Source organism: Diaphorina citri, unplaced genomic scaffold, assembly GCF_000475195.1.
Source record: "Diaphorina citri unplaced genomic scaffold, Diaci psyllid genome assembly version 1.1 scaffold15, whole genome shotgun sequence".
In the NCBI taxonomy this organism is placed as follows: Eukaryota; Metazoa; Arthropoda; class Insecta; order Hemiptera; family Psyllidae; genus Diaphorina; species Diaphorina citri.
The window spans coordinates 1-101,784 of record NW_007377454.1 but is presented as its reverse complement, the minus strand read 5'-3'; the positions used below and the strand labels follow the sequence as shown (position 1 = coordinate 101,784).

Below are 101,784 nucleotides of genomic sequence, written 5' to 3'. Positions count from 1 at the left end.
TACTTAGGATTATGTTAAATAAGGGATTTTCCTTGTTGCAATATACCTACTGTAGTGTAGAAAAAGAATCCACATGCACGCTATGTTAATGTAGGTATCTAGTCCGTTCAAAAAATAGATTTAATCTACCTATAGTTGAACAAAGTATGAGGATATTGGGTCTTATTTAATGAACACCAACATCTTTTCCAACAAGATCAGATTCTGGGTTCTCTGATATTTCAAGTCCCCCTCGAGAGATTTTTCTCTTCGGTAACATAATGGATGAAAATATTTAGATCAAGGCTTCTTAGCGCAAAATAATTGAAACATACGTTTTGCTCTCAATTATAAGAAACTGCCAACAGTTTGGTTTTTATTGTCATAAGCGTGTGTGTACATTGTGTAGAGATTTGCCTCGGGCACTCAGCGTATAATGTAGTTCATACACTTTTGTTTAATGTTCAATTGAAATACGTGCCTGGTAACAATGGCAATATGATCTAATTAAAAGAGAAAGGGCAGCCACTTCCTTTAGAACTGAAAGAGAAATAAAAGACGGAGAAGATGTTTTCATTAAAGAAGCATACAAATCCGACCACATTAAGCGAAAGAGCAAGAGCAAGTACATAGATCAATTTTTTACACATTACTTAGGATTATGTTAAATAAGGGATTTTCCTTGTTGCAATATACCTACTGTAGAAAAAGAATCCACATACACGCTATGTTAATGTAGGTATGTATTCCGTTCAAAAAATAGATTTAATCTACCTATGGTTGAACAAAGTATGAGGATATTGGGTCTTATTTAATGAACACCAACATCTTTTCCAACAAGTACCATCAATTTTTTACACATTACTTAGGATTATGTTAAATAAGGGATTTTCCTTGTTGCAATATACCTACTGTAGAAAAAGAATCCACATATACGCTATGTAGGTATGTAGTCCGTTCAAAAAATAGATTTAATCTACCTATGGTTGGACAAAGTATGAGGATATTGGGTCTTATTTAATGAACACCAACATCTTTTCCAACAAGTACGTAAAGAAGATCTATACATTTCAAGTGTTCTAAATTTAACAAATCACACTGCCAGCGTGTTGAACTTGTTGTATTAGCTCCGTGATAGGTTTGCGTGATGCTGGTCATCCTATATTAAGTATAGTGGTCAGAATCTCCAAAGTAATAAATCCAAGGGCTCCTGGCCTCAACTAACAGCACATACAAACAGAGGAAATAAATTAGATTCCGGCAAACCTTAAAAATCACATGACGTCTTCTAAAGAAACAAACATTGTAAGAGAACGATATCACCTCATCGCTTTCCTATTGTGATATTGATTCAGATTCATACAACAAACAATATTTGAGGGCGTGCATATTGTTATTGTTTATAAAGTTAACAATGCATTGTTCCATGTCTCGGTTCAATCAAATTCAAACTCAGATTAACCTATTTGTAGTCTTTCTTTTGCTGTGTATTAGCTGAAGCAAACCCTAATGTCACCACTAGTAGGTATTGTTGCGTATGATGTCAATTGTTATATCACAGTATCACACGAAAAGTTGCAAGCATGAGTGCATGACCGGGTTTTACCAAAAAATCTAGAAGAAATTAAATATCTGGAACTATCGACTATAGGTGTAGAGGAAATAGAAAGCGAATTAAAATAGCACACAGCTATCTTTTGAAACCACACAGAACCAAACTGTCCAAGTCTTTGAATTTTGAAGCAGATTTACATTTTTACTTTGCAATATGTATGTGTCTTGATTTTTTTTTTTTTTTTTTTTTTTTTCAAAATAGGACTGGCCACCCATCTCATCTCAAGGTTGCTTCACTCACATTGTAATATCAGTTGTGATGAATATGATTAGAACAATTCTCATGACAATGAGCTGAGGTCAGGGAGGTCGGAAATCTTCAAGACATATTGGAGCACTCTTCATTGTAAGAAATGTTGGAGATATACCGACCATCAGCTTAACAAGACATGCTGACTACAACAAGCTGCACCCACACTACTTTACCAACACTGTTAGATACAGTAACAGCCTAACAACTTTGGCCCTTTTGGTTTTATCGATTTGTGATAAAAATAGAAGATAGGTATGTATTAAATATAGCTACTTACTGACTACATAAAGAGTATGTACTACGTACCCTCGGTCTAGATTAGTATTGATTTGAATCAACTAAAATTTTATGCGGCCCAAAAAAGAAATGTGTAACCAAATGTGTGAGGGCTGTGTGTCAATAAGTGTGGAGACACCTTCACCACAAGTGATAATGGGTATCTACTTGTGTTGACTGACATAACTCCACCAGAACAATATTTCACCTCGTCCAAGGTCAACAGTGATGTGACTTTTGAATACATTAGCACTTAACACATGTCTATTTGCCAGAATCGCATCCAATGATCAAACAATCAAACCGATCCTAATGTTTTACGTTTTATTGATCACACTTCATTTCAATGTATGCAGAGAATACAGCCAGAGAGAGGTTAGAGATATTCATTTATCTACGTATGTGTCCAATGCATCGCATAGCTATTCGATATCCTGTGTAGACCTGAAGTTATCATCTCTAACATTAAATGTATTATCTCATTAATTAACATGCGCTCAATTCCAGACTTGGCAGTTAATTACTTCACATTCAGCGAAACCAGCAAAACGAGAGGTGCAGGGAATACAAGACTTCATTGATGTCTCCGCGGTCATAGATAAGATAACGTGAGGAAATAGTGTCACCTAGCCCCTATATTCAAATGTTTGAACAGAGCCGAGCCCAATACCTGAATCTCAATCCACTTATCACCACCACCGCGAAATGGATGATAAATTTAAACTTGGATTTTACTTGATCAAATCGAAGGCTGTTCAGATTAATCAATGCTTTTGCTAGTGCAGATGATGTCTGGATAATGATAGTCATAGGACTACATAAATGTTCCATTTTGATATTCCATTTGTTACATCCATGATATTCATCAGTTTGAGAAGAATACTCACAATCATTGACATTTTCACACTGGCAGACACGTCACTTACGGCTTACGAAACATACATTTGAGTAATTTTGACTCCATTGCTCAATTATTGAGAGCCAAAAATGGCAGGACAACATGAAAAAAACCACAGATACCTATCATTCAATGGATAGACAAATGAACTGTAAGAAATGGCACGGTCGTTCTTCTCAGAAGTGTTTAGTCTGGGGTTCATTTTGCAGGGGGAATTCTAAGATTGCAACACCGAGTGATTGATGAATCATATGGAAACAAAAACATAACGAAATCCATTCTACTCTGCGGAGAAGCCTTGCACTGAATTACTTACGAATTGTGGATTCAGTATTTCAACAAGCGATCACTCTAAAGCTGATTGAGAGGCCGACGACAAACGCCGACCCCATCTGAACATGGGAAAAGGCGAAGAAGAAGAAGATTATTGGTTAATTTCAAAAATTTCTACAAATAAAAATATCCAATCAGATTGGTTAATCCGAGATTTTAACTTAAACCGAGTTTAAACTCTGATTTTGACCCCGGCCATAAGAACTTATAACTCACACTGAAACTTTCCAAATATTTGGCAAATGGAAGCATCGGCTGGGCCTGAGCTAGTGAAGTAAAAGTATTTGCTGAGTATAACCAATGAAATCTTCACCCCAGCCACACTTCTCTGCACACAAAGTATCATTTACCTCACCTTCGCTAATACATCACCGAGGCAACATTCATTTAGTCCAGTCGTTTTGGTTACTTTCCAAATATTTGGCAAATGGAAGCATCGGCTGGGCCTGAGCTAGTGAAGTAAAAGTATTTGCTGAGTATAACCAATGAAATCTTGAATCTTCACCCCAGCCACACTTCTTTGCACACAAAGTATCATTTACCTCACCTTCACTAATACATCACCGAGGCAACATTCATTTAGTCCAGTCGTTTTGGTCCATAAATTAAAATCTACGATGAGTACATACCTGCAACACACAGAAATAGATTGCGTTAGATTATGAAGAGAGCCAATTAGAATTAGGTCGAGGCAGTGGCAGTGGTAGAGAAGAGAGAGGAGGGATGAGGAAAATTGATGGAGAGAAATCTACGATGAGTACATACCTGCAACACACAGAAATAGATTGCGTTAGATTATGAAGAGAGCCAATTAGAATTAGGTCGAGGCAGTGGTAGAGAAGAGAGAGGAGGGATGAGGAAAATTGATGGAGAGATTGTAAGATACCGGTTACTTGCCTTAAGATAGATGGTTTTCGATTGGGCAAAGGAAGTTCCTTAATCACTGTCTTTTTTTTATATTTTCACAAAGAGAACACCTTGGCATATACAGTAAGTATGTATGTACAAATTCGATAGCAAAAATGCACCACATAAATAATCATGTTGACGGCCGACGGCCTATCATCAATGTACTACTGAATTAATTGCCATTTGTTTAGGTCTCATTTGCGTATCCAATCATCAGTTTGCTTGAGAAATTGAAATTTTGTTTTCTTTCATTATCAAACCAATAAAATCCATATCACTACTTCATTAATTGCCATTTGTTTAGGTCTCATTTGCGTATCCAATCATCAGTTTGCTTGAGAAATTGAAATTTTGTTTTCTTTCATTATCAAAACCAATAAAATCCATATCACTACTTGTTACACTTGTAAAACTTGCAGTTTGCAGTCGCCATAAAATATAAATATCTCAACACAAACATCAGTGGAATTGACTTATTTTTTTATTCGATTAAAATGGGCTAGTACTTAGGTAAGTATTGGATGGATTAGAGGAGGTAGAATATTGGATCAACATGAAATGAAAGTGGTTTTTTTTAAGACTTTATTTGTGGCAGGTGAGCTCTTCCACCCAACCAAATATGTGTCATCATACTTTTTTCTTGAATAGTAAGTGTAACAATTTATTTATTTTATTTTTACACAATTTAGCAACATGGGCCAAATAAGTAGCTTACAATTCTTTGAGGAAGTTGTTTCTCTGAAACGCATGAAGAATGGGATCAGGTCGTCTTTGAAACATTTAATGCTATAAAATTGAGAAAAAAAGGGTAAGTATAAAATTGAGAGAGAAAAAAAGAAGAAGATAAAATTGAGAAAAGACGGTAGGTAGTAGGAGGAGATAAGGTTACTAAAATTAGTCACTAAACGTCCAAGCGTAGTTACTAATAGGCTACTAATGAAGTTATGACTAATAGTGGCATAGGCAGATATCGGTACTTTAAGTACTTACTAACGTCAAGACACAGGAAGTGATTGATAAAATACAAACCTGTCCTAACCAGCACTGCGTATGCATTAGGAATGTGCAGTTCTGTTTCTTTCTGACCGTAATGAATAGTTATACGGGGGTTTTTAAAGTAAAAAACAACCAAAAAATCGTGTAAGGAACATATAATTATAATATGTATCTTGCAAATTAGTAAAAATAAAGGGTTTTGACGCAAAAAGACTTGTAGGCTACGAGACTTATAGTGTAGAAGTCTTGTAAGTCGTTTTTGCTTCAAACCCCACATTTGTAAAAATTGAAATAGATGAATTTGTTGTAAAAATTGGAATAGATGAAATTCAAAGACAATACAAACATCTAGACCAAACCCCACATTTGTAAAAATTGAAATAGATGAATTTGTTGTAAAAATTGGAATAGATGAAATTCAAAGACAATACAAACATCTAGAGAACCTTTTTAAGGTTCTAGATCCGAAGCAACTTGTGTGGCAAAATAAATAATTAATTAATTTCGATATAATTCTCCCTCTACTTGACAAGCACGCTCCTCGCACCCATACACAATAATGGACTCCGGAGTTCTGCTATATTAATTGCAAGTTCAAACGGAGATCCCCATATAAGGGAAAATCCAGTTTTTGGACCAATAGTTTCCGAATTGCTCAGAAATTTGGGTCCGAGCTACCCATGAATGTGGTTTTCCATGTTCCCAATTTGCCAAAAATTTGGGGCCGGGGTCCCCCTAAAAGTGGTTTTTCCTCTTTTTTTTTTTTTTTTTTTTTTTTTTTTGTGAAGAAATATTTTGTTTGAAGAATTCATCCTACTGCTTGCGTCGCCATCACCAGTGCCAGTTGGTCAAGTGTAATTTCTTCAGCAAACAGCTCTCTTGTACAAGCTACTTTCTCAATGTTCTGTTCAGTTTTTGGAAAAAAAAGTGCACTCTAACAAGTCGCACTTGCCTGTTGAATTTCGCCACTTAATGTTTAGGTTTGCTCAAACTGGAATCTTCAATAATAATTAAATATTACTGAACATATTTCGGTAGAAGTCATACAAAACCCAAACCTTTCTCTGCAATTAGTTTTAAAGTATCAAACATACCAACATGGGCAACATACCCATTGAGAAGATAACTGTTATACTTAATTTTATCTTGTTTACCTATACATAAGGTATACTTACTAAGAGTTTAATAAATTTCTCGTTGGCCAACACACAGACACTGTTTCTATCATGTTCGGATTTTCTTTTTATTCAACTTACCCATTGAGAAGATAACTGTTATACTTAATTTTATCTTGTTTACCTATACATAAGGTATACTTACTAAGAGTTTAATAAATTTCTCATTGGCCAACACACAGACACTGTTTCTATCATGTTCGGATTTTCTTTTTATTCAACCTTCCGTTTTTATCTTTCCATTACCTGATACGTATCTACTACTAGTACTGGAAGTATGTTCTACCTTACTAGCATAATATCAGAACCAGCTCCATACTTTACCATTGATATTTTGTTATGTCTACTTACTACTACTAGTACTGGAAGTATGTTCTACCTTACTAGCATAATATCAGAACCAGCTCCATACTTTACCATTGATATTTTGTTATGTCTTTGATAGTCGCTCTGTATCTTTATGAGGTTCTGAACTTAATTCAAAGTCTAGTATACGGTGTTATGCAATGGATTTAATGTATTCAGAATGAGCGAGTATTTCACATAACACTCTTGTTACTGGCAGTGCACTGCGCGTTTTTCTTTCCATTTCAATTAAATACTTTACAAAGTATGTGCGATGTTGTTCTGTAATTACTTTGCATTACATTGAAATGAAACAGGCGACGCTGCTGCTGCTGTACCATTTCTGTATTTTCTATTTTGATTCCCGTTCCATTTCCTTCTTTCCCCTTGCTCGTCTCTTCCCGTGTCTTCTTTGACGCGAATGCTTTCATCTTCATTACGTTTGAATTCAACCTCTCCTCTAGAAGAGAGTTTTGATACGAAATTACACTGTATGAAAAGACACGTACGACTTCATGAGAGATTTGTGATTTCTTGCCTGGCTTGCTTGGATTTTGGCTTCCAAACAACACCGCCTAGAGTGCCTACCTCGGCATCACATGAAATTTTCCTCTCTGCCTCTGCTGTCGATATAAGACGCAGACAGCTTGTCATGAACCAGAAGTTTGAAAAGCTTTACGAAAAGTTTGAAACATAAATTACTTGAGACCTAAGTAAGCGCAAATATGTTCACACAGTACACACTTACTTAGGTGGAAAAATTTCAAAATTTGACTAACATGAAGTTAACATGGGACTGCAAAACCTCAGAAGAGACTGAAAGCACACACGAAAGCAACACTCATATTGCCAATGTGAACGAACAAGGGTTCATCACATTGGGTCTCGCGAAGATCACTGAAGAACCGTGTCGTACCTTGTGTACATTTGTTCTACATGCTCAATACAGACACGTACCTACATACTACATTTGTTTTACAAGGCAGTTCAGGCTACTCAATACAACAGCAGCGGTACTTTGCACTTGCAATAGGACACTCAACACCTGGAATCCATTGATACCAAACACCCACACTAGTGGCATATTGTTGTAATGGTCATATAGACTTGCTTATCAGAGGAGATTATATATGACGTCACAGTCGTTAATCCTTTACTATCATGTTATGTTCTATGAATCAACCGTTATAATCAGCACACTAATTAACAAACACATGGGTAATCCATACACACACATATTATGTCTATAGGGGGGAGGAGAGGGTATAAGCGATGGAGAATTGATTGGACTTACTACATATTTAGATTATTTATTTAGGGTTCTAATTTGAACTTATACAACTTGCCTATTAAGTTTTTTGCGAAAGGGAATTTAATAAGTTAACCCTACATTTGAATTGGTAATTACTTATATATGTATAAATCGGAATTGAATTATGTCCCTACTTGTTTTGTAAGGGATTGTAAAGTATGTGGTACATAAGTACAAAGGAGGTTGTAGGTGTAGGTATCTACAGCAGGAACAAAGAACTCGAGATAGTGGGACATTTCAATACTCTCAGCTTCCAGAGCTCACTCCCAAGTACAATGACATCTCAACATGCTAGATACAAACCTTACATTCCTCACAAAGTACAACTAAAAGCTCTCAAAGTTCCTGGCTAATGCTTGAAGCTACCTGGGCAAGCTGTCACATAACATCACCCAATCCTTTGGTCAAGTCAGATCGCTAGATCGCCTGATTGCTTATCGCACACTTCAATCCCCCGAAAGAATTTATAGGAAATGTCACACACTCGTCTCTGTTCCGAACAAATTGTATGTCATTAGAAAGTCACTTCTCCGCCATTGTCCACTGGGATTAAGACAGGAGATAACCAAATAAATCAATCACACGGCTCGTTGCACATCGTTAATTCTGTCTTTTAGCCTTTCTTAAAAGACGTCAACTTTGAACTCCCCAAGGTTAAAAGGTCGCTCCGTGTAACATGGCAGTAACATGCAACTCGCATTTGCATTGGTTTCGACTTGACTGAAGGTGTACCGTACCTACAACCGTGCACAAAATATGCTGAGTAGATACAGGGCAAGTAATGTGGAAACAATCCATAATGCCTCATTTGTAAGTCGGGTGGATAATGAATTAATCATCAATGGGAGTCGCACCTTAAAACCAGGAGAGGTCGAATTAAAACAGAAACTATAGAAGTCCCCTATGTCCATATTGGCTATTCAAATATGGTCGGGTGGATAATGAATTAATCATCAATGGGAGTCGCACCTTAAAACCAGGAGAGGTCGAATTAAAACAGAAACTATAGAAGTCCCCCATGTCCATATTGGCTATTCAAATAGGTACTTGGAACTCTTTATACATAGAAATAGATACATATAGGTAAGTTACCCACATGATGACGTATATCACCATAAACATATCTCCAAGTGTTGTATGTACCTAAATTTTGATTTTGGGTAGGCACTCAACAAAAACCTTCTCAGTTCAGCAGCTTCTTAAGCCCTCTACATCCTACAAGGGGGTACCTAAGCATTTACTTTACTCCTGTGTTCAAAGTAAAACACTCGCTTCCTATTTTCACATGTTTATTTTCAGCTTACAGCATAGGAATGAGTATTACGAGCTATAATTAAAGAAAAAGTCCCCTCTTGTTTTTAGAAAAAAGCTATTTGTGGAGCAAGAAGCAAAGAATTCTACTGAAACCTGGAACATAATTACTTCTCTTCCTTTCAGTTTTGTTTTTAGTACGCTCTCTCCTTCCTGTGTTTGTTCAAAAATAAGGATAGGTACCCAGGGATATGTCTGTATGAGCTCTGAGCAATACAATCGCTGCGTACACTCGTACTCATTTGAATATCCTCAATTGCTGCATTGTTAACATTTATGGCTGCAAGAGCTAGAAAACGTACTTACTTACTTGGATTTACCCACCTATTTACAGATCTTACAACAAGAAAGGAAAAGTAAGTGAGCCTTCGTCGAAGAAGTGTACAGTCTCAACTTTGTGATCCATTTTATGGTAGGTACAATGGTACATAGTTACTCAAATTACTTAGACAAGTATGTAAGTCGGTACCTAAGCTTCTGACTTCCGCGAGAACCCCAACTTTCCGCTGCGTACACTCGTACTCATTTGAATATCCTCAATTGCTGAATTGTTAACATTTATGGCTGCAAGAGCTAGAAAACGTACTTACTTGGATTTACCCACCTATTTACAGATCTTACAACAAGAAAGGAAAAGTAAGTGAGCCTTCGTTGAAGAAGTGTACAGTCTGAACTTTGTGATCCATTTTCATGGTAGGTACAATGGTACATAGTTACTCAAATTACAAATTAAATTAGTCGGTACAAGTATGTAAGTCGGTACCTAAGCTTCTGACTTCCGCGAGAACCCCAGCTTTCTACAGTCGCTCCTGTTTCTATTTTTCCAATTTCTACGAATCACATACTAGATCAGATTTCCCTACAAATGGAGAGATTGTAAGATACCGGTTACTTGCCTTAAGATAGATGGTTTTCGATTGGGCAAAGGAAGTTCCTTATCGTGCACCCCACGGATAGGCATTTAATCAGAAAGGCTTCATTTTACTTTTTAGGAAATGTCTTTTACCCCTCGTATGTATGACTTCTGAATTAATGGGTTCAACGTACTGCTCCTTTACATATGCCTACTTTACTTCGTTAGGCGAGCTCAAATGTCGAGTGTTTCGCTGGAAACCTCCGTATATTCCAATGTAAGAAGACATGTCTGGATGTTCTTACCAATAAATTCTAGATTTCTGGAGTCCCAGACGACATCAATATCCTATGAAAGTGGCAAGTCACACTAGTACGCAGAGGACAATCCTCCGTCCCAAGTAAAGGTCATCCTGAGCATGTATATGTTCATTAATTTCTCTGTTATATTCCAATGTAAGAAGACATGTCTGGATGTTCTTACCAATAAATTCTAGATTTCTGGAGTCCCAGACGACATCAATATCCTATGAGAGTGGCAAGTCACACTAGTACGCAGAGGACAATCCTCCGTCCCAAGTAAAGGTCATCCTGAGCATGTATGTCCATTAATATCTGTTTTACTATGCCTGTACCATTAGGTAGCTTAGAGCTATCAATCAGTCTCAGGTTTCAGCAACATCCCCACTTTCTGCTGGGCATTAGATCATACATTTGGAACCTAGGAATAGCTCCAGTGGATGGAAATATAGGAATATTTTTAATAGAGGAGTTATTATTTGATGACTTAATAGACGTTACTTGCTCTGACATCACTGCCTATCTTGTGGATGCATATGCATACCTATCTTTGTTTCATGCCAATGTTCAAATACTCCTCTAGATAATCAATATTCACATTACCTCCTCGATATTTCGGGTTTGGATTCGAGGTGTGGTGAGAGATCAAAAATTCATTGATTTTTCCATTTGTCTGCTACTAATGCCGCCGCTAGGTATATGTCTGATGTCTGTCTGTGGTACGGAACCCGCAATATGGTCCTAGTGATAAGTGATGTGTAGGATTACAACACTGTCAAACATGCATTCACGCTAAAAGGAAATCAATAAAAACAACTAAATGAATAATTTTAGGATACAACCTCTGGAAGGCCACTTTTGATAATACCAGTTTGTAACTAACTCAGGTTTGAGTCCTACGTACATTGTTATTGTATTATTTGCTCTGTAGCTCCTACTTTCCTGTAGTCCTTAATTGCTGCTACTTTAGTCCTTAGTTCCTCACGTAGCACAACAGTAGCTAAAATCTAAGCAACCATTTTATTTGAAGAGAAATTAACCCTTTCAAGCTTAAAGTCACTTTAGAGTGCAATTTTTAGACTTTCTGAACGTATAAAAATTTTAACCTCAAGGTCGCTTTAGAGTGCAACTTTGGACAACGTATAAAAATTAACCTTTTCAAGCTCAAAGTCACTTTAGAGTGCAATTTTTGAAAGTATAAAAATGAGCCCTTTCAACCTCAAGGTCCTTTTGGAGTGCATTTTTTGGACTTTCTGAACACCGTAAAATAAAAAGTAAATAAGATAATAACCCTTTGAACCTCAAGGTCGCTTTAGAGTCCAAGTTTCGGACTTTCTGAACGTACGAGTATGTGTGTCACCTGGTGCATTAAATTCATAGTGCCTATACCACTCATAAGAGACAACTTTCATAAAAATGTCAATATTCAATGTAATATGACAGCTAATAATGTTGTATTATGAGTAAACGTATGTCTCTGTCATTATGTGGAACGAGATCGTACGATGCAAGATCCAAGTATCAGAGGTCGGAATCACTATGGAGGTTGTCAGAGCTCACTACTCAGAAATAGAGGACTTTTGAAGATCCAACTTATTGTAGGCATTGTTGGGAGATAATTATATGGAAAGGAAATGTGCATTTATAGAAAAAGCAACACATTTTCAAACTTTTAATCAGCACATAACCTATATGTTTCTTCTAACGGCTAACCGGACTAGAAGGAGAAATCGATGCTATCTCATAAAAGGAGTAGAAGAATCTATTGTATCTTTCAATAAAAATACCTACTAATGGTTGGGGGCCACAATATGAGTTTAAACTCGGTTTAAGTTTAACTCTCGGATTAAGTAATCTTGTTGGTTGATTTCAAAATGAAAGGGACTAACAGAACTAGGTGCAACATGAAAAACCGCTATTTTTCATCTCAACTTTTCTCCCACTACTCTTCCTAAATTCAACAATATGTTACAGAACACAACAAGATGTCACAAATGCCAGTGAAAATGCCAAAAGGTTAAAGCGCCTAATTAGACAAAAAAAAAATATAACCCATTTATGTACTTATGTTAAAAGACCTTATCGATATTGAAATCGATAATCTACAAAAAGGAGGGAAATTTTGAAAAATAATTTTTTGTTTGTTTTTGTTTTGAGAAAAAAAAATGAAAAAAGTTTGTTCAGTTCTGAAGAAAAATTATAACAGATTATAGATAAGACGTTTTGCAAATTTTAATTCAAGTTGTTGAGTCATTTATTTCATTTTAACAACTTAGGTGCCCAAGTACTTAGGTACTATTTATTATATGCTACAATCTCATAGAAGTTGGAGGTCTCCAACCTCACAAGGAATAGGACAGGACAAGATTAGATAGGATAGGACAGGCTAGGCTACGGCAGATCGGATATCCCGGAGTCTCAGAGGCGGACACTATGTGACACCTGACACCCCGACATTTGATTCCGCATCAAATTAATTACCCACCGCCACATATTTACTCGACTATAATTATTATTTACTGCGCCAAGCAAGGTAGGTTCACCTGAGATCAGGCTCGGTTACAACCTGAACGAACCCCTGGGCCAGTTTTGTTTAAGTCTCAGATCGGGCAAAAGAGTCTAAGTGAGGTCTACAGTTCACAAAACTACTAGTGAATAGACATAATAATCTGTACACCTACAAACATTATAATAAGGACTTGGAAGGTGCCCAAATATTGTTTCTGGACGTCCAAGGGGGTTTTAAGCCCCAATCCTTCCAACATCATGAGATAGGTATCATGCCCATCTCACGGACACGGAAAGTAAGTAAATAAGGGTGGGGGAACTGCTGGTTCCGGGCCCCCTAGGAGCCCGGGTCGGGGGCAAATGGCACCGGACGACCTCCCCCCCTTAATTCGATAGCAAAAATGCACCACATAAATAATCATGTTGACGGCCGACGGCCTATCATCAATGTACTACTGAATTAATTGCCATTTGTTTAGGTCTCATTTGCGTATCCAATCATCAGTTTGCTTGAGAAATTGAAATTTTGTTTTCTTTCATTATCAAACCAATAAAATCCATATCACTACTTCTTACACTTGTAAAACTTGCAGTTTGCAGTCGCCATAAAATATAAATATCTCAACACAAACATCAGTGGAATTGACTTATTTTTTTATTCGATTAAAATGGAAATAAATAACGTTTTTGTAGTGACATGGCAATGGTCAATGCATATGACAGATTCCTATCTGTCTCCAGGCTCTACAATCCATTATGTGAACCTCGGCGTTCTGCTATAGTTCCACACCTAGGATCCAATAAAACCAGCAATAAACGTCAAACCTGCACCTACTATCAGAGCTGATTCATCAAATGGCACTTGTTTTGCTGCTAACGTATCAATAGTGAGGCACCTGCCAAAGTTCGCACAGATTGAAAACCAAGTAGAAGAAATAACACCACCAAACCAAACACAGCTTTATCTGAACTAATATCATCCCACATGCTACTCTGGTCACTGATGGTGATATACCAATAACTGGTGCACTATACCTAGGCACCAGCCAGACTATAATCATCATAATATCAAGGTATTTGTAAACATTTCAACGCAACTCTTGTCCTAGACGAGGAAAGTTTCACACTTGAATATGATCGAAAATATTCTCCAAGATTAACACAGCACATGAATGCAGAAAGAAAACTAGATAATACACCATGTCTGATTGAAATGGTAAGCGAGACTGAATGCCATGACTTGGTTCCATATGGTCAGACCTAGACCATATTGATGTAGGAGTCTGAGCCAACTGAGGCAATAGGTGATGTTTGCAAAAGATGCGTCATAAAACATACCGAAAGCAGCTGTTTTTAAGTGAATATTACGCGATTTGATAAATTAATACGATATTGTGCAGGTACTTAGATACATCTAGAAGTACCTAGTCCTATAAAACATACCGAAAGCAGCTGTTTTTAAGTGAATATTACGCGATTTGATAAATACGTTATATTGTGCAGGTACTTAGATACATCTAGAAGTACCTAGTCCTAATAAAACATACCGAAAGCAGCTGTTTTTAAGTGAATATTACGCGATTTGATAAATACGTTATATTGTGCAGGTACTTAGATACATCTAAAAGTACCTAGTCCCAGTAGTAGACGACTGTTTTCTATAGAAGAGGTTTCAAGGCGAGTCGTTGACTCTAGAACATAATAAAGCTAATGTTGTACAAGGACTCAACTCCTTTTACGAAAAGTTGAACACACAGCAATAGAGCATATGCCACACATACGAGTACTGATTTTCTTTCTCTTCAAGTAACTTGGAACTCTGAGCAGACTAATCTAGCTAGTTCTAGATGTAACAGACAACAGACGTATAAATAATCATAAAATTAATAGAGTATTATATTCACTCTTAGTTTTAGCATAATTGTTGCATGACTTTGTAGAACGTTGCGTATTGTATAATCAGGACTATCAGGAGAACCAACAACCAAGGCGAGCGAAATTAGCTAACAATCTATTCAACATAGACCTGGTTTATTTCTTGTTACATGGGAACATGAACATCCCATATGCTTCATCACCTTCCTATAAGATTATTACTTTTTACTTTCCTTTTATTATTTTTTTCTACTCTATTTGATTGTTGTTTGTGTTTGTTTAGTTTTAGTGTATTTTTTCTATTGACATTTTTGTAAAAAGGGTTAGTCCCGTAAATAAATAAACATGAACTCTTCGGACATTGAACATTTTACAAGACAGGTATAAATGCGGCTAGAGTCTTTTGAGAGAGCTATTGTGTTATTTTTGGCACGGAGGAAAAAAAAGACAATGCCTTTTTGCAAGAAGGAATCAAACAAAGTTCGTTGTAAGTTGATTTCTTGACGCAAGTTTACCAAATTTAACAAATCACACTGCCAGCGTGTTGAACTTGTTGTATTAGCTCCGTGATAGGTTTGCGTGATGCTGGTCATCATCCTATATTGGAAATATAGGAATATTTTTAATAGAGGAGTTATTATTTGATGACTTAATAGACGTTACTTGCTCTGACATCACTGCCTATCTTGTGCAGGCATATGCATACCTATCTTTGTTTCATGCCAATGTTCAAATACTCCTCTAGATAATCAATATTCACATTACCTCCTCGATATTTCGGGTTTGGATTCGAGGTGTGGTGAGAGATCAAAAATTCATTGATTTTTCCATTTGTCTGCTACTAATGCCGCCGCTAGGTATATGTCTGATGTCTGTCTGTGGTACGGAACCCGCAATATGGTCCTAGTGATAAGTGATGTGTAGGATTACAACTGTCAAACATGCATTCACGCTAAAAGGAAATCAATAAAAACAACTAAATGAATAATTTTAGGATACAACAATTTCAAACCTCTGGAAGGCCACTTTTGATAATCTTGACCATATCCCATATGGATGAGGTGAGGTGGGTATGGATATCACCGGAATTGATTATTTTCGATGATCTGAATACTCGTGGTGTAATTAGAAGAAATTTCTCTCATTACAGTCTGGTGGGTGTTGGGTGAAAACCATTACTATGCTAGCTGAGCTGGTACAGTCTAGCCGTGGCCATTACCAAGATAATAATGCATGTGCTAAGACAATATAATAAGAAAATAAATGGCATAATTATATTAGATTTGTGCCACAATATCACACCAATGGAATGTTTCATTTGGAGTGCTATGGGGATAGGAGATTGCATTTGCCAATAATACCCCGAGTTAGAATATACAGTTTCTGCATCTAATTAGACATAATGTTTTCTTTTACGGTGGCATTTATTGTGCTATCATAAATTACTAGTCACTATGGGCCAGTGTTATCATTTTCAGTGTCTCATTATTTCGTTTTTATGACGAGACTTGAGACGTCGTTATTGTATTCACTTTTCCCAGTGACAATCCCTATTCTTATTGTTAAAACGGAAAAGTAAACTGTGGTAGCTTATCAAGAAAAATAATTAATTCATCCATTCAAACAATATTTTATAATCTTGATCTTTCAATGTCTATGAACAGCACGCGGCTTTCTATGTACTTATTATATCATCTCTAGATATGTACCTACCTCTATTAGTATATTTCAACATAGAATTCCTTCAAAATACCTTATCAATATCACTCTATGTACTTAATATCACAAACGAGCGAAAATGTGGAAAAATGGGTTGGGAGTGTTTTCAAGTGTTTTTGAAAGGGACTAACAGAACTAGGTGACAACATGAAAAACCGCTATTTTTCATCTCAACTTTTCTCCCACTACTCTTCCTAAATTTAACAATATGTTACAGAACACAACAAGATGTCACAAATGCCAGTGAAACTGCCTAAAGGTTAAAGCGCGTAATTAGACAAAAAAAATATAACCCATTTATGTACTTAGGTGCTCAAGATTTCAACATAGAATTCCTTCAAAATACCTTATCAATATCACTCTATGTACTTAATATCACAAACGAGCGAAAATGTGGAAAAATGGGATGGGAGTGTTTTCAAGTGTTTTTGAAAGGGACTAACAGAACTAGGTGCAACATGAAAAACCGCTATTTTTCATCTCAACTTTTCTCCCACTACTCTTCCTAAATTCAACAATATGTTACAGAACACAACAAGATGTCACAAATGCCAGTGAAAATGCCAAAAGGTTAAAGCGCCTAATTAGACAAAAAAAAAATATAACCCATTTATGTACTTATGTTAAAAGACCTTATCGATATTGAAATCGATAATCTACAAAAAGGAGGGAAATTTTGAAAAATAATTTTTTGTTTGTTTTTGTTTTGAGAAAAAAAAATGAAAAAAGTTTGTTCAGTTCTGAAGAAAAATTATAACAGATTATAGATAAGACGTTTTGCAAATTTTAATTCAAGTTGTTGAGTCATTTATTTCATTTTAACAACTTAGGTGCCCAAGTACTTAGGTACTATTTATTATATGCTACAATCTCATAGAAGTTGGAGGTCTCCAACCTCACAAGGAATAGGACAGGACAAGATTAGATAGGACAGGACGGGCTAGGCTACGGCAGATCGGATATGCCGGAGTCTCAGTGGCGGACACTATGTGACACCTGACACCCCGACATTTGATTCCGCTTCAAATTAATTACCCACCGCCACATATTTACTCGACTATAATTATTATTTACTGCGCCAAGCAAGGTAGGTTCACCTGAGATCAGGCTCGGTTACAACACTTACAACCTGAACGGGCCCCTGGGCCAGTTTTGTTTAAGTCTCAGATTGGGCAAAAGAGTCTAAGTGAGGTCTACAGTTCATATAACTACTAGTGAATACACAAAATTTATTTTATTTATTTTTTTACACGCTAAGCAGCAAGGCCATGTGTGGAATACACAAAATAATCTGTACACCTACAAACATAATAAGGACATGGAAGGTGCCCAAATATTGTTTCTGCACGTCCAAGGGGGTTTTAAGCCCCAATCCTTCCAACATCATGAGATAGGTCGGTAGGTAGTAGGAGGAGATAAGGTTACTAAAATTAGTCACTAAACGTCCAAGCGTAGTTACTAATAGGCTACTAATGAAGTTATGAGTAATAGTGGCACAGGCAATATGGCATAGGCAGATATCGGTACTTTACTTACTAACGTCAAGACACAGGAAGTGATTGATAAAATACAAACCTGTCCTAACCAGCACTGCGTATGCATTAGGAATGTGCAGTTCTGTTTCTTTCTGACCGTAATGAATAGTTATACGGGGGTTTTTAAAGTAAAAAACAACCAAAAAATCGTGTAAGGAACATATAATTATAATATGTATCTTGCAAATTAGTAAAAATAAAGGGTTTTGACGCAAAAAGACTTGTAGGCTATGAGACTTATAGTGTAGAAGTCTTGTAAGTCGTTTTTGCTTCAAACCCCACATTTGTAAAAATTGAAATAGATGAATTTGTTGTAAAAATTGGAATAGATGAAATTCAAAGACAATACAAACATCTAGACTCTAGAGAACCTTTTTAAGGTTCTAGATCCGAAGCAACTTGTGTGGCAAAATAAATAATTAATTAATTTCGATATAATTCTCCCTCTACTTGACAAGCACGCTCCTCGCACCCATACACAATAATGGACTCCGGAGTTCTGCTATATTAATTGCAAGTTCAAACGGAGATCCCCATATAAGGGAAAATCCAGTTTTTGGACCAATAGTTTCCGAATTGCTCAGAAATTTGGGTCCGAGCTACCCATGAATGTGGTTTTCCATGTTTTTTTTTTTTTTTTTTTTTTTTTTTTTTTTTTTTTTTTTTTTTGTGAAGAAATATTTTGTTTGAAGAATTCATCCTACTGCTTGCGTCGCCATCACCAGTGCCAGTTGGTCAAGTGTAATTTCTTCAGCAAACAGCTCTCTTGTACAAGCTACTTTCTCAATGTTCTGTTCAGTTTTTGGAAAAAAAAGTGCACTCTAACAAGTCGCACTTGCCTGTTGAATTTCGCCACTTAATGTTTAGGTTTGCTCAAACTGGAATCTTCAATAATAATTAAATATTACTGAACATATTTCGGTAGAAGTCATACAAAACCCAAACCTTTCTCTGCAATTAGTTTTAAAGTATCAAACATACCAACATGGGCAACATACCCATTGAGAAGATAACTGTTATACTTAATTTTATCTTGTTTACCTATACATAAGGTATACTTACTAAGAGTTTAATAAATTTCTCGTTGGCCAACACACAGACACTGTTTCTATCATGTTCGGATTTTCTTTTTATTCAACTTTCCGTTTTTATCTTTCCATTACCTGATACGTATCTACTACTAGTACTGGAAGTATGTTCTACCTTACTAGCATAATATCAGAACCAGCTCCATACTTTACCATTGATATTTTGTTATGTCTACTTAGATAGTCGCTCTGTATCTTTATGAGGTTCTGAACTTAATTCAAAGTCTAGTATACGGTGTTATGCAATGGATTTAATGTATTCAGAATGAGCGAGTATTTCACATAACACTCTTGTTACTGGCAGTGCACTGCGCGTTTTTCTTTCCATTTCAATTAAATACTTTACAAAGTATGTGCGATGTTGTTCTGTAATTACTTTGCATTACATTGAAATGAAACAGGCGACGCTGCTGCTGCTGTACCATTTCTGTATTTTCTATTTTGATTCCCGTTCCATTTCCTTCTTTCCCCTTGCTCGTCTCTTCCCGTGTCTTCTTTGACGCGAATGCTTTCATCTTCATTACGTTTGAATTCAACCTCTCCTCTAGAAGAGAGTTTTGATACGAAATTACACTGTATGAAAAGACACGTACGACTTCATGAGAGATTTGTGATTTCTTGCCTGGCTTGCTTGGATTTTGGCTTCCAAACAACACCGCCTAGAGTGCCTACCTCGGCATCACATGAAATTTTCCTCTCTGCCTCTGCTGTCGATATAAGACGCAGACAGCTTGTCATGAACCAGAAGTTTGAAAAGCTTTACGAAAAGTTTGAAACATAAATTACTTGAGACCTAAGTAAGCGCAAATATGTTCACACAGTACACACTTACTTAGGTGGAAAAATTTCAAAATTTGACTAACATGAAGTTAACATGGGACTGCAAAACCTCAGAAGAGACTGAAAGCACACACGAAAGCAACACTCATATTGCCAATGTGAACGAACAAGGGTTCATCACATTGGGTCTCGCGAAGATCACTGAAGAACCGTGTCGTACCTTGTGTACATTTGTTCTACATGCTCAATACAGACACGTACCTACATACTACATTTGTTTTACAAGGCAGTTCAGTCTACTCAATACAACAGCAGCGGTACTTTGCACTTGCAATAGGACACTCAACACCTGGAATCCATTGATACCAAACACCCACACTAGTGGCATATTGTTGTAATGGTCATATAGACTTGCTTATCAGAGGAGATTATATATGACGTCACAGTCGTTAATCCTTTACTATCATGTTATGTTCTATGAATCAACCGTTATAATCAGCACACTAATTAACAAACACATGGGTAATCCATACACACACATATTATGTCTATAGGGGGGAGGAGAGGGTATAAGCGATGGAGAATTGATTGGACTTACTACATATTTAGATTATTTATTTAGGGTTCTAATTTGAACTTATACAACTTGCCTATTAAGCTTTTTGCGAAAGGGAATTTAATAAGTTAACCTTACAGTTGAATTGGTAATTACTTACTTATATATAAATCGGAATTGAAGTATGTCCCTACTTGTTTTGTAAGGGATTGTAAAGTATGTGGTACATAAGTACAAAGGAGGTTGTAGGTGTAGGTATCTACAGCAGGAACAAAGAACTCGAGATAGTGGGACATTTCAATACTCTCAGCTTCCAGAGCTCACTCCCAAGTACAATGACATCTCAACATGCTAGATACAAACCTTACATTCCTCACAAAGTACAACTAAAAGCTCTCAAAGTTCCTGGCTAATGCTTGAAGCTACCTGGGCAAGCTGTCACATAACATCACCCAATCCTTTGGTCAAGTCAGATCGCTAGATCGCCTGATTGCTTATCGCACACTTCAATCCCCCGAAAGAATTTATAGGAAATGTCACACACTCGTCTCTGTTCCGAACAAATTGTATGTCATTAGAAAGTCACTTCTCCGCCATTGTCCACTGGGATTAAGACAGGAGATAACCAAATAAATCAATCACACGGCTCGTTGCACATCGTTAATTCTGTCTTTTAGCCTTTCTTAAAAGACGTCAACTTTGAACTCCCCAAGGTTAAAAGGTCGCTCCGTGTAACATGGCAGTAACATGCAACTCGCATTTGCATTGGTTTCGACTTGACTGAAGGTGTACCGTACCTACAACCGTGCACAAAATATGCTGAGTAGATACAGGGCAAGTAATGTGGAAACAATCCATAATGCCTCATTTGTAAGTCGGGTGGATAATGAATTAATCATCAATGGGAGTCGCACCTTAAAACCAGGAGAGGTCGAATTAAAACAGAAACTATAGAAGTCCCCCATGTCCATATTGGCTATTCAAATAGGTACTTGGAACTCTTTATACATAGAAATAGATACATATAGGTAAGTTACCCACATGATGACGTATATCACCATAAACATATCTCCAAGTGTTGTATGTACCTAAATTTTGATTTTGGGTAGGCACTCAACAAAAACCTTCTCAGTTCAGCAGCTTCTTAAGCCCTCTACATCCTACAAGGGGGTACCTAAGCATTTACTTTACTCCTGTGTTCAAAGTAAAACACTCGCTTCCTATTTTCACATGTTTATTTTCAGCTTACAGCATAGGAATGAGTATTACGAGCTATAATTAAAGAAAAAGTCCCCTCTTGTTTTTAGAAAAAAGCTATTTGTGGAGCAAGAAGCAAAGAATTCTACTGAAACCTGGAACATAATTACTTCTCTTCCTTTCAGTTTTGTTTTTAGTACGCTCTCTCCTTCCTGTGTTTGTTCAAAAATAAGGATAGGTACCCAGGGATATGTCTGTATGAGCTCTGAGCAATACAATCGCTGCGTACACTCGTACTCATTTGAATATCCTCAATTGCTGAATTGTTAACATTTATGGCTGCAAGAGCTAGAAAACGTACTTACTTGGATTTACCCACCTATTTACAGATCTTACAACAAGAAAGGAAAAGTAAGTGAGCCTTCGTTGAAGAAGTGTACAGTCTGAACTTTGTGATCCATTTTCATGGTAGGTACAATGGTACATAGTTACTCAAATTACAAATTAAATTAGTCGGTACAAGTATGTAAGTCGGTACCTAAGCTTCTGACTTCCGCGAGAACCCCAGCTTTCTACAGTCGCTCCTGTTTCTATTTTTCCAATTTCTACGAATCACATACTAGATCAGATTTCCCTACAATCCCAGCTTTCTACAGTCGCTCCTGTTTCTATTTTTCCAATTTCTACGAATCACATACTAGATCAGATTTCCCTACAATGCCTCCATGATCAGCAAGGACACTAGGACAGTGTTGCTGCTATATTCAGATTTTCTTGGTCAGAACATACAGCGATTCATATTTTACCTACATTCACAGCTAGGTAAACAATACCTACATCACACATGAGTGGGACCATATGACTCAACGTTAGTTCCCACATTATGACTGCGTAATCTTATCTCTCCCTAGAATAAATGTTGACTTGGAGGTAATGCTAGTGCTATTGTCTATTGTTTGTATTTGTACAAGGCACAGGTGAGTCGGTATAGCTGTCTGTGATCTTCATCATCAAATAAACCCAGCATGAATTAGCTATTTGGTGAAGGAGAAAAAAAAGGAAACCAAGGGATTTCTGGCGTGGCGACATTGCTAGGTGGATAGGTTATCAACTCGTGCCTTATCAACACTTTCGCACTATGGGTCTATGAGTGATTTAAGATATGTACTATGTGATTTAAGAATTTTTTGTACTGTTTGCTTTAGATTCAAAGAAGGAGGTAGGTACATGCCTACCTACTACCTATTTTATTTTGCTCGGAAAGGAATAAGTAAAAGGCTTTATATGCTTTAAGTAAGCACTAAGACAATATCCAACACACATTTCACATTACAGTGGTAGGTATGTAAATGAGAAATTCAGATCTTATTGATATCAACAACTAAGTAAGTACAAACTTACATAAGTATCTAATGACAGAAAGAGTTTTCATAAAGGTCTAAAAAAAATCTATAAATAAATATCTTGGTAGGTGGGTTTAATAAGCAAACTCTACTGAGCTAAAATAATACCTAAGTAAGTACCTGGAAAATAAATAAGTAGATGTAATTAATGATAATCCTAAGGAATCTAAGGATTTAATATTAATAAATAAGGGATCTAAATAAAGGTTCCAAATATTTTGGTAACATTTCATAAATCAGAGGAATGTCCTCACCTCATAACTACATTCTGTCAAGACAGGGATTTCCTGTACACAGAAGCTCCTAATTAATTTTTATACAAAACAAACTACCTGAATGCCTATTGAGTTCAAGTGTAAGGTATTTTATTCCTTTAGAGGTCATTAGGCACCAAGCCCAAACCTAATCAAAGGCACAAAGGCATCAAAAGACCCTTTTTAATTGGTGTTCAATAAATATTGGGTAGGTTTGTATGCTTTCTTTTCTCTTGGATTTTACCAGTGGAGAAATGAGAGAGGTTCTCAAACTGAGAACACTCAAAAGAAATTCATAAGATGTAATCAATTTGTTACACAATGTGAATATTTTAGGCCAGTTTCAGCGGTGGAAAAACTCAAATATCTATTTCTTGCCACTATGGATTGGGCCTTAAGCAACAAGTTTGCAACTTTCAATTATTCCCAAGTAGGTACAGAACTACCTACACAGGATTTCCTTACCTACCTAAATGCAGGTTCTATGTAGGTATGGAATTACATAGGTAAATAAAATAATGACTTCACAAGTTCACATATTCAGCCTTTCTCTTGTTTTCAATAAAACAAAAATTACAATTTGGATAGCCTTTCATCTTGACAGCACCTGAATTAAGACAACAACCTAATGTAGCAGTGTTTTCTCTTATCATTCACTCCTACTTACTTACTTACTTTCAATCTCAGGATAATGCTATGAAGGGGGTGTAGAGAACTGCATACAAGATAGCAAGTCTAAAACTCCTGAGTTATCAACAGGTAAATACCTTATATCAAGGGTAATGATTGATCACCTACAAACTGCAGGGTCTGAAGGTACACTCCTGAGTCTGGTATGTTTAGAAACTTCACAAGGTCTCTCCCTTGCATATCAGATTTTGGTGTGGTTCAACTGTGACCATAAACCTCATACTGCCCACCTCAGGAGGCACTTTCTTTTCTCTTGGATTTTACCAGTGGAGAAATTAGGGGGTTCTCAAACTGAGAATACTCTAAAGAAATTGATAAGATGTAATCAATTTGGGTCAGACAATGGAATTATTTAGGGCCAAATTCAGAGGTGAAAAAACTTAAATATCCATTTCCTGCCACTATGGATTGGGCCTTAAGCAACAAGTCTATAATTTCCAATTATTCCCAAGTAGGTACAGAACTAGGTACATAGAATTTTCTTACCTACCTACCTAAAGTCAAGTTCTATGTAGGTATGGACTTACATAGGTAAATAAAATAATGACTTCACATATTCAGCCTTTCCCTTTCAGTGGAGGGAAAATTACAATTTGGATAGCCTTTCATCTAGCCAGCACCTGAATTTAGACTACAAGTTAATGTAGCAGTGTTTTCTCTTATCATCCTTCACTAGGTACTTACTTACTTACTATTACTCAGGATAATGGTCTGAAGGGGGTGTAGAGAACTAAATACAAGATAGCAAGTCTAGAACTCCTGGGAGTTATCAACAGGTAGATACCTTGTATAATATAATGTCAATGATTGATTACCTACAAACTGCAGGGTCTGAAGGTACACTCCTGAGTTTGGTATGTTTAGAAACTTCACAAGGTCTCTCCCTTCCAAATCAGATTTTGGTGTGGTTCAACTGTGGCCATAAACCTCATACTGCCCACCTCAGGAGGCACTCTATCTCTCAGGTCTGGGGTTCTGTCTGTCTCCAGTCTACAGGACCACTTGACCTGTCACTTCAACAGATTGGGGAACCAAAGTACACAGGTCACTCAAGTAAATAAATCTTTCTAATCACTGAGTACTGACCTAGAAGTTGTGTACAACCACAGAGCCAAGCTGTGTACTCTATCTCTCAGGTCTGGGGTTCTGTCTGTCTCCAGTCTACAGGACCACTTGACCTGTCACTTCAACAGATTGGGGAACCAAAGTGCACAGGTCACTCAAGTTAATAAATCTTTCTAATCACTGAGTACTGACCTAGAAGTTGTGTACAACACAGCTTGGCTGTGTGGATATTTCTGAGTTCAGAAATGGAAAGTGTATCTGTATCTTACCTTCGTCTATGAGTCTCTCCACATGCATGAAGACATTGGGGAAAGCTGTCACTTGCTTTCTGTCATTTATGAGCTGGGCCAAATAGTCAGCCGTACTCTGAGTATTGTTATTGCTTTTGTCACACATTATCATCACCACAGATTCTATTATGAAACTTTAAAAGTGAAAACAACAAGATCTATAAAAGATAGAACTTTGGTTACAAGGTAAACAAAAAACGATTTTTTATTGTAATTCTCTAGATAATTTGACGAACACTGAATAGAATTTATAACAGAAAACAATTTTAAATAATCTTTTAATAAAAGTAATTCGTTTATAATTTAATATCCTAGGGTTTTTTAGAATACCTAATGTAAAAATAAATAATTTAAAATATTGATTTTTGTATCGATCACATGAAAACGTATCGCGATACCTACACAAAAACAACTGACTTGCTAGTTGCTAGTGGAGGACTGGGGACTGCTTGATGAGAACTGGAAGCGGACAAGCCCACATAACTGGCAACGTGGGCGAAGCGCATGCGCAGTGGATGCACACTAGACGAGATTGTTCAGTTCACGGGTACCTTCTAATAAATTTCTGCGTCAAGGTACCTACTTTTAGTACCTCCACTAGCTTTTTTATCGAGAAAAAAATTCCGTAAAATCAGAAAAAGTAGTCAGAACTGTTTTACTTCTAAAATACCATATTTGGGGAGTCCACTTTTTTGAACCGTCTCCCGATTAATTTGGTAGATTTTATAAAATTACTCAAACTTAAATACGTGGAAAAAAGAGCCGGACAACGGGGTCTTTGATACAATAATAAATAAATAATAGGTCTACCTTCTGAAAAAATCTCCGCAATGTACATTGAAGGCAACTTTCTCATTTTTCGAGAAAAAATATAAGTAGGTAGGTTGTACTTATAACCTACCACTCTTCAACATATTGTTATATCTTGGCATGATTTAAATCAATAATAAATTCAATCTTGTTAAAATTTAAAATATTCTGACGCCAATATTAATTATTATTGTTCTTCCTTTGTTATTTACATATTTTTGAGCAGATCAGTTTTAGCTTGATAAATTTTTGTAGGCAGGGCTCTGTTGCTTCATTTTGATGGGCACCCTACCTACACTTTCAAGGATAGGAGGAATAAAATTTTATTAACAAATGATTCAAGATGAACTAGCTAGGTTTAAACTCAACTGTGGACTAAATCCTTGGTAGTAGACTTATTACATTTTTTATTACTTATTAAATTTTTCTTAAGGTTAAGCAGATGAAAATGTCTATGATCATGATGGTAAGTAGTTATAAGTAAATTAGTAACTCATTTACCGTCTTTTCAAGGTAATTATTTCAACTAAAAATAAGGAAAGTAAAAGTAACAGTTATCAAACATATCAATTTTATCTATCATACCCAACAATATTATCTACGTATTTACCTAACAGATCTGTATTGTATGTACCTACACTACACCTACCTACTTACCTGCATAGGTATATGATTTACATATTTGGTATACATCTGGATTTTTAATAGGATAATAGGGCTCCAACAATAAATTAAGTGGCCGGAAAATTCTCTCACGACATGAAAACAAAACAAAACGAGGCATCCAATCATATACATATGTAGGTAAAATACAAATATAGAAATTTTCTAGTAAATTCAGACTATGGTACTTTGGACACATCCACTAAAAATAGGTAGGTATGTATTACCTCTCTCCCTCTTCCCTTAGGTAATTCTATTTTCCTAGCTTTTATTCAATTTTACATCATTACTTGTTTGATAGGGCTTTAACGTTGGAATTTTCCAAGGCAGGGGGTTTTTACCCTCAATTCAGAGACAACCAACAAGCTATCCGCCTCCTCATATTAACTTCACCCAGCTTGAGTGGGGCCGGGAAAAGCCAGGCATACACGATTGCCTTGGTCACCCATCCAGATATCAACCACGCGCAACGTTATCTAACTTCAGTGATTCATTGAGGAACTGGTGCATTTAACGTTCACCGCTGAATAGGGTAGGAAATAATCCTGAATATGAATAATCTGAATATCCGCCGTATTCGATTCAATGTTATTAACGCCTGGTTTTTATGTGATGCTGCAATCTGCTTGGTTTTGTAAACATAGGTTCTTTAATTAGTGGATGTGCCAAAATAACCAAATTTCCTATAGCAGGTTTAGAGGTGAGAATTGAGTTGTTTACTTGTTTAGGTACAGTCAGTAGGTACGGGAGGACCCAGGTAATTCCATAACACTAAAGGTGAGCCAAAAATATCAACAAGTTCTCATACAAGATGAGAGAGAGAGAGAGAGAGACGTGACTAGTGGATGTGTTAAAATAACCAAATTTTGTAAATTTGTATACCTACCTAATGGGTATTTTTACAAGATTATTCACATTAAGATAGGTATGTGGGTGAATATTTTTATTTGTTCAGGGATAAACTTTTACTTTTCTTTTTTCAAATGTGTCTTTCTACAGACACAAGTACCTACTTCTTGCTCGAGTTCTACTAAAAAAATACATAATTATCCAGTATCCTCGCAAAATAAAGTCAATAGTATAGGTACCTACATTACCTGGCTACACTTTTAGATTTTTGGACTTAATGGGTTCAACACATAAAGTACCTAGTTTTTTTATTTTTTCAGGAGGTTTGACAGAGGGAACTGTAACAGCTAGGGTCTTATCGTCCCGAAATCGAAGAGAGAAGGAAGACAGGATAGCAGGAAAGCCAGCCGTTCCGAGAACGAACATTATCCCATCAGGATAAAATCCACCCCGGGCGGGAATCGAACCCGCGGCCTAGCGCACGCGCCACCAACCAAGCTAACTAGGCTGGCAAAGTACCTAGTTTAATTAAAATTACGGGCAACTACGTAGCCCGTACGATTATTTCTACCTATTGCATCAATCTCATCTTATCTTGACAACTTTAGGTGAGCTTTTTTTTTCAAATGGGGGCGAGTAGAATTGGAAATCCGTGTACTTTCGAAAGCATAAATTTATTAGTCAGCAGAAGCTAGAGAGAATCTTATCAAGTATAAACAAATCGAGATATAAAGATTAAGAGTTAAGTAGTAACATGCTTCTTTTAATGAAAGGAACATAGTGGTAAGCTGTAAGCAAGTAGGTACCTTTGATGTACATTATTGAGAATTCTGTTCGATATTATAACATGTAGTTTGTCAATGGATCACTCTTAATTCTTATCTCTTTGAATCCTGTCTTGTGATTTGTGGCGATCTGAAAATCTGATCAGAATCAGAACATGGCTGTGATTTTGATCTGGATCTCAAAGAGAACTGATTTTTGCTCAACCTGATATCTGGAACCTGTAACAGTATCGCTCTTAGGTCACTTCATAAATTTTGTAATGAATACTTGCTGTCTAGTATTAATGTGTTTTAACTCGAAGATAAATAGGATGTAATTTGAACTGAACAGCAAGTTCGCGCGAGGTGATCTGATGCTAACATAACTCAAGACGCCAGCCAATGCTCAACTCTCCTTGTCATATCATGATTATTTATTCAATTCTCAGAGGTCATAAGATTTCCAGAGCCAATGTATCAATGGATGCTTCTCAGGAACCTTTGAACTCTTTTGAAGACGCTCGGTCGGATTAATAGATAGGTATCTATCGAAATGGAATATGATTCAATGCGAACTTTACATCTTGTTTAAAATGCTAGTAGGATGTAGGGTTGAAAAGATCAAAAGTCTTGTTAGGACTTGATCTTAATACCAGAGACGCTAGAGGACTTGAAAATAATCTTTACATGATTTGTTTTAGTGTGGTTTTCGTTTTCAAACTTGGGCCCAGTAATCACCCGGCATCTTGTTTAAAATGCTAGTAGGATGTAGGGTTGAAAAGATCAAAAGTCTTGTTAGGACTTGATCTTAATACCAGAGACGCTAGAGGCTAGAGGACTTGAAAATAATCTTTACATGATTTGTTTTAGTGTGGTTTTCATTTTCATACTTGGGCCCAGTAATCACCCGACAATTTAGGATATAAAAAAAAAAAAAAAAAAAAAAAAAAAAAAAAATGTGACTGTCCGATGTAATATGATATGAGATTAAACGTAGTTCTAATGCCCACTGAGTGGCATACCTACTTAATTTATGAACCTACTCGGTATAATTTTTTCTTTATGGTGTTTGGTAATGGCAGAAATTATTTGCTGTGGGTTTCACCAACCACCAACTTACTTTTTAGCTCCTAACAGCCTGTTAAGCCTATACAAATAAAATGGAACTTAACAGGCCTTCTAAGGGCTGAAAAAATGTTGGTGAAATCCAACCTTGGTCTTATATTAATGAAATCAATGCAACTTTCAAAGAAATCGAATACGGATCCATCGTATTCGATGGACTAAAAAAAAAATACACCTTTTGATTATCACATTATTGCTTATTAATACTGCTGTATTGCTCACATACCTAGTCCCTTTAATCCAGCAGTAGGCTACTACTATTACTGTGGTCAAATTCTCAGTTTTGTATTGAGGATAAAATTCCATACCTCGGCTGGGTTTGAACCCACGCCCTCCTGTTTACCAGGCGAGTGCCTTGACCACTACACCACCGAGGCAGGTTATTTATTACCCCGGGCTTTAGGGAAACAACTCCGTCACTGACGATCACGTGACAAACACAGATCGACGACTCCTCATCAAGCTGGTAGTAATTAGTGGAAACATCCTGGATGAATCAACAAGGACCAAAGTGTGGGGGTAGTTAGGCGCCAGGAAAATTAGCACTGCATCCCCCTCAATGTCGTGACTGTAGACAAATTTACGACAAGCCAAGAGCCTTCAGGAAATTCAATGATCTCTCTAGACGGGGTAGTTCGTCAAACGCCAAGTTCCAGATTACTGATAAATGTTAATGAAATAAAAATTTCCAGGTTGGGAACATGTTTTAGGAAGTTTTGTTGTGAAGATAGGTTAGGTTTTATCCCCTACAGTAATATTCACAATGCTCATATTCATGATACAATGGAAAGGAGTACGTACTCGTAAAATCGACCAATAAGTTTAGTATTAGGGTTATGAAGAGGGGTAAAATCAAATGTTTTGCGCTGAAAATGAAATTCTCAAGCTTTATTCGTCCAAGAACTGTAAAAAATACTTGGAACCCTTTTGTCGAAAAATACAAAATGCCGATACCTACTTCGGATTTTTGGCTATTCTTCTCCACACCATGTTTTAGGGCAGGTCGATAAACTTGGAAGTAACAAACAAAAATATTTTTGACAATATCTAGGGTTAGGACACGAGTGGGAGCCCCAAGAGGAAATACCTCCACACAAAATCAGAATTCCCATGGCACTCTCAACAAAAACGTTCTCGAAATTCCAAACAATGCGATGCCTACGATTTTCTGGACCGTGTGTGGGACAACATTACGTCAGGTCATGCGTGCCTAGAACTTTATGACTATGATCTCGCATAGTCAAAAAGAAGTTATAAATCACAAAGTTTTGACATTTCAAATTCAGAGATCCTTCAGACAAATCAAAAAACCAGACCAATCTCCCCGCAAGCGACTTGGCAAATACTTCATTCTGAGAGGAGACAATCAAATTATCCGAGTGTGGGGTGTGAGCGTCAATTAAATGAACAATCAATAATTAAATTATATCAAAAACGCCCACGGTCCGTAGCAATTCATTAAGGAGAGACTTAATGAAATCAACAAACAATGAGCACTAAGGCATCCGCTGGCTTGCTGTCTATACAAAAGAAACTGGCACTGCCATATTATAACGATGGGGTATTATTATTGAACACTTTATTGGTTGAGGATATTTACAAAAAATAACAATTAAACAACAATTTAGGATGCTATTTTAACTCTACCTACTTAACTCGTTAGATACTGATAGCTAGGACATCCTAGGACGATTAATTTTGTTTAGATCAATAATACACTAAAATGACCAGGAATAATTCCAATATACCTTTTTACGAGCATCATAAATTCAAAATTATGTGGGCCGATTTAGTTAATGCTAAATATTCATAATCTTTTTTAATTTCAGAATTCAAATTTATTTTCCAGACTTTCGGTCATTAAGTTGGCCATACTACTCCTACATAATCATATGCACGGTATAATCTTATACGTATAAGTCAACTTTTATTGATTCAATCTTCAGACTTCAGACCTTTATGCAAATAAATGATCATCTAGCAAAGCTGGAGGGTAATGTATAGGTGAGTAATCAAATATTTGACAGTATTTTTTTTTCTCTCATGTGAGAGGGGCCTTTTAATCGCTGAGGACTCAGGACTTCACGTGGTCTCGTCTTTTTAGCTAGGATTTCAACCAGCTCTATTATCTTTGAGGCTCAGTACATCTCGAAAAAGCCAGCAACATGTGTTGTCCCAGAAAGTCACCCGTCCAGATTCCAACCACGCACAACGTTCCTCAACTTCTGTCATCTGTAAATTATTACTCTAAATATTTTAAGTCATTTCACTCATCCCATATGGTTCCTCGTAAACAAATTCAATTTATTAAAGACACATTTTTCGAGTTTTTTAGTATCAAAATATTTACGTAAACTTTTATATCCGGTCGTTCAGGAAAGGAGTCCTACACATTTCTCAACTGAAGGTGAAATTATTGTTTTTTACTTTTCCTACCAAAAATGCTTTCATATTTGATTTAGTGGGAGGAACTGTTCCACTATCTACCAACCTACAGACAATCTAATATGCTGATTCTGGATTGATAGTTGGTAGCTATAAAAAAGTCACGTTCAATTTGGGCCATATTGAATAAATTGACGATAAAGTTGTCTTTATGTTCCCTTTCATTTAAAGATCTACATAAATTTCATTTTTACAGACAACATAATATAACAAATCTAAATTAAATTAGAAAAAAAAACTTTGTACCTATCTAAACATTGCTTAGAATTGTGAATTATTTAAGGTAAATTTTTGCTTACTCCTTAGCTAAGGTACGTATAAGGAACCCAAATGTAATCTTGAAAAAACTGTTTTGGTCTTCGTTTCACGAGAAAAAGGATTGACGGATTTTGGTGAAATACATATTTGTGGTTTAGAATGAATGGAGGAAAAGACAACTACATAATTATACAGCTTCACAGTGGATATAATTATGTAGGCAGATATTATTTAATTCACTTATGGACATGCGATTATCCAATCCAACCCATGAACTTCACTTGAAATCTATAGCTGTCTATTTGGCATGATTAATTTATGATAGTCCAAAATCTAGGTGAGAGCCAAAGAATAGGCTGCCCTGTTTGTTTGAATAGGTCCGATCCAGTTCAGTACGAAAATTTGAAAGGCAAACATATCGGGAGTTTTATACTTACTCAAAAATACACGAAAAAAAAAAAAAAAAATCAAAATTGTCAATTACACAGATGTGCAAATACTCGTAGCATTGTGAACTGTGCAAAAAGTAAAGGCAAATTTAAGGTAGGGGAAGGGTAGTGGCATTGATAAAAGAAAAGTTAGTAGTGGCAGAGCATTTTCCACCATGACGGTTTTCCACTACAAAACTTTCTTCCGTAAAAAAAGGGCACACTTGTGTTAATCTTATGTAAATTGGTATTAAAATAATCATATTAATTCGAAAACACACCAATATTCTCATTCCAACACCTCTATCGAAATATTTTAATTATTCAAAATATTAATCGCTTACATCTAGCCCACATGGCTTTAACTATCGATAACCATCTACAATGTTAATCGAAACCTCTTCAACATCTCATCTGTAAAAAAAAAAAAAAAAAAAAAAAAAGATAATATATAAATCTATATCTTTTAAAATCTTCTCTCTGGTGTCTGTAGGTGTCAGAATATTTGGCTGAGCTGTCGGTCGCGCAGGAAGTGTGGATTTAAAATGAGACTTGTGGAGGATTGGGAAGAATCCCATTCATCTTATTCCTTGACAAGCCATGAAACAATTTAGATGCGAAGGTGAGATATACGGATCTTGTATGTGTTTCCGATCTACCTTGGTGAACTATGTGCTTATGACATAGCTTCAGATTGGAATGTCCCTTGGAAAGAACAATGTATGTATCTCAAAATCGATGTTATACAGACGAAGTAGGATTTTTTTTTGTAAAAGATTGTACCTTGGAACCGCTTTCGCATTATGTACTTCAAGACGAAGTGGACCTACTTACTCGATGTGTAACTGTCCTTATGACTTATGACAAATGATATAATTAAATTAAACTAGATACTGGATAAAAAAGAACATAATTAACTCGCAACAATAAAATAATAGTAAACTTTCAAAAAATCTGGATGAGAAGAATAAAATGTCATTTTCTAATCAAAATCATAAAATTATCATATTAAGTAACAATAAATACGTCATTCAAACCAGTGATGGGCAAAAAAAAAAAAAAAAAAAAAAAAAATATAAATTAAAAAAAAAAAAAAAACTTCTTAAAAACCGGGGGGGGGAAAAAAAAAAAAAAAAAAAAAAAAAATATATAAATGATTATGATTATAATCACATACCTACTCTGAAGATGTGATTATGATTAAGATTATAATCGTAAGCACAAGTATGAATACAATTACATTTGTATTTATAAAATCATTATTTTTTTCCCCAGCACTGATTCAAACCCTGCAGAAGTGGGTAAGAAGCATTCAGGGAAGATTGGATTGAAAAAAAAAAAAAAAAAAAAAACCGAGAAAGGGGGGAAAAAAAGTTAGAGGGAAAAGTGGTTTAAAAAAAAAAAAAAAAAAAAAAAACAATAAGAACAAAACGTACCTACATACTGGTAGGTATACTTAATCGTATTTATGCATAAGATTATCATTAGCCACAAATGCTCACGAAACATAGCATCGGCTCTCATATTAACAGATTACATTTTTATACGAGACCAATAACCCGACATAAGCTCCCCTAAATCCATTCGTAATAAATATTTCCAATGTTTTTTCTAACGAAGTGGAGATTTAGATAATTGAAATTTGTTTTCGTTGTTTTCTTTTCAGTACTTTTTTTTTTAGTTTATTTATTTCTCTTAAATTTCATATCAAAATAAAAATGGCTCCTCACAGCCATCAGTAGAAACCGTGAATGTTTACACAATTCAGAAATGTCGCTCGTTCCACTAGGTGACACTTGGGACTCCATCTTGACATTTGAGTGTAAGTTCTAGCAGCTACATTGATTAGTTTTCATCAGGACGTGATATGTGGTGTGTCAAAAAATGTGTTCCAGATTGGTTTTTTTTAGTTTATTTATTTCTCTTAAATTTCATATCAAAATAAAAATGGCTCCTCGCAGCCATCAGTAGAAACCGTGAATGTTTACACAATTCAGAAATGTCGCTCGTTCTACTAGGTGACACTTGGGACTCCATCTTGACATTTGAGTTGAAGTTCTAGCAGCTACACTGATTAGTTTTCATCAGGACGTGATATGTGGTGTGTCAAAATAAGTGTTCCAGATTGAGGATTAACATGTGACGGATAATGTTCCCGAGTACCGAAAATGACTTGATGATCTGGAACAGAAAGAGAACAAACAGGAAAATCAGTATTTTGATTTGTACAAACAAACAAAATGGATAGAGAGGACTTTGATTTGTACAAATAAAATGGGTAATCAGTACAAAGAAAGAAGGAAAATGGATAATCAGGACTTTGAGTTATACAAAACGGCCAAGAATTGGGTGGTAAAAAAACACAATAAAATGTATAACAACAATGTTAACTCTTGGGTGAAAGGTAAAATTTGTACAAATAAAATGGGTAATCAGTACAAAGAAAGAAGGAAAATGGATAATCAGGACTTTGAGTTATACAAAACGGCCAAGAATTAGGTGGTAAAAAAACACAATAAAATGTATAACAACAATGTTAACTCTTGGGTGAAAGGTGAAAGGTAACATACTGCGTAAAATCAACTATTAGGAACATAGGAACTATTCACGTGTTTGCAATAGAACTCCACTATGCGTGTGAAACAACCATAAAACGAATATTCTTCGGCGTATCAATAAATTAATAATCCCAGTATTGACTATAATCGGTCAGTAAGGCGTTAAATTAGTTTGGACGTTAAGGATATATCCAATAAAAACAAAGAGGAAAGGTAAATACAAGACGAGGTTAACGCCTGAGGCACCTAAGGCATTTTCTACCACTTTAGCGTTCTATTATTACGTGGCCATATTATGTAAACAGTAAACAAGGATTTTCCATGGCTGGGTTGGGATCTAACTCATGACCTTTTGGATATGAATTCAGTAGGTCTTGACCCTGTTTGTTATCAAGCTGTCGAGGGTAGGTCTAAAATGTTGCCCTAAATTTCATGCTTACGGATTTCCATAACCAACCCCAGTAGTACAGTTTTAGTGCGGTGGACTTCAGATCTGGAGGTCGGTGTTAGGCCGTTTAGAGTCCGAGTCAAGTCACAAAATTTAGCACCGACTACCGAGTAGTAATAGAGGAAGGACATTTGTGACTAACATTCGTGCTTAATATAACAATAAATTAAAATTTCCCTTCCATTTTCAAAGTCATGATAGAATCGCTAATGGCTTTACATACTGCGTAAAATCAACTATTAGGAACATAGGAACTATTCACGTGTTTGCAATAGAACTCCACTATGCGTGTGAAACAACCATAAAAAGAATATTCTTCGGCGTATCAATAAATTAATAATCCCAGTATTGACTATATTCGGTCAGTTGTCAGTAAGGCGTTAAATTAGTTTAGACGTTAAGGATATATCCAATAAAAACAAAGAATAAGTCAATATGGTCGCCGAATGTCCAATTATGTCCAATTTGTACTCGAGCACTGTGGGAGGATATCGAAGGAAAAACAGTTTACACTCATCAAGTCATCATCAATAAATCACCCAGAACCAGGGAGAGGTACACATCAGGAGCCATAAGAACAAAGGAACTATCAAACTTGATGGATAGCATAATTAAGTTTGCCAAGGTTCGACCCATAGCTTCCTCACACGTGGTTAGAGCTTTGGATTTCTTTGAAATCATCTACATATTTATCAGTGACAAATAAATAAATAAATAAATAAATAAAGCCCATCTTATTATTTATACACATACCAATTAGGCTAATCAAGGACCTAAGATCCAAGTCCCCCTCTCTGATAATTAAGTTTGCCAAGGTTCGACCCATAGCTTCCTCACACGTGGTTAGAGCTTTGGATTTCTTTGAAATCATCTACATATTTATCACTGACAAATAAATAAATTAAGCCCATCTTATTATTTATACACATACCAATTAGGCTAATCAAAGGCCTAAGATCCAAGTCCCCCTCTCTCTGTGTTAATAAGTACCCTAAAAACACTAAAAATATCATCGAATCAGTCTTCTGAAATAGCACTAAAAATTGTTACGTCTCGTCTAAGTAGTGATCGAAACAATATCGGTCTCTGTGTTAATAAGTACCCTAAAAACACTAAAAATATCATCGAATCAGTCTTCTGAAATAGCACTAAAAATTGTTACGTCTCGTCTATGTAGTGATCGAAACAATATCGGTTAGGTACCCATGAATTGTTTTGTTTACCCACAGTCGAATTGTTAACAACATAATTATCTTTTCATTGGTTGATTTGCGTGATCAACTAAGCATGATTAGGTGGGGTATTTGTTCATGATGAGATTGATGAGCTATACATAGGGTACGTATATCATATTGCAAATGTACAATTCAAGTAATAGATAATATATGAGCTTTAGAGACAGCCACGAAACAAAAATGACCAATTCTAGGAAAATTTCCAAGGAGGAGGGATCTCATTCAAAAAATCAACACAAAGTGGGAAAGGGAAGCTTCTACGGAGCTTCCTTTTCCCAAGTTAGGAACTTTCCCCTGACCAAACTTCAATAAATCACAGCCTAAGGAAAGGCAGTAACCGGCACTCAAGTCATACAGGAGCCATATAACGTCCTCAGCATGAACGCTGGACCAATAAAAAACATTAAACATGCATAAATCTCATCAGATAGTCAAGCTCAAAGTTTTGCAAGCCCGGGAGACAAGAAACGAGTCAATTTCCGAACCGCATGATTAATGAAATTCTCTACAAAGCAATTATTCCGACCTGGAAGCTTCTCGCTCAATGGTATATGGTAAAATATACGCTACTGTGGGTGTCCCTGCCTGCAGCCTTGTATGTGTGGGCTTCGAGCTCGCAAGCCCCAACTACCAATTTCCACCTACCGAAATATTACCATTCTTTTTGTTGTTTTCAATGAGAACACAAGAATTGCACCAGTTTTTTCTTCTCCTCTCTCTATACGGCTCAGTAGCATGTTTTTTTTATGAAGCATGATGGTAAAAGAGTGAAAATCCACCGTATGCTGTACAAACACTTTCGATACTTGATTCCCAGGAGCCAGGAGTAAGTACTCTGGTTGAGGTATCAAGTTTTCTCAATATTCAACATTGTGTGTTGTCAATTTTATTATTAGGCTATCGTGATGTCTACGAAATTCACTGCAAACAAGAAAAGCCTCATTTTAGTTTTCAACATGTCCATTGTTTCCAAACCGAAATATTCCCAAGATGGACTTGCACAAAGTCATCAAAAAATAACAATTAAACAATGATTCTATTGATCTATCAACCTGCGGGGGCGACATGAATGCCTATAGAACGTAAGATATTCTCATCTTTTATCTAATACAATTCCCTGGTACTTGAGGAACTTTGCTAGGCCTCTCAAGTCCAAGATATGCAAGACTGATCTGTATCCTTTCATCTTATTAAAAAGTAATAAAAGTTCTTCTCCAGTAAACAGTAAAAGTTCTTTCCCAGCAAATAGTAAAAAAAAGTTATCAGAACATTTCAACAGATAGAAGACTTATCGGATTTCAAAATTCGAATAAAAAAACCAAACCAAATGAAGACATAAAAAATTCAACACGAGCTGGGAGAACCGACAAGCTATAGCCACAAGAAGTAGGTAGGAATGATAAAACGATGCCAGATAACAAGGTGTAGGTGGATGAATCAATGGAGTCATGAGTCAGGATTGCTTCCTAACATATGAGATGATCCTATGCTAATCTTCAACAGAATCAGAGTCCCTGTAAGTCCCGGATATACGAAAAAATATTCCATTAGAAAATCAATTTGTGAAGAGTATCCTGATCCCTGAAAAAGACTTTAGTTTTCTCAATATTCAACATTGTGTGTTGTCAATTTTATTATTAGGCTATCGTGATGTCTACGAAATTCACTGCAAACAAGAAAAGCATCATTTTAGTTTTCAACATGTCCATTGTTTCCAAACCGAAATATTCCCAAGATGGACTTGCACAAAGTCATAAGAATATTGAAATCTTGCAACATATTCAATTAGAGGCCATCAGGCTAAACCCTTCAAGCGCTACATGGTTTTTTTAAACAAACAAAACTGATATATCACCTTGTGTAGGCCAATGCAAGCCAGTGTACCCAATAAAGTGTTGGCTTATTATGGATCAAAACACAGACCGCCACCAAGCTCAAAGAGCGAATGAGTTATCTGCGTGAAGACAGCTGCAAGAACAATGAGGTTATTACATGCTATTAAGGCAATTCAGATCTCCCGAGCTCTGAGCCGGGTGAATTATTCTCAAATAAATGGTAGTAGCCTTTCAGCGAGATCATCCTACGCCTTGTCAGTTTGTGCACAAGGCAAGGCCAAACTGGGGACCCGGCCAAAAAAAAAGAAAACCTAGCGAAATAGGAAGAGAGCAGACCAGGTTCTGAGGATAAGGACCAACCAATCCTGAATCATAATGAATTTATTCACCAGGCTCATCATCATAGATGACTCCTGTATTCTGCTTCACCTCAACTTCTGATCTCAACCTGTTGTCCCGGTAATGTAATGCAGAAGCTGGAGAAGAGCTTCTATTAATATTAATGGGGTGGCTTGATTGGTGGCCGCTCAAACTTTATGAGCTCACCAGGGCCGTTCAAAGCTCAAGCGGGCCCCGGTGTTAACGTATCCAAGGGAGGGGTGGATGCCCAAAATTTTCGAATGAGGTTATTACATGCTATTAAGGCAATTCAGATCTCCCGAGCTCTGAGCCGGGTGAATTATTCTCAAATAAATGGTAGTAGCCTTTGAGCGAGATCATCCTACGCCTTGTCAGTTTGTGCACAAGGCAAGGCCAAACTGGGGACCCGGCTAGTGGACACATAATGAAAAACATGCCTTTTTTTAGATTTTTGAGAGAGGGAACTGTAAAAATGTAAGTCTTATCGTCCCAATATCGAAGAGAGAAGGAGGGCAGGATAGGAGAAAGCCAGCCGTTCCGAGAATAAAACCTTTGTGTTTAGGATAGTAAATACTTCAACGATTCATCTCATGCATATCAACCAAGGTCACTTAGCACCAGCATCGGGAATACAAATTCATTATGTTTAGGCACTATGATCTGGGTGAGTATTGGTTCTGGTTTGCTTCTTCTGATTCAAACCTTGGGCATAATATAAACAACCGCAACTCGTCAACTCGTCATTAGTTCAATCAGTGTACAATATTTGAGAACGATTTGCACTATAAAGAGGCGCCTGCGTGATGTCTTCAATAGAGATGAGCTTTTTGAAGTATTCTTTCCACTATTTGAGAACGAAATACAATGGAGATTTTATATTGATTGGGATTTAGGAAATTCGGAATAGGATAAACAAAATTGACACATTCTAAACCCTGCTTCGATTTGCACCGAAAACTGGGTCTACAACTGTAATAAACGAAGAAAAGTCAGAGATAGAACATGGTGGAGAGGCTTTATTCACAGTCGATCCTTTTCTGGGAAGACTTAAGATTTGATGATGAGCTGGGTCTACAGAGGTAGGAAGAGATCATCAGATTATCAGAAATGAAACTCTTGCTCGACAGACAGAGGTATTTCTGACGAACTCACGTCAAAACATAACAGAATATAAATATCAACGGAATACCTATCTATTGCTTACAAATGAATTCATATAATATTTTAAATGCCAAGCATATTGACAATGCAAAAGAGAGACATTCTTATTTAAATCCAGGACTGACAGATTTCATGTAAAAAATGGTATGGAGGTTAAATAATAAATATGCGTACACAAGTGAAATACAGGGGAGACCAGATCATTGAAAATTGGGAAGCAGAAGGGTTTCTAGAAATTAAGGGCGATGAATTTGCCATAAATACTTAAATTGGCATGGTATTTTTTTCTAGAATGAAACAAATGACCAACTAACAATACTCATACTCTTTTCACTTGTCTTCTTGTCTGCCATGTCCGTAGTTTTTGGTCACATGTAAAGGCCCGTTTCCACTTCTTCAGAAAGGAAAAAAATCGGATGAAACTCACGACAAGTGGGATCAGGCCTTTCAAAAAAATAAAAATAAATAATAATAAACAACCCTGATAAAATTTGTGTTCCTCCTTTATGCAGATAATAATAATAATAATAATAATAATAATAATAATAATAATAATAATAATAATAATCAAACCTGATAAAATTTGTGTTCCTCCTTTATGCAGATATTTTTCCATTTATTATACGGATCAAGGTTTTCATCACAACTGAATTAGTCATTTTAAACGAGAACACAACTCATGTGTGGTAATGGACACTGTAAGTGGTAACGGAAGTGAAAATGTCCGGGTCGACTTTTACGCCTACACCCAGTAACTTTGTATCTACAAATGAGTGTACCTCGAACATAACGATGTATTTACAATTTTTATGACATCTCTTGATCTATCTTGTAGTATAGAGACATTAAGAGACTTTCATAAATATTTGTATGCAGTTTTTTATGTGGTATGCAGCATGCACATTTAATAAGAATGCACTCGAGAATGGGTCAGATGGGAGAAGACTGATAAGATGCTTCAAAGGTTTTCTTTGAACTGAAACAAAATCTTAGAGGATTTCGTTAATTTCTAAAAATATCGGAAGATCTAAGGATAGGTTCTTGGATTTTGGATAGAGCCAATGTGAGGCGGAATGTTGGGGTCAATTGGGCTGACATTTGGGCCCGTGCACAGAGAAATAATACTAATAGATAGTAAATATTTTCACAAGAGATCAATTACTGCATTTGTTTTACTTGTGAAAGTTGACATACATATGAACATATCTATTTTACTATAAATTTTCTGTTAGGTACACCTTACTTTCAGTTTATTTTATTCGAACTCAATGAAGGCATCTTTATTTTTTTTTTTCTAAGAAAGAAGTTACTTTCGCAGAAGATATGTGTCACATCATGGTGTCAAAAAACGAAGCACAGTTCCCGCTCTTCTCGGAATTTTTTTGGTACCCACACCGTCCTTATATCAATTTAGAAATACAACTAAAATTTACAGTCGTAAGCACAAAACTCACAAAGTCAGTCTGAAAACAAGAGCTCATAAAGAGGGGCATACTTTTGGCTCTTCGGCCAAAGGTAAAAAATTAAAAAAATATTTTATGAAATTATGACTCGGTAGGAACAACCTTTATTTTGGTTGAATTCATTTACAGTTTACCAGCTCAATCAGTCTAGGGAAAAAAAAGAACTACGAGTAGGAGAAAATCAGTCCTAAGGCCCAGAAGAAGGAAAAAATGTGGAAACTTGCCTTCTACCAACAATTTTTTTCTGGCTTTCCTTCTAGTGGCAGGGTTCTCCTGAAGGAGCTCTTCCACCCAACCTCAAAATTTTCTATGGCACCCAATGAAAAGGGGAAGAAGAATGTGACAGGAAAAAAAAAATCTATTTGCTTTCGATAATACCCGTGAAATGTCACGTCTTATTTTATTTCCAGAGTCCCCTTCACGTATCTACCTCTCAGCCCATCACATCTGTTGTTTACTTCTCTTCGAATTTCTGGGGACCCATAAAGAGAGAGGACTTATTTATGACCCAATATATGAGGGACGATAGGTTTATCTAATGGACAAACAATTAACACTAAAGTGTATTAATAGAACTGATACATAGGTCGGTAAAACTATCTGTTGTTTACGCACTCTAAAAAAAAAAAAAAAAAAACAATAATAATAAAATAAATAGAACTCCTACATATATCTCGATCTAATTATTTTTCATTGGGAACATCCATGTTTCCACGTGGCAAACGTTGATATTCCACGTGTTGTGGGCGTAAAACAGAAGGGAAAGACACAAAGTTACGCTGTTTAACGCTTGAGAGCTCTACCGAGTTGAACAGATACGAATGTGACATTTATAAAGATGAAAAATGGAAACGAAATACATGTGACACCCGTAAGATTAATAAGGAATAGGAGATAAATAGAGAAGATAGACCAAAGATAAATTTAGAAGGAGGAAGGGGAGGAGATAAAACGTTCAATTTCTACTTAAATGCTATACTATTTCGCGAGATCTTCACCAAAGTCACAAATTTTCCCATAGCAACACCTGTTTACAAAGATAATCTCAGACATCGCATTTCGCAGGAATTGAATAATATCCTAGGAACTGACTTGAATAGCCTCCTGCCTTCTCAACAAGGAGCACCTTCCCAAATGTTCACTTTCTACTTAAAACTTATTCGCGAGATCTTCACCAAAGTCACAAAGTTCTCCCGTAGAAACACCTGTTAGCGATTTCCATGAAGGTAATAGATAAGATAGATTAAAGTCAGACATAGCATTCCACAGTATTCCACACAGAATCGAATAAAATCCCAAGAATTGAATTGAATAGCCTCAACAAGGAGCACCTTTGCTGCCCAAATGTTCACTTTCTACTTAAAAGATATTCGCGAAGATCTTCACCGAGATAAATGGCCGGGTCACGTCCTCTGCGAAATCCTGCGCTGGAAGTTTACGAGCATGATTGAGAATCCTTAATGTCCTCGACCTGCCATTCATTACCATGAATCGGATCCTTATGCTATAGGGTGGTCCGCGAGTTCAAAATCCATGATTATCAACTGAGGTTGTAAGAAGAATCACCTCAACCATTAACCCATCAAGGGCGCTTGCCCTCAGGTGTAGAATAGTCTTTTTGTGAAAGCATATGAATCAATCTCAAGCTTCTCCATTTGGTTTACATTAACCACATGAAACTCTCGGCGCGGCGGATGGCTAGATCCGAAAGTTAATTGATGGCGGCGATTAGGTTGGGCTTGGTTACAGAATTCCGTGATTGTTAAAAAAAAATCGTACCTTTATCAGATTAAAGCTGATGAAAAACAGCTAATGAAAAATCAAAAGTGCTCCGGTGTAAGATGTCTTCGGCAATCTTATTTTATCCTATAACCTGAGCTTTCACTATTCAATATGCGTAAATTCTTAATGCATCTAACGACCTTAGTCAGACCGGTGACAGAAAAGTCCGTGAAGGTGTCAGACAATGAGGAAACTTGTGGCCACCCTGTGATCAACAGTAGTGCCAAGTGTCCTCCAATAACTTTATGAATGAATTATCAGATTAAAGCTGATGAAAAACAGCTAATGAAAAATCAAAAGTGCTCCGGTGTAAGATGTCTTCGGCAATCTTATTTTATCCTACAACCTGAGCTTTCACTATTCAATATGCGTAAATTCTTAATGCATCCAACGACCTTAGTCAGACCGGTGACAGAAAAGTCCGTGAAGATGTCAGACAATGAGGAAACTTGTGGCCACCCTGTGATCAACAGTAGTGCCAAGTGTCCTCCAATAACTTTATGAATGAAATTTCTTCTTATTACTATTTTATTCATCAGTGTGCTGATATTGGATACAGAAGGAGCGACACCAGGGACGGACCCCTGTCACAGTTGGTAGAGTTGAAACATGTCAAAAGGAAAACGTGTATCGGTGATTTTCTCAGCCATCGATGAAACTGGATTTAGTGGTTGAAGCACCTGTCTGGGCTTCACAGGGATTTATGGCAGGATTCTCCTCACACAGTAAGATCTTCCACCCAACCCAATCAAAGATAAGATAGTAAAAATCAAACTGAAAATTTCAAGACGTCAAATATTACCCTAAAAAGGAATAACAGCCCATTCCTAAGCGTTTTACCTATACTACATTTAGGGGCCCCTAAATACCCGGGGCTGCGGGGATGAGGTTACCTATACTACATTTAGGGGCCCCTAAATACCCGGGGGCTGCGGGGATGAGGCATATGCCAATGCTTTTAAGTACACAGAACATAAACCTACCTACAAAAAAGGGAAGGTGACAAAATAAGGGGAGGAAGTGACTCATCTTTGACTCAGACCAAATTTGAGTAGGAGCAACTGGGCACTTATGGTAAAACCAAATTTACTATGCATAGTAGAGTTGAATGACTAAACAGCTAAAAATGGTAATGACTTAAAAGACTATTACCTTAAACCTAAAGTCTAAACACTCATATCCTTTCGCGGAGTTCATTTCTGGAAATCCCAACAGCCAAACACCATCTTAATAACAATGCAAAATTTAGATTTTAGAAATGAGTTTTCATTTTCACCTCTCATAAGTCGAAATTGATGAAATGCGAACTGACAAATAGATGGTCTAGGCTTTAGGAATTGGCATAATGTTCGTTCTTGGAACGGCTCCTATCTATCCTGTCTTTCTTCTCTCTTCGATTTCGGAACGATACGACCTGGGTAGTTACAGTTCCCTCTATCAAACTTCTTCGAGAAGGAGCGACACCAGGGACGGACCCCTGTCACAGTTGGTAGAGTTGAAACATGTCAAAAGGAAAACGTGTATCGGTGATTTTCTCAACCATCTATGAAACTGGATTTAGTGGTTGAAGCACCTGTCTGGGCTTCACAAGGATTTATGGCAGGATTCTCACACAGTAAGATCTTCCACCCAACCAAAGATAAGATAGTAAAAATCAAACTGAAAATTTCAAGACGTCAAATATTATATACCCTAAAGAGGAATAACAGCCCATTCCTAAGCGTTTTACCTATACTACATTTAGGGGCCCCTAAATACCCGGGGGCTGCGGGGATGAGGCATATGCCAATGCTTTTAAGTACACAGCACATAAACCTACCTACAAAAAAGGGAAGGTGACAAAATAAGGGGAAGTGACTCATCTTTGACTCAGACCAAATTTGAGTAGGAGCAACTGGGCACTTATGGTAAAACCAAATTTACTATGTATAGTAGAGTTGAATGACTAAACAGCTAAAAATGGTAATGACTCAAATGACTATTACCTTAAACCTAAAGTCTAAACACTCATATCCTTTCGCGGAGTTCGAAATTGTTGAAATAACTGATAAATATATGGTCTAGGCTTTAGGAATTGGGATAATGTTCGTTCTTGGAACGGCTCCTATCTATCCTGTCTTTCTTTTCTCTTCGATTTTGGAACGATACGACCTGGGTAGTTACAATTCCCTCTATCAAACTTCTTCGAAAAAAAAAAGAAAACCTAGCGAAATAGGAAGAGAGCAGACCAGGTTCTGAGGATAAGGACCAACCAATCCTGAATCATAATGAATTTATTCACCAGGCTCATCATCATAGATGACTCCTGTATTCTGCTTCACCTCAACTTCTGATCTCAACCTGTTGTCCCGGTAATGTAATGCAGAAGCTGGAGAAGAGCTTCTATTAATATTAATGGGGTGGCTTGATTGGTGGCCGCTCAAACTTTATGAGCTCACCAGGGCCGTTCAAAGCTCAAGCGGGCCCCGGTGTTAACGTATCCAAGGGAGGGGTGGATGCCCAAAATTTTCGAAGTCTGCCCCACTAAAGGAGGGAAAATGAAGCCCGAGGGGAAATGCAAAAAAAAAAAAAAAAAAAAAAATACCCTACTAACTTCAGACAATGGGCTCCCTGAGGCTGCGAGGGAGCCGGTACAAGGCCAGAAGTTTAAACTTGGAAGATGGAGCAGGGGTTCCCTAATGTGATGTTGTTTTCTGGAGATGTTTCTTTTTTTATGCACAAATGTTTTATTAATAAAGGTATGTAGACTTTTTAAGTTTAATTTTTTAAAAAAACTGCTGACACCGGGCACTCTTGAGTAGCCCAGGCAAAATGGGACCAGATAGACCCCCCAGTGAACGACCTTGGATCTCACAAGGTCAGGATAGGGGTCAAAGTTAGACTGCTGAACACCAGCAGCATAGGTCTGTGGATATTTCAACCTGACACTTCACACTCTATGTGGGTGGAGGGGGACTAATGAAGCGTTCGAAAATGAATTTTAAACCTCGCTACTGGAACTATGGCGGCAGCTCATAAACAAGAGATTCACCAGAAATTAGTTGCAGTGGAGAGAGCCGGTGTTAAAAAGCTACAAGAGAGGATAATTAATCGAGATCCTTGTCAACTGAAAATATTAGCCTCAAAACGAACTAACTGAGAATTAGTCTCAAAACTAACTATCAGTTAGGGTTATGTGTAGGGCAACGAAGCTGAACGGTGGCTATTGGAAATAAAAGGAAAAGAACGAAGTATGTAACTGATCTTAAACGTGTAAACAACGAGATCAGGATATGCGTTACAAATATGTATATAATAAAATCAATCGAAAATCATATTACCAAACACTTTTCATTCCTTAAACCAAACACCGAAAACTAATAGAAGAAATGAGACTTGTAAAAACTTAAAAATAATAACAATACGAATATTAGCAACTGACCCTGTTGGCTGGTTAGCTACTTCTACTTTTTACAAAATGGATACAGAAGAAAGCTTTTACGCGAATTATGGACATTAAAAATCATTGGAATCCATAAATATTCATATAATATCGCCATAAGTTGTCATTCGCAAAGCCTTTTATTTGAAAATCAAACATCACATTACCATCTCCTACAACCAATATCACTTATCCAATCAAAACCCAGTCACGAAAAAAAAAAGCAAGTTCATAAATTTTTATGCAATATTATTTTGTCACTTTTACAATGATAACATCAATCGAAAATCACATTACCAAACACCTCTCATTTCTTAGACCAAACACCAAAACCTGGGAAGACTTGTGAAAACTTGAAAATAATAACAATACGAATATTGGCAACTGACCCTATTGGGTGGTTAGCTACTTATACCTACTTAACCTTTCTTTATAAAATGAATACAGAGGAAAGCTTTTACGCGAAATTATGGACATTAAAAATCATTGGAATCCATAAATATTCATATGATATCGCCATAAGTTGTCATTTGCAAAGCCTTTTATTTGAAAATCAAACATCACATTACCAGCTCCTACAACCAATATCACTTATCCAGTCAAAACCCAGTCACGAAAAAAAAAGCAAGTTCATAAATTTTTATGCAATATTATTTTGTCAGAACGCTGGGTACTTTAATATGTTTAAAATTAAGGTAGAACCATGTAGGTAAAAATCATTTCCATTATGAGCCATCCCACACGAGCATGCAATAATTTCAAATTTGAAACTATTATGTCATTCGAGTGGGATTCGAACCTACGCCTGCCCGCGTTCAAACATTATGATTACCCGAGTTCCTTTTAGCATTGATTCAGAGTCGGGATTAAGTAGTTTTGTCCGTGTAAATGTGACTACCTGACTGAGTGACGTGTGACGTGTACTTGTGTGGTACGGAGATGTCCAGGGACGTGGACATAGGGGAAATAATATAACCAGATGTTTACATAAGAAATTTTCAGTCCTATCCCAGTAGGATAAATAAATTTTATTCCTTGTGGTGTATCAGTCGTCAAAAGTTCGTTTTTATGTGACTACCTGACTGAGTGACGTGTGACGTGTACTTGTGTGGTACGGAGATGTCCAGGGACGTGGACATAGGGGAAATAATATAACTAGATGTTTCCATAAGAAATTTTCAGTCCTATCCCAGTAGGATAAATAAATTTTATTCCTTATGGTGTATCAGTCGTGAAAAGTTCGTTTTCCGTTTGCGACTAATAGAACTTGATAAATTTTACGACTGAACTTGGATTTGAACCACCGAACTTCAGATCCGAAGCCCTCAGCATTTGTCACTACACCACGTAGGTATGTCCGTGTAAGGGCAGGATCGTTGTCATTTGTCAAGTCGCCTTTATGCAAGTATTCAACATTGTAGGACTTGGTATACTGGAAAACCGCCTACCATTCAGGAAAGACAAGTACTTTTCCGCGATACAGAACGACAGATGGCAGGATTCGAACCAAGGCCAAGGTGTTCTATAGAAAATGTCAACCATACATTATCAAGGGGCGAAATGGAACCAAAATGATTGCAATCTCTCAAATGTATACGAATATGTACCTACCAATGTTAATTAATTAAAATCCTATCTCACTCCTATTTAAAACCAACACAAGGTACCAAGGCACCCCAATACACAGTCCAAATCTCTCAAATGTATACGAATATGTACCTACCAATGTTAATTAATTAAAATCCTATCTCACTCCTATTTAAAACCAACACAAGGTACGAAGGCACCCCAATACACAGTCCTCCGCCGCAAAGTTCCCTAATTGAAACAAAAACGCCTACTCCTCCCAAGTTACGTTCTGCATTGTTCTTCATGACTAATAGTGGACTTGGGATAAACAAAGCCACCGCTTCAGAAGTTACAGCGGCTACCATGCGAACATTCTGCATTGTTCTTCATGACTAATAGTGGACTTGGGATAAACAAAGCCACCGCTTCAGAAGTTACAGCGGCTACCATGCGAACATATTATGTTACAATGGCGGGATTGTGCAACATCATAAACAACCTACTCAATATATTTCATGACAACATGAGTGAATCTGTTGATTCTGGTCTACTCGGAATCACAACTCGGTGATATTGTTAACTTTCACGTGGCCAAAGCTAAATCTGCGAGTGAGTCAGAAAGGTAAAACCAATTGGTCGCTGGTTCTCAGGATATTTGGTACTGATTTTTCCTCAAATAAAATTTCGACGAGATTTTTGGCTTTTTATTGCAAGATCGCGAAATTCAACAAATGAATTCTCAGACACAATCCCAAACTAATAAACTGGTGTCCCGAAATTGTCATCGAAGAGACAAGGACATATCAATTTGTCATGATGCATGATACTATGGTGTCTTTCAGCTTAACTCCATACACAAAAAAGCCCACTCTGAGGCTTAGGTGTAGGGGCAACAGCCTCAAAAAATGGGTTAAGCTTATACGAATCTACGAATGGTATGACAAAAGGGAGATAGAAAAAGATATTAAGGAAGAAAAATACATGTTAATTTAAAGAAACCATTTACTGATGAAAATTTGTAATCAAACAATAAGTACCTACTAGGACTTTAAATCTTAAGGAATCTCCTTCTAGGACTCCTAATCTCCAAAGTACGAAAGTAAACTTTTCTGTCAAGTGTGTATTCTGGGTCCAGATCCAGATACATATCTCCGGTCCAGTTGATAGTTATCAATGTCTTGACAATATGGTTCCACATAGTTGGAAAGGTTACGTGTGGGTCTGGTCACAAGGTGTACCGGGTACTAGATGACTGAAGCCATCCTACGCGCTCCAGTCAAGTTTCATTCATAAATTCGGTCACACAATCTCTCTAGATTCATTGAGAAAAATGTGACTACGTGATACCTGACTGAGTGACGTGTACTTGTGTGGTACGGAGATGTCCAGGGACGTGGACATAGGGGAAATAATATAACTAGATGTTCACATAAGAAATTTTCAGTCCTATCCCAGTAGGATAAATAAATTTTATTCCTTGTGGTGTATCAGTCGTGAAAAGTTCGTTTTCCGTTTGCGACTAATAGAACTTGATAAATTTTACGACTGAACTTGGTTTTGAACCACCGAACTTCAGATCCGAAGCCCTCAGCATTTGTCACTACACCACTGAGGTATAATCGGTAGCGGGATTAAATCTCTTTGGAATTAATTGATACCAGTCAAAAGAATAGTTCATCCTTAAAGGAAATTAAGCTTAAAAAACAACAATGTAGTGTGATCTTCTTAGGTCTGGTCTTACCAATCAGAGCTACACGGGGAAGAGAACAAAGCATGAACGTTTGGTAAGGCCGGTCCTTATCGAATAAATTTTCAAAGCTCAAAGCTTGGGTGTCATGTATTCTGTAGGAGCACCAAGTACTTCCTTTCTTGTCAAGTCCAATGAGCATGCTGTAACTAATTCTAATCGTTCCTTCACACACTATTGCTTTGTACCTTGGAGGTATGCAAATGCCAGTCTCCCTTGTTGACACTTGTTTATACCAATTAAAAGGTTAATTCAGCGTTTAATTCTTCAACTTTCATTATCAAGTCGAGTTTTCACCATTCGAACTTATTGCAGTGAGAGTAGTAAGGCTACATGCGTAGTGAAATGAGCCGTTTCAATGAGCATAAGTTTGATCACTCTAAAGGAGAGTGGAAAACACAAGAATCGTACCATTTTGCACAAACGTTATCTGTTTGAATTGGATAAAGTTCGCATCGGCCGGGAATCAAACAAGCGATCTAGCACTTAAAAGGTAAATAGGCTGGCCGAGGCGAGGTCTCAAAAAGGTAATAATCATGTTGTTGTTGATAAGTTTGTTTTCTTCTTTTTAATATTACGTATGCCCTTTATTTTTACGTTCATATAAGAACAGTACACACTGGCCATCTATCCGGGAACAAACAAACATTGTTCCTAAGGATAGGTGGGTTGGAAATTTTGAACAGCCGTCATTGACATATTATTATTTTTGGATAGGCAAATCTGCTAGAATATTCGAACAACACACAATACAAGTGGCTCATTTTCTACCTACATACGAGCGGAGCAGTACCTACGCCTTGTTCGTACTTATAGGTGAACGGGTTAAGATTGCGTAAAGTATGGGAGCGGAGGCAATAGCACACCACACCCTCTCATTTCCGCCGATTAACCCGCCACACATCTCCTTATACCTGTACGCTATACTACCTTGTGAGATAACCAGTCACGTATCGTGGGGAAGCACCAGGGGGTGCAAGTGTTGTAAGATGAGACTTTGCCAAGTCCACACTAAGGTTGACAAATTCCTCAATTTTTTTTCTTTTTTAAGGCTTTATTTATAGTGGCAGGGTTCTCCCAAAGGAGCTCTTCCATTCAACCACTAGTGTGTATGTAATTGTGTAATGTGTATATGTATATGTGTGTGAGTGTGTGTAGGATTGTGTAGATAGAAATAGATCAGATAGGGTTTTCCTTCAGGTACCCCACAAGGGCAGTCTTGAATGAACCTATACTTGGTGAGTCTCTGATGTCCCTATGAAGAGAGTTCCACAGCCGCGCTGCAGATATATGATAAGGGTTACCATATCAATTGCCAAATTCTGAGAGAAAAAAGGTTAAATGAAGTCTTTTATGTATCCCTCTTCTTCTTCTTCTTCTTCTTCTTCTTCGCCTTTTCACGTGTTCAGAATGTGAATCGGCGTTTTTCGTCAGCTTCTCGATCAGCCCTAGGGTGATTGCTTTGGGCTAACATTTGATTTTGGCTACAATTTTTTTACGAGTGGATGCCCTTCGCGCTCAACGTTTGCTTTATCTTATTATTATTTTTTTTTAAGCAAAGGAAATTTCAGGGTGGTATCCTCCCTGTTTAAAGTCCCCCAGCCAGACATAGTCTTTCACTTAAAAAAATATATAAAAATTCAAAGGAAATATGTTAACCGCCACTAGTTTCACACTGGGCACTGGGCTAAGGAGGATGGCTCTACAAATTGAATAGAGCATAGCCGTGTGTATTTTATTGTTCCTTAGGATATAGGACGCGAATGAAATGTGTCATAATTATTATTGCATTACCTGGCATGTCAAATCAATTTCCTCTGACATCACAGAGGTCACAAGAGGTGTCTCTCTGTGTGTACTTGTATACGTATGCTATCACTAATGCTTAATTAAATTAAATAATTTTCTCAATATTCTATGTTTTTGAACTCTCTTTTTCTCGGTTTACCTAAAAGAAAATATAAATAAATAATAACACTCAGCACCGTACCGTCCTAACGTTGAAAACTATGATGATGCTATGACGCAGTGCATAATTAAATTAAATAAAAAAAAAAATATGAATATAAGGAAACAATAAAAATTAGAAATACTTTTGGGTAGGATTTTAGGCATGGAAGCTGCTCCAAAGGAATTCAAACGCTTCATCCTATTCACACGCATAATTATGCTCTTAGCCTTTGACTTTTCAACGGGAAATTAGTCCGTTTTAATAGATTTTTAATGGTACTCGTCATAGTTTACTCAAATATTTTCACAACTCATCATTGTGTTGTATTCTAGGCAATTATAAAAGCTGCGTCGAACGTTTTTAATGGGCAATTTACCCATTTGTAATATTGGTATTGATGAGGTATGCATTACCAGGCTCGGTGATTTTCTAAGGCTAGTGAAGGAAGCCAAGGAAAAGGAAAATACCATTTTTGCAGATAAAAAAGAGGTTTGATGATGAGAGCTCTAACAACAGAAGTCTTATCGTTCCGAAATCAAAAAGAGAGGAGGATAGGAGAAAGCCAGTCGTTCCGAGAACGTACCTTATCTGTTTAGGAACTTTAGGAATCCCTAGCACTTACAAGGCAGGTGTGTTAAATGCGCTACCCTCCAAGCGAACCAGGCTGGCCGTCATTTTGATTACTAGAATCTCAAAATTCTCAAACCAATCGCTTTCGAAATCCAAAATCTGGTAGCGCGTCTGCCTTATAAGCGCTAGGTCGCGGGTTCGATTTCCACCCGGGGCGGCTTTATCCTGAAGGGTAATGTTCGTTCTCAGAATGGCTCGCTTTCTTCTATCCCGTCTTCCTTCTTTCTTTGATTTCGGGACGATGAGAAATTTAAGAAATTAAAAATCTCCCCTGAGACGAAACACAACTTTACTATCGAACCACTCGATATTCATTTGAAACAAGGAAACATTCACTCGTACTGCTCCTAATGATGAATTCCTGGCGTTCTGTGCTGATTGACAGATGATTGTTCTCATGTGGCCGAGCCTATTGTAAATTATCAGCAAAACTTGTGTGTGCCTATTGTTTTTCCATAATGACCTTATAGGGGGAAGGATGAGTGCTAATTTGCCAGGCACTTAAACCATGTTCTAGATTTATTACTCGCGCTGGTAACGTGAGCGGGGTAATAAAACCTGGTGCGAGGTTCATCACGCTTACAACTTACAAACTTGCACCGTGTATTTTTAATTTGAAGGTACACATTGTTTGTACAAATCTGCTGTGGTGTACAAAATGGTCAAAGCGTTCGTCTGATAAACAGGAGGACGCCGGTTCGATCCCAGCATAGGTATGACAATTCAATCTTATCAATTTGAGAAATTGACCACAGAAATTGGTAGAGAACAATTTGAGAAATTGACCACAGAAATTGGTAGAGAACGCCTCCGGCGTTAACCTTGCCTAGTGATTGTCTTCCACTCGACTATGTGTGGACACATCTTTAGGAACTATGAAATCCTCTCACTCCTTTCATTTCCATATAAGGTTAAATCAAGTAAATGGCGTTAAAGTTTCTACTAGTTATCCACCAACCTCCGTGGTGGATAGGTTTGCCTAGTGGATTTCAAGTTATAACGTATTAATCGAGGAACGAGATTTGTCACAAGTGTTTGCGATTGTATTGTTTTGTACAAAGCTTATGGCACCTGAGATCAATCAATGTGATTATCATAATTAAAATTACTCATTACCAAAACACATAAGGCAAACTACTGCGGGGATCGAACCCCCAAGATGTAAGACTAGAGCGAGAACCATTTCGAACATCGGAGAAGCTAATCAGCGGTGTAGATTAAGTCCGCCCCCATATGGCACATCCTTCCAAACTCATAAACAAGCAAGTAATCGTAGGATACCTATACCTATATTCCAATATCTAAACAGATTAGATAAGCAGAAAAAAAAAGTAAAAATAAGAATACACACACTGTGTCGTTAAATAGTTCTTAGCACAGGAAGTATGGAGGACTTAACGTATTTATTTTTTTTGTACTTTTCAGAAGACTGATCTAAATTGTATGCTTAAAAGGAAAAGGGCGTGAGAGTACTGGTACATAAAAGTGGAAGGGAGAGAAAAAATAAAGAGAGAGAGTGAGTGGAAAGGGAGAGAGAAATATAAAGAAAGAGAGGAGAGGAGAGGAGAGAGAGAGAGGAGAGGAGAGAGAGAGAGGAGAGGAAAGAGACAAAGAGGGAGGGAGGAGGGAGAGAGAGAAAAAGAGAGAGAAAGAGAGAGAGAGAGAGAGAGAAAGCGAGAGCAAGAAAGAAGGAGAAGAGTAAAAGGGAGAACAGTATCTCAAAATTTTCAAACCTTTTTACAGAATCACAAGAACCATAAGTACAAAATGCACTTACCTTTCTCAAAATCCGTAAGAACATCAATATCGTGTATTTTCACTTCTCAAATATCTCAGTGCAGCTTTTTCTTCTTCTTAGGCGGCTTGGGCTGGAAGTACTTGACCTTCTTGGGCTTCTCCTCTTCATTCATCTGATCGTAGAAACCCAAGCCTCCCCCACCGTGCCGTCGCTTGGGACGTTTCGGATTGCTGCTGATTTCTGAACACGGGCTGAGGTTAAGGAAATTATACATAGGCGTGCGTTTGAGACTACAATTTTAAGGTGTGTCCAAACATAGTCAATCGACGAGGTTAATCCGTTTTTTCGAGGCAGTGTGGACAGTTCAGTCGACATCGATCGATGGCCGGTCGACTATGTGTGAACACTCCTCAAAAATTTCGTACTTTGCAAAAGAAAAATCTTTAAACACCTTGCCTACTGCTTAACCATAATAATGGTTATTCTGACGTCAAAATTTAACGAAATGGTACGTACGAAAATAATAATAGATTCTCGAGTGGAAGGTAACGACTAGGCGAGGTTAACGCCGGAGGCGTTCTCTACCACCTAACCTTTAGAGATCCCTTATTGAGTGGTAAAATTCTCAAATAGATGAGGATAGAATTCCATGCCTCAGCTGGGATCGAACTTACGCCCTCCTGTTTATCAGGCGCGTCTTGTCTTGACTACTACACCACCGAGGCAGGTGGGGAAGACATAATATTACAGAGGAAAAACCTTGCCTACAGCTTAACCATTATAATAGTTATTCCGACGTCAAAATTTAGCAAAATGGTACGTACGAAAATGTTAATATTAAAGACACAGTTCAGTCGACATCGATCGATGGCCGGTCGACTATGTGTGAACACTCCTCAAAAATTTCGTACTTTGCAAAAGAAAAATCTTTAAAAACCTTGCCTACTGCTTAACCATAATAATAGTTATTCCGACGTCAAATTTTAGCAAAATGGTACGTACGAAAATGTTAATATTAAAGACAAAAAAAATCTGCTGATAATAATAAAGGATACTCAAGTCCACAGCGGGTGGCACTGTAAATCCAAAGCTGAGGGCTACCTTGCCCAGGTCCATGGTGTCAATGTCGAATATCTGCTTCAAATGATGCGAGTCATAAGCACGCACGTATGCTTTGAATCCTTGCCCAGGTCCATGGTGTCAATGTCGAATATCTGCTTCAAATGATGCGAGTCATAAGCACGCACGTACGCTTTGAACGCTTCCTTGCCGGACATGTTCAGGAAGTAATTCTTGGAAATCAGTTTCTCCAGCTGGGGAACACGAGAAAGATTTGTGAATTTCCTGAAGATAAAACCCTGACACATGTACCTGTATAGCCTATATGCTATGGTTTCATAGGATGTGTTAATAAAACGTCTGAAGTTTTTCAGGAAGTAATTCTTGGAAATCAGTTTCTCCAGCTGGGGAACACGAGAAAGATTTGTGAATTTCCTGAAGATAAAACCCTGACACATATACCTGTATAGCCTATATGCTATGGTTTCATAGGATGTGTTAATAAAATGTCTGAAGTTTCGTTTGCAACTAACTTTGTTTTTGTTTCACTTTGCAACTGAATTCCGTACTTTTCTTTAAAGTGGTAGGAGTATGCCTTGTCGGGGACTGGGGGGAGGCCTTTAGAACAGGAGAAACCGTAGATAAAGCTAAATATTTCCATAAAGAATAAAAAACGGCTAGTGCCCGTACCCTTAGACTCAACTTCCATAAATAGTTCTTAGCACAGGAAGTATGGAGGACTTAAAAACCAATTAAATGAATAAATGAAAATAAAATTTAATCTACACCTGAAAAAAAAACAACAACTTTTAAAAAATAAGATTTCCTTTACCGATGTCTTCGTAGCATAATGTTTTTGGATATGCGCCATTTAAGTAAATGAAGTACGAAGATACAAATGTTCCACCCGCCCATAACCCATACAGCTATGGGTCCTCAACACCCAATGTGACAATGTGATCATTGGTGCAGGACTGATCAACCTGGGGACCGTCATGGACCTGTGGCTCGTGACAGGGTTTACTTTTAGGTTCAACAGACAAACAGACTAATTTGAGAACTCTTTATTATTAGATAGCCAAATAATAACAGCGATCCTCTTGGGTTAGGTGGTTACGAGCATTCCAAAGCCCTACCAAGTTCAAGTGTTAAAAATTTAATTCTGAGTTTTCTAGTTTCTTCTGAGAAGTAGTTTTTTTCTGTGCATTAAGACCAACAGAGTCTTCTGACCATTAAGTCTTGAGGTTCTGGACAGTTCTACGTACAGTGGGTGGACATTCTCTTAGCTAATAGTCTAATAAAGGTGGCAATTATGGGCAAAATGAATGGTATGGGTAATAGGACAGTTAAGCGACACTATAAATCAGACATGCTAGGTAAAAAGGTAGGTAGAGACCATCTGCAGAAGATTGGGTACAACCCAGCTCCTAGGTTAAAATTTAATATCACCTCATTAGGTTAAATTGTTTGATCTCGCTGAGCAGTGTCGATAGCAATGTAGTTTGCTGCGATGTCTGCTGCTGTAGGGTTGCTAGAAGTTGCTGGAGTTGACCTGGATCCATGGTCGATTCGATAGGTGAAAAACTGCGATATTCACTTCATAGATAAGAAAATGACATTTGCACTCGTCATGTACGTTTATCCTCGTCGCCAACTATTATGAAATAAAAACTGCACGTTAGTTACTTACCTTCCGTATCTATCTCACGGATTGGTGGCCAACTATTATGAAATAAAAACTGCACGCATTGATATGTGAATGAATAAGAATTGTATAATTTGATAGAAGGAGTCTCAGAAAAAAAAAAACGGTCCAGAAAAAAAAAAAAAAACTGATAGTACGTAGTGTGAACGAGCTCTTAGGTAACACGTGTGACGTGATTTCCGGAAGAGCTCAGAAACCGCCTAGATACTTAACCAAATTCTAACTGTACAAAACAAATGGCAACGGAAAAGTACAAGCACACTGTTCATACTTCAGGAGGTGGTTACACAAAAGGCTAGGCTAGGCTTATCTTCTTCTTTCTAGCTTTTTCTTACTTAAATAGGGTCGGCGTAGGCTTGTAAAAATATAGATAAAAAAGGAAAGATACCTGGATATTTTTTTTTATTATTATTTTTTTTTTTTCGTAATTTTCTTTTTTTTATTTTTCAAGCCTAGCTTGTGTGTAATCACAACCCAAAGAAACATGAGCTTAAACTTACCTGCAGCTGAATATCGGATATTTTACTCCACGAGAATTCAAACTCATTGAGAGGGATCTTGGCCTGTTTGAGATAACGCAGGAATCCCAACTCCTCAGGTCTCAATATTAGCAACGCATGACCACTGCTACCTTCACCGCGAGCTGTTCTGCCCACTCTGTGAATGTATTCCTGTCATATGAAAGGGAAAGCAATGGGATTAATTGGTTGTTTATGTTTACCCCGTACTTCGCTAGGGAGGAAATATTTTCAATTATCGAACCCGTAACCCATTTGGATTTGCGTGGTTTAGGTCTGCTAAGAAGAAAATCAACAGACTACGGAATCAGTAATGGTGTCTCAGTACTGCAGACATTCAAATTTTAGAAACTTGGGAAATACCTGGAAAAAAAGAAATTATTTAATGATAATTTCCTTCTGATTATTTGGCAAGAATCATTCAGGAGCTTATGGACTATTCCGTCCTACACTGATAGTATAGTCAAGGTACTTTGATTATAAAAAAAAAAAAAACGGCTCTATTTTAAACCTTATGGACCTAATCAGGTTGCAATGACATTGGCCTATATTGGGTCTTTAGTAACTTTCTAGCTTTAAAACCATAATCTTTTCTTTCCTCCCTCATTACTTCCTTTTCTTTCTGATCCTTCCTTCCATTCCCCTATCTATCTCACCTTAGGATCATCCGGAGGGTCATACTGTACAATCCAGTCGACAGCGGGGATATCCAAACCTCTAGCAGCTACATCTGTACACAGAAGAATACCGGTCTCTGCATTGCAGAACTGGAAAAATGTGGTGGTCCGTTTCATCTGCTTCTGCTTACCCTGCAAATCACATCAGATAATCATTATGAACCCGTACACACGTACAATCAGTCAAAAGAAAAAGGTTGTGAGACCAAGTAGATAAGTACAGACAAATCATAGGGTGTGTAGGTGTAGACCACAGTTTACATTTAGTGGAAAACGCCTTTGAACGTCACCCACTGGACATGGGCCAATAAAGGCGTCTGCTGGTCCACAGCCTGCAGAACCATGAGTCACACTAATCACACATCTCATGAATCTCCAACTACAAGATAAACACATGCACAGGTAACAAATGATACATGAACCTCAGAGAAAACATGCATAATCCAGCAATAACCATTACATGGCAATCACGAATTGAACACACAAAGTACTTCATGCCAGTTTTCCATCGCCGAAAAGGGTGGGCTCCAGCTTGTAGAGCTAAGCAGACGCCTGCACAGGCTAAATTGCCAGGTGACTTCACTGGTTGGGTGTAGGAAAGCTCCCAATAAGGGCAGCCCAGCAGTTAGGATATAAATAGACTGCATATGGTTGTCTTCTCTAAAGCACCACGCTTATGGGTTGGAACAACCGTACATACAGGATGGTCTGTGTGTTGTGTTGGAATGCGAGTAAAGTTATAATTTTCTCATCTTCAAATTAAAAATTTCACTGAAATTCCAACATCTTGAACAAAACTGTTCATTGTTTTGTGAAAAATCTTTTTTGCTTGGTCGAAGGGGAAAAAATAGGAAAACAACCCACATTTTTCTTAAATCTTTTTTTTTTTTTAATTTATTATTCAAATAAATAATTATAGTTTCTGAGTCACAGTTTGGTGACTAGTAGTTACGCCGGGTAATTTTCTCGAGTTGATAGGTTGATACGTACACTGACATCACTGACTCACAGCCGAGACGTTCATGAATCCCTTGATTTAATTAAAAAATTAAAAAGGACTTTGGTAGGGAAAAAGGGCGAGTAAGGAAAAACGACAGACTACGCTAAGTGGCCGTACACACGTACAATCAGTCAAAAGAAAAAGGTTGTGAGACCAAGTAGATAAGTACAGACAAATCATAGGGTGTGTAGGTGTAGACCACAGTTTACATTTAGTGGAAAACGCCTTTGAACGTCACCCACTGGACATGGGCCAATAAAGGCGTCTGCTGGTCCACAGCCTGCAGAACCATGAGTCACACTAATCACACATCTCATGAATCTCCAACTGCTCGAGGGGGCCCCCCCCCCCCCCCCCCAAATACGGACCTGTACGTTTAAACAGTGGCCAGTAGACAATCACCTATTTTTATGCATTTATCTTTGTCATAAAAATAAATTCAGTCAACATCACAATTTAAACTCACAAAAAATTTCAATACCTAAAGTAGTAGAAAAAAATACACACTCAAAATCTCCAAAATAGCAACACACATCCTCCGATATGCCGATACCACTACAATAAGTCATCTGCTCACTCCAAATTAGAAACAAATCTACAATTCTATAAGATATAAGACATTGAAAATCTAAAAAGAATCCTCCAAATTCAAGAAAGTATGATTCTTCAAAATTCAGGAAGAACTACAAATTCTAAAAAGGACAAACCTTCAAAATTCTACAAGGAATCATCCAAAATCGAGAAAGTATAAATGAACCTCGATCCAAAATCAAAAATTTAAACGAAATTATCAAAATTTCAGAAGGTATGATACACTCGAGGAAAAATCTAAATTTCAAAAGAAGCCTTAAAACTCTACAAGGTATGCAAAAAATCTAAATTAACAAGAAATCCTCAAAATTACAGAAGGTATGCCAAGACTCTAAATTTAGAAGAAATCTTCAAAATTCCAGAAGGTAAACCAAGAACCAAGACTCTAAATTTAGAAGAAATTCTCAAAACTCCAGAAAGTATACAAAGAATCTAAATTTAGAAGAAATCCTCAAAAATCTCAAAATTCAAGAAGGTATACAAAGAATCTAAATTTAGAAGAAATCCTCAAAATTCAAGAAGGTTTGCCAAGACTCTAAATTTAGAAGAAATCCTCAAAATTCCAGAAGGTATACTAAGACTCAAAATTTAGAAGAAATTCTCAAAATTCAAGAAGGTATACCAAGAATCTAAATTTAGAAGTCCTCACAATTCAAGAAAGTATACAAAGAATCTGAATTTAGAAGAAATCCTCAAAATTCAAGAAGGTACACGAAAGAATCTATATTTAGAAGAAATCCTCAAAATTCCAGAAGGTATACAAAGACTCTAAATTTAGAAGAAATCCTCAAAATTCCAAGACTCTAAATTAAATCATTAAAATTGCATCTCCACCGACATTAGTGACTAATAACGCGCGCTTTGTCGATACAATTCAAAGAGCCAATCGGTAGGTGTCTACTTTCATGCCCCAACACACACACGCAATCTGTTTTCTTCCGTCATTTGTAGTTGTCCCTCTACAACTACCTGAAAACGGCTACTTTCCCTGTCGCGTATAATATCTTTAGTAGCGCGGTCAAACTTTCTTGACTTGGCGGAGCGCTACCGCGCTCCTTAATGTCGTTATCCATCGGTAAGCCGAGCAAGATTACGATCAGGTTGGTTCAAAATATTAATCTGTGGAGGCACCCTGTACGCTTTTCAACAGGGTGGGAGGCTAAAATTCGCTTAGTTCGTCAGAAATTTGTTCAAGCTTAATACACAGGTTCAATAGTCTAATGATAATGACCCCAACACACACCTTCGTTCGTTAGCGGTGGCGTTGCTGGCGAAATAATAGAAAATATTTTCTCCGAACGGAAATGATCAAATCCCAAGTCAAGAAACTCGACTCGAAGAAACACGGTATGGTGGTAGGTAGTAGATGAAATACATTAATTTCAAGAGCATAAGTAGGTATGTACATGACAAATAAGATAAAATTTCGATGTATTTTAATTCACTTAGTTTCGTTAATTAAATCTTTGTACTTTTCAGAAGACTGCAAAAGGTTTACTAAAAGGGCGTGAGAGTACGGGTACATAATAGTGGAAGGGGTACATAATAGTGGAAGGATGAGAGGGGCTGGAAAGGGAGAGAGATAAATATAGAGTGAGTGGAAAGGGAGAGAAGACTCTAAATTTAGAAGAAAATTTTCAAAATTCCAGAAGGTATATAAAGACTCTAAATTTAGAAGAAATCCTCAAAATTCCAGAAGGTATACAAAGAAAATTTAGAAGAAATTCTCAAAATTCAAGAAGGTATACCAAGAATCTAAATTTAGAAGAAATCCTCAAAATTCCAGAAGGTATACATACCAAGAATCTAAATTTAGAAAAAATACTCAAAACTCCAGAAAGTATACAAAGAATCTAAATTTAGAAGAAATCGTCGAAATTTCAGAAAATAAACCAAGAATCTAAATTAGGAAGAAATCCTCTAAATTCAAGAAGGTATGCCAAGACTCTAAATTTAGAAGAACTCCTCAAAATTCAAGAAGGTACACAAAAGAATCTAAATTTAGAAGAAATCCTCAAAATTCAAGAAGGTATACAAAGAATCTAAATTTAGAAAAAATCCTCAAAATTCAAGAAGGTATGCCAAGACTAAATTTAGAAGAAATCCTCAAAATTCCAGAAGTATACAAAGAATCTAAATTTAGAAGAAATCCTCAAAATTCAAGAAGGTATAACAAGACTCTAAATTTAGAAGAAAACCTCAAAATTCCAGAAGGTAGACAAAGAATCTAAATTTAGAAGAAATCCTCAAAATTCAAGAAGGCATACAAAGAATCTAAATTTAGAAGAAATCCTCAAAATTCCAGAAGGTATACAAAGAATCTAAATTTAGAAGAAATCTTCAAAATTCCAAAAAAACAATATGAAGACTAGCTTCCAAATGAGCCCTCAAACTGCAAATGTAAAAATTCAAGAAGAAACTTAAAATGCCAGAATGTGAAATGACGTAAATAGGAAATAAATCAAAATTCAAAATTCAATCACCTGTGTTTTCATTTCTGTATTCAATAGGATAGATATAGGTACCTAATCATAGTACTGGTATTATGAAGATTTAAGTACATATTTGATTACATATTTTTCTCATGCTCCAAATTTTCGAAGTCTGGCCTACAGTACAGGAGAAAAATGAAGCTTGAAGGTAGGGGAGGGAGGTGTCTGGGCCCCTTGAGCTCAATCAATCAACCAACCGCACAAGGCTGATTAGGGTTTCTTTAATCAGCTTCTTGTTTCATTCCCTAAACACTTATTTGGTAAACTACAAACTACAAGTATGTAAGTGTAAAGATTATAAAGCAATAACTCACATGAATGCACATGACAGGCAGATCAATATAGTTGAGAAGTTCATGATGAAACTTGACCGACATGCACGAACTGAAGAACACCATAACCTTCTTCTTACGATTCTTCTTGAGGAATGTAAACAACAGAAGGAACCTCTTCTCTGAAGGACACACCACATAACCTGAAAATATCAGAAAAACACACACTTAGAACGTAGTTGCTCCAAAGAGAACTCTATTACACACGCTTAGAAAGTAGTTGCATAAAGAGAACTCTATTTAAGACTCTATTGCACATTCCCAAAGCTTGGACTAAATAGAGACAAAAGGGGGAACACATCACATTGATGCCTTCAGGAACACTCTATTTGTCTGCAAGGGTAACAGGACTTTTCAGTAATGCTGAGTGCAAGCTGTGTATCAATATCAAGGTTCCTACAATTTTATCAAGGTTCAATTTAGAATTCTATCTGTATTGTATGGGTTCCAAACAGACGATTCCATTACCTTGTTCTAATCCTGCCACAGTTGCTTCCTCTTTTGTATCATCAACTCCAATGTATACAGGTTCCTTCTTCAATGCAAGTTTGGTCAAAGTTTCTGTTTTTGCTGTTGTGGTTGCACTGAACAACATGGTCTGTCTCCTCTCTGAAAGCATATAAAATGTTAGATAAATTCCTACCACAACTGAATAAAAGTACCAAACCTTGTTCTGTTGTTTGGATATTACTGTGGAAAGGATTAGGGTTTTCTGCCTCAAGTTCCTTTATTTGACTTTTAATGACAAGAAAACCATCAATGTTCAAGTCCGGACACGGAAAGTACGTAAGGCAAGTTCAAGTAAGTATTTAGAAACAAAATCAAGTATATCTTGTTCACATTACACCTACAGGTCCAAATAACCATTTTTATTATTATTATTATTATTATTATTATTATTATTATTATTATTATTATTATTATTATTATTATTATTATTATTATTATTATTATTATTATTATTATTATTATTATTATTATTATTATTATTATTATTATTATTATTATTATTATTATTATTATTATTATTATTATTATTATTATTATTATTATTATTATTATTATTATTATTATTATTATTATTATTATTATTATTATTATTATTATTATTATTATTATTTTTTCAAAATCCAAAAAAAAATTTCCCACCTTCCCTTGTTTCAAAAGGTATGTCACTCACTGGGCAACAAATTGACAATTTGTTTCATGTCCTCTTCGAACCCAATGTCCAGAATTCTGTCTGCCTCATCTATAATCAAACACTGGAGGTTCTTGTACAGAAACTCAGGTGTGTTCTGAAGATGATCCAACAATCGTCCTGGAGTGGCCACAATGATATTGATACCCTTTGCCAACTTCTGTGCTTCTGCTTGTCTACTAGCTCCTCCCATAATGAGACCATAGGTGTGATGGTGATACTTCATCAGCTCTTTGAGAACACCAAATGTTTGCATGGATAACTCTCGGGTTGGGGATATGATAATGATACCAGTACCTGTGGTGAAATACAAGAGATTAATAAGTGGAGAAATACCAATGGAAAACAGATAGTTGTCAGAAAATAAGAGTTTGCACCTTAATGACTGTTGGGGGTTGAGTGGACTTGAACACATTACATGCCACTAGGTACACTCCATTTGTCAAGGGTCTAAGTTTACCTTGCCTTTAGGATCAATTGAGTATGAAGAAAAACAGGTAAAATGTGTTTTGATGACACCCAATAGATCAATCAGTCTAATGTTGAGTAAATTGTCAATGTTTACCATGACTTACCATTTCTTGGCATAAATTTCAAATTGTAAATTAATTCAACAGCAGGAACCAAGAACGCCAGTGTTTTGCCCGATCCTGTCTTAGCAGACCCAACCAAATCCCTTCCTTCCAGCAGAGGAGGAATGGTACGGGCTTGGATTTCTGTCATTTTGGTGAAACCCATGTCTGCTATGGCTTTCAGGGTATTCTCACATACTTTGCCTTTGAGTGCTTCAAACTGTGTGCTGCTTAGAATAGAAGGTATGCTAAGACTCTAAATTTAGAAGAAATCCTCAAAATTCCAGAAGGTACACAAAAGAATCTAAATTTAGAAGAAATCCTCAAAATTCAAGAAGGTATACCAAGACTCTAAATTTAGAAAAAAAACGTCAAAATTCCAGAAGGTATACAAAGAATCTAAATTTAGAAGTCCTCAACCTCAAAATTTCAGAAGGTATACAAAGACTCTAAATTTAGAAGAAATTCTTAAAATTCAAGAAGGTATACCAAGAATCTAAAATTAGAACAAATCCTCAAAATTCCAGAAGGTATACATACCAAGAATCTAAATTTAGAAAAAATACTCAAGATTCCAGAAGGTATGCGAACAATCTAAATTTACAAGAAATCCTCAAAATTCCATAAGGTATACAAAGAATCTAAATTTAGAAGAAATCCTCAAAATTCCAGAAGGTATACAAAGAACCTAAATTTGGAAGAAATCCTCAAAATTCAAAAGGTATACAAAGAATCTCAATTTAGGAATCCTTGAGTAGGGACTGTTTAAGTCATTCAGTCTTTGTGTGGGATTCAAGTCTTTTAATTCAGTCAGTCAGTCTTTACACATCTCTAGTGACTGGTTCTGGTTGAGGGCGAAAAAGTTTTTGTAGATTTTTTCAATTCTGATTCTGATAGTTCTGATGGAGATTCCCTAATTTATCCCAGCTCAGAATTCAATGGCGCCAATCAAGTTTGCCCGTGTTGTGAGTTACAGCAGCGAAGATCCTGTAAGTTTTCTTGAAATAACAGGATAGGGTGGAATACACCAATACAGGGACCATAGGACTACTTTAGAGGAGCTTTGGCACTTTGGCATCAGATTCGACAATTTTACTAAAACAGTAGTTACCTAGATGACAATCAGCTATAAATTAATGTTCAAAACTTGTGTCTTAAACAGGTATTGTTCCTGTGAAGGACAAAGCAAGTACACCCCAATACCAAAGCCAAGTCAGGATGAACATTTTGATTATGTTCTTGCAGACTCACTAGTTCGCGATGAAAAGGTATGCACTATTTTCTGTAGTAGCAGAAGTTTTTTTTTATTTTTTTTTTCAGATCTTAGTATTGTGTGCACATGCATTCTCATCAATGGTCTGTTATTTCAGGTTCATAAAGCTGATAACTTGCTGAATCCAGAGTCCACAAAGAAATGGAAATGCAAGAGCATGGGTGAGAAGCAAGCAGTGGCTATTTTACAGCTATCCAGCCAAGTTCAAATCAATGGAATAGACATTGGAAATGAATTTTCAGCCTTTGTAGAGGTGTTTGTGGCAAAGTCAAGTAACCCTGATGATTACAAGGTGAGTCAAACAAAGTTGCGTGGCTTTTGTTGAAATTTACTTATTTAGAATTGAAGTTTCTTAGTCCATTTATGAATTTTCAGCCTTTGTAGAGGTGTTTGTGGCAAAGTCAAGTAACCCTGATGATTACAAGGTGAGTCAAACAAAGTTGCGTGGCTTTAAAATACATATCCCAATTTTTTTGTTGAAATTTACTTAATTAGAATTGAAGTTTCTTAGCAAGCCATTTAAAAAGTCCATTTGATATTTTTTTTGCTCAACACAATTTACTGGTTTCAGGTGCTGTTACCAGCTGTATTCATGATGTCCATTCAGGATTCCAAACAAGGTGTAGGCATTAACAGTGTGCGTTTCTTCAAATCAGAAAGTTTGCTTCATGCTGATGAAACCTGGGATCGAATCAAAGTAGTGTGTTCACAGCCATACAACAAATGTGTTCAGTATGGACTGGCATTTGTCACCGTTCACTCAGCCACTGTAGACAAGAAGGATGATGTAGCATCTCCTAGTACAAGCTCACAATCAACACCATCTCAGAAATTAGGGAATTTTATTCTGAAAGATGATTCCTCTGATTCCAGTCCTATATCATTAGGGAACTGGTTCTCCAAGAGAAAAGCAATCTCACCACCTAAAGAGTATACAAAAGGTAATCAATTTATGAAAAATCTATGGATAATATTCACTAGTTCTTGTGCATGTAAGGTATCTTCTTTCATTTAAAACAAAGTGGTCTTGAACTATAACTGGAAAATTCAGATATGAAGAGTGCCCTGAAAGGGACTGTCATGAAAACTACAAGTTACATCTTCAGTACCTACAAGTTTCCTCCTAGACACTAATCTGACTTGTTTTAATTTTATTGTTTCAGTGCCCAGAACATCTTTAGCTTCTTCAATCAAAGAAGATTCTAGCCCTCAACTGGTGAAAGTTGATAAGCCTAAGAAGAAGGAGCCAAAGAAGAAAAATGATGACTTTAGTAAGTCCATGAGTTTTACTTCAATGAGAAAAATGTAAAAATAATAGAATAGAAGGGTGTGTTGTATTTAAACATAATATTGTTTTCTTATAAACGAGGAAATAATATCCCAGGAAGAGAGAAACCACAGATCAGGGTGTACTTAATATTGTTCATGACAATGGTTTTCTCCTTTGATAATAGGTGGCAGGATAGAAGTGAAAGTACCTGAAAACAACCTTACGGGAACCATCACAAGGCAGGAGCGGTACCCTCCAAGCTAATTACGCTGGCTACAAACCTTTTATTTCTAAAGTTTAGGATAAAAAGTTCGGGGACCCGCGACCCAACGGTAACGCTTACAAGAAAAGAGAGCTATACCCTCCGAGCTAACTAGGATTTCGCCTTGATATCAAAACTTACCACATCTGCCGAGATCACTGTTCCTACTGAGATCAGGGGTGGTGTCAGATCTTTGAACACGAGCCATTCATTTAGTTGGTCTTTGGTTTCCAGGGGCGTTGTTGAAAAATCAGGCATCACATGATGTTTGGCCGGAGCGTTCTCGATCAATATAACCCCACCCAGGCCTGCCAAAAAATAAATAAATAAATAAAAACAATGGAAATAAATAAATCAGTCATGAGTAGGTAAGTAAAAACAAAAACCTACCTATGTAGTTACTACAAGAGACGAGATTAGATATTAGTGCTTTATTTAGACTGTCGAATTAGGACATGTAGTCCCATTATCTCAACGAGAGACCTGAGAGTTCACAATAAGTACTGCATTTTTTACTTACCTACGGACGTTTAGTTGGTCTTTGGTTTCCAGGGGCGTTGTTGAAAAATCAGGCATCACATGATGTTTGGCCGGAGCGTTCTCGATCAATATGACTCCACCCAGGCCTGCCAAAAAATAAATAAATAAAAACAATGGAAATAAATAAATCAGTCATGAGTAGGTAAGTAAAAACAAAAACCAACTATGTAGGTACTACAAGAGACGAGAGACCTGAGAGTTCACAATAAGTACTGCATTTTTTACTTACCTACGGGCTGATCTTTGTAATGAGCTGCCAAAACATTACGAACACTCGTTACAAAATCCTCTTTGCCAATCCTAGTCTGTACTTTGATTTTGATGACCTGCAACAAAAGAACATGCCATGCAACAATTTCGCCAATATGATTCTTCTTGAGGAATGTAAACAACAGAAGGAACCTCTTCTCTGAAGGACACACCACATAACCTGAAAATATCAGAAAAACACACACACTTAGAAGGTAGTTGCTCCAAAGAGAACTAACTCTATTACTACACACGCTTAGAAAGTAGTTGCATAAAGAGAACTCTATTGACTCTATTGCACATTCCCAAAGCTTGGACTAAATAGAGACAAAAGAGGGAACACATCACATTGATGCCTTCAGGAACACTCTATTTGTCTGCAAGGGTAACAGGACTTTTCAGTAATGCTGAGTGCAAGCTGTGTATCAATATCAAGGTTCCAATGCCTTCAGGAACACTCTATTTGTCTGCAAGGGTAACAGGACTTTTCAGTAATGCTGAGTGCAAGCTGTGTATCAATATCAAGGTTCCTACAATTTTATCAAGGTTCAATTTAGAATTCTATCTGTATTGTATGGGTTCCAAACAGACGATTCCATTACCTTGTTCTAATCCTGCCACAGTTGCTTCCTCTTTTGTATCATCAACTCCAATGTATACAGGTTCCTTCTTCAATGCAAGTTTGGTCAAAGTTTCTGTTTTTGCTGTTGTGGTTGCACTGAACAACATGGTCTGTCTCCTCTCTGAAAGCATATAAAATGTTAGATAAATTCCTACCACAACTGAATAAAAGTACCAAACCTTGTTCTGTTGTTTGGATATTACTGTGGAAAGGATTAGGGTTTTCTGCCTCAAGTTCCTTTATTTGACTTTTAATGACAAGAAAACCATCAATGTTCAAGTCCGGACACGGAAAGTACGTAAGGCAAGTTCAAGTAAGTATTTAGAAACAAAATCAAGTATATAAGACGCCCTCACAGTTTGTTCCCGCAAAGCGCCAAGAGCCTGCTCCAGCCCCAACGGCGAAAGTTGGCTTTGTCTGCGTTACGTTGACCAAATCTTTGAGGTCGTAAATTTTGGATTTGTTAGCGATTGGTTCCAAGAATGAGGCACCTCCGTATTCTACCAAACTGGGAGATCCACTGAGACCTAGAAGGAGATAATTTTGAACACTTTATTTTCATCGATCGTACGTACCACTGACGTATGTCCCACCCCTTGCTTTGACCCCTACTTAGGTTGCCCCTGCCTATGTTCGGAGCATTATTGGGGGTCAATACACTTTTGTCCCAGGGGCCCCCAAGTGAAACCTTGAGGGAGGCAAGAAGGCCTGGAAGAAGTAGATACGCCACAGAGGTGTACCGTCTGATTAGCGTTGTATTGGAAGTTACGGACGGCCTACATTAAATCTATGGACCCCTAATCTCTTTCCCCGTATTGGAAAAAATATGCAAAATACGAACCTGCACTGGTTAAATTGAACGGATGCGAAGTCAGATTAGGGCATTCAGTGAAACTGACGGACACCTCTTTGAAGTATTTGCCAAGTCCTTGGTTCAATACTGAAACAAAAGTAATAAATTAGCTGGAAAAGTTGAAGGGAAGAAGGATAGAAACGAAAATGACCGCTCAAATCACTAAAAAAAAAAGTTTTGATAGAGAGAACTGGTAACTGCAAAAGTCTTATCGTCCCGAAATCGAATAGAGAAGGAAGACAGGATAGGAGAAAGCCAGCAGTTCTGAGAACGAACATCATCCGTTCAGGATAAAATCCGCCCCAGGCGGGAATCGAACCCGCGGCTTACCGCTTACAAGGCAGACGCGCTACCAACCAAGCTAACTAGACTGGCTGCTCAAATTAAAAGTAGGTACTCATACTAACCACTAATAACGTCATCCACGGGTGGAACAAATAGATCTCTACGATCTATGCTCAACTGGTCCAATTTTAAAACTGCCATGTTGCAATATAATAGAGGTAAGTAGTTTTCACTGGCACTGACTTAGCGTAAAAAGTATAAGTACCTAAGATTATTTTTTACTCAAAATATCGTAATTTTGATTCGAATATACTGAGGAGTAATCGCGTCAACCGAATAAGGAGATGACCGGACTATTATCAATATTTTTTCCTATTGTTAGTGATAAAGAGATAAAAGTGTAAACCGTTGAGAAGAGAAGGCAAAGACGGGACTGAACTGCCACCAGAAATGATTAAACAAAAAGAAGAGCTACGGTAAGTACATCTGTCATCTCGTCTTCAAGTGTGAAGTAGTATTACACTTTGGTCTTCAACTTTGTGTTCTTATTTATCTGCAATAACTTTGAATACTTATGCACCTTTCAAAACGTCCCTTATTTCTTGTAAATTTTATGAGGTACTTAATTACTATTCTATTTATTATAACCTTTAATTTTTTCTCATTTAAATCTGACCTCTAGTATTGACACAATTCTATGCTCTTTGGTTTTCCAGGAAATGGTACGAGGAAGAGGTGAGAGCGGGGCGACTCAAATGTGAATGCAAAAATTGCACTGTCACCAAGTTCACCGAGAGATACACGGCGCCCCACGGACCCTGGAGACCAAGCTTGTTTTCATATGAGACAGAATAAAGCTCTTCGAAACAGAATAAAGCTCTTTGAAACAGAATAAAGCTCTTTGAAACAGAATAAAGAGTTCACCGAGAGATACACGGCGCCCCACGGACCCTGGAGACCAAGCTTGTTTTCATATGAGACAGAATAAAGCTCTTCGAAACAGAACAAAGCTCTTCGAAACAGAATAAAGCTCTTTGAAACAGAATAAAGCTCTTTGACCCCTGGACTCTTTGACCTCTGGACCCACCCAAAGGAAGTAGCAGCATTTTTGGGTCTACTCACCGAAGGGACAGAAGATGGATACACTGACCAGGAGCGGAGTCGCTACAACAACAACAACGACCAACAACAACAATAAAGCTCTTCTGAATAGAACATGGCTTATTTGAAAGATTTGACCTTCCTGTGTAGATTCTTGATAACCTCTTTGGACCTCTGGACCCACCCAAAGGATGTAGCAGCATTTTTGGGTCTACTCACCGAAAAGACAGAAGATTGATACAACTTACAACTGGCAGGGACAATAAAGATCTTCTAAATAGAACATGGCTTATTTGAAAGATTTGATAACCTTTCTGTATAGCTGTAAATTCATTTGACGTCTTCTGCAAATCACCAAGCATGTACCAAGTTCACAGAAAAATGCTCAGGGCCTCATGGACCGTGGAAATCATGAAACAGAATAAGTCTGAATTTCTTCTTTTGTATGAAATTGACCATCATTGTGGGTGAGTTTGTGTTCTTCTAGATGACTTTGACCATCGTTATGGGTGAGTTTGGATGGATTCGACAATGTGAAGCTCTCTGGAGGATAAACTGTAAGTTCTGCTACAATGCGGTCTAAGAGGGACTCCCAAATGCTCGGGACATTCAATGTTGGCACAGGTAATTTGGGCCCTGAAAAATAAAGTAATGAGTAATTGATTCAAATTAAAATAACCCATCAAACACGTGCGCTCAGGTCAAGTTTCATCGTAAGGAAAATTTCTAACTTATAGACCATTCCATGTTTGCATCAGGTAATTTTAGCCCTGAAAATAAAGTAATTAAAACATTCAAGAAGATCTTATCTTATAATTTACAGGAAAATTTCCAACTTGTATGCATTTTATTTTTAATTATCTATCATTAAATTAAGGGTCAATAATAATACTTATTGCCTTGTTTACGGGAAAAGTTTAAAAATATAGAGGCGCTATCTAATGTAATTAATCAGGGAAATAATTTTCTTGTTTACAGGAAAACTGTAGAACCACAGAGGACAGAGGCTATCTCGAAGACCTCAGAATACAATCGAACAATAGGTAATTAAGGTTATCATTATCAGTTATCAACTTATCATTGTTATTGATAACTTTGATTGGATTAATAGGCTATCTCCGGTAGAAACGTGCGTAAGCTTTTTTTTTTACGACTTTTGAATTTTTTTAAGGTGCCATTCCGATCAGAGCGACCGCTCCCTACCGAAGCAAGGTCGCACGACACAGCGGCATGATTTGGGTCGTTTAAGCTTGATGCTTTTTACCTTGGATCATTTAATTGTGTTCTCATCTCACCTGATAGGTACCCTTTTGAAAGTGCCAGTTTTTCCCCATGTCTAATCTAATGAAGTCATTTTCCTCTTTTTATTTACATAATTAACTTATCTTTCTCTGTAGCAGAATAAATTTGCATAATGTTGCTAGTTGCCTTTTTTTAAGGGCACGGTCTAGCGTTTTCAAGGTTACTGTGTAGCGTGTTTTAAGGGCACAGTCTAACGTTTTTAAAGGGCTCGGTATGTTGTTGATTTATCCAAACACCATTTTCAGTCTAGATTCTAGAATATCCTGAATATCTTTGTAATTTTTTCCCCGTTCTTATCATTATCAGATGAGCACATTAATTGATTGACAGAGAGCAAACCTTAAAGTATCAAAGAATTGAAGCAAGATTTTACCTTTTGCCTTTGAGAGGATTCTGGCATACACATGCTGCAAGACAAGCACCTGGTTCGGCCTGAATTTTGTCGCCTATCTGGTAGGTTTTGCCTTTCACCAGACAGGTCTTTTCTGTCGCTTCAGCGAATGATGCTGAGAAAAAAAAGAGAAGGGTATTTGTATGAAAGTTTTGTCTCATTTTTCCGAAAGGTTTTATAGAGGTAACCAGAGGTCTTACCGTGTCGAAATCAAAGACAGAAGGAGTACAGGACAGGAAAAAGCTATAGCCGTTCCGAGAACAAACCTTATCTGTTTCGGATAAAGTTCGCCCTGGGTGGAAATCGAACCCGCGACCTAGCGCTTACAAGGCTCGATATTTGACATTTCCTTCTCTGTTTTTGAGCAGATCCTAATAAGTAAAATAAACAGTCTATCCTTAAGGTGTGTCCACACATAGTCGACGTCCGTCGATCGATGTCGACTGAACCGTCCCCACTGCCTCGACAACATAGATTCGTCTGTCGATGGCCGACCGGTCGACTATAGCTTATTTGAAAGATTTGACCTTCCTGTGTAGATTCTTGATAACCTCTTTGGACCTCTGGACCCACCCAAAGGATGTAGCAGCATTTTCGGTCTACTCACCGAAGGGACAGAAGTTGGATACACTGACCAGGAGCGGGGTCGCTACAACAACAACAACGACCAACAACAACAATAAATTTGATGTCTTCTGCAAATCACCAAGCATGTACCAAGTTCACAAAAAAATGCTCAGGGCCTCATGGACCGTGGAAATCATGAAACAGAATAAGCCTGAATTTCTTCTTTTGTATGAAATTGACCATCATTGTGGGTGAGTTTGGGTTCTTCTAGATGACTTTGACCATCGTTGTGGGTGAGTTTGGGCTCTTTTGAATGAGTGGATGCATTAGCCTTTTCTGAATATGTTTACTGTTTGTTGGAGTCTCCGATTGTAAGTAGAGCTATACTAAACCAGTTGAATGTGTTGGTTGAGGGCTAGTAGCTAGAAAACGTTCACAGAATAATTATCTACAGTACCTACACTTATTTATTTCATTTACCATTGTTGAATTAAATAAGAACGCTCAATTCTGGAATTGACTTGGTGTTTATTATTTTTAATATTTTTATATTAAAAAAAAGCCACTGAGACAAGATCAAAGAAAATTGATTAGTAATCTAACAAGAAGAAAAGTCCGTATTACTGCTGCTTTTATTAATCTACTTGTACAATTGTACATAATACTTGCATTGGTAGATGTTCTTCAATTTTATATCTACCTATGTATAATTTGTTTGTTTTTGGCTATTTAACTCCACCTACTCTCATTTGTCTGAGCAGAATAATGAACTCTGTCCTCGACAAATGATTGTCCTACTGCTGGATATTAAAACGTTGCCTTAGAGCACGACTCTCATTTGTCTGAGCAGAATAATGAACTCTGTCCTCGACAAATGATTGTCCTACTGCTGGATATTAAAACGTTGCCTTAGAGCACGAAACAAATGGAGGTACTTCACATGAACATCTCATGTTGGGGTCTGACAGTGGAGGTGTAACTTGCTCCCCAATGAATAGTTTCAACTTTCCGAATGTACATTGAGGTCCTGAAATCAAATCAATGAGAACGTTTACTATGCATATTATTGCATTTCTACAACTCGATATTCTTTAACTTTCCTCTTTTTTTCTTCAAATATTCTTGGCGAAATTCCGTGAAATTTTGAGCTTTCCAGGTCGACTATATGTGGACATAGCTTTAAATTTCTGAGCAATAATAATAAAATTTCACTTACGACATTCATAAGAAGGAGGATATTTGCCGCCATCGGATTTCAGCTTGCATCCCAGCTCCTTATAGAAGCGGGTCATTCCAACCTCAGGGGACACTTGTCCTGTAGGATGTATACACAATTTTAAGATAAGTAGTAGGTAAGTGTTAAGTGGTAAATAGGCCGGGCGGCGCTTCGAACTCTTTACGTTCGCGCTCCTCTCGGCACACTTGATCATAAAATAAACAGTTATAGAATTAGGTAGGTACCTAAATACTTCTTTTATTGTGGGTACTGTACTGCTGAACCACTTTTTGCATTACCTACCTACTTTAAGGCAATATTCTTTTATAACTTTGCTTATCCGGGAACTGAAAAGTTTTGTCAGAAAATTTCCGCCCGGCCGGGAATCGAACCCAGGATGAGAGTCAAGCCTGTGAAGCTTAACCACTCGGGCTTAGAGGTGTAAGAGGTAGTAGGTACCTAGCATAGCCGGTAGCCCTAATTCTACCAAAATAGGTTCATAAAATTAAATAAAATGAAAGAAAAAAAAATATACTGAAATTAAAACTTATTGAACAAATAATAAAATTGACCTACCGAAACCTGAGTTCACAAAAATAAAAACACAACTCAGAATCAACTGTAAGCGCAACATTTTGCCGGTACGTGTATTCGGTCTGCTGGTGTTTTCTACAATGGGTAAAAATTCAAATGTGCAAACCTATATCAAAGAAACTGGACCTACGATATATATATAAAAAAAACTGGATTTAAAACAACTTTTTATCACCTCGGGATATAGGAAGATTATAAATAAATTATGTATTTTAATGATTAATTTTAATATCATCTCGTGTAACGAAGTCCTACATAATACCTATAGGTAGGTAGGTACCTACATATCATATCCATATAGCTATTCAGGACCGTATTTAGGGATGCCCGGGCCCTCCCCTCGAGAACTTCATTTTTCTCCTGTACTGTAGGCTAGACTCCGAAAATTTGGAGCATCCCCTCCCCTTACATCACTGTTTGGACCCTCGGGCCCCCCTGGACAAAATCCTGGATACGGCCCTGTACCTATCAGATAACTATAGCACGAACTGCGACGTTAAAGTAATTAATTTATTATAATAACCGCAAACAGGAGTGGGTACCAACTTGTATCTTGCACGAAAAATGAGATTTTTTTTTATTTATCTTTTTATTGAACAACTTGATATTGAAAACCATAGTAAATCATTGAAGCATCAAAGGTAAGAACCAGGACCTATAGTTTGTTCATTAGGGGTTTTACTTATACATCCTGAGGTCTTCTTATGATGAGGCTTTGACCCTCTATTTGGCAACAAACTACCTGCCTCTCCACATTTACCTCACCCTGCCTTGAACAACTTGATATTGAAAACCATAGTAAATCATTGAAGCATCAAAGGTAAGAACCAGGACCTATAGTTTGTTCATTAGGGGTTTTATACATCCTGAGGTCTTCTTATGATGAGGCTTTGACCCTCTATTTGGCAACAAACTACCTGCCTCCCCACATTTACCTCACCCTGCCCGAGTGATGCTGGGAAGAGTCAGCTGCATGTGATTTCCCAAATGTTCATACATCCATATAACAACTACATATGCATAACTGTGTTTATGTTTAGTGATGTATCAGAAACTGATGCATTCAAAATGTCATCACCATTGACTGGGAGATTGGGACCTTTGCTATTACTATTATTTTATTGAAATTTACTTTTGAGAATTTTTATCCTTGACTTCATTAAAAAATAAACTCACAACAATTATCCTTTCCAGAGAATCATTCACTCAAGAGCTGCTAGCAAATTTAAAGAAGGTAGACTCCAATACAGAGGAGCTGAAGAAAGCCATTTCTTTGGACATTCAAAATATTGGACTGCATTACTTCAAAGATGTCATCAAGGAAATAAATACCTGTCTGGATAGGAATGATAACATCTTGAACCTCAAGTGAGTGAATTCCATAATGTTTCTTGCTCTTTTATTTTGTAACCAATGAATGCCTAATGTTGTGAGTGACTAATGTATTCTTTATTCCTAGACAATGATTAAGCACCAGTCTGATAAGCAAGAGGGTAGGACTCGAACCTTAACCAAGGCACGGAATTTTACATTCATTTCTTTGAAATTATTTGTTTATTTTAAATTCTTAAACTTGTTTTATTTTCAGACAAAAGGAAATTAATGAAGAAGAAAAAATATTGTCCAATGAATTGAAACAAGTAGAGCAAAGGATATTTGACTTGAGCATTGGGAAAACGAATCTGACAAAAAAGACAGCCCTTCACTATAAGCCTTTGGAAACCTACCATGTTAATTTACCAGAGGTTAGTTGTAACTATGAATACTACTTACATACTGTTAAACTAAGCCAATTGGAAATTTTTCGCCGATAAGAAACCTTATTTTAAATATTAGTTTTACTGCCTTTAAAATTTTGAAAGGAAAAAAAATCGTATGACGTTCGTATTGTCGCTATGATTTCCATGTTTGATTTCATTAAATTATTTAAAGTGATTCATAAGTATGTGAAATTAATTTCGAATTATCCTTTCCAAAATCAAAAATAAATCCTTTAAAATAACAATTTTTTCCCTTCAGAGTATCTGTGCATTTGATGATTTCTTACTTAAGTCAGGCGGTCACAGTGGAGGTTGGAAAGCTGAGGATCATCAAATGTTCCTCCACTTGAAGAACAAATATAAAACCGAGCAGGTGGCTGAAATGTTGCATAGCAAGTTACCAGGTAGGTACCAATATGATCTTTTATTGCACTGGTATTTCCACTTTTTTTTATTGTTTTGATGTAGGTACCAAATTGTATTAAGTCAAAAGAAAGACTGTTAAAAATATTAGTTATGTGATAGAAAAACCCCCTGTAACAATCGAGAATAATTCTCGATTTCCAACCAAGTCTTGAGAAAGCATTAAGGTAAGAATAAAAAGTCACAGCAATTAGACATCCTTATCTCTCTTTCTGGAAGGTATAATCAGACCAATAATCAGAGAGATATTAGCAAAATAAACGACAAAATAGGATACTTGGTTGTGATTTGTGAACCTCTTGTATATTTCCAGACATCAGTATTGATCAGATACTAGAACACGACAAGTGGTATGAACAATACACCAGACTACTTCAAGACAAGAAACACACTGTGGAAAAGTGGAAGAGTTCTCGCAAATCGGGTCGATCCCAGTCAGTGGGAAATATTGAAGAAATTATGAGAACAGAGAGTCTCGATTCGAACCGGAGTACTGGAAGACAAAATGAGTGGAAGAAAACTGATGCAGAAGTTAAAAAGCAAATAGCTGAATGGAAGGTAAATGAACTAAAAATGAGTTTGTAATTTTGTATAGGGAGGCTCAGGATATGTAGATATTATGTTTTAATTTTAAGACCTTCGAAATTTATAAAATAATCTTCAATCGAGTTATTGATAGTAGAACTTGACTGTTAAAAAGCAAATAGCTGAATGGAAGGTAAATGAACTAAAAATGAGTTTGTAATTTTGTATAGGGAGGCTCAGGATATGTAGATATTGTGTTTTAATTTTAAGACCTTCGAAATTTATAAAATAATCTTCAATCGAGTTATTGATAGTAGAACTTGACATGCAGCCTTTGAAGCCTTCAATCTTATTAGAAGGGTAAGAATTTAGATCTACTTTTTTTTTGTCAGAAAATGAAATACTAGGGTGACAGATGTCTTTTAGATCAGGAAGCTCTTCTACAAAACAATTCTGTCACATTTTGAACATGAGAAATGGTATGACAAGACACGTTGTAATTCTTGCGTCGTACTTCTTCCCGCCCACATTACAGGTGGCTGTGGCTGCTGACTTGTAGATAACTTTGTAGGTGTCATTTGGATCTACAGGGGTGGTCTTGGCCGCTGAAACAAGGGAGGAAATGGGGGGTGTCGTACTTCTTCCCGCCCACATTACAGGTGGCTGTGGCTGCTGACTTGTAGATAACTTTGTAGGTGTCATTTGGATCTACAGGGGTGCTCTTGGCCGCTGAAACAAGGGAGGAAATGGGGGGTTGGATGACATTTGCGCTTGAAATGAACTAATTCATGTCGTCGAATTGATCCCTACGGCGACAGCTAGATCTTTGACAGATTCGTATAAGCTTAGCCCATTTTTTGGGGCTCTTTGTCCCTACACCTAAGCCTCAGAGTTGTCTTTTTGTGTATGTAGTTAAGCTGGTTCCTAACTGGTCTTTTTGTGTATGTAGTTAAGCTGGTTCCTAACTGAGGTCGAAAATCCCGGCGATCTTCGATAGCTTTTTCGTTAGGTGTTTTCCATTTACATTAATTTATCTTTCAGAGGTTTGGATAACCCTACGTTAAGTCTCCATGGTAGTAGGAATTTTACATTGGAGAATTTTTGTCACGTCACTATATCATTCTTTTACCTTCGTCGCACAAGTATCCCGTAGCACAGCACTTGTCTAAACTGTAGACCTTCGAAATTTATAAAATAATCTTCAATCGAGTTATTGATAGTAGAACTTGACTTTACTCATCCATGGCAAAGAAAATGACTAATTATGTATTTATTTGTATGTACTTTTTGTATTATTTGTCTGAAGAACATGGGAAAATCCTAGGTCTTGTTCTCAATAAGTTGAATTATTGTTTCAGCTCGCCAAGGCTTTGAAATTAAAAGAAGAACAAGCTCAAAAGAGACAACAAGAAGAAAAGAAACGTGCAATGGAAAAGGAGAAAAAAGAAATGAAGGTAATTTCATTTTAACTATATCCTTAGACAATATGAACTTTGAACAATATGTGAACATATGAAAGAAGATAGGTAAAAGGGCTTTTTTAAGAGGTTTGTAGAGGTAACAAAGGAAGTCTTATGGTCCCGAAATCTTATCTATTTAGGATAAATTTCGCCGCGGCGCGGTAATCGACCCCGCGATTTAGCACTTACGAGGCAGGTTACCTTCCAAACTAACTAGACTGGGTCTTCATCATATTATTACAGCTGATGGAGAAACAAAAGGTGAAGCAATACATCAATTCCAAATTGGAAGCCCAACTTCAGGAAAAAGAAGAGTACAGAAATATGAGAGAGGAAGAGAAAAAGAACAAGTCAAAGAAAGCCAACATCATGATCCAAGTGTACAGGTACAATTTATTTATTTTTAAATGGGTTTAATGCCACTGTATTACTGCTAAAAAATTTACTGACGAAGATTTTAGCCTCCATCATTTTATTGTTAACAAGGTGGATTGAAAGGAAATTTTTGAAGCCATAGATTTAAAGTGTTTCAAAAAATGTATTTTGAGCTGGACAATAAAGTCCATTTGTTGCTTGCTATCGGGATTGAGGTGAAAGTCAGCAGGTGCCCTCTTTCAATCGCCCACCAGAATAGCTTCCTATCTTGATTTACTTCCTAAAGTAACGAGCTACTCTCTGTAGAATCGAACTCCCAGGAGTGACAAAGCTTCCCGTTCTTTCAGAAAACAAGACGAAAAACGGCTCCGTGAAAAACTCGACCGTAAACAACAGTTCGTTCTCAAAGAACTGGAGAATATCGAGCGCCTGAGACGAGTGAAAAGTGAGGTGAACGTAGGGCGTGATCCACGACGCGTTCAAAAACCTACGTGCGGGTGGAAAAACAAAATATCTGGAGAAGCTGAGGAGAGCGGCGAGTCGACCCGAGATGTCACGTTCATAACGCATGTACCACACTTTTTTTTTTTTTTTTTTTTTTTTTTTACGTGATACAACTTGCCCCGTGCTCAGAAAATACGCTTATGTACGTCATAAAAAAATATCACCTTAAAAAAATACGCTCTTGAAAATCGTTTATAAAAATACGCCATACAATGGCGCCAGATTTCAAAAAATTAAAATCAAATTATCAAAAGGGCATTTGTCCTTTTCCTTTGTCCATTTGTATTCTTTTCATTCTGTGGAATACTTTTGTACCTTGTTATCAGAGATTTATCTTTATAACTGTTTTCCTTTGGATCCTGTTGAGTGGAGAACCAGTTCAATCCGTGAATCTTATTCGTAAGTACCTACCTGCAAAATGTCCTGGTTGAGAGGTCTTGAAAAGATTTGTTTCCATGGTGACAGGGTGTGATTGTTTTCTACGGTAACTCTGAACTGAACTAAAGCCAAAAATCAAGTTTATTAAACTCTTAGCTCTAATCAGGCTATAAGCGAACTTGCCTGTTTGTCAATTTCAATTAGCTCCTCAATTATTGTCCTCACAATGCTGTACAAGTGTACCCTTGATTAGTCAGCAGTGTGTTATGTCCGAGTTAGTAGGGCCTGTAAGTAACCATGGTAAGGATTGAGCTTTAGTTTTCTTGTTTAGTTATCAGGCCATAACTCAAAGGTGCTGTAATGTCACATCTTGAGCCAAAGAAATAAAGGTTTCTTTAGAGAGCTTTTTTGTCTCTTTTTAATGCTGTGTTACTTTTAGAAATATTTGCCTGGAAATGTACCACACTTGTAAGTATTGAGGAAAGAAATAGGTAGGATACTAAACTAGTAGGTATTGAATGTGGAATAGAGTAATAGGGAGGGAGAGGGAAATACCTCCTTGGGGAAGGACCAGAGTTTGTTTCGAGAGAAAAGGATGGGGAACAATGGTAATAGAGGGACGTACGAAAAAATAGACTACAGAGAGAAATATTGGAAAAGTAACTGGGAAAATGGAGGTAAAATGAAAATAAAAAAGAGAAAAGATAATACAATTGAGACCATAGTTTCATTGATGAGAAAATTTTCTTTTAGTTTTAATAATTTTTATCTATTTCAATTTTATTTCACAGAAAAGTTCCTGATTGGAGACAAGATGTAAAGTTTGAGGATCAAATAATACTGTAAAGGTTGACATGCAAGTACCAAGTCTATCTCAGCTATTTCCATCAGGAGCTTAGGATATTATGATCTCTACTTTGATGTAATGCACATAAAACTTGAAGTAAAATTACCTATAGATATGGCTAATCTTGAGAAAAATCTACCAAAATTACTTTTTCTCACCACATAATTATAATCTTGATGTTTACTGTGTAAATAAATAACTTTTTCTCGGTTTTCAATAGAGTTATCTCAGTTTTTCTTTTTTTTCCCCACTCTTACTTAAACCCATATTCTTAAAAGCTTTCCAAGCAGAAAAAATAGGGTGATGAGACGACTGGAAACCACAAGGGTAATGGTTTATTCTGGATCAACCTCAACATTCGGATGAGGGCAATTTGACATCAACTTCAAGAATAGAACAGCAGATTAGCTGAATTGTATGCAAAAATGCTGGAAAATTGTCACAAATTCAGCCTCTTCCTTCAAAGACTTCTTCGGTTCAGTTCCTCTTCCTCTTCTTTAGTTTTAAGCATAGTCCACACTGACATCAGAGTTGTTATCAAATCTCATAGCTGGGTGATAAGAGTCGACTTCCTCGTCTTCATCTTCCTCATGAGAAGAATCTTCTTCCTCTTCATTGTCATCTTCCTCCTCCTCATCCTCCTCTTCTTCTTCTTTTTTTTTTTTTTTTTTTTTTTTTTCTCCATTCTTACTTAAACCCATATTCTTAAAAGCTTTCCAAGCAGGAAAAAATAGGGTGATGAGGCAAGACTGAAAACCACAAGGGTAATGATTTATTCTGGATCAACCTCAACATTGAAATGAAGACAATTTGACATCAACTTCAAGAATAGAACAGCAGATAAGCTGAATTGTATGCAAAACTGCTGGAAAATTATCACAAATTCAGCCTCTTCCTTCAAAGACTTCTTCGGTTCAGTTCCTCTTACTATTCTTTAGTTTTAAGCATAGTCCACACTGACATCAGAGTTGTTATCAAATCTCATAGCTGGGTGATAAGAGTTGACTTCCTCGTCTTCATCTTCCTCGTGAGAAGAATCTTCTTCCTCTTCATTGTCATCTTCCTCCTCCTCATCCTCCTCTTCTTCTTCATTGGTCTAGAACATAGAAGGAAAAATGATAACAAAAGTCAGATGGGAAGTGGTCTAGAACAGAGAAGGAAAAATGATAACAAAAGTCAGACATGGGAAGTGGTCTAGAACAGAGAAGGAAAAATGAACAAAAGTCAGATGGGAAGTGGTCTAGAACAGAGAAGGAAAAATAATAACAAAAGTCAGATGGGAAGTGGTCTAGAACAGAGTAGGAAAAATAATAACAAAAGTCAGATGGGAAGTGGTCTAGAACAGAGCAGGAGAAGTGATAACAAAAGTCAGATGGGAAGTGGTCTAGAACAGAGAAGGAAAAATAATAACAAAAGTCAGATGGGAAGTGATCTAGAACAGAGAGAAGGAAAAGTGATAACAAAAGTCAGATGGGAAGTGAATTTGTTGGGTAGGTAAAGTTTTTTTTTTTCTCTCTCTCTCATACCTATGTAGGTACTTATGCCAGGGCTTGGCAGTGCAATAGTCCTAAACAAAAATGGATGTGGCACAAAAGGGATCACAGTTCCTCTTCCTCTTCTTTAGTTTTAAGCATAGTCCACACTGACATCAGAGTTGTTATCAAATCTCATAGCTGGGTGATAAGAGTCAACTTCCTCGTCTTCATCTTCCTCATGAGAAGAGTCTTCTTCCTCTTCATTGTCATCTTCCTCCTCCTCATCCTCCTCTTCTTCTTCATTGGTCTAGAACAGAGAAGGAAAAATGATAACAAAAGTCAGATGGGAAGTGGTCTAGAACAGAGCAGGAGAAGTGATAACAAAAGTCAGATGGGAAGTGGTCTAGAACAGAGCAGGAGAAGTGATAACAAAAGTCAGATGGGAAGTGGTCTAGAACAGAGCAGGAGAAGTGATAACAAAAGTCAGATGGGAAGTGGTCTAGAACAGAGCAGGAGAAGTGATAACAAAAGTCAGATGGGAAGTGGTCTAGAACAGAGCAGGAGAAGTGATAACAAAAGTCAGATGGGAAGTGGTCTAGAACAGAGCAGGAGAAGTGATAACAAAAGTCAGATGGGAAGTGGTCTAGAACAGAGCAGGAGAAGTGATAACAAAAGTCAGATGGGAAGTGGTCTAGAACAGAGCAGGAAAAGTGATAACAAAAGTCAGATGGGAAGTGAATTTGTTGGGTAGGTTTTTTTTTTTTTTTTTTTTTTTTTTTTTTTTTTTTCCTCATACCTATGTAGGTACTTATGCCAGGGCTTGGCAGTGCAATAGTCCTAAACAAAAATGGATGGTGGCACAAAAGGGATCAGGAAGAGACTGCCTTATCATAATAATAATAATAATAATATGCCAAGCTCACACTTAGAGATTAAAGTTGATCCAATAGAATCCAAATAGTTTAACTCCATTCTCAAAGGGGGGTCCTGAGTATTAACCTTTGAAATTATAAATACTTACCTCAATAGCTGTCTTTCCTATTGGTGTCAAATCACAGTCTTTCTGACAAATGCCATTGAGCTGAAAAGGTAAACAAAGGAAATGTCAGTATATTAGGTGGCTATTGAAACTAGTGAAATAACTACTACCTACTTACTTACATATTGTTTTACATAATAATCATTTGGTCTGTGTGAAATACCTACTCAAGAGCTTAGGATGTAAATTAATGAACCATGTTACACTACAAATTGTCCCTAGTTGCCTTGCAGATTGAGATACTAGTTCAGTGAACTATAGAACTCACTCAGGAAAAGGGAACCTATGGGGCCCCTAAAGAGTCCGTCAGGTCCAAAATTTCATGGACAAATTTCCTTGTTATTTTTGCCAAACTTAATCAAAGTCAAACTGTTTACCGTTGCAAAAAGATGCAAATAAAACACTATTCAACTAGGATGGAGATTGGGAACTACTTGCAGCTTGATGTGGGAATAAATAATAAATATGTTGTTGTCAAATGTCAAGGAACTTGACCACTAGGCTATTCTCCTTAAAAATAATAAATAAATGCTGTTTCATTGTGTTATTATATCACGACTTTGGTGCTCACTGCAGCATTGTAGGATTTTCCAAATATCTCAAGAACCCAGCACCTATGTTTACCTAACATGCTGAACGAACCAGTCACTATGCGCATTTACATCATACATAGCTACTCATTTTCCTCACGAGGCTGAGTGGGCCCTGGAACAGCCAGTCACGGAAACAATCATTTGCATGATACAAATTTTTTGACCCCCCCCCCCTGCTGGGACTCAAACCCGGGTCTCCCGAGAGCAAGACGAGCGCAGTGACCACTACGCTAAAGGAGCTCACCTTGAGGTGGGAATAACCCACTAGGTTGAGAATCTTGGGACGAGGTAGACTGAGTATGAGAGGAACTGATGCCACTGGTAGCTTGAGAGGTGCTGGTGGTAGATGGAGATACGTCGTGATTGGATACAGCTGAACCCAGGAGAAGTCTGGAACTTTAGAAATAAATCCAGTAAAATAGACTCAGTAGACAACATTAATAGACTCAGTTACAACAAGAGAAAGTGCAGTAAAAAATGTATATTTCAGTTTTGAATTAACAATAGATTTGAGGCAAAAATATATTAGTTGACTTTTCCTTTACTTGGATAAAGTACACAACAAAAGAAGAAGAAAAAAGATTTCAAAAAAGGCACTGAAACAACGGAGGTTTTATCGTCCCGAAATCAAAGAGAAAAGGAGGACAGGATAGGAGAAAGCCAGCCGTTCCGAGAACGAATCTTATTTCTTCACTGTTTAGGATAAAGTTCGCCCCGGGTGGAACTCGATCCTGCGACCTACCGCTTACAAGGTAAATGAAGGGCTTTTTTCACTTACGTTGAAGGAGATATTTTAGGTTTAACTCTTTCCTCGTCAATTTCTTCTTCACTCTCAGACTGATCGCGATCTGCTTTGATTAAAGCATACCTGAAACAATAGACAAACGTATATTTTTCACGTTGAATCTTTTGTTGGAAAGAACAAATATCTTTTGGAGACCATTCATTTAAAAAAAAAGGCAGATCTAATAATCTGATTGACGTTTTTTTCATAAATAGCATTTGACATGGTGTTTGCCATTATTATCCCACAAATGGCTCACTTTTCCCGAGGATGGTCATTCTTCAAAACCATGATGACTACCCATGGCAAAACTACATAACTCTGCGAATGGGAGAAAAAAAAGTACCTAGATACTTCTTATCTAAATAATAATTTGATTCACGTTTTTTCATAAAGACGTTTTTTTTCATATGGTATTTGCCCTTATTTCCAAAATGGCTCACTTTTTTCCGAGCACGGCCATTCTTCAAGACCATGATGACTACTCATGGCAAAACTACATAACTCTGCAAAGATCACTAATTTATTGTTAAACGTTTTGTTTTAGACTGCTATCTACATACCTTCTCCAAGGCAGTCGCTTGCACTGGTTATAACAATCACCAATCCAATCTTTGGTAACAATTTTTCCGTTTAAACTTTGCACAGAACGACACTTGGGTGTGTTGGGGAAAGCACACCTGAAAAAGAAAAGAAAAATAACTCCATTATTTTTTAGAACATTATTCACACTGAAATGATAATTAATTCTGTGATATGTATTCTTATTTTTTTCAAATTAATTGCTTGGGTAGGTACCTGCTAAAGGGGTCAATGCATGCAGGGATGGGACACCAGTGGTACGATTGATGGAAATAAAGTGTTGAAAAATTTCTCCTTCTAGGTCTCAGTGGATCTCCCAGTTTAGTAGAATACGGAGGTGCCTCATTCTTGGAACCAATCGCTAACAAATCCAAAATTTACGACCTCAAAGATTTAATCAACGTAACGCAGACAAAGCCAACTTTCGCCGTTGGGGCTGGAGCAGGCTCTTGGCGCTTTGCGGGAACAAACTGTGAGGGCGTCTTTGATGTGACGGTTGCAAATGAAAAATCTTGCCAAAACGGAACTCGGATTGCTAAAATCACCAACAGAGAAGTGATTGATGTTTTACAACCGGCCAGTGAAGATACAACGTTCGCTTTACTTGCCAGTTTATATTGCAGTCAAGGACTTGAAGGAAAGGTAAGTATGTACACTAGTAGGGATGAAAAGCTATCGCCGTCGCCAGTCGAACTTTGAGTGCACAGCAGTGCTTCAGGCCAAGTTCCAGTAAACACACCTCTTGGGCTGTTTCTCATTCCTCGGATTGCTAAAATCACCAACAGAGAAGTGATTGATGTTTTACAACCGGCCAGTGAAGATACAACGTTCGCTTTACTTGCCAGTTTTTATTGCAGTCAAGGACTTGAAGGAAAGGTAAGTATGTACACTAGTAGGAATGAAAAACTATCGCCGTCGCCAGTCGAACTTTGAGTGCACGGCAGTGCTTCAGGCCAAGTTCCAGTAAACACACCTCTTGGGCTGTTTCTCATTTGATAAAGTTCGGGGACCCGCGACCCAACGGTAACGCTTACAAGAAAAGAGAGCTATACCCTCCGAGCTAACTAGGATTTCGCCTTGATGTCAAAACTTACCACATCTGTCGAGATCACTGTTCCTACTGAGATCAGGGGTGGTGTCAGATCTTTGAACACGAGCCATTCGAAATACAAGAGATTAATAAGTGGAGAAATACCAATGGAAAACAGATAGTTGTCAGAAAATAAGAGTTTGCACCTTAATGACTGTTGGGGGTTGAGTGGACTTGAACACATTACATGCCACTAGGTACACTCCATTTGTCAAGGGTCTAAGTTTACCTTGCCTTTAGGATCAATTGAGTATGAAGAAAAACAGGTAAAATGTGTTTTGATGACACCCAATAGATCAATCAGTCTAATGTTGAGTAAATTGTCAATGTTTACCATGACTTACCATTTCTTGGCATAAATTTCAAATTGTAAATTAATTCAACAGCAGGAACCAAGAACGCCAGTGTTTTGCCCGATCCTGTCTTAGCAGACCCAACCAAATCCCTTCCTTCCAGCAGAGGAGGAATGGTACGGGCTTGGATTTCTGTCATTTTGGTGAAACCCATGTCTGCTATGGCTTTCAGGGTATTCTCACATACTTTGCCTTTGAGTGCTTCAAACTGTGTGCTGCTTAGAATTTCAAGAGCAACATCAGATCCAGGTACTGAAAAAAAATAATAATAATAATAATAATAAAATAAAATAAAAAATAAATGTAAATCAGAGGTATAAATGTGGTTGCATTTCATTTTAGTGTGAAGGTAAATAAAATAATGTGGTTACTTGTGTCTTTGACACTTTGATATAAAGAATCAAATTCATAATATAGTATAATAAATTATGTCTTATTTAGACAGTCAAACAAGGCTATTAGTAGGTACCTACTCAGTTAGTGATTTCTTGTGTCTGTACACTTTAATATGAAGAAATTGGTATTTACTTACACTGGACCTCTACAGCATTGGTTTGATCTTCATCTTCATTGGCATCAGAGTCTTTTTCAGCTGGTTTGGATTTTTCTGAAATTAAACAAAATGAGCAAAAATAATTGGAGGGGAAAAAGCTTGATGCGTACAACTTTGATAGTTATAGTTCTTTGTTGTATTAGGGTAGTGGGCAGGTAACTTACATGGTTTCTACGAGCAAAATATACTTGATGGACTTGCCCATCAAAATTGCATGAGGTTACTTGACATGTTTCAGTTAGTGTTGGTCAACCATAAGAGTAGAAACAAACAAACAAACCATAAGAGTAGAAACATACAAGTGTTGAACATTTGATAAGGTCAGCACCATAGATGGTTTTCTTACCTTTCGACTGCAATATTTTCAACTTTTTCTTTTCTCTCTTGGTTATCTTGTTCATCAAGTGTTTTTCCGTGTCTTTAGACATTTTGAGAAGCTAAAGCTTTCAATATTTCATCTAAAAGTAGTCTACCCTGTGAGCTGTAAAGGGTACTAGGTGATGGTCTTCCCAGTATCCAAGAGGGACTAGCCTAAAGGTTTTGGTTCAACAATGGAAGGTGCTATCAATGGGGATTTCACAGAGCCAACCAGGAAGCAGAAAATGAAGACTTCACTCAAATTTAAATGAAATTAATAATTATTTAATTAACAATTTAATTATTTTTTAAAAATATTTTTTGAGGAAAGTAAAACCAAAACCACACGACTCACACGAGTTGAAGTTGAAATAAAAAGATAAACAAAAACACGTGTTTGTGTCGTGAACGTATTTTTTTCAAGTAGATGAGCGTATTTTTATTAGATGATCGGAAATGGAAAAAAAATCGTTCTAATGAGCCAGTTGCACCACTTTTTTTAATAAATAAAGTAAAAAATCACGTCAACTCAAGAAATTAACTGAAAAAGGGCGATAAATTCAAATGAAAACGTTAATATTTATTTTTCAACATATCAATAACATAAATAAATTTTATTGGTGACAAGCATTTTATTACATAGATATGAGTAGGTACCTACCTAGATAAGTATTTTGTTCTCTTTTTTCTCGAATCTACAATGGCTTATCAACCCGATGTATGGTGGTGGCTATGTTAAGATAAGCTGTGTAAGATACAGTCTCTGCATTTACATCATAGTGATAATGGCCTCCCTGATTGTGGTGATTGAAACTGTGGAAGTGTTGAAGTCTTAGGTCAAGTCCTTCCTGTAATAAATAGTAATAAAAACAGAGGTGAGGAAAGAAAGAGATAGAGGGGCCACTATTTCTATTTTTCACGAGGTTTGATTGAGAGAAAGGAGAACATGGATAAAATTCGCCTCAAGGGGGGGATTGGACCCGCGGCTTGGCGCTTACAAGGAAGACGCGCTACCAATCAAGCTAACTAAGCTGGCTGGATGGATAGGAGAAAGAGAAAGCCAGCCGTTCCGAGAATGAACCTAATCTGTTTATCCCCTTACGGGAACCATCACAAGGCAGGAGCGGTACCCTCCAAGCTAATTACGCTGGCTACGCTTTATGTTCCTGATGAGGATGACTCTAATGATAGCAAAGATGGCAAAACAAATGGCAACAAACATACTGACAAAACCAAAGATGTCAGACCAAGTACAAGTGAGAAAAAAGATGGCAAGGGAGAGAAGAAGAAAGATTCACAAGGATCAGAAAAGAAAAAAGATTTACAAGGGTCTGATAAGAAAAAAGATTCTAGCAAGAAAGAAGCGGATTCTCAGAGAAGCAATGACTCCAAAGCTAGACATGACCTTTCTAAGAAACCTCAAAACCCTCAGACTCCCACTGCCTCTGTGTCTGGCACTTCCAGAAAACGAACGAAACCTTTCAGTAAACTTCTGGAAGGAGTGACATTCGTGATTAGTGGATTTGAAAACCCACTGCGAAGCGACCTTAGAAATCAAGCACTGGAAATGGGAGCATACTATAAAGCTAACTGGGATGGAAGTTGTACTCATCTTGTGTAAGTTTCTTCTCTGTTCTACCATTTAGCAGGTACCTACCCAAGCAATTAATTTGAAAAGAAAAAAAAAAAAAAAAAGAATACATATCACAGAATTAATTATCATTTCTATGCAAAATACGAACCTGCACTGGTTAAATTGAACGGATGCGAAGTCAGATTAGGGCATTCAGTGAAACTGACGGACACCTCTTTGAAGTATTTGCCAAGTCCTTGGTTCAATACTGAAACAAAAGTAATAAATTAGCTGGAAAAGTTGAAGGGAAGAAGGATAGAAACGAAAATGACCGCTCAAATCACTAAAAAAAAAAGTTTTGATAGAGAGAACTGGTAACTGCAAAAGTCTTATCGTCCCGAAATCGAATAGAGAAGGAAGACAGGATAGGAGAAAGCCAGCAGTTCTGAGAACGAACATCATCCGTTCAGGATAAAATCCGCCCCAGGCGGGAATCGAACCCGCGGCTTACCGCTTACAAGGCAGACGCGCTACCAACCAAGCTAACTAGACTGGCTGCTCAAATTAAAAGTAGGTACTCATACTAACCACTAATAACGTCATCCACGGGTGGAACAAATAGATCTCTACGATCTATGCTCAACTGGTCCAATTTTAAAACTGCCATGTTGCAATATAATAGAGGTAAGTAGTTTTCACTGGCACTGACTTAGCGTAAAAAGTATAAGTACCTAAGATTATTTTTTACTCAAAATATCGTAATTTTGATTCGAATATACTGAGGAGTAATCGCGTCAACCGAATAAGGAGATGACCGGACTATTATCAATATTTTTTCCTATTGTTAGTGATAAAGAGATAAAAGTGTAAACCTGTAAACAAACACCTCTAATACAACGTTCTATCAATACTGAAGTACACGTAATAACAGAGCAGAGAGTACGCTAATAGGTAGTAATATATGTAAGTACCGGACTCACATGCTGGCAGCTAATTACCTACGAAGTTCAGTTCGGGTGGGGTAGGTACCTAGTGCTATTACTGGTGAAAGTATTCCACGACGATATTTTGCTAGAGCTCTTATGTTTAAGTAAAAGTTGGAATTAGCTAGCTAGATAGGAACTTCGATATGAATAAATAAATACCTATGTGCGAGACGTAAAATGCCTGCAGCCGCGTCTAGTCATTAGCCCGTTCTTAATAGTGTTCTTACGTAATCAAAGAAGAAAGAAGGTACACCGATAATCCGATAAATACTCGTATGTATTATAATTGCGTCCCATTGTGGAGTAAAAAAGGAAAAGAAATTAAAGATAGATTAATCAAAAGCACAAAAAAATACAGAAGCTACCTACCTACAAATTCGTGGCCCTTTTTTAAAAGAGGCTGCTACAACCGCTACAACTCTCAATTCAAAATGGCGGTTTTATATAGGAGCGTATTTAACAAAAAATTGATAAGAAAATACGCTTATTTTGTCTCCTTCCATTGGCGGGAAATTTCAAAAGTTATGGTTGACTGGTTGAAGGCGAAAAAGGAAACTGGAGTTTTTGAACTTTTTGATTTTTGTAGATTTTTTCAGTTCTGATGGAGATTCCCTAATTTATCCCAGCTCAGAATTCAATGGCGCCAATCAAGTTTGCCCGTGTTGTGAGTTACAGCAGCGAAGATCCTGTAAGTTTTCTTGAAATAACAGGATAGGTTGGAATACACCAATACAGGGACCATAGGACTACTTTAGAGGAGCTTTGGCAATTTGGCATCAGATTTGACAATTTTACTAAAACAGTAGTTACCTAGATGACAATCAGCTATAAATTAATGTTCAAAACTTGTGTCATAACAGGAGAATAGCCTAGTGGTCAAGTTCCTTGACATTTGACAACAACATATTTATTATTTATTCCCACATCAAGCTGCAAGTAGTTCCCAATCTCCATCCACTAGCTCTACTCTCCTTCAGTCTCCAAGATCTCAGTCTGTAGATCCATATGATGGGGACACTGACATAGATGAAAGTCCAGAGTTCAGTGGCAAGTTACCAGCCGGTCGATTTAGCAACATGTTCAAAGATTTGAGTTTCTTGGTCCACTCTAGTCTGGGAGAGTCTATGCAGAATAAACTCTTCCGATATATTACAACTTATGGAGGGTAAGTGTGTTATAATTAAGCTGGGATTTACAATGACATGTTACCTTCGGAAATTCTTGGAGGTTGATTGGACCGTAGGCGAGACTCCGAAAATTTGGAGCTTGGTCTGGTGTCTCATTGTTTTTCTAATTAAAATTGATGGTCGCTCAAATAAATTACTTGAGAGTCTTCTGCCATAACGTTAATTTTACTAATACATACTACTGTAATACTGATTTTACTGTATTAGTAATACTTTAGTAATATTCTCCCTCTGCTTCTTATCTACAGGTATTGTTCCTGTGAAGGACAAAGCAAGTACACCCCAATACCAAAGCCAAGTCAGGATGAACATTTTGATTATGTTCTTGCAGACACACTAGATCGTGATGAAAAGGTATGCACTATTTTCTGTAGTAGGAGAAGTTTTTTTTGAGAGGAGTGGGAGAAATAGCAGTATATTATCTTTTCAAGCGACAATGAGAACAAAAATCAACGAACGATTCAAACATTCAAAACATGCTTCACATTCACACATTCTAAAGAGTATCTCAGCATAGGAGCATCATAGTCAGTACACGTTCTTTGTTCTAAGGCGTCCTACATTCTCACTATTTAACACGCATCCAATTCCATACCAAAATAGATGTGGTTGGGTAAGTAATACCCTTTCATACATGTAGCGGTGTAAGGTGCCCTGCGTAGTGTTCTTACTGTATCTTATCCCGACGCAGTGGGATTTTTATCCCTTTTCAGGGATTTTTCAGGTCTGACTGGGATAAAAATGAATTTAGGGATTTTAAGGGATTTTTAACAATTTTAAGTGATAATAATTTTTATTCATCTAATAAAAATACATTAATTATTTAAAGTCAATATTTAAGGGTATTTGAGTGAAATTTCGAGTGTATGGCCGCCATACACGCCTTATATGGACGCTACGCCACTGACTAAAATACATACCCAAGCTTGATGTTGTTGTTCCATCTGAGTCAGTTCTGCTTCATCACTAGCAGACCCAGACACTTTGAACCATAGAGGATCTACAACTTTGGGTTTTAGTTCCGGGAACAATGGAAGATGCATTCTGTCGGCTCAGCTAACTGACAAGCTAAATATGATGGTGAAAACTTGAGGCAAGTAGAATGAAACTGAGGCCTCTTCCAATCAACTCTATGCTGGGCTTTAGATTCTTGTTCTTTTTCCAAGAGTTTCTTTTTTTATTTATGGAGCTAATTCAAAAGTCAAAAAAAAAAAAAATCCCAAAAACTTGAAATTTCAAATTTTTATAATTTGAATTTATTTGAAATTTGCCGCCACAAAAATACAAATAAAAGGGTCCGTTCACATCGTCGTTCTATAGGTGTAGAACAGTGCTTCCCAAAGTTGTCGCTGCCGCGGCACACTTCTCAAACTCCAATCTTTCCGCTGCATCGTTATTTGGTTAGCCTGGAGGGTAGAGCGGCTAGAGCGTCTGCTTTGTAAGCGCTAGATCGCGGATTCGATTCCTGCCCGGGGTGGACTTTATTCTAAACAGATAAGGTTCGTTCTTGGAACCGCTGGCTTTCTCCTATCCTGTTTTCCTTCTCCTCACTTCGTCTTATCGTCCCGAAATTTCGGAATAAATTTCGGAATAGGTGTTAGCAGTTACAGTTCCGTCTATCAAACATCTTCAAAAAAAAAAAACTATGGTAATAGAAAGTAACGTACGCAGGTATTAGTTTAGGTAAGTAAAATATTTTTATAACAGTAAAAATCTTACAAAAACAATATAATGGTGTTTTTAATTGCAAAAAAGAAGACGAAAATATTCAGAAATATTTTATATCTACTAATAGATTCTAGAAACTATAGCTTAAATAAGCCATCATCTTCATGTGCAGTTGTGCACTGTGCAGCCTTTGAGGCCTTCAATCTTATTAGATGGGTAAGAATTTAGATCTACTTTTTTTTGTCAGAAAATGAAATACTAGGGTGACAGATGTCTTTTAGATCAGGGAGCTCTTCTACAAAACAATTCTGTCACATTTTGAACATGAGAAATGGTATGACAAGACACGTTGTAATTCTTGTACTTAGTAGGTCATGAAATATCCCCAATGCATGAGATTTGAGATATCACTTTCAATTTTCTTCTGTTTTGATTGTGTAATCACTACAGTCGACAAGTTTGTTCTGGTTAACACACTCCCAAATCCAAGCACTTTTGATACATCTTGACTTGACATATTTAATCTGAAACAAGAAAAGTAAAAATCATTCATATTAAGAATAACAACAGCTTTCTTTAGTAAGCCTTAATAATAATCAAAACAAAGTTGGGCTATAGCCCAAACTCTGTGGCTGATGACATCCTTCTAAAAGGAAAAGTAGATAATCAACCATTCTGTTTGAGACTATATATAATAGCGCGGTCAAACTTTCTGACCGAACTTTATGGAATTCTGTGGCTTTCTAATGTAAGCCACAGAATTCCATAGAAGATAACAAACACAGAATTCGTAGCCATAAACCACAGAAGTAGTCATTATCATTGAAGAATATTGTTCCCACTACCTTATTGTTTTCACCAAAAAAAACTTCTCCTACTACAGAAAATAGTGCATACCTTTTCATCACGATCTAGTGTGTCTGCAAGAACATAATCAAAATGTTCATCCTGACTTGGCTTTGGTATTGGGGTGTACTTGCTTTGTCCTTCACAGGAACAATACCTGTAGATAAGAAGCAGAGGGAGAATATTACTAAAGTATTACTAATACAGTAAAATCAGTATTACAGTAGTATGTATTAGTAAAATTAACGTTATGGCAGAAGACTCTCAAGTAATTTATTTGAGCGACCATCAATTTTAATTAGAAAAACAATGAGACACCAGACCAAGCTCCAAATTTTCGGAGTCTCGCCTACGGTCCAATCAACCTCCAAGAATTTCCGAAGGTAACATGTCATTGTAAATCCCAGCTTAATTATAACACACTTACCCTCCATAAGTTGTAATATATCGGAAGAGTTTATTCTGCATAGACTCTCCCAGACTAGAGTGGACCAAGAAACTCAAATCTTTGAACATGTTGCTAAATCGACCGGCTGGTAACTTGCCACTGAACTCTGGACTTTCATCTATGTCAGTGTCCCCATCATATGGATCTACAGACTGAGATCTTGGAGACTGAAGGAGAGTAGAGCTAGTGGATGGAGATTGGGAACTACTTGCAGCTTGATGTGGGAATAAATAATAAATATGTTGTTGTCAAATGTCAAGGAACTTGACCACTAGGCTATTCTCCTTAAAAATAATAAATAAATGCTGTTTCATTGTGTTATTATATCACGACTTTGGTGCTCACTGCAGCATTGTAGGATTTTCCAAATATCTCAAGAACCCAGCACCTATGTTTACCTAACATGCTGAACGAACCAGTCACTATGCGCATTTACATCATACATAGCTACTCATTTTCCTCACGAGGCTGAGTGGGCCCTGGAACAGCCAGTCACGGAAACAATCATTTGCATGATACAAATTTTTTGACCCCCCCCCCTGCTGGGACTCAAACCCGGGTCTCCCGAGAGCAAGACGAGCGCAGTGACCACTACGCTAAAGGAGCTCACCTTGAGGTGGGAATAACCCACTAGGTTGAGAATCTTGGGACGAGGTAGACTGAGTATGAGAGGAACTGATGCCACTGGTAGCTTGAGAGGTGCTGGTGGTAGATGGAGATACGTCGTGATTGGATACAGCTGAACCCAGGAGAAGTCTGGAACTTTAGAAATAAATCCAGTAAAATAGACTCAGTAGACAACATTAATAGACTCAGTTACAACAAGAGAAAGTGCAGTAAAAAATGTATATTTCAGTTTTGAATTAACAATAGATTTGAGGCAAAAATATATTAGTTGACTTTTCCTTTACTTGGATAAAGTACACAACAAAAGAAGAAGAAAAAAGATTTCAAAAAAGGCACTGAAACAACGGAGGTTTTATCGTCCCGAAATCAAAGAGAAAAGGAGGACAGGATAGGAGAAAGCCAGCCGTTCCGAGAACGAATCTTATTTCTTCACTGTTTAGGATAAAGTTCGCCCCGGGTGGAACTCGATCCTGCGACCTACCGCTTACAAGGTAAATGAAGGGCTTTTTTCACTTACGTTGAAGGAGATATTTTAGGTTTAACTCTTTCCTCGTCAATTTCTTCTTCACTCTCAGACTGATCGCGATCTGCTTTGATTAAAGCATACCTGAAACAATAGACAAACGTATATTTTTCACGTTGAATCTTTTGTTGGAAAGAACAAATATCTTTTGGAGACCATTCATTTAAAAAAAAAGGCAGATCTAATAATCTGATTGACGTTTTTTTCATAAATAGCATTTGACATGGTGTTTGCCATTATTATCCCACAAATGGCTCACTTTTCCCGAGGATGGTCATTCTTCAAAACCATGATGACTACCCATGGCAAAACTACATAACTCTGCGAAGATCACTAATTTATTGTTAAACGTTTTGTTTTAGACTGCTATCTACATACCTTCTCCAAGGCAGTCGCTTGCACTGGTTATAACAATCACCAATCCAATCTTTGGTAACAATTTTTCCGTTTAAACTTTGCACAGAACGACACTTGGGTGTGTTGGGGAAAGCACACCTGAAAAAGAAAAGAAAAATAACTCCATTATTTTTTAGAACGTTTTTCACACTGAAATGATAATAAATTCTGTGATATGTATTCTTATTTTTTCAAATTAATTGCTTGGGTAGGTACCTGCTAAATGGTAGAACAGAGAAGAAACTTACACAAGATGAGTACAACTTCCATCCCAGTTAGCTTTATAGTATGCTCCCATTTCCAGTGCTTGATTTCTAAGGTCGCTTCGCAGTGGGTTTTCAAATCCACTAATCACGAATGTCACTCCTTCCAGAAGTTTACTGAAAGGTTTCGTTCGTTTTCTGGAAGTGCCAGACACAGAGGCAGTGGGAGTCTGAGGGTTTTGAGGTTTCTTAGAAAGGTCATGTCTAGCTTTGGAGTCATTGCTTCTCTGAGAATCCGCTTCTTTCTTGCTAGAATCTTTTTTCTTATCAGACCCTTGTAAATCTTTTTTCTTTTCTGATCCTTGTGAATCTTTCTTCTTCTCTCCCTTGCCATCTTTTTTCTCACTTGTACTTGGTCTGACATCTTTGGTTTTGTCAGTATGTTTGTTGCCATTTGTTTTGCCATCTTTGCTATCATTAGAGTCATCCTCATCAGGAACATAAAGTAGAGGGCCATGGTTAGCTCGCCTTGCACTTCCGTTGTTTTCAGGTACTTTCACTTCTATCCTGCCACCTATTATCAAAGGAGAAAACCATTGTCATGAACAATATTAAGTACACCCTGATCTGTGGTTTCTCTCTTCCTGGGATATTATTTCCTCGTTTATAAGAAAACAATATTATGTTTAAATACAACACACCCTTCTATTCTATTATTTTTACATTTTTCTCATTGAAGTAAAACTCATGGACTTACTAAAGTCATCATTTTTCTTCTTTGGCTCCTTCTTCTTAGGCTTATCAACTTTCACCAGTTGAGGGCTAGAATCTTCTTTGATTGAAGAAGCTAAAGATGTTCTGGGCACTGAAACAATAAAATTAAAACAAGTCAGATTAGTGTCTAGGAGGAAACTTGTAGGTACTGAAGATGTAACTTGTAGTTTTCATGACAGTCCCTTTCAGGGCACTCTTCATATCTGAATTTTCCAGTTATAGTTCAAGACCACTTTGTTTTAAATGAAAGAAGATACCTTACATGCACAAGAACTAGTGAATATTATCCATAGATTTTTCATAAATTGATTACCTTTTGTATACTCTTTAGGTGGTGAGATTGCTTTTCTCTTGGAGAACCAGTTCCCTAATGATATAGGACTGGAATCAGAGGAATCATCTTTCAGAATAAAATTCCCTAATTTCTGAGATGGTGTTGATTGTGAGCTTGTACTAGGAGATGCTACATCATCCTTCTTGTCTACAGTGGCTGAGTGAACGGTGACAAATGCCAGTCCATACTGAACACATTTGTTGTATGGCTGTGAACACACTACTTTGATTCGATCCCAGGTTTCATCAGCATGAAGCAAACTTTCTGATTTGAAGAAACGCACACTGTTAATGCCTACACCTTGTTTGGAATCCTGAATGGACATCATGAATACAGCTGGTAACAGCACCTGAAACCAGTAAATTGTGTTGAGCAAAAAAAATATTAAATGGACTAAGAAACTTCAATTCTAAATAAGTAAATTTCAACAAAAGCCACGCAACTTTGTTTGACTCACCTTGTAATCATCAGGGTTACTTGACTTTGCCACAAACACCTCTACAAAGGCTGAAAATTCATTTCCAATGTCTATTCCATTGATTTGAACTTGGCTGGATAGCTGTAAAATAGCCACTGCTTGCTTCTCGCCCATGCTCTTGCATTTCCATTTCTTTGTAGACTCTGGATTCAGCAAGTTATCAGCTTTATGAACCTGAAATAACAGACCATTGATGAGAATGCATGTGCACACAATACTAAGATCTGAGTATCATAGTTATGACACAAGTTTTGAACATTAATTTATAGCTGATTGTCATCTAGGTAACTACTGTTTTAGTAAAATTGTCAAATCTGATGCCAAATTGCCAAAGCTCCTCTAAAGTAGTCCTATGGTCCCTGTATTGGTGTATTCCAACCTATCCTGTTATTTCAAGAAAACTTACAGGATCTTCGCTGCTGTAACTCACAACACGGGCAAACTTGATTGGCGCCATTGAATTCTGAGCTGGGATAAATTAGGGAATCTCCATCAGAACTGAAAAAATCTACAAAAATCAAAAAGTTCAAAAACTCCAGTTTCCTTTTTCGCCTTCAACCAGTCAACCATAACTTTTGAAATTTCCCGCCAATGGAAGGAGACAAAATAAGCGTATTTTCTTATCAATTTTTTGTTAAATACGCTCCTATATAAAACCGCCATTTTGAATTGAGAGTTGTAGCGGTTGTAGCAGCCTCTTTTAAAAAAGGGCCACGAATTTGTAGGTAGGTAGCTTCTGTATTTTTTTGTGCTTTTGATTAATCTATCTTTAATTTCTTTTCCTTTTTTACTCCACAATGGGACGCAATTATAATACATACGAGTATTTATCGGATTATCGGTGTACCTTCTTTCTTCTTTGATTACGTAAGAACACTATTAAGAACGGGCTAATGACTAGACGCGGCTGCAGGCATTTTACGTCTCGCACATAGGTATTTATTTATTCATATCGAAGTTCCTATCTAGCTAGCTAATTCCAACTTTTACTTAAACATAAGAGCTCTAGCAAAATATCGTCGTGGAATACTTTCACCAGTAATAGCACTAGGTACCTACCCCACCCGAACTGAACTTCGTAGGTAATTAGCTGCCAGCATGTGAGTCCGGTACTTACATATATTACTACCTATTAGCGTACTCTCTGCTCTGTTATTACGTGTACTTCAGTATTGATAGAACGTTGTATTAGAGGTGTTTGTTTACAGGTTTACACTTTTATCTCTTTATCACTAACATATGCAAAATACGAACCTGCACTGGTTAAATTGAACGGATGCGAAGTCAGATTAGGGCATTCAGTGAAACTGACGGACACCTCTTTGAAGTATTTGCCAAGTCCTTGGTTCAATACTGAAACAAAAGTAATAAATTAGCTGGAAAAGTTGAAGGGAAGAAGGATAGAAACGAAAATGACCGCTCAAATCACTAAAAAAAAAAGTTTTGATAGAGAGAACTGGTAACTGCAAAAGTCTTATCGTCCCGAAATCGAATAGAGAAGGAAGACAGGATAGGAGAAAGCCAGCAGTTCTGAGAACGAACATCATCCGTTCAGGATAAAATCCGCCCCAGGCGGGAATCGAACCCGCGGCTTACCGCTTACAAGGCAGACGCGCTACCAACCAAGCTAACTAGACTGGCTGCTCAAATTAAAAGTAGGTACTCATACTAACCACTAATAACGTCATCCACGGGTGGAACAAATAGATCTCTACGATCTATGCTCAACTGGTCCAATTTTAAAACTGCCATGTTGCAATATAATAGAGGTAAGTAGTTTTCACTGGCACTGACTTAGCGTAAAAAGTATAAGTACCTAAGATTATTTTTTACTCAAAATATCGTAATTTTGATTCGAATATATATAGGTACTGAGGAGTAATCGCGTCAACCGAATAAGGAGATGACCGGACTATTATCAATATTTTTTCCTATTGTTAGTGATAAAGAGATAAAAGTGTAAACCTGTAAACAAACACCTCTAATACAACGTTCTATCAATACTGAAGTACACGTAATAACAGAGCAGAGAGTACGCTAATAGGTAGTAATATATGTAAGTACCGGACTCACATGCTGGCAGCTAATTACCTACGAAGTTCAGTTCGGGTGGGGTAGGTACCTAGTGCTATTACTGGTGAAAGTATTCCACGACGATATTTTGCTAGAGCTCTTATGTTTAAGTAAAAGTTGGAATTAGCTAGCTAGATAGGAACTTCGATATGAATAAATAAATACCTATGTGCGAGACGTAAAATGCCTGCAGCCGCGTCTAGTCATTAGCCCGTTCTTAATAGTGTTCTTACGTAATCAAAGAAGAAAGAAGGTACACCGATAATCCGATAAATACTCGTATGTATTATAATTGCGTCCCATTGTGGAGTAAAAAAGGAAAAGAAATTAAAGATAGATTAATCAAAAGCACAAAAAAATACAGAAGCTACCTACCTACAAATTCGTGGCCCTTTTTTAAAAGAGGCTGCTACAACCGCTACAACTCTCAATTCAAAATGGCGGTTTTATATAGGAGCGTATTTAACAAAAAATTGATAAGAAAATACGCTTATTTTGTCTCCTTCCATTGGCGGGAAATTTCAAAAGTTATGGTTGACTGGTTGAAGGCGAAAAAGGAAACTGGAGTTTTTGAACTTTTTGATTTTTGTAGATTTTTTCAGTTCTGATGGAGATTCCCTAATTTATCCCAGCTCAGAATTCAATGGCGCCAATCAAGTTTGCCCGTGTTGTGAGTTACAGCAGCGAAGATCCTGTAAGTTTTCTTGAAATAACAGGATAGGTTGGAATACACCAATACAGGGACCATAGGACTACTTTAGAGGAGCTTTGGCAATTTGGCATCAGATTTGACAATTTTACTAAAACAGTAGTTACCTAGATGACAATCAGCTATAAATTAATGTTCAAAACTTGTGTCATAACTATGATACTCAGATCTTAGTATTGTGTGCACATGCATTCTCATCAATGGTCTGTTATTTCAGGTTCATAAAGCTGATAACTTGCTGAATCCAGAGTCTACAAAGAAATGGAAATGCAAGAGCATGGGCGAGAAGCAAGCAGTGGCTATTTTACAGCTATCCAGCCAAGTTCAAATCAATGGAATAGACATTGGAAATGAATTTTCAGCCTTTGTAGAGGTGTTTGTGGCAAAGTCAAGTAACCCTGATGATTACAAGGTGAGTCAAACAAAGTTGCGTGGCTTT

The 101,784-nt window shown here is 37.1% G+C and overlaps 5 protein-coding genes and 3 long non-coding RNA genes across 8 annotated transcripts; 1 reads left to right on the top strand and 7 right to left on the bottom strand.

Moving 5' to 3' along the window:
• Positions 1-34,755: 34,755 nt before the first annotated feature.
• LOC103507420 (probable ATP-dependent RNA helicase pitchoune) lies at positions 34,756-88,877 on the bottom strand. Its single transcript, XM_026822226.1, has 13 exons — positions 88,510-88,877; positions 88,143-88,217; positions 87,761-87,862; positions 64,901-65,059; positions 64,308-64,622; positions 63,596-63,736; positions 63,110-63,270; positions 58,692-58,844; positions 58,018-58,188; positions 56,014-56,066; positions 55,809-55,933; positions 54,793-54,993; positions 34,756-35,036 (listed from the first exon to the last, which is right to left on the bottom strand). The coding sequence occupies exons 1-12, from the start codon at positions 88,589-88,591 to the stop codon at positions 54,848-54,850; spliced, it is 1,683 nt and encodes a 560-aa protein (XP_026678027.1). The 5' UTR covers positions 88,592-88,877; the 3' UTR covers positions 34,756-35,036; positions 54,793-54,847.
• LOC113466657 lies at positions 71,267-74,431 on the bottom strand. Its single transcript, XR_003390993.1, has 2 exons — positions 73,573-74,431; positions 71,267-71,490 (listed from the first exon to the last, which is right to left on the bottom strand). It is a non-coding gene; the product is annotated as an uncharacterized LOC113466657 (long non-coding RNA).
• On the bottom strand, positions 78,758-79,308 carry LOC113466649. The gene is made up of 2 exons (XR_003390990.1): positions 79,260-79,308; positions 78,758-78,859 (listed from the first exon to the last, which is right to left on the bottom strand). It is a non-coding gene; the product is annotated as an uncharacterized LOC113466649 (long non-coding RNA).
• LOC103507267 (anaphase-promoting complex subunit 15B) lies at positions 81,774-93,495 on the bottom strand. Its single transcript, XM_008471722.3, has 4 exons — positions 93,187-93,495; positions 84,191-84,250; positions 83,302-83,476; positions 81,774-82,615 (listed from the first exon to the last, which is right to left on the bottom strand). The coding sequence occupies exons 1-3, from the start codon at positions 93,307-93,309 to the stop codon at positions 83,321-83,323; spliced, it is 339 nt and encodes a 112-aa protein (XP_008469944.1). The 5' UTR covers positions 93,310-93,495; the 3' UTR covers positions 81,774-82,615; positions 83,302-83,320.
• On the bottom strand, positions 84,623-86,311 carry LOC113466655. Its single transcript, XR_003390992.1, has 4 exons — positions 86,149-86,311; positions 85,580-85,669; positions 85,046-85,197; positions 84,623-84,648 (listed from the first exon to the last, which is right to left on the bottom strand). It is a non-coding gene; the product is annotated as an uncharacterized LOC113466655 (long non-coding RNA).
• A 653-nt stretch (positions 93,496-94,148) lies between the features above and the next one.
• LOC103507257 (DNA repair protein XRCC1-like) lies at positions 94,149-99,736 on the bottom strand. The gene is made up of 11 exons (XM_008471712.3): positions 98,970-99,736; positions 98,543-98,737; positions 98,065-98,434; positions 97,735-97,842; positions 97,023-97,551; positions 96,757-96,873; positions 96,373-96,462; positions 95,839-95,990; positions 95,208-95,442; positions 94,832-94,937; positions 94,149-94,458 (listed from the first exon to the last, which is right to left on the bottom strand). Exons 1-11 carry the CDS (start codon positions 99,018-99,020, stop codon positions 94,348-94,350), a joined length of 2,064 nt encoding a protein of 687 aa, XP_008469934.1. The 5' UTR covers positions 99,021-99,736; the 3' UTR covers positions 94,149-94,347.
• Positions 99,737-99,773: 37 nt separating this feature from the next.
• Positions 99,774-101,047, bottom strand: LOC103507380 (ester hydrolase C11orf54 homolog). The gene is made up of 3 exons (XM_008471850.3): positions 101,012-101,047; positions 100,237-100,356; positions 99,774-99,916 (listed from the first exon to the last, which is right to left on the bottom strand). Exons 2-3 carry the CDS (start codon positions 100,313-100,315, stop codon positions 99,774-99,776), a joined length of 222 nt encoding a protein of 73 aa, XP_008470072.1. The 5' UTR covers positions 100,316-100,356; positions 101,012-101,047.
• Positions 101,048-101,149: 102 nt separating this feature from the next.
• On the top strand, positions 101,150-101,771 carry LOC103507369 (DNA repair protein XRCC1-like; the record flags this gene model as incomplete). Its single annotated transcript, XM_008471839.3, has 2 exons — positions 101,150-101,330; positions 101,563-101,771. Coding segments are annotated over exons 1-2 (260 nt in total), but the record flags the coding sequence as incomplete, so codon positions are not given.
• Positions 101,772-101,784: the final 13 nt, after the last annotated feature.

What these genes read in the sequence shown, in the direction of transcription:
- LOC103507380 (XM_008471850.3), bottom strand. Translation starts at nt 100,315, where the DNA reads ATGGCAGTTTTAAAATTGGACCAGTTGAGCATAGATCGTAGAGATCTA. An exon ending in CGTGGATGACGTTATTAGTG is followed by an intron (nt 99,917 to 100,236) that starts GTTAGTATGAGT and finishes CTTTTGTTTCAG; the next exon opens with TATTGAACCAAGGACTTGGC.
- LOC103507420 (XM_026822226.1), bottom strand. Translation starts at nt 88,591, where the DNA reads ATGTCTAAAGACACGGAAAAACACTTGATGAACAAGATAACCAAGAGA. An exon ending in GAAAATATTGCAGTCGAAAG is followed by an intron (nt 88,218 to 88,509) that starts GTAAGAAAACCA and finishes GTTTAATTTCAG; the next exon opens with AAAAATCCAAACCAGCTGAA. An exon ending in ACCCTCCGGATGATCCTAAG is followed by an intron (nt 58,189 to 58,691) that starts GTGAGATAGATA and finishes TTCATATGACAG; the next exon opens with GAATACATTCACAGAGTGGG.
- LOC103507257 (XM_008471712.3), bottom strand. Translation starts at nt 99,020, where the DNA reads ATGGCGCCAATCAAGTTTGCCCGTGTTGTGAGTTACAGCAGCGAAGAT. An exon ending in AAGCGACTGCCTTGGAGAAG is followed by an intron (nt 96,463 to 96,756) that starts GTATGTAGATAG and finishes CTATTGTTTCAG; the next exon opens with GTATGCTTTAATCAAAGCAG. An exon ending in TATATTACAACTTATGGAGG is followed by an intron (nt 94,938 to 95,207) that starts GTAAGTGTGTTA and finishes TCTTATCTACAG; the next exon opens with GTATTGTTCCTGTGAAGGAC.
- LOC103507267 (XM_008471722.3), bottom strand. Translation starts at nt 93,309, where the DNA reads ATGCATCTTCCATTGTTCCCGGAACTAAAACCCAAAGTTGTAGATCCT. An exon ending in AACAACAACATCAAGCTTGG is followed by an intron (nt 84,251 to 93,186) that starts GTATGTATTTTA and finishes TTACCTTTTCAG; the next exon opens with CTCAATGGCATTTGTCAGAA. An exon ending in TAGGAAAGACAGCTATTGAG is followed by an intron (nt 83,477 to 84,190) that starts GTAAGTATTTAT and finishes TCTCTGTTCTAG; the next exon opens with ACCAATGAAGAAGAAGAGGA.